This window comes from Anarhichas minor, unplaced genomic scaffold, assembly GCF_050575085.1.
Source record: "Anarhichas minor isolate MPS153535 unplaced genomic scaffold, ASM5057508v1 ptg000029l, whole genome shotgun sequence".
Taxonomy (NCBI): Eukaryota; Metazoa; Chordata; class Actinopteri; order Perciformes; family Anarhichadidae; genus Anarhichas; species Anarhichas minor.
The window spans coordinates 2161243-2305421 of record NW_027466475.1 but is presented as its reverse complement, the minus strand read 5'-3'; the positions used below and the strand labels follow the sequence as shown (position 1 = coordinate 2305421).

Sequence of the window (144179 nt, the reverse complement as noted above, 5' to 3'; positions counted from 1 at the left end):
TGGTTTTAATGGATCTCGGAAAACAGCGGCAGCCAAGCACATTAAGAAGGCAGCATCTGCTTCTTTGGAAAATCTACATTTGAGTTTACATTCAGAGGCATTGTTAGTCATAAGAAAAAGAAACACGGTCTGGCATTTTAAACCATCGCCCTCTTTTGAGAGTTGCACGAAATGTGGTTGGAAGAGACATTAAAGAGCTTTTGTTCTGTGTCATCTGACTTTCACTGTGCTTCTGTGGTTTAACTAGTGTCATCAGAGAACTAATACAGAGGCCTAAGCAGTCACTCCTGACTTTAGTACCTTCCTTGAGAAAGAACTTTGTGTGTGAGATCAGAAGGTGTGGGTGCTATATTTAGTCATACCAGCATGTAAACTGCACGAGTAACGTCAAACATTGACGCTCGGAAAGTGATAATTAGGGACACACGCAAAACAACAACGCTGACATTTTGTGAAATAATACTGCATGCTTGTTTATTGTATTACAGGTATTCAGAAGAGGAGATCAATATCGGTTTCCTTTTTGGGTGTGTCCTGTGTGGCGATACATCCATGATGAGTTTAGCCTCGCTCAGCAGAACTTGCATTCAAAGCCGTCTTAGATGCACATTATAGAAACCTGAAATGAGCCATTGTGGTTGACCTGGCGACTCTCAATAAAGCTGCATTGAAGAAGGTAAGCAGCTAGAAGCTAGAACCTGCTGCTGAAGACTGAAGACGGCTGGTTGTGTTAAGATCAGGGCTGCACGATATTGGAAAGAAAACGGACATTGTATTTGTTTTCTGCAATATATATAGAGAGATATAGAGAGATATATATAAAGATATATATATCTATATATATATATATAAAAGAATATTCATACCATACGTTGGCTGTATGAATGGTGACGACACAGCAAAAACGTCTGTTGGTGGCAGGAAATAAATATTTCGTCAAAGGAAACCAATACTAAGAGGACTGCACAAGAGCTGGTAGACTGCCGAGTGTTCCTCTAAACCGAAATCTGGATAAAGCCGGCTTTCATTTGCTAAGGTTATTGTTAAAGGTAACAAAATATCTGCAGATAATAGCTAGCGAGCAGAGGTAGCAGGTGGATGTTAACTATCTTTCTGTCCCGTATCATGAACGTGCAGACAAAGCCTCTTTGTGTTGTTCAGAGAGAACACTTTAAAGTCGGATGCGATAAGGATATCAGGCTAACCGTCAGGTAAACACAACCACTCTGTGGTCTGAGGCATTGCCGGTTTAGATGCAATGCAAACTAGAACTATTAGGGATCGTGCGACAGTGTCTCTAAACAGGACAGTGCTGATTTCTGTGTCAACATGAATGACGGCAGTGTGGTTTATAGTACAGACCTGGTGGGATGTCCCCATAATTAGCAGCACTGCTGGGTAGATCCAGAGCTCCCAGTTGGGATGTGCTGAATTTACAGACCTTAAAATGAGAGGAAGGACCAGATCTATCAATCAGCTGCAGCCTTCAAGCCAAAACCTAATTTCACCAAACAAATTCCTACTAAAGCAGCCTGTTTTCTGTCCATTTTTAAACAAGAAGCTCCATGCCACATGTAGATGATGGTTATTACTCATCCCTGTTCCTCACCACATCCACAGAAACTGTTAGTCAGCCACTGTCGGGAATGTGCATGGAATAGCAATAGTTAATTTAGGTGGCACGGATAAACTAAGACGAATACATGAGAGTGAGTGGAGAAAATGTCCTGCACGTAAAAGAAAGGTCGCAGGTTTGATTAAATCAACAGGTGAATGCACATCCTGTGACGGTCAGAGTGTCCTTGAGCAGGGAACTGGAGCTCTGAGCCTGCTCACTGAGCTGGAGAAGCAAATGTTGAACAGAAAGCACTCCACATGGTGTGTGGAAAGTATTGGCTATTTATTCAGAGTGCTGGCTGTGTTTGAGATGCCCCAAGAGACTCTGTATTTTAAATTTAAATCATATAATACAGCGCACATACGTTTCTTGTGCCCTGGGTTCATGAAATAAATGAAAAATGACACCTCACACCTCTCTATCTCTACCAGAGCAACTTGCTACGGCCACCAAAGAAGCACCAAACTTGCCCTTCCCTAAAATCTCACAAACGTGTCATTTTAACTTGCTTCATGTGATCCATCAAGAACAGACAAACTGTACGTACAAATCAGAAGAACTTCTCAAGGAACGAACAGATTTCTCATGACTGCAACCTGGTGTGCAGAACAGAAAAATATAAATGCAACAACATATGAATCCAGGATAATACATCTTAAGAGTCGTGTGGTTTGTGATGCAAAAAACGGAGCCAAACCACCAAATCAGCCAATCGTTTTGTTTCAAGATGTCGTCTTTTCCGTATAAAATCTCAAAATAGCTAGATCTGCCCTGGCTGGATGGAGGCTACTCAAGTGTGGTTTGGACTTTTCTGTCTAAACATAGCAGAACTTCTAACAGTGCTGACACACACACACACACACACACACACACACACACACATCTGCGCAGTAACTCTGGAAAATATTGCACATGTGATCAAAAACTTTTATCTTGGAGAGCACTTATGGCACCAGAGAGAGGAGGAGGAGGATGGACGGAGGAAGAGAGGAGACCACAAAGGTCTGGAAGAGGAAGAAATGTAGGATAACAGAAATAAAAAGACAGCTATCAGCCGGCAGACAAAAGCACCAATCAGACAATATTCTCTCAGTTATCTCGGCCAAATATTGGATTTGCATCGCCCTGCTGTTCTGCCTCACACATATATCATCCGTTTGAGTCTCTATGGTTTCATGGACGAATGTGATGATGTAGGATTTTAATCAGGGGTGATAACATCTGTCTAGACCGCTACCGTGGTAGAGAACTGACAGATAGATTATTAATCAATAAGAAAGAACAGAATCACACAATGTGGCTATTGTTTCCCCTAAATGTATTAGTTCTATATGTATCCAGAGGGGCCTCATGAGTTACTTTATTCAAGTTTGTTTGATTGTTTTCCACAAAAAAAAAAAAATACAATTTTATTTCCTGAAAGAATACTGTTAAATGTTAAACTGAGTGAATGATTATCAGGATATCTTCCTTCAGGGACACTAAGCTTGGTGAGTGTTTACACTGACCAGGGCAGCAACTAATGATTATTATAACTATTGATTCATGCGTTGGTTGATCATTAATTCTTTTGTTTTTTTAACCATAAACTAATCTATTGTTTAGTCTAAAATATTGGTATGTTTGGTTTGATAAATGCCTTTAAACGAATAATCAATAATCACATTTATTGATTTATCTCCGAGCAGCACAGCACCACTACCAACGATAGCTTCTTCTGCTAACGTAAGAAAAGTAAGCTAACGTAGTAAGTCCGCTAACGTTAACTCACTTTCCGTAATAAGTCGGCTAACGTTAATTTACTTACGTATATAAATTCACTAACGTTAACCTTTTTTTCGTAATACGTCATACTCACTTCTCAGGGCGGTTCGATGGTCGCTCGTGATATGAACGTAGTTTCTCCTTTAAAGTCCTCACAGAGAACTCCTCCGGAGGTTAAACACACTTGTTTTCACTCGTCCTTCGTCGCCCCAAAAAAATGGCGGAAAAGTTAAATAAATCCATGCGACTTCTTTTCTTTTTTTTCTGCAGACAGCTTCAAACAAACAACGTCGTCTTCTTTCTTTTAAACCGCGAGACACTCCTGTGTCTTTACTCCGTCTGAAGACTGTTAAAAGGAACGTCTTCTTCGCTCAACGGTTACGACGGGGATGACGCTGTTTTTTGGGGCGGGTCTCTCTGTCTCTCTCTCTCTCTCTCTCTCTCTCTCTCTCTCTCTCTCTCTCTCTCTCTCTCTCTCTCTCTCTCTCTCTCTCTCGCGCGCACCCACACACACACACACACACACACACAGGAAAACCTGTAGTAGCCTCATTTCAAAAATATATTTTTTTATAGAAATATTTATAATGTTTAATTTAAATATTTTCTCTTGTACATTTATAAGGTTACAATAACTTTAAGTAATATAATTGTCACTTCAACACAACCTCACAAGTTATCTTTGAAGACCTCATGTGAAGCTCTATTTCTCTTTCTTTTCATAGTTCCACATTTTTGGTAAATACGTCTATTGTGCCACCAGCAGTCATCTAGGAATATTCTTCATAACGTTGATCTGGCTCTGATTGAGCAAACGCGGTGACGTGTCAGTCATCAGTCTGCAGACAGAGATCAGTTACACCTGTTACAGTTCACCGGGTGTGACACAACTTTCACATTAACGCCTGTTTATTTAATTCATCCAGAATAAAATAATTTGTATCTGGTGCTCAAAAGTTAAAGAAATAAAAGCACCTCAACAGCAGAACTAAAGGGTCCAAACAAGAGGCACCCAGATGGCAGTTGGAAGTGTGTTAGCGTGTGTGTGTGTGTGTGATGGGTGTAGGGTCTCTGAACAGCAGGGGGGCCCGTCCCCAGGCTGTCCTGTCTCTTAATGACCCAGGCTGAGACAAAAGGGGGTGTGGAGGCTCTACATCCCTGTGTGTAGCAGACCCACAGCTGGTCACTCCCACATGGAGACAATGGAGACCAAGCCTCGGCTCATAAATAGTAATTCACATACGGACCAGGCTGTGCTGGAAGTCTGGTGCAAAAAAATGTCCCCCGGACTGATCTCTATGGAGGTATAGCTAAGAAGCTACGTTTACTGCTAAAAGGACACGGCTGGTGATATTCTATATTTTTCTTATATTGTCAACAGGATCTGTTAATCGACTCTGGTATTGTCTTCAACTACGGCCGTCGCCATGTTGTTGTTTTGGCAAACAACAGGAAGTGACCATATCTGGACTGAGGAGGAGTGATGTAGAGACACCGTAGAGACCTGTCAATCACAGTAAGCCCCGCCCTAAAGCATACCCTGCTTTATGGTCTGTTTGACTCTAAATGGACCATAATGTACTAAATGAACATCATGCTGTATTGAAGAAGACTTGAAACTAGAGATTGAGACCATAAACTCATGTTTACAATGTTTACTGAGGTAATAAATCAAGAGAGAAGTAGAGTCATTTTCTCATAGACTTCTATACAACCAGAGGAGCCGCCCCCTGGTGGTCAGTAGAGAGAATGCAAGTTTAAGACACTTCAACATCAAACATCATGTTTGGGCTCAAAATAAGTAAAACACGTCACAGACATCACTAAACTAGATTCAAAATAACTCATTGGGACATGAACACTGGTCTCCTGGTTTAAAGTCCTGTGTTTGCTTGTTGGCTTTAGTCAAATAACAAAAACATAAAGTAACAGCAGGCTTATTCTTTAATAGCCAATTTAGATGCCAATTACCGACAACAGCTCACAGTTGTCCTGAATATAATTACATCCGTGTGGTAATTGCCAAATTTTTCAAACATACATGCGTGCATGTGGTCCACAGCCTGCTGTGGGTTTGGGTTAATTGCTACTTAAACATTTAGAGCCATCCACCAATCAGTGTGTGTGTTGTGAAGGCAGGTCTAACGGACTGGCTGAGCTGCCTTCATCTGGGTCTGTAAGGTGTCTCGAGTTCACTCACTTTGAGTTCACTCACATCACTGTAGCGACCGACAGGAAGACTTTAGTTGTCGCATTAACAGGACCGGTGATTAGCATTGATGTATAAAATCTCTCGTGGTGCTGCTTTGGTTCTTGGGATTCTTGGGGTTTATATTTAATGAAAGCGACGGCGTGTGTGTGTCTGTGTGTGTGTGATTACATCCTCCAGGGTAACTGAGCCAAGACCCGACACAAAGAGTGTGTCCTCTGTCCAGGGACACACACACACACACACACACACACACACACACACAGCTGCCAGTAAGTTGTTGATTTAGAAACAGGAAGCAATACAACATATAAAACTCAACTGCATGTATTGTAATTTTTTATTGTGTGGTTGAACGGCTAAACTGGTTGTAACAGTTGAAGCACACACACACACACACACACACACACACACACACTCCTTATCAGCTCATCAAATAGCAAACAAACTTCAAATATAAACTGTAAACAGAATTTATGTTGAGAACAAGGGTGCCGGTATCTAAAATGTTAATAAATAAAAACATTTAAACAGCTGCAAACTATCTGCAGCTGGAGATGAATAAATACAAATGATTTTACTAGGAGACCATTTTCTTTGGCCATCTGCGGATTGGACAAGACGACAAGATTTCTCAGAGGTGCAAAGGTTTTATTTATAGGAAAAATATAAATATAACATTAGTAAAAGTTTATCTGACAACGATCTCATCTTTCAAGCAATAATGTCCTAAAAACGGATCTGAAGGCGTGTCAGGCGGCTCTCATGGAGATTGTGAGGAGACCCTTTGTTTACTAAATAAAATGGTTGTTGTGACAACATGAGATGACAATGTAAGAAATGTAAACCTCAGTGCTGTGAGATACTTCTGGCCCAACACCAAACATGCGTCTGCAAATGACACATGAGCACATTTTCGACGTTGGGAACGACTGCTGACATCACGAGGAGGGCACAGAGATGCATTTGCTGAGAAATGAAAGTCGCAGAGGCATCAAACGGAGCTATTTTACACCATACTTCAAAAACACATGGTGTCTATTACATTACATTTATTCTGCTGATTAAACATCTCTAGATATATATATATAAAGTCCAAATGATTCAATATAACAAGTAAAAGATATAGTCTAACTATATATCTATAAAATAATATTTCGTGAAATAATTTAGAAAATTATAAAAATTTAAGCAATTAGTTAATTTCTTTACATTTTAATTTCATAATATCACATTTCATTTTATGACATATTGGTGTCGATGCCCAATCACCTTTCAGCTACATGTCCCCTGTTATTAGAAAAATAAAGATGACTTTTCATAATTTCACAAGTTATTTCAGATTTTTTACACAATTCCTTCATATCATTATTTGTGTCACAGTGTCTTTATCTATCTAATAACTTTGGGGCTCCATAGAGTTTCTAAAGGAAGACAAACTGTAAACACAGGAAGCCAAAGCTTCACACGGCAAATTGAGGTCATCTGAAGCTGTTGTTTTGGAGGCATCCAAGTTTAGGATGGGAAATTCCTGAGACGTTGTTATTCTGGGTCAGGCATCTGTGCGGTCGGTCACAGACACGCACATAAACCCACTCACAGATATTTAAGATGCATAGCCTTCACTTAAACACACAAAGAGCACTCTTGTCGTATGCGCAACACGTGAGAGTCACGGGACGAACGGCTCAAATAAACTTCACACTCTTTGGATTCAGGCCAGCAGCGATGAAATATTAGCTAGTGCCAACTCTTCAAGACCATGTTGGATTTCATATGAATTAAAAAGAAGTCTGAGGATGTTGACAGATGACGATGTGCAGCAGTTAACTCTAAATACTTGTCTTAATGTGAGTGAAGTGGTGAAGCTTCATGGTGATGTCTATGAGGTCATGTGTTGACCCTATTCACCTGTAGAGTCTCTAAATGTCTGTAATGTAACTAAACATCTCTTTAAAGGACGTTTCCTCTAAATGAGTCTGATCCACATGTTTTAGATTATATCCAAGTAAAGCCAATAAGCTGTTGACTCAGTTTATTTTTTATATTTATTATATTGCATCAACAACCTAGACGTTGCTGTGATTGCATGAAAGAAAAAGAACACTTGAAAACTAATTAAAGTTTTAAGAAACATGCTAAACTCTCAAACATCCCCGTTTCTTCTACAGTAACTCTGGGTGGATGTCAGGGGAAGGACTGTTGAAATTCTTTGTCATTTGTCCGTTCGAGGTTCCTCTCGGAGCAACAATAGCAGCTTTGTAGCTCGTAGCTCAGATCCTGGCAGCGATGGCCTTGGGTCCTGTGACTTTGGGTCCCGGGTGTTCCGTCTGTTCGCTCCTCTCACACAATCCCAGCTTTTTGCAGATCAGAAGACTATGATGGCCGATAAAACACATCAGTGATCAGACCGTTCAGCTCAGAAAGTATGTGTAGACATCACCATGTTTCCACTGGCTGCTGGAGGATCTGGGTCTGTCCACGGTGGACCGGTCTCTGCTGGAGGATCTGGGTCTGTCCGCGGTGCACCGGTCTCTGCTGGAGGATTTGGGTCTGTCCACGGTGGACCGGTCTCTGCTGGAGGATCTGGGTCTGTCCGCGGTGGACCGGTCTCTGCTGGAGGATCTGGGTCTGTCCGCGGTGCACCGGTCTCTGCTGGAGGATTTGGGTCTGTCCACGGTGGACCGGTCTCTGCTGGAGGATCTGGGTCTGTCCGCGGTGGACCGGTCTCTGCTGGAGGATCTGGGTCTGTCCACGGTGGACCGGTCTCTGCTGGAGTCTGAGCTGAAGGAGGTTCTGGTGAACCTGCATGATTTCATCTGGTTTCAGCAGAATCCGACCCAGTGGCTCCGATGACGAGCATTAAGAATAACTCTATAGAAACAGACCATTTTAAACTACTGGTTTACTGATGTAGGTCATGTAGAGGCATCAGCATTAAACTGAGATTGCAGTTAAAAGTTCCTCACAGTAACTTTAAATAAATGATTACAAGATGTTTTGCATCCTGCGTCAATAACATGAATCATGTTTTTCTAACTGTGTCATTTCTAACAGATAGGAGTCCAGTATTAATCAATGAATGAACACGTGGCTCAGCTGGACTGTGTGCGCATGACGGTGAGCAGATAATTACCCGAGGTCAATATGTGAGGCCCGAGCGTGTCTCCTGAGCTGTTACGTCAGCTGATTGTTAATCATTATCTGTGACAGTAGCTACTGTTATAATCTGTTAGCTCTGTGCAGGATGTCGCTGGGTGAAGACAGCAGCAGCTCTCGCATCAGTATTTGGGAGAGAAGCTCGTCCTATCTCACGTTGACCTTCGTTCTTCTTCGTTGCTTTTCATTGTTCTAGCGTCATGTGTCGGTTTCAGATCCCTTTAACTAGAGGAAGAACCTGCTGACCCACAGGGTCACGGGACACGATCAGATGCACTGTGTGGAACTTCTCATGACTTTAGACTTCTAAAGTGCTGCGTGTCCAAGTGTGTGTGTGTGTGTCTGTCTTTACCAGACACACACACACACACACACACACACACACACACACACACACACACACACACATCCTCTTTCTGAGGAGGCAGAAATGAAATAGAGAAGAATCAAGTCCAGACATATTGAGGAATCATTTGAATGCCTGGCGACAGATGTCTGTCAGTTATTTTGCATTTTCAATCTGTTTTATTTCAGTTTTGACTTTGAAGTTTCATTTAACTGTTCAGAGTGTTTGTTTCTGTTTCAGTTTACTGTAATAACCATGGTCTGAACAAAAGTCAAAACCCTATTTCCCTTAATGCTCTCAGACTCGCTGTATTTCTCTCTCTCATGTGTCTTTCTTTCCATAAAACTCTTTGCATGTGACAAAACAAAACAAGACAAAAAGTCCTCCTGCAACCTGCAGCCTGACTCGTCCTCTCGGGTCCCATTCAATCCGTTGAGAAGCATTGAAATGAATCTGATGCCTGCTCTCGTATTACAGAGATGGACAAAGATGGAGAGATTAGAAGAGACAACGCGGATGCGTCCGGCCTCACTGAACGCGGGTGACTCGTGCTTTTATTTCAGCCTGCTCTGACGTCAGGCGAGCAACTTATAGGAGAAGGATTTACGTAAATTAAATTGCATGTAATATACAACGATTAGTGCTGATGGAACTGGAATATATGCAGAAGTTAAAGCCAAATATCTACAACTTAAATGTTTAAAAATCAAGTGTCAGCCGATGTAGAGAACACAAATTATTTGTATATGGAAATGTGTGTGTGTTTGTGTGCGTGTGTGTGCGTGTGTGTGTGCTTTGAGCAGGTAAAAGGTTTCCCTGTTTGCATGTTTGCACTGAGTTGTGGTTGGGAAGAGGAAACAGTTTCCATAGTGACTCAGAGAGTCCTCGAGGGACAACTTCACTTCATTGTAACAGTAAAACCGTTGAGTTTATGGTGACAGCGATCAAACGCAGAAACACAGGAGCTTCAGGACCTTGTAGCTTCCCTCTTTTAGCCTGAATTATATTTTGGCATTTATATCTAAAACAAACAACTTGTACTTTGTGTTTCTGCTGGGTAGAAGAGGAGCTCACTATTGTACTATTTTATCAGTGTTTAACCTTATAGTTTGTGATACCTTTGTTCGGCTTTCTGTTGTTATACTGCTTTGTAAACTCTGTTATTTAAGGTGATTTGATTAACCCAAATTTTCTTTAGGATTGTGCACTATTAGTAACATATCCACTGACTTGATAAAGTCTTTTAAATTCAGATTTATATGAAAGCAAACCCTATTTTGGATACTATCCCTCTGTATAGCAGTGACCCTACAATGCCTTTAGACTTCTGCGTTAGCGTTAGACGATATAGCAGACATTATATAGCTGAAGGCACTGATTACATACAGTAGTAGTAGTTATATACTCTAAAAAGATCTATATCTACAATCAATAATGTTGCTGCTGTGCCTTTAAAGACGTCTCTAAGACTCTTATAGGTCGTAGTATCATCTGGAGCAGAGTAATTATGATGTGACCTGTGACCCCGAGGAACATCCCCAACCAGCTGCTATTGTAAAGTATCTACACTTTCTCTACACCGTGTCTTCGAGGAAACAAGTAAACATGCACATAAATTCAAACATTTGCTGCCATTAGAATTCCTCCGCTTGGAGGAAATGCCAGAGACACCAACGACCGATCGGCCCGCAGTAATCACCACGCTGAGCGTCACTGTTTGCGTCTGCGGTCTCGCCACTCTCCCGAAAGCTGTGCAATTATCCGTGATGGGCCTTCCACCACACATGTTCTAGGAATGTAGTAGTTTGGCGACGGCGAGGGAGGCAAACATCTATTAAATTCATTGTGGACCTACAAGAAATGTTTAATAACAATTAACCATTTTAACTTGATTTATCACGTTTTTGTAGTGAAAATAATCACTGTCATCTATATTTTACATCTCCACCAATCATACTGCCTGTATGAAAGCTGAGAATCAAGACTGAATTTAAAACACAAAAACTGTAGATTGTCTTTGTAATTTAAAGAATAGAGAACGTTTCAGAGGAGCGTAGTGCTTTGTGTCGAGTGTATTCATGTGTGTCTTTGTTCCTGCTGTTGTCTGTGATACACTCTCACATGGGAATAACAAAGCAAACCGCCCCCCCCCCGCTTTAGCTACACCAAAGAACCTGTGTGTGTGTGTGTGTGTGTGTGTGTGAAAGAGCCACCTGGCATCAGAATCACACTGACTCTATTTGCAAACAAACATGGAGATCCTTTCCGTTTGCAAAGACCAAATGTGTTTTTTTTTAACCGCTTGTGTTTTTAATTTAATACAACAAAGACGATCTTCGTCCAGACGAGCGTTTTAGCTGTTTCATAAATAATCTCTTCCACACTACCTGAAAACACACATCACATTCATTACCTATGTTGACTCCACCACTGAATCCAGGCTGGGGTTGTTTTCTTCCAGATAAAGGTCACATGATAGAGGGTCACGTGACTGATAAGACCCAATCAGAACGTGTCAGCGTTTTTAAAAGGTCCTCGTTTCTGCCCGTCCAGAGGTTTTTTAAACTGAAACGACTTCAGCAGCGTTTTCATTCGCTCACAAACTGCTGATAGAAGAATCACCTTTGAATGTGTCTGAGCGATCTTTTGCATAGTAATCTGAATACAAGCGTGTGTGTGTGGTGAGAGGTGTTGGGTTTTAATGGCACTATGGTCTTATTTATGATTACATCTTCCTCACCGGATTCATCACTAAAAGGCAAATTATTATCGTTCTATCAAAACAATGAGAAATGAGTTGTGAAAGAGTTAAATAATCAATTTGGACTTCAGTGAATCTGTTCCTAAACTCTGGTTCTAGACTCATCCATCACCACTGAATGCATGAAACTGACCCTATGCAAACATCTGACATCGTCCTCAACTAAATTAAACATGATATAAACCCCACAAACCAAACTCAACTTTAAACCCCAGATTGAACTCTCAAATCTGTGGATTTTAATCTTTGTCTTCCCGTAGTGCGTCCTGGCTCAGATAGCACAGAAACACAAGAATACAGACATGTAGAGACGCGCCTTTTCTCTCTCTCTCTCTCTCTCGGGAGAAAGAATACACATCCTGAGTCATTTAGTTTCATTTTACTAACGTTTCACTTACAAACATTTCAGCCGCTGAACTTTTCTGATTTCTAAGTTCATTAAAGTAACTTTCTGCACTCAGATAAAAGCTGAAGGACACGTCCACTCAGCCAAAACAGTGCACACAGAGAATTTTCCATTTCTACTGATGCATGCGTGACTTTATATGTTTGTTTAACATGACAGCTCAAGAGCACACAGTTGAGCTCATGAACGGTGAAACAGTATCTTTGTCTATAAATCTGATCTGAATACACATTTAAACGTTTGGATGAGAGAACCAGACCCACCAGTCTGGAGGTCCTTGTGTTCTTGTTCTTTCCATGCCTGATGGGTATTCATATCCAAATACCGCATGATCACGGCTACAGAGATCATCTTCTGATATGGATCCAAACATTTGATACAGAATCTTGCTGTTTAAATTCTTCACTTACAATCAAGTTGTTTTGGGTTATTTTTCATACATGACAACATGGAATTATTTTTCTTTTTAACTTCAATGACATTTTATTTCGCAGTAACGCGGCTGCTTCCAGAGGCTGGTCCTGCTTTAAAATCAAGACAGGAAAAATGATCGTCAATTTCTCTTAAAATTAAAAAAATCAAGTCTCTTTGAAGCTGATGACAAACTGCCAAAAGAACAAGTTTTTTGTGATGCAATTGACCCGGACAGATGTGTTCACGGTGGAGTGTGAACCAGACTTTTTAAACGGTGCTGAAAAAGTCCTCCAGATTTAATTTAATTTCTATACTTCTATGTCCTCTCTCTGGTGTTAAGCTCATCTCGCTGTCCACCCCGTCTTCTGTAGCTTCTGTAGTCAAACGATGGTCTTACAACACTTAATGACCTTCATGAAGAGGAGGCCTTTTCATCCTTCACGTCCCTGTCAGATGAATTTAATCTGAGCAACAGCCATCTCTCTTCTGTCTTTTTAAAATAAGGCTTTTTGTTCAAAAGAAGTCCCTTCAGTTCCCCCAACGCTGCTTTGGCATACTAGTATTCCCTGATGGAAGTGTTCCTGTAATAGTGGGGATTCTCCAGTCAACCATGATGTATTTAAAACCCTTGAACAGGCCCACAACACAAACATAGACCTCAACCCCCTCTGACTGCTTTGCATCCTATCCTAACCCATTTTCACATCTATGCCTTTGTGCTCAACAAAAATAATCATTTAAATCGTTAAAATATGTGTATTGCTGCACAAAATGGACATTATTCACAACTTTGCATCCAAACTAATTTGTTGGGCATTAACTCGGTAAGGAGAGAGTCAAGCTGGACTATTCCTTATTCTGCTGATGACTCAATGAAACTGACATCAAACCCAGGAAGATGCCAACTTTGTGAAGAATGTAGATAATCAACCCTGCAGCTACGGGAACACGATTACAATTATTTTCAAATGTTTCCTGGTAATATATTTCCTGGCAGCATATTTCATTCATGCAATCAATGTTGAAGATTAGACGCAGTGCCCTGAAGCCCAGGTTAGTGTTCTGAGAAACATTAGCTTCAGTGAACAAAAAAGGACATAAAATACTGAACACTTACAGAACTTAAAAAACAATCACCTGGTCCACTTTTACAACACAATCTGCCTGATATCACATCAGAAAGGCGTTGCATGCTTTTCAAGGAAAGCTGACTCTGGGGAACTACTGCTAGAGAGAAGCCACAATGTTGTGTCGTAAAAACTCATGCTTGCTAATGTATCCGGCTGGTGAGGCGCTGCCCGTCCTCCACTGTAATCCATCTACTTTGGATAGAGAGGTCATGGAGGCCGTGGTGGCTGCAGCCTGCAGGGCAGACGGGTGGACAGGTACCTGGAACGATGACCGTTTGAGCAGAGTAACAGCAGCAGCTACCATGTTAGCGCTGTGAGCACGTTAGCAGTGATGTGTGAATGAATGTGAGTTAAAGTTATAAGGAACTTTTAATTTAATGTTGATTCTGTTGGTCCCTGTGGACTAAAGTGGTCGTGTTTCTGAGCTCCAGAGTCTCTTTAGAAAACCTCTCATTTTACTGCTGCAGGGTCTGACAGTCTGCTCCTCTCAGTCCTGGTTCTGGTTCTCCTGTGCCTCCCTTCCCTCCAGCGAGTCCAGCAATATGTCCTGGGTCTCCAGCAGCGTGGTGTCGGTGTTGGCTCCAAGCAGAGACCGGAGGAGCAGAGAGGAGACGTTTCTGGTAAACCTGCATGATTTTATTAGATTTCATCCGGTGGCACCGATGACAAGGATTAAGACTACCTATATAGAAATAGACAATCTTCTCTCTGATCTAACTTATAAAGGTGTTATAGAGGCTTCAGCATTAAACGTCTCAGTTTAATGCTGAAGCTATGAACATTCCGTAGTGTAAAGACATGAGAAAGACTACTTATGGTGGGAGGAAGGGGAGGTGGATGGTTCAGACAGGACTGGTGTTCGTCACGTTAAAAAGCACACGAAAAGCCTGACATGTGTTATCATGACACCCACAATGAGCTTTTACACACTTTCCAATGAGATCCGGTTGGAAAAAAACCATTCCATCCAAATAAAGTGTGTTTAGTTTAGTTGCTTTAACGAAGTTGCACTGCACCTGTAACGAGCTTCATTCACTTTGTCTGTCTCAATATTTGCAGCTCATTGGTTCGTATTTATTTCCTGACATTGATAAGATGCTTCAGTGAGGCAAAGACACTAGTTTTGCATTTTGATTTTCTTAAAAAACCCGCATTTCATCCAAAACTAAAACATTTCCCCAGAAACTGACTTCCTCTCCTGGACACAAAAGCACATGCTGGTGCAAAACCAGTGAGGCATGAAACCAGCTCTCACACGCAGGTGTCAAACCGACTACTGACGAACTCTGTCTGTTCTCAAAGAGACGACAACCAACCTCTGTTTCTCAGGAAACGAAAGCAGCACAATGGAGGACAAAATGCTTCTCTGATGAACTGATTGAAAAGTGAGTCAGTGATGTAAAACCCCTTCAGTCACCAAACTTGATGTAACTCAGAAACGAAATTCAACTTACAGTAAAGTCTGTTCTCAAGTCTCTGTAGTTCTTAGTGTCTCTGTAAATACACACAACATTTTCTCAGATTTCTATTTCAAAAAATTGAATGTATATAAAAAACGGAACAAAGCACTTTCTTCCTCACAAAACAGAAAAACTATCAAAACAATTAATGTCTAAATATATTTTAAGTTTTAAGTGGATTCATTGTCATACACTTGCGTGTTTATTCTACTTAATTTATTTATTTTATGTTGCATTAGTTTAATTTCTGTTGCTTTTTTTCTGTATGTGTGAGAGTCTGTTTGCTTATGAAAACTGTTTGCTGACAGTTAAAAAAGCAACAATAATAAAATGCACAAGATAAAGCTGTGGAGGCTTTTCCTGTACTTACCGTCTCATTTTTGCTTTTGACATTCACAATCAACACGTTCTCACTCCCAACTCGTCAAATAAAGCAGATTGGTCTCTGATCCTAAGCCTCAAACTTCCCCTCGAGCGTCAGTTTTGGACAGCGAGTCAGTTTCCATTCGCTGCTACATTTTATCTTTTCAAAATAATCTTCCGTCTCCACAGAAAGTTGAGTTGAGGCAACAAAACCACTGAGTTAGGTTTAGAAAAACAGAGTGGTTGATGTTAACTTGACTTGCTAACGAGTCAAGTGAGAAACGACACTAACGACTCATGTGACTATCGACCAGGCAGCAACCCGCGGGTCTGAGAAGTGAAACCAATGCTAAAGTGTCTTCAACCTGCATTCTCTCTAGTGTCCACCAGGGGGCGACTCCTCTGGTTGTATAGAAGTCTATGAGAAAGTGACTCTACTTCTCTCTTGATTTATTACCTCAGTAAACATTGTAAACATGAGTTTATGGTCTCAATCTCTAGTTTCAAGTCTTCTTCAATACAGCATGATGTTCATTTAGTACATTATGGTCCATTTAGAGTCAAACAGACCATAAAGCAGGGGATGCTTTAGGGCGGGGCTACACAGTGATTGACAGGTCTCTACCAGAGACGTATACAGCGTCTCTACGTCACTCCTCCTCAGTCCAGATATGGTCACTTCTGTTTACTGGTCACTAAAGACAAATATACGGAAGGGCAAAATCCAAGATGGCGAACCACCGAAATCGAGACAAACCAATGGGAGACTACATGACGATGTCCACTTTTTCTATACGGTCTGATTACTAACGACACTAACGACTCCCGTTACTAACGACACTAACAACTCATTTTTGTTTCGTACGGGACACTTCTGCATAAACAGTCTCACGCTAGCACAGGCGTGTACTCGGCCGTGTGAGTCCAAAGTGTTTTAAATAGTGATACATAGTTGGTGTGAAGTATTCCTTTAAGAGTAAATCTATTTAAAAGCAGACAGGAGAAAGTTGGAGCAGCAGCAGCGCAGCTTATCTAACAATATCCTTCCTGGTGGGCCATTAAACACGAGATGACGGAAGCCAGACGAACTGTATATGTGACGGATTAATAGGAGTCCAGTTGGGTCGTGCGTCGGCCCAGACTTTGTGGCTCTGCAAGCGACGCGCGGCGAGAAGGAGCCGGGCCGTCTAATCAGAGCAGGAACACAACAGTCAGACTGTGTTTTAGAGATTAGAGGTGCAGATGAGAGAGGAGCAGCTCGACAGGACCACAGCTTGAAACACCGCTGGAACAACATCAAGGTTCCTTTTGTCAAGAGCCACAAACACAACAGAGCTGCAGGCAAATGCTGCACACACACACACACACACACACACACACACACACACACACACACAGAGGGAAACTCAACACACACAAACACACATTCCCAAACAATCTAATATCAAACCACCGCCTCTAATGGACCATTTCCTGTGCAGTAAAACCAAAGTCTCTCAGGCCATGTCCACACTACTCCGTTTTTACTCCGTATTTGCTACGTTTACACTGAGCAGCCACACTACGCCGGAGTTTTGGAGCACCCTAAACGGAGGGATCTGAAAACTCCGGCGAGGTTGGAGGTGTTTGAGAACTCCGGGGTTGCGTTTGCGTGTGGACGGTCGGATACGGATGTGCTTAGAAAAAATTACGCCCACACCCGTGTTTGCTACTGGATTGGTTCTTGGCAACCATGACGTCTCCGTCCCTGATTCGTCACACTCACTATCACATGACCCGTACCCGGAAGAAAACAAACTGGGCTACCAGCGATTCATTTCAACATGGATAACTAATTGCAAGCGTTGCTGCTAGCACAGCAGCTAGCAGCAGCTATGCAGTAAAAGTCTGCATTTCTGTGGAGGAAGCAGCTGTTATTGGAGTGATTAGCGAGCGGCGTGACCGGCATCAGCCCTATGGAGCAGCTCATTGTTTTTAGATTCTAATGAGAAGACACGCTGCACTAACGTTTTACTTCTTCCGTTTGGTAGCCTTGAGAGACCTTAGTCTGTAAGTATGTATTTATGGAGCATGAAAATATGTACGTAGATATATTCTATTCGCGTGTTTAGTATAACATTTGTGTTGTATTAAATGCTAATCGCGGTTAGCATTTCTCCATTGGCGGTAATGTTAAAATTAGCTTAGAAGCTAGCTAGGCGGACATGTTACATGCTGGCTATATCATGGATTGTTGTTTTGTATTCGTGTAATGTGTATAGGGACAGTTCGTAAAGCCATATTTCATATTGTGCTTCCACAGTTTTACAAATAAAGATTCACACTGAAGTCTTGAAACTCTTCTATGGATTCCATGGTCTTTATTTCACGGATCTACTGTTAGCGATCTGCTAAGCTTTCCTGCACGAAGGAAGAGCAGAATAGAGTGAGAGACGTGTGTTGACCACATGTATGGACCCATATTCTAGTAAACGTTTACGTGTAAGTGTTGATTTTAAAGTAAATTTGATGTGAGAGAGATAGACCCGCACCGCTGTAATGCTGATCGCGGTTAGCATTTCTCCATTGGCGGTAATGTTAAAATTAGCTTAGAAGCTAGCTAGGCGGACATGACGTTCAGAGCTACTAGTGAGAACAGACATCAACAACACGGAGGAAACGAGTGAGAGACCACATTGATGGACCCATAATCTAGTAAACGTTTATGTGTAAGTGTTGATGTTAAAGTAAATTTGGAGAGAGAGAGACAGAGCGAGTATTTATTTATTTTTTTTAACTAAGCAAGCAATTCACTTCCTGTTTACACCGTCACGCGCATGCCCAGTGTAGTTAATGGTCACGTGCTGTCCGCCTTCGACGGCTGCCGTGTGGACGCAGATCAACTCGAGAATGATGCTGAAACTCCCGTGTGGACGGAGATCGTTTCTATTTGACAAATCTGCATCCAAGGAGAAACGGAGTAGTGTGGACAGGGCATTAGTCTCTCTCTCTCTCTCTCTCTCTCTCTCTCTCTCTCTCTCTCTCTCTCTCTCTCTCTCTCTCAGACTTGGAGAGAGTTATCAACATGTTAGTGGGTGTGTCTGAACAGTGTTTCTATGGAGAAACTACACTGTATAACTTCATCAGAGCTCACTGAACATCCCGCATGTTTTTTGTCATTGCATGTGATAAAAGACGCCTCCTGTCATTGTGACTGTAACATCATGACATTAATAGAAAAAGCCAAACTGTTCTCGTTCACTGTTTGCACTCGTAATGCCGTGGTCTAACCCATTGAGCCAGGACGTTCAGGGGAAGACAACGTCCACGTAGGGAGGAGGTCGCATTATTGTGAATCCCACTTGAAATCCTATTGCAAAAAAGTCATGCTCAGCAAAGATGGAAATACTTATCAAATTGTTTCTTTAAACCAGTATGAAAATGACTAATCATTCATTTGAGCTCGGAGACAGTTAACAAAGCTCCAGAGTTACGTCACAACACTTGGCCTGTCGACGTCGAGCCTTTTTGGCATGCTGAAAAAGACAAAGGGGTGAAAACTCTTGGTGAATCCAAGATACATAAACAAAAGCTGTGCAGGCCAAAACATTCCTTGTGAAATACGGAGAGGAGAAAGAGCTCAAAGTGAGAGGATGGACCCGAACTGCTGCCTGATACACGGAGCCACTGCCATGCCCATAAAAGGGAGCAGGGATCCTTCTCCTCCTCCTCTGTAGAGGCCGAACACAGTGAAGGAGAAGCCTTTGTGTCTCTCTCTACGACTGTCAAGCAGAGATTTAAAACTGATCTGAAGCTGAATTTGATTTGGTTTTATTGATAAATATGTGATGGAGAAAAGCTGCAGTTCAGGTCTGGACCAAAAATCCCTTCACCACAATCACAACAACCGTTGAGTGTCCGTCTTTTTCATTTTTTAATTGATGAACATTTAGGATTTTATTCTAGAAAAGAAAGAGGTCTGGTTTTTTTAGCGGCACCACATTGCTTGTCCTCTCACATCAAATTTTTCATATGTTTACAATCCATCACAATATTGTCCCCCTTTCCTGATTTTATTATTATAATTTGCTATTTCGGGACTATTCTGCACACACAACATCTACACGTCTGTCCTAGCAGAGAGATCACTCCGCTGTTGCTCTCTGAGGTTTTCTTGTATTTGTTTTGCCCATTAAAGGAGTTTTTCTTGTCCACATGAAGGTCTGAGGATCGAGGGAGTCAAATGCTGCCAAGACTGTAAAACTCCTTCCATCAAATGAATGGTTTGTGATATTAGGGATACATAAATAAAATGGACTTTCACGTTTTAATATTGTACAACACTAAAACTGTGCACTTTGAATTATTTTTAGGGTGTGGTCTCAGATTTGTCTTCATTTTGTGGAACTGGAAGCACTACAGATTTTAAAAGCTTTTGAATAATCGCGTGCAGTTTATGGGGAAAGTTTTATTTACATTAAAAAAACAAAGTTCATGTTTAAGGGGGCCTTCCTGTGTGCTTTTGGAGCATGGTCACACATCACTGCCTGCTTCGCACATGTTTGTGGTCACTCTGGTGAGAAGACCGTTTTTTCGGTTGGCCTAATTGTGATGTGAACAGCACAAATTTGCTTTCTCACTTTACTTTTACTTTTACTATTGTGCTCCCACTTCCCTTTTTTACCACATTGTTTCCCGCCAACAGTCTGTCGATATATATCATAAAGCCTCCTCTGCATTAACCCTTTTAGATCACATCCTCGGCCATATTGTGCATCTATTTAACAATATATGACATTTTCTTTGACAAAAATTCAATTTCTTTGTATTTTTATATCAAAATCCAATATTTTTTACTTCCTGGAAAACAATATATGACATGTGCTTACGTAAGCAAGTACCAACCAATGATATCATGCCATCCATCCTTTAATCAATCTGCCAATCAAAGGTTTTAGCAACAAGGCAGATGTTTTTGTGGAGCCGTATCGCGCTAAATGTGAAGGATTTGATTTAAATCCCTCTTGTAACTATGCACCGCTCAAATATTCTGTTTCACTGGGATATTTGTCACAATACAGAAGGTTAGGACACTCTATCTTCTCTTTCACTGGACTTTAAGGCTGAATCCTTAATGCAGCGGGCCGGGGTTCGAGTCCGGCTCAGGGCCTTTTGGTGCACGCCATCACATCAGTCTCCCCTGAATTTCCTGTCTCTCTCTCTCACTATCAAATAAAGCAGAAATGCAGACAAAAAATATTTCAGTTTGACTTTCAAAAACAAATCAGGAAGTTCCCCTTCGATTGATCCGTGAGAGACGTTTAAGAGCAAGATATAAAAATAAAGTAAACCCACGTGAAGTAAGTGACACGAATACGAGACGTTCACTCATTGAGAAACTACATGCCGTCTACTTTCCTTTTCACTGAGTGGTTGTGATCAGACGCCACAGCTGAGGTTAGGCGTGGTGTGTTTCTGGGGGGTTGTAAACCTGTGAATGTAGCTTAAAGAATCACCGAACCCACAAACAGAAAACAAATAAATGTTTGCAGCAGCTGCTGTGAATTCTTCAACATGTCCGAGCTCTATTCGTAATCCGTTGGATGTTACTTATCACTCTTCTGATTCAAATTATTTCATTTAGCTCAAAGTGGCGCAGAGAGACCTGACTCAGTGTTAAAGTTGTGTTTGTACATGTAATGAACATCTCTTAGGGTTTGACAATCACACCACCTTATACTGACCAGGCTGTTCTCAGACAGCGTTCATAGCTACACCTACGATAATGTATACGCTGCAATGCGTAGATATCCCACGAAATGAACTCTTACTTAATGCTCTAAATAAAGAAGTGCAGCATCAACCTGTAAGACCTGCAGAAAACCTTCTGTGAAGGAAAAACACATCTTCACACATGTCATTCTAACACTATAAGGGGGTGGTGTGTTAGTGGGGAGGGGATGTCACAAAGACGTTAAAATCGGTTGCTCGAGGTCGCTCTGTTTCCCGGCCTGCAGCATTAGTGTCCCCGATGACTCAGAAGACATAAAGAAAGTATAAAACTAACACTAGAACTGGGATGAAGACCAAAAGTCTCCCATTAAAGTGATGAAATACTGTTTGTGTGAAAGGACCTATTTAGAGACGAATCCTAAGAAGAAGGATCCTCAATAGACCAGCATGCACTGCAGCCAGACCAGCAGCTCCCTCTCTTTTGCCACCATTATCGCTCTCTCTCATCTGTAACCGCCGATCAACATTTCAACAGAGTTATATTTGCTCTCTGTCGTCCAAAGGCATTCTGGGAAATGTGGGAAAGAGCCATGGAGGCAGAGATAAAGCAGAAAGTGCAAACACTTGGTCCCAAGGACAAATTCCTGGAATGCATCACAGATAAGCTCATCAGAGGATGGACGCACCGTATAATCAGTTACACCTTATATTAAGCCGAGTCTGCGTTTCTGTTCTGGACAAAACTGCAGTTGTTTGGGAAACTGAATATCCGTGACACAACAAAACACATGACTTTCAACCAGGAGACCGGTGTTCGTGTCCCAAAGTGTTGTTGAGTTATTTTGAAGTTGGGTTAGTGATGTTTGTGACGTGTTTTCTGTATTTATATTACTTTGTTTACATTTTACCTACATTCTTATTTTAAACCCACTCAGGATGTTTTTCCGAAACCTAAAGTGTTTTTGTTTTGTTTTGCTTTAAGTTGATGTTTTTAGGACTTTTCAGCTTCTTTGTCCAGTTTAAAACATTCGTTATCAAAGTATTTAAAAAGTAATGAAACGTAATACGTTTGATCATTTATTACATTTTTAAAAGGGTAATTAGAAAGATTACATTACCCAGCACTGCTAACAGCCGATACGTTTTCAGTAAATCCCATTTTAAATTCATTCGGGAAAGTTTGGAAGATACATTTCATTCAGAGAAATTAAGTTTTTCTTTGATGTGCGTATAGCTTCAGCTCAAACACATGAATCTAAGCTGTTTGATGGATAAACACATGTGGTTGGTGGTGGAAGTGGCTCCAGCTATAATCTGGCCCGTGGGGAACAACGCTGGTCAGACTTTATGTGGCAGAAAACACAAACACATTCCCGGGCACATTCAACTCAAAACTAAAATATGTACGAGACGCTACGATGAATAATGTATTCCTTGTACATCCACGTATAAAAAAGACACCCTTTACATCCATTGTAATTGTCATTGCACACCATCCCGTCTGCCTTCAGGGCGGTTAGTTTGTCTGAGGCTCATTCACAGATCAGACTGTGTACCAGAAGTGGTTTGAGGGACTTAATGAGCAGGGCTCGTTAACGGGAGGGTGGAGCCCTCTCGAAAGACTAACAGCTTGTGCAGTGGGAGGTTAGCAGACGAGGGAGGGAGAGCGTCTACATCAGTGTTTGTGTGTGTTGTGTAGTGCAGGTATACTTCATCAGTGTGAGGGCGCCTGCGCCTCTGTACGTTTCTGTGAGGTGAGGTGAGGTGAGGTGAGGGGGCTTTCCTCCTGAACACAGGCCTCTTCCGGAACACTTGTGGTTCTCTGTAACTGCGACGTGGCTTTGAGGCTCCTGACAGGAAAAAGGTCCTTTTAGTTTGCACCCCCCCCCCCCCCCCCCCTCCCCCCCGCATAAAAATAAAAGAGAGGTCTTTCAGTATTTCACAAACAGATAAATCAAACAGAAGACAGCATAATGAGAGCGTTGTGCGTATGAAGGTGACAAAACACATTTCTGTTGAAGGCCGAAATCATTTCAGTTATGAAATCGTATCGCTTTTTTTTGTCTTATATTTCTGTATTACTTTGGAAAAACACGATAATCTGTAACAGATAATCAGATTCACATCAGAAGTTTTATAAATTAGATTTATGATAAATGGAATTCTTGCTACAGCAAAGAGAAACTTTTTTCGGGGGTTATATTTATCTTCAAAGCTGAAAAACACCCAAAACGATATTTTTGATGCTGCTATCGTGTCTCATGCACCAAATCTGATCGATCAAATAAAACCAACTTCTGTTACGTTAGAAGATTATAAGGAGATTTTAACTTCGGGAGAAACTTTCAGAGTTTCTGTGAGTCTGAATGGAGGTGAAGCGCGAGTCAAGAAAGTTGAGTTTACAAAAAGTTTTACAGACCGTTGCAAAAGAAAGAAATACAGTGTATGAAGATATGTCTAAGCGGCAAAAACTGCAGAATATTAAGATATAAGATGTAGAAAAAGCCACAGAAAACACGTAAGTATTAAGAATCTTTATATAGATATGTATTGATTTGGCCTCTGCGGGGCTGTGCACTTCTCTAGCAGGTGTTCATTTGTAGATATATTATGAATAAGAGCATCTTGAATTTCTCTCTTGGATGTCCAACAAACAGTCGAGATCATTTGCTCTGAAGGGCGGCTGAGAAAGAAACGAGTGATTCAGAATGAAATCAGCAGCACTTCAGACACCGGATGGTTTCTGTCCCACAAAGTAGAGCGGAGCAGAGCTGTGGCTCTGTGTGGCGGAGGCCAAGCTTGTGATGACTGTTTACTCAGCCCCACTCCGACCGAACACTGCCGCCATTCATCCGCCGCCAACAGGCCGAGGAGCCCAGTGGAAAACTGGACACACACACATATACAATGGCCCCACAATGTCAGGAATCAGTGCAGTCCACAGTAATACATACAGTATATATTTATGGTCTTCTTACGGAGAGCTGCAGGTAGAATTTAACATCATTTAACAGACTCTTGATGCACACAGGAAATATATTTGTACTTAAATATAACATTAAATGTGTTTTTTCCCCCCAGAAATACACATTTTTGTACCACTGTACAGAGATTAGAGTGACCGACTATATTCCTAAACCCGGCCACAGGTGCATGCTGGGATATGCTCTATCCAACCAGTGACCCTGAACAGGTGGAACACACAGAGGACATTCTGTACCTGGGAGGATGTGGAGGAAATGTTCTGTGAACTTTGAGAACAAGGTGTTCTGAAAACTGTCGGAGTCGAAATAGAAACACCGTGATTCAGAAACTACAACGTGGGAGAACCACACACACACACACACACACACACACACACACACACACACACACACACACACACACACACACTGTGAAACCACTAAACCACAAATTTTAAGTATCTCAACTAAAAGGAGATTAAATTAATAATAATAATGATTTCTCAGAATGAATCATAGAAATATGAATAAATTCTATAAAATATGTACATTCTTTAATGTAGAGTAGCAGAAAAATACAATAATAAAACTATAAATGTACAAGAAAATACATATTGAATAGGATAAATAGATTCTGTTCAATAATCATAATTTAAAACACTAAAGGAGGTTTTGTGTAAAACTGGAAGCTTCTTCGCAGGATGTAATCAGAGACTTAAAGTACAGCAGCTCCCCCGTGTGGACACATGTTGTCTGTGCATTTGAACATATTTGATTTGTTTTACTTTGTCTCACTCAGATTCCAGAAATATTCGAGGGGGGTCAAGAGCAAAGATCTGTGTGAGAAAGGATTTTTTGATTAAGCTTGTTTCTTTTCAAAACTACTTTTAAAACTACTTTCACCCTTTTGGGTCACAAAAAATCCTTCAAATCAAACAATCTGACAAAGAAAGAGGACTTTTTTGGTCACAAGTAGATATTTCTTGGGTTTAAAAGGGTCATAAGCAAAAACAAAGCTGCCCTGTAAACATTTTGCTTTGCCGGCTCTGAAACGTCTCCGTCGCCGGCTGTCTCAGGTTCTTAGGAAGACAGACGGGAGGTGAAATGAAGGGCGACAGCAGACAGATGGGGAGAGGCGGAGCAGCAGAAGGTGGAGCCTTGAAGACTTGTAATGATGAGAAACCCAAGTAAACCAATTAACACAGTTGGTCAAAAATAATTGTCTTCATGTCACATTTCATTCAGAGCCTCATTTATACAACGTTATATTACTAAACACATGGAGGAAATGGATTTGTTTATATGGCTGTTGTCTGATTTATGTCCAAAACTCCCATTTTCAAAACCTTTGAGAATTATGAACCTGGCTTTATCCAAAGTTCAGATTTATGTTGTGGAAATGTTTGCAAATTAGCAGATATTTAATAAGCTGTAGGACAAACATCCACCGGTAAGTACTCAGATTATGTCATAAATTAACCCTTCTGTTGTTGTTTCACTTCTTCACATTCACTCCTGCAGACATTTTTTCCCATTTTAAACTGCAACAGGTGCAGGTTTGCTGCATATCAGCCCTCGTGCTGTATTTAAGAAAGTTAATCTGTAAATCAGATTGGGAGCATCTCCACAGACGTCTGTCTGTCTTTGAGTCAGGTCTTCAAGTTAAAAGCCACCGGACCATCTGGACCATCTGGACCAGATGGACCATCCCTGACTGTAAAACCACGACTCCTCCTGATGATAAGAGGATAAAGCTCTCAGTCTGTGTGTCCCTGAGGTTTGAGGCTAATCTTCGTATGCGTCCTCTGACTTACATACATGTAGCAGGTCAGTGTGTTCAGACCGAGGAGGCAGAGGACTCACAGTTTCTGTTCTTTTGTGGAGAATAAGGAGGACGTGGGCAGCGATGTACCGATCAACCTCCCTGCAAAACAAGGACTTGATGGCTCTGTACGGAGGAGAAGGAGACCACTACTTTGTCACAGAGGAGGACTGCAGCAGTGAGGTGAGGCTTTAAAGATAATAACATTTAAAACCGCCTGCAAAAATATTCCTCGTAGAAAAGATTTGTACATATTTCAACTTAATGCAGCTAAATTGATTGCAAATATAAATCCAAACAACTGAGTCTTCTTCAAAATTCTTCAATGAGTCCTGTATGATATTTAGAGATTATAAGTTTCATATCAAGTACGAGAATTTAATGTATAAGTAAGCTACAATATTGTGTATTTGCAGAAATACAACAGTTTTATAGTTGGAGGTACATTTAAATAAGTTGCAGTATCTAATTCTTCACATTTTAAATTGTTGAAAGAGATGCGTTCTATTCATATTTATTGTTTAGACACCCCACACCCCGGTCATGAATATGTGTTTTACATAATTTGTGCATTGAAATAAAGATGGAAATCCCCAAGTTGAGTTCGATCTCTTGCACCACATCATCAGCAGCTCTTTAGCTTTGAAATGCAACCTCAGCTGCTGTGTGAAATCAATGCAATGCACTTTTGACTTTTTGTATTTTTGTACTTCAAGTATTACAAAAATAAAGAACATAAATACGAAATAGATTCATATTTTTATTGTATTTTTCTTCTGATTAAAAGATGAAAGAGCTGTGCAGTTTTTAAAAGTGGTAGTTTTGTGCAAAAATGTGCAAAATGAAACATTATGAGTCATTTTAGGATGATTGAACGACTAATAATCAAACAGCAAAGAGTCACATTGATGTTCATTTACATTGATGGCACTGGATGCGTCCACCAAACAGCATTTCCAACCTTTCAGGTGTTTGATCCGGATCCGGAGCGCGGCGAGGAAGAAGGAAAAGGAGGCCGAAGCATTCGCAGGTCTCTGTCGCTGGAGATCTACGGTCTGCAGAGGGAGCCGCACGTTTACTTCTCCAACCAGGAGTACTACAGGAGGCTGGAGGAGCTGAAGAGCGCTCACCTCAGGAACATGGCCGAGCTGGAGAGGATGTACATCGGTCAGGGCAGAGAGAGGCAGGAGGAAGAGGAGGGAGGTCTGGGAGGAAGACAGGACGGAGAGGACAGACTGTCAGTCAGGTGGGATACGTTACACTTTCATATCAAGATGCTTTTACATGTCTGTGTTGTTTTGAGTGTGTTAGGGATCAGCTATAAATCAAGAATGAAGGTGTCTGATTTCAGCTGTGTTTCAATGTGTAAAGGTCATTTGTGTTTTCATTTATACAGCAGTGTAAAAACAAAACAAGTGTGGACAACCGTTTCATACAAGAGGAGCAGGAACAGACAGATATTCAATAAATATATTACAGAGAAAAGGTAGAAATCAATCGTTACAATGATGAAAAGGCCTAACCTTTGAATCAATCACAATCAAGGTAAGCAAGTCTCAAGATGACACTTAATTACATTAAATATTAACAGATACATTTATTAGAAGGTCTGCTTCACTCTTGAAATACAGACATGGAATCGCTGTTATGTGTAAAAACCTTTCACTTTTCAAATAAATATAGATCTTTTCAACTCAGGTGTGTTTTCACCTGCAAATTACTGTTAGCTAACTATTTCACCCGTTTATCCATAACTTTTAGCAACTATTTCAACTGTTTAGAAAACAAATGTGAACGCAATGCATTGTGTGACATAGTCACTCACAGGGAAGCTTAATGAATCAGGTAAGTTTATGTTTCTATAACAAGTCTGACTTAAAGGAAACTGATCTGTATCGCTGTCGTTATCCACAGGGTGGCGCTGTTGTGTTAAGAGCCATCCATTCATCCAGGGCAGCCATTTTATTGTTTGGAGAGCTAGTCTTCCATTTAATGCAGAGTGACGGAGTCTCAAAGTTCAAGATTGGTGATCACAATTAGCATCAATAAGAAATATACCTATAAGTCACTTTTGTGCAGATCAGATATAGTATTGTAGTAGCAGTACTTTTAAAGCTGGTGTTCAAACAAACGTAAGTCAGATGCGTGTGACTGTGGTGTTCTATTTGAGAGATAGATGTGGAAAGTGAATGTCAGCCATTCCCTGATATATGATATCTGCACCCAGCAGTAGCGGCCCTGCCAGGAAGCTCCAGAGGATCAACTCCCAGGAGGAGCTGGACTTCCACGACACGTCCATCGGTTCAGACCAGTCAGAGCTGTGTGGAGCGGACAGCATGGGGGAACTGGACCCGGACAATCCAAGAGCGACTCCTGTCCAGGACCGAACCTTCGAGAGGTCGGTGAAGTACAGCTGCTCACATCTGTTCTGGAATCTGGCTACTCTTGGAGAGGAATGACGAGGAGGCAGAGAGAAAGTTGTTTCTTTTAGTCTTCCTCGTTGATGCTTTGTTGTCAGTTGATTTGTCACATTTCACTCTCTTCTACTTCCTTCCCAGAGACTTCCTGCCGAGCCCCGAAGAAATGCCGACCCGGGAGCAGTTTCGGTTCCAGACCAAGGCCTCCTGTCCGAAACCGCATGGAAGACCGTCCCGTCAAACTGGGGTCAGGGTCAGGTCGAACTCCAAGGCCACCGTGCCCAAGCCCTTCCAGATGATGCTGAGAGAGGAGGAGAGGAAGAGGCACAAGGTGCGGACTCGCTCGGAGATCGAGCTGGAGAACACGCTGCTGAGACGGGAGCTGGAGGAGCTCCAAGAATGCCAGAAAAAGTTCCGGGCGTCCCCAGCGCCGGCGCACATACACCTACCCCTCTACGAGATGATCAGCCGCCGCCCCACTCGCCCCTCCGACCGAAGCAGAAGCAGTGACAGCGACCGTGACCATGACCGTGACCCCAGAAGCAACCGGGCGCCTGCCGCCGCTTCGCCGAGGCCTTTCCACTTCCTGGAGAGAGAGAGGAGGAAGAGGGAAGCGAAGATCGTGGCGGAGCTGGGGAAGCTGGGGCCGAAAGACGAGCGACGGGCCTTCAGGGCCAGGCCCATGCCCAGCTCGGTGTACGGAACCAAACCTGGAGTACACGCCGAGACCACGAGCCGCCAGTATCTAACACTCTGCTCCCTGGAGAGGGAGGCCACGGAGGGCCGAAGCGATCCAAACTCTGACCCAGAGCCGGACGCGCTCCACCCAAAGTCGGACACCTCTCCCGACTCCCGTAGGCCTTGGAGATGTCCGTCCTCCAAGCCAGTGAAGAAGCAGATAGAGCTGTCCATTGAGATGGTGAAGGAGAAGGAGTGGTCCTGCACTGACCTCTGAAGGTCCTGCACTGACCCCCCCAAGCCTCTGCTCTCTAACAAGAGTGACTGCCTCAGTGTGAGAGAGACGGTGTTCATGAATCAAAGGGAAGGAAAGCAGAAGCTGCATCTGAACTGCTGATCAGTTTAATATGCAACTGATTAGTAATTCCTTGCCATTCATAATACATAATATTCTTATACATAAGAGCAAAGTTTAACACACATAGTTTATGTATTGTATGTCCTGTAGAAAGGTATGTGTTGTTCACATAATGCATTTGTTGTGTTTAATTTATAAGCTCTTAAAATAGGTAAATGGATGCCATACATATAGCACATGTATCACCCTGACTCATTCCAACATTCACAGGATGACATTGGTATTTTAATGGCTGACCATCTGGGCGCAACTCGTGGTTCAGTGTCTTGCCGGACCTTTTGGAAGGTGGATATGAGGATTAAACCACCACACCCAGGTACCATGCCATGTTGTGTGTAAGTGTGGTTCTGAGAGAGTGATGACCTACTTTAGTTGGGGTTGTTGTTCATGGTGCATATAACAAGTGCATTCTTGCCACGTCACAGCTACCAGCTGTTCAGGCCTGTATGTAATGTTAAGAAGGAAACCATGGGTACACTTCAAATGTCTGCAGCAGCTGTCGCACGCATAGTTATGAACCGACAGAATTATCACCCGAATCTGCAGCTCCACTCAGTGTGACCGAGCTTCATCGCGTGTTTCAGCTCATTGTTTAGTTGTCCGGCCCCGACTTTACTGTTTCAGTTCACTGTCACTGCTCTCATCACGAGCTGGTGAACAAAGTGGCACAAAGCATTTAGCAGCTTTTTTGAATGTACTCTTTTTTTTGGTGTTCTGTAAATAAAGTGGTGACATTATTTTGCTTTTCTTTTGTGGAGATGATGGAATGAGAATAAAATATGCAGGCACGCAGTATAGCTGTTGATATTGTGCTTGAAATGTTTCTCAGAAAGCCTTCAGGGGGAGGAGAGGGCCTTTTGGCATTAGATGCAGATACAGACACACTCACACACTCACTCCTTCAAACGCTCACTCGTTATGGACACCTTCATGTCCCGTTCACATGAGCTCATGCGGGCTCAACCAATCACAGAGTGACTTCGTCGCTCATGTGTTTTACACCCATTCGTCCCAGTCCAGGTTGTCCCGGCGCGGAAACCCCCCGTAACTTTATTCAGAGGCAGCGAAGAGGGAGTCGCTAAGGAATCACATGAGACAAGGCAGCGAGCCTTGCGCGAGCGTATAAATCGAGAGGCACGGACAGATGAGCAGATGTAACAGAGTTAAAAATGTACTTTATTATTCTGTTGAGTATGTGTGAATTATATCTTTATGAGCTATTTTTATTTAGCATTTTATTTTGTTAATGCTCCCTGCGGAAGCGGCGTCTCGCCTCTTTTGTACCTCCAAAGCCCCCGTAATCCCGACTTGCCCTCACAGTGGTGTTTCGTACTGTTGAGGGTAAATTGTGTGGAATAATGCTGTTGTACTATTTTGTCGTATTCTCCTAAAATTAAACTGTTTAGGTTACACACTTTAATAACTGCTAAAACGATCACTTTATCTAGTTGTTACGTGTCATTTTGACCGTTAAAATATAAGTTTTGTGGCCATTTTAAATTAGCCTTTTAGGCGCTATTTGCTTTCACGTCAGGCAGACAGAGAGAGTGCTGTCATATAGAAAAAGACGTAGCAACGCAGAGTTCGGCGGTCGTTCCTGGTGTAAATTCTCTTATTTTCCATGTTTAGGGAGCAGAAGTGCAGAGAGAGACCAGACGTCAATTTATGTGTGTGTTGTACTGTTTTCTGCAGCGAATAAATGCTGGAAAGCTACCCTCTGAGTCGTCTCCTTCCATGCCATTCCAAGTCCGTTACACAGAGGCACGCGCCGCTGCTGACAGGACGATGCTGCAACATGTGGTGCTTTACCTGGCGCTTTCTTCATGTGAGTAAAGCTTTAACTAACTGAAGCAATGTAACATGTAGCCTGCATCGCATTAAGAGTAAAATAATGTCAGATTCACTGCGCGTCACTGTGTGAATCAAGGTAACCTGCTCGTTACAGAGAAACAGTTATCCATCGTTCCAGAAAAGCATTTAGAATATTAAGCACGAGACTCTCTTTGAGCAGCCATAAAAAGAAGTTATCTTATTAATCATCTTCATCGGTATCTTTATTCCAGAGGATAAGATAAACTGTACATGTAGGCTACCGGTAAGAAATAAAGAATAACATACATGACGTGTGTGAAAATGTTGGGTATTTGAGGCACTTTACAGATTATCAGGAAATGTTTCTCTGTGTGTGTGTGTGTGTGTGCGTGTGTGTGTGTGTGTGTGTGTGTGTGTGTGTGGAGGCGGGGACTGTTATCTTATTATTGTGGCGGAATAAGCCGCAATAATACGATGATGGAATGATAATATAGTATTCAGGCACACAGGAGCCTGTTGATAATACACTTGAAATGTGAATATCGCAGAACGCTTGTAGGTGGAGGAGGGAGTCTCCAAGTAAAAAATTGAAATTGCATCAGATACACCGACGACACACCTCTGGACCACCCCCCCCCCCCTCCTCCGCTGAGAATGGGGTGATGAGGATTTAATCAATCAGACTTCTATGTGACGCTCTTGAACTGCCCATGCCAATCAGTCACTGGCACTTATGACAATGGGGGGGGGGCAGACCTATAAAGGCAGAACGCACTACGCAGAGAGTAACTGACTGGCAACGTTGACGCTGAGCAGCTAATACGACGCGACTCCTTTTTTATTTAATTTTAATTTTCTGAAGGTAAAGTTTTCAGACTGCTCGATCGCGAGTAAAAGCCGGGAGTCACGAGACAAGAGTCAGTTGGTTAACAGGATGCTTCTGCGCGTGTTTGTTCACCTGTGGGTTTGTTCGTGTGAGTACTTTTTAAATAACTGAGGCCATGTAACATGTCACTGTGTGAATGAATCAAAGCTCGTCATCACAGATAAACTCTTTGAGCAGCCATAAAAATAAGTTATCTTTTCTTATAATTCGTCTTTGATGTTAACAGTCGGTGCATGAGATACCGGTACGAAACACAGAACGAGCCGCTCATTTCAATCATTCTAACAACAGATAATGGGGAGGGACGTGTGTGTTTATATTGCTCTGTAGATTGTGGATTATTCTGTAATGTGTCATCATCCGTTCACGCATGCGCGCGTGTGTGGAGGACGGCGGTGATGTTTAAGATAAGCTTTATGAGTTGCAGCGGAGCAGGGGGAATGACGTCACAATGCAGGAAACAGCTCGCACATGGGCGAAAATAAATAAGAAGGGCATCAGCTGCATTTGAGTTTTGTGGCTTGTAGAGCAGCCTATACGGCTCTGCATCATGTTGTGTCCACTTTAAGGCCACTCTATGGCACTTTATATGCTGGGTAGTGGAGTAGCCTCAGGTCCTACCTGGGTTAGTTTGTGGCGTTTGGTCCTGCAGGTTCTGGCTGGTTGGTCAGCCGTGAGCGGTGATCGTCTCAAAGGCCCATGTTCTTAATCCACATGTTCTTTTATGTTTTTCTTCCCCCAGTCGTCTCCCTGAAGCTCTGCGGTGCTGCGGACATTCCCTGCACCGTCAGCCGGGATGGACAACGGACAGTTTACAGTGTCCCAAAGTTCAATGAGACCGACTGCATTATCCAATGGGTCAACGAAACCGTAAGTGAGACAAGACTGGACTACTCATTTCAATTCAGTGTGTTCAGTGTTATCTTCTGACATGACACATGTGTTAAAACAATCCCAGGGCAACACTATCCTACATTAACCTCTCTCATGGCAGACATGTTTACTCGTCACAGCACGGGTGTAACTGATGTCGTAGTAGTCAATGCACAGTTGTGTTATTGGTTACACCTGTTAGACAGGTAAAAATATCTGACAGCAGAGGTGCACTGGAACAATAGCTGACCTACCATCTTCATGCTCCTCATGTTTACCAACCGTGCCACTCCCTAAAACACTTTAATAGAAGATGAATAGAGAGGAAATAGGATAAATAAGACACCTTCAAAAAGTGGCATTGCATATTTGTTTACTCCCTTTAGGATGATCATGGCTTTCCACAAGGACATGGAGCTGTCTGATCCCACTATTCCACCATATACACTCATCTTAATTATTGCATATTTTAATGAGGAGAATTAGGAGAATCAGGCTTCTTGTTCGTTTTAGCCCACTCAGTCTGTAAATATCTATTCATATTTGAAACCAATTCCTATTCCCGACTGAGCATAACTTTTTGTAATTGAGAATCATTTGACCGTATTATTTATACAATAAAAAGGAGGAAGCAGCAGAAAAAATGCAAATATTTAATCAAAAAATCTTATGAGAAGGAGTCCAACATAACAGGGAGGAAACGGCAGAATGCAAACTGGTGCACAACTCCCACCATAACTGAAGACAAAGAACAAAGGAACTTGGCTGGTATAACTCGGGACCAATTAATAGACACAGGTGCTCAGGTGACGACAGGGCTGACGAGATGAGGGCGGGGCCAACCGTCACAAAGGCGGGAAAACCACAAAGACTAGACACAAGAAGCAGAGAGCTTTCATTCACTCATGAAAGTATGTGTGGTGTTTGTGGAAAATGCAGCGCTTTCAGTGGACTTTTTAAAGCAAAAATGTATTTTCTGCGACCATTTAAAAAAAATATATAAACAGCCCCGTCTAGTGAGGATGTCCTCTGTCTGTGCAATCAATGCAACTCTTAATGTGTTTCCTCAATTATGTAGCTATGATGTCCCATCCAGCCCTGTCTTTATTGTTCAGCCGATCAACTGTAAACGTATTGTATAACATCACACACGTCTTCAGCTGCAGTTGTGTGTTTTTATAAGTATGGTTTGTGGTACGTGACATGATGGTCGAGATACTGTACGTCACTATTCACATGCACTCTCAATCTGAGCTAGTTTGTAAAGCTGCTTTATTGTCTTCCACATGTCGACTTTAGAATTACGTAATCGCCAATGACGGGGAGCCGACTGTCGGGCGGACGGTGGTGTTGAACACAAACCGGACTCTTATTACCAACGAGTGCTCAAAGATCATTTATCGCCGCACCTGCTTCCCTGAGGTATTACTACACTGTAACACAAAGCACATAAAGATGTTATGGACACAGAAAGTAGAGCTATATGCTGTTAATTATGTGAGATAACCTGCTCCAGTCCTGTTAATATTGGTTATTTGTGATGAGCATTTTCCTTTGGGAATCCCACACTGACATTACACATTCGTGCATTGTATTGATGACTGCTTCATTAGAGGCACTGAAACTTGATTGATACCAACAAATCTATTCTTTCTGCTTAGGGGGTGCAACAAATGGCGACCTGCACCCGTGAGTATTATTAACAGTCACACTTTGCTTTATTTTTTTATATCCTTCATTTAGTTTGAAGTACATTTTTATTTACACAATGTTCTGTTTTTACAGCCAATTGCAGCAGAACCTCCGCGGTTCCAAATGGAAGAGGTACGACCTAAATTAAATGATGTTGTACTGTGTTGTATATTGTTTATATTTGTATCAGATATTGGTTACATCCTAGAAGAGGAACGAGATAACAGTTATCTAAAAAACAACGATAAGATTCAGACCTAAAAAAACCTTTGAGCTGAGCAGAAAGGTGTGAATGAAGTCAATGTGCGTTCTCAGATTTCTCTGTTTTGTCAGTCGAAACCATTATGTGTCACTACTTCCTGTTGACTGAGTAACAATATAATCTGTAATATCACAGATGTTCTGCTTCAAAGCACTTTCCATTCTAGCAGGGGTGGAAGTAACAATTTACATTTAATCTCGTTACTGTAACAAAGTTGTATTTTTACTTGTACCAAAGTATCTCTTTTAAATCTCAAATATTACATCATTCAAGTCGCATCCCACAGAAACATTGCACAGCAATCCAATAAAATGAAGGATGTCGTCATTATGGGTTATGGTTAAGATTAGCATTACTGTTTCTGGGGTCTGACCACTGATTTAATGCACCACCCGGTGAGCACGCCAAGTGATGCAAATCAAACGCTCCCTCGATGTATCTGCAGTTCCCCTTTGACATCTGCTGTTTGGTGGATTCAAAGTGCCTCAATGATTGAGCGCTTTGTGCGAACGTCACAAGGCAAAGAGTTGCTTTGCTTTCTCTCTGAACACACTGTACAGGGAAAAGTTTGACAATTTGGGAAAATAAACGTATTATTTTCTTTCTTTTGGAGAGCTGGATGAAATGTGGTTCATCAGTTCTTCCCTTAAAGAGGGCTACCTTACCCTGTGAGGTCACCTAAAGGGCCTATTTTTACTCGTCTTTAATGAAGTTTATGTCTAAACATGCCTTATCACATTATTAGAATGAACTTTTGGACTTTTGAAGTAAATCAAAATGCTGCCTGTTGATAATAATAATGATTTATTTGTATAGCAAGGCAATATAACAACAAAGCAAGACAAACTAAGTTGAGAGTTAAACCCTGATTAAACACTACAATAGATTGAAACAATAAAACTATATATACTATAAGAACAAACTAAGAAATGAAATTAAAGATATTATTATTATAACAATAATAAAGCAGTAAAAAGACGACTCCACATAAAGGCCAGTCTGTAAAAATGGGTTTTAAGAAGTGATTTAAAAGAGATTACTGATTCTGATCAGAATGGGATGAGTTGATGAATAAGCTGTCTCTTCTCTTGACAGAGTTTGCCTACTTGATCCTTCCAGTTGCCATCTCTGTAGTCCTGCTGGTGCTGGGGTTGCTGTACAAGTTCAGAGATCGTATTCCCAGGTACACTAAGGCGCTAAAAGAACCTAATCTGAGTACTCTTAACACAGGCGCTCTCAAAGACGTCTTTATTAGGGTTGTCTTTTATTGAACATGTATATCTGAGTAACACCTTTATGTTTGTTATTGTGTGTGTTTAACTGATGAGAGAAAATTAACATAATGAGATAGCCTATTATATATATATATATGTTTTCAATAAAACAAGCATAAACAAAGTTGTGATTTATCAAACGTATATCTCTTCCAAATGGCTGGTCTACTCACGACAGTGTACGGTAAATGGTGAGGAAAGTTTACGCACAAATTAGCTCTTTTCACGATTCATAGATGAGGTGTGTTGTGAGTTGGGTCACAATGGTTTGTCATTTTCAGAAAGGGCGTCTCCAGAAAGAAATGTTTTGGAAACTCTGCACTAACACATAACTTTGTAACTTTTACTTTGTAAAGCCTTACCCCCAACACAAATCTGGTGTTTTATAATGCTCTTATTTTTTATCTGCAGGTGTAGGATTCTCTGCTGCCGTTACGATCCGGTGAAGACGCAGGACACCGTGATTGTCTGATGTGGAGGAGCAGCGTTGGTAGAAAGCTGTTACTGTCATTCATCTATTAGAGTAGTAGTAGTAGTAGTCGCAGCATTAGTAGTAGTAGTAGTAGCACCAAATATTCTATTTCTAAGCTCTGTACTGTGTTCCCCGACATTATTTTAGCAGCAATGTGGTTTCGCTCATGTTACAGTTACTATAATGAAGGATTGGCAGAACAACTATTGTAGCTAATTCGATTTCTGCAACACACACACCACGCCATGAACCATGGCACTATAAGCTTCATTCTTCTGTTTCGTTATTCCACCAACTTTTAAGCTCAAATCAAAAACTGTTCTCTCTCTCCAGATGATTTTATGGTGAAGGGAGATTTCTTTGCGGTTTTGTGTGTGGTAATTGTACTTCTTTTTTTATATGTTTATGGTGCTGTCTTGGCTTTTAGATCTCAATGAGACTTAATGAGGAAAAGATAATCACAAAAGGGAAAGTTTTCACACAGCATGGCCCATATCAGCTCTCTGTTATATTTGACAAAGCAGCTCGTCAGTCCAGTAGAAAGCTTTTTTTAATCTATTTATTTTAAACAAAGCACAAACATCACAGCTGAGACTGTCAAAATACTAATTGCACAGCCACGAGTTGCCTTCCATTGATTGGTGCTCAGATGAAGAGTTGGCTGTGAAAGCTGACAGAATCTCTGCGGCACCAGTGAGTGCACATTGAGAACTAACGGCTACTAATTCACCCAGGGGCCCGTGTCACAAAGCCAGAACAACGGAGTCACACACCTAACATTGGTGATTCCACATGACTGGTGACACGGAGCCGGTTACCAGCAGGTTCTGTTAACTATGGGTTCATCACTTCAGCTTTGAGCGGTTTTATTTACAGGAAACATAAAGACAATCATGGAGTACTTGAGATTATATGATTTGGTAATAATGGCAAGAAAAAGGTGATAATAAAATAAGTATAGAAAATAATTACACACGTGCACACATTATGTAGCTGTTGAAGCATTAACATCTAGAAAGGGGCACTCAGTAGAGTGCCGATCTCCGCCAGGTGTGTCTGCAAGACCACTGCTGCAATGGGCTGTAAAGCTATTTAAAACACTCCATTCAAACTCAAGACGCGGCGATAAATGCAGGCAATTGGCATGTCAATATACAATATACATTCTTGTCAAAAACTCAATTACAACACACCAAGCTGTTTGCCCGCTGAGTTGCACTCAGCAGTGTGTGTAGTGGTAGTTCCGTTAGTGGCTAGCGGTTTGCCAGATCCATCGTCCAAAACAAACAAAACCTACCAGGGGTTATCAGCCTGTTAAACAGGGATTAAACGGTGCTTAAAGTGTGAGTCACTGCAACCCACGAGAGGTCCTTGAGCATGCAGCCAGTTCTCTGCAGCAGAATGAGAGAATAGCCGTGGACAGACACAGAGATGCACACACACTAATTCACAGACAGACACACATGCCACCGGTCACATGATCCTCCTGGTGGAGATGATAATAATAATAATGTCCACATTAAAAGGAAGGCTAAGGGTATGAGTACGTGTGGAAATGTTTTCGTATCACGACGTATAAACTATTATACATTTATGACACGTAGAAAAGTTTTAAGAAATGTTTGATGTTTTTTGCTGCCGCAGAAAGAAAAAGTTCGACCTGACTGTATTTATAATTTCCTGCATTATTTAACCGTGCCTAGATTCAGCTACTCGTCACTGTGTTAAGCCTGAAGATGGGTGGCTAACTCACTAATCCCGCTTCGTAATGCAGGCTCCTGGTCCCCCCAGGAGACCCATATATTGATGTTAAAGTGAAACTAAGCTGTGGAAGCTATTTGACTTGTAATGGAGCACCAGGGAGTGCGCTTTCAGTGTCCTGTAGCATCACAACAAACCACTGAAGCTCCACTGTGTGGAGAAATACACATCTAATATTGTATTATATTATTATATATATTATTATTGATATCTAACTTATATAATACATTTAATTCAATATATATATATAAATAAATACATATTTATATTATCGATATCTATCGATAGGGGATTATGTTCAGCCACTGTATGACTTTTATTATTAAATGATCCATCTGTTAACTGTGCCTTATGAAATGTGTTATAATTATAATCATGTAGCATTCACTTTAGCCACTTTGCTTTTGTGTTCATAGCAAAATAAACTACTATTTAAAAACGAGAGTTGTGTTCATTCATTGTGCTACAGCGGAGGTGTGTCATAATCTGATGATTGTTCATGTACGGTGAAAGCGGGGGAAGTGGTGGGGTGAGAGTCTTGTGATGAGTGAGTCAGAGTCATCCGGAGTTTTTTATGCTGCCAGCTCTCTGTCCTCGACAGGAAGCACGTACACACTTTCCATGTGTGAAGAAGTTGCTCCTTTTTTTTGCTTTAACTTTATTAATCCACAAAGGGCAAGTACAAACTGACAGGAAACCAACATGCACAGACAGACTTGTAGAAGCAAAAGGAGCCGTTTCAGACTGACGGAATGAAAAAAAGAGATTCCAGTGAACAACAGACATGGTGTGACTTACTGTAAACACCTCCAATTCTGATTACTGTAAGAAGCAGGTCACATGACAGCCTCTGTGTGAAATCACCAGCCTCTGTGTTGTATTTAAAGCATGACCTGTTCAAGACACCAGCCGATGAGACGGGCCAGAGCAGGAATTACAACTTTACCCTCGTAACACGAATGTAGTGAGAGGTTCTCGTGTGCTGCAGTGATGTAAGTGACGCACCTTCTCACGTAGTATCTCACGCCTGCAACACAAAGAATGTAGTGGATTATAGACAGCCACTGGAGATATAACTGCACATTTAGTTTTGACAAAGAAATGAGTTTTACGCCTGCCGTGACTTTGATACAATCAACTGATTAACAAGAATAAGCAAGTGTTCACACTGAGCTTATTGACTTATTGAGTGAGTTAAGAACACGCAAGGGGCTGCTTTGATGTTACTTCAGGTGCTGGTGAGACTTTGAACTGCAAACAGGAAGTGCAGTTTGAGTGACAGATTGAAGACATTGAAGGCCTATCAGACGCCAGAACAACACACTGTGACTTTTATCTTTTAATATACTCCAAGCCTCCGGGATTCTACAAGTCGGGGAGGTTCTCACAGTGACGTTGCAAGGTGAACAGTAAAACACATGGCGTACTTAGGCTGAGTAGAATGTCACTGGTTGTGCAGGTTTGTGGTCACAAACCAGAGAACAGGACAAATGAAGGATTTGACCTGATTATAAGAGGAAAACTCAGGGGATATCAAATCACATTCGTTCACTATTTTACTCAAAACCCTAAACGTCGTGGTGTGGATAGCGTAAAGGTCAGGGCACCATGCATATCTGTACCACACTGCAGCGTGCCTAAGAAAGATTACATCAAATTCAGCTTCTCAAAATGTGTTACGAGTCCCGACAGACAGAATACTTTAGAAATGTTACTGTTACAGGAACTGAGAGCAGAAAAGACAAAGAGCAAGAACAAACAACAAAATGTTACCTGCTGCATATGGTAGGCCGGTTACCAAGACGACACCGATGATTACACAAAACAAAAGCTTCATCAGACACTGACTCACTGGGCTCCATGGTTACCTTGTGCAAACACACACACATGTGTGTTTGTGTGATTAAGACATGACAAAGTGTGGTAGTCCTCCTCCTGTGGAAGTAATGTTTATTTTTACGGTGAATGAATGCATGTAATGAATGTAGAACAACATGTAAACTTTGGAGTTTAATTTCTACCTCTTTAGTTAAGATTTCATTAAACTTCTACACAATGTACCAAAACACTGGCAATGAGAATAATAATCAGAATAAATAGGACACACAGTTGAAATCATACCTTCTAAACTAAAAATATATCTGGTTTAAATCAAACACAACTCTGCATGGAAGCAGCTAATGACCTCCACCTAGCAGCAGATTCCCCTGAGATGCTCATCTTTCTAGACCTGAGTTCAACCGTTGCCTCCATAGATCATTCTGTTTTAATTGAGCGCCTTGAACAGTGGGTATAGGTATCTCAGGTTATTTATCTAAAGAGACTTTTTCTGTCACAATAGGTAAGTCATCGTCGAAACGCTCGGTCAGTGTCGTCATCGGCGTTGCAGGCAGATACATGGAGGCGTCCATAAGGGACGCAACGCACTTTCACCTACGATGTAGGTAAACTCACCAGCGTCATTATTACACTCGCAGAGAAACAGATGTAGTATAAAGGGCGACACAGTCCACTCAAGGTGGGTGGGTCAAAACAAACACAGGACTTTCACCCAGGAGGCCACTGTTCGTGCACTGTGCCCACACGAGTCAAGTTAACGTAAAACCACGCTCTTACTACGGGGTTTTGTTGCCTATATCGCATGTCCTGTGAAGACAGAAGTTTATTTTGAAAAGGACACTCTGCATGTAACAAGTGGAAACGCACACGCCGTCCCTGAAACGTCCAAAACCTAGAGCGTCGTAGTTTGAAGCTTTTTTTGCACTAGCTGTGAGACAGAATGTGCTGGTATTGGGAGATGTGCAGTCGTGATTTCTTCAGTTAGGAAAGTATCTCATGCTGATTTACAGAAGGTAGTAATGTTTGCCTTCCATCTCATTTAGACTGTTGTTCAAAATGCTGCAGCTAGAATTTTAACTTGCACTAAACGTAGAGACCATATCACCTCAGTTTATCTGCTTTAAGATTTGACTCAGTATTTTAATGCATTGAAGGAGCTAGCCACGAGCTATAGTGCTGACCTTTTAACTCTGTGAGCCATAATGCAGAATAAGATCTCCAGGCCCCTTTGGTTCCACACACCAGGACGCCTGAAGAAACGTTTTCGTCTTTTAAATCCTTCCTAAAAACACATTTCATTCAAATTTCAAGTCTTGTAAAGGTTTGATCTGTTAAGTCTGTTTTTGAGTGTTTTAATTCATTATTTTTTCTTCTCCTCCTTCTAGATGAGTACAGTAAAGAGGTATTGTCTTCTTCAGTGAAGTCAGAATAAATGATGTTAGTGTGTACTCAAAGATGTCCCTCCAGCACCATAAGAACAAAGGTAGCAGAGGCTGCAGGTGGAACTGACTCGAGTTATACCGAATCAGTTACATGAATGTATTAGAAGTCAGCGTCTCTTCATGCATTCCTCCGTTCTAATGAAACCCTCTGGGTGTTGGAGAGCTGTTTACAGGAAGACACCGATTTACCAAAAGGGTGAAGACTTCAGGGAACTCAGATCCCAACTGCACCATGAATCAGACTTACGGTTTGCTCGTCAATGCGTGTTTGTGGGCACATCTGTGTTGTTACAGAGATGAGGAAGAAGCAGGTTTTTTGTGCTATTTGTTTGGATGAAAAAGAGAGTGAAATGCATGAAGAGCGATTACACTTTGTCTTCCAAGCAGCAGAAACACTTCCTCTAGTTCTCAGAAAGCACGTGTGTGTGTGTGTAAAATTGTTGCAAACTCATTATGACTCAGCTTTGATTTTTGTATTGTTTCTATTTCATGTTACATGTCATATTCTATATTTTATGGCTTCTATGATAATTAGTATTTTACATTTCCACATGCTTACTGTGTCAGAAAGGTGTTGCTGTTCGTGCAGTAAAGCACAAGTCACTTAGTGCAGCTACAAGTCTCTGAGCTGCTTTAACTGCACATAATCAGTTCATTTGATCCATTGAAGTGCATGTGTGTTATCTCATGCTAACCCTTATGGTCTGTTTATGGTGCTCCATATTATTCTCCCTTTGTGGTCAATAAAAGGTTTATGTAAATCATTCTAGTGCTGTCTTTCACACTGTGATTGTGATCATTTAGTAACTTCATAAGGTGCCATACTAAACATTAGTGGTGTGCTGCAAATGATACTTTTAGAAATCACAACCTGTTCTTTGCAGGTCAATGTTTCCCTGAATTGAGATTTCTCCTCTTTATGGAGCTTCCTCATATTGTCCAAACAGTCATTGTTGGTTAAATCTATTTTGGGCCTTTTTGAACCACACCCTCTGACTGATATCTGAGTTACAACAAGCCAGAATAACATCAGGACAAGGTGAGATAATGGCCGGAAACATGACTGTCTGCATAACGGAAGTGAAACGGATACATACTAGTTACCTAACATGAGACAGACTCCGTTAGGTTTAACAAAGACTGAAGGGGAAGTCATCTAACGGGACATTTACAACATGAACATGCAGCTGCCACAAGATGTCAGCAAAGCTGCATGTTTCTTCCCACTATGAGCTTGTTGTGACTTATAGAATAAACAGAGGTTTATACATGTCTGTCTGTCTGCCTGTCTGCCTGCCTGTCTGTCTGTCTGTCTGTCTGTCTGCCTGCCTGTCTGTCTGTCTGTCTGTCTGTCTGCCTGCCTGTCTGCCTGTCTGTCTGTCCACCTTTCTATCATTTTTGTGAGTAAGCATGACAATCTCCTTTTCAGCTGGTGATCATGTGATCGTGGGGGATTTCCTCAGCAGTTAAGGTTTGCGTTCCTCTTGTTCTGAGTTGAAAAAAACTTAAGGTGCTTAATACAGAAATCCTGAACACATGGATTCATTGCCTCCACACAACTCTCAACATGGCGACAGTGCTGACAGAGCCAGCGGTGTTAACCTGAGGGGGAACCAGGCCCAGAGGAAGAGCGCTAACTCTACATCGTGGCCAAACCGACAACTTTTGATATGCAGGAAGTCATATGAGAGCAATGCTGAGCGGGCCAGAGAGGATGTCTCACATGCACTGAAAGGAACGAGCAGCAAAGGAGGAGCTCTGATGACACAGAGAGGGAGAGTGACTTCATGCTCTGCTCAGTTAGACATTATTCCACTATATCTTTATATTAATGCTTTCAATATTTTATAAATAACCTTTAAGACTCAATACTGAAGAGAGAAAAAGCTAAAACTGGCAGCGTGACACTTCTTCCTATAACTGGATGTGATGCAAATGAGAGAACATCAGAATTTCTTTGTTTTTTTTACAATGAAGATGTTTTAACCTGACAACAGACAGAATAACCCGGATATAGAGGCAGAGAGAAAGATTTAAAGATTTAAAGAGAGCGGAAAACTGGTTTTGAATCAGAAGCAACAGCTGAATCCCCATGAATGAACTATAACCAGCTCCTGTTCTTCACTTTACCTCCAGCTAGCTTTAATCTCAGACGGCATGTTTTAATGGACTATAAGGCGCATCATTTAATGACCTACATTAAAGACTGTTTTTTAAATTAGGTACATTTTTATGGAAGAGACAAGGGAAATATTCTTCCATCATTTATCATTCCTCTCCATTTGTAACGGGCCAAATGTCCTCACTTCCCCTAAACGTCTTCACTCTTGAGGTCTTAAAACTGAAAGCGGTCCCGACACATAAACAAAGACAAACCTTACTGAGGGGAAAGTGCTCCCAAGAGCATAGCACACGCCACACAGGAGGAGATTAGTTTAATAAACTCTGTTAAGTGGCTGCTGCAGTGCTCAGCTTTCATCTGGACACGAAGCCGTCCTGCACACCTCTCTCCCTCCCTGCTACCTGTCAATCACCTCCAGCTGTCTGCTCCTGCACCGGCTCAGCTTACCCGCCGCCTCGCCTCAGGCTGCAAAACCAATTAGTGCCTGAGAGTAAAGCAGAGAGCTGCTCCCTAAACGACCGAGCTCTCTTTATTTCCTCCCGTGTGGGACCACAAAACAATCCCCGCCGTTGACCCACGGCATCTCGGGTCAAGTGGAGAGATTTCCTGAGATACAATAACAGTTTTCTCCTTCACAGGTCATAAAAAGTACAAAAATAAAGTGCCTGGCCTTCTTCATCTTGTTAGAATACAGTTTGCATTCTGAGATATTTAGATATTTACCAACTGAACTTTCCAGTCGTGGACATATTAACATACATGCTTTATGCCAGCCCTCTAAATAGAGATGAAACCAAATAATGAACATTCCCTTTCAATCCGTTTGTTGGCTTTATCTGCATTTATTTGCATTCAGAATGTGCTTTATTGTTTCTGGCGAGTCACTTAGTGTTTTTGGCATTTGACCGACAGAACAAAATGAACTGCTGCGATTGTTTCCGTTGGACAAAACCCAACACGGTTAGTAACATAACCGCAACCTCTAATGTCTGAATCATCGCGTCACAACTTCCCACTCCTGTTATTGTTATTGAAGCTGGCAATGGCGCAATGTGTGATATCTGGTCACATGCTCAGAATGACTGAAGCCTTTCACCTCTACGCTGAATCATTAGACTTCATGCTGCAGCTCTACCAGTCTGCTTCAACTAAAAAGCCTCCCGGCGAGTCTTTTTCTCATTTCTACCACTAAGGAAAGTGGAACCACATAAGACTGGACTCAGAATAAGGTGTAGAAAATGAAGTCAGGTGAAAAACAGGCGGAGATAGAAAAGAAAGAGGAGACAGGGGAACACAGGGTTTACATAGACTGAGGAGGTGAGGCTGATTAGGTGGATGGGGAAAGTTTAGTAGTTGGGAACATAGACACTGACTGAAACCGTAAGATTGCAGTAATGCAACAAAAAGGAGGCAAGCTGCCGTTAAACACCACAGAAGAAGAAGAAGAAGAAGGCAGGAAGTGAAGTGAAACGAGAGGAGCGGTATGTAACATAAAATAAAAAAGGAAGTACTGAAATGTAAAATAAATAAAGAAACATAACTTGAGGAACAGGAGCAGCTTCAGGAGAAGACAGACGGGCACTGCTCTGACGTCAGGAGGCCTGGAGGTCAGGCTGTGAGGGGTTCATGATCATGACGTGATGATTTAGTGAGAGAGGTCGGAGGTCAGGCTCAGTGGAAAGCAGCAGCCCTGCAGTTGAATACTGACGATATCATTCTGTATGTATCAAACTGATAATAATAATAATAACAGGTTGAAGGATAAATGAGAAAGTTTAAAGGGCAAGGAGACATCACCAGAGACCCAACAACTCAAAACACTTTGGTTCCATTTAGACAAAAGAAATCCCTTTTTTTCCAACGCTTTCCCTCCAAAGTGTATCATAACATTTGGCTTTTTGCTGCTCATCATCAGGTAAATGATTGACTTTTCACGAACCAAGCTACGCAAAGCTTCACGTTTTTAGATCAGAACCGTCTGCTGTCGGGTCACAGAGGCTGGAATCACTCGGACACATGAGGAACTTGGATTTCCTCCGTGATGTTTCAGCAGGTCAGTTAACTTGTTCCAGAGCTGTCAACAACAAACGGTCCGACAAAACGGCAGAACAAATGATGCATGTGGCAGAAAGATGTTACTCTTCCAGACTGTGAGAAACAGAACCTCACATCTGTGACAATATGACGGGTTTGTGTCCTGACAGAGGACAGCACAGCGACCTAAAAGCCTCGTCACGGTCTGTGGGCTTTTCCTCTGAATAGGAGACGACTGGCAGCCAATAGAGCATGACAAGAATATGTAGACAACAATTCATCAAAAGGAAATGCATGCCTCTTTGTAAATCTGACTGAAATGTTTGTGTCCCTGACAGTCCTGAAGAGCACAATACAAAGATCTCTAACACGGTGCCATTGCTCTGTTGTGACGTCAGTAAGGAGGATGAGCATCACACATTGAAACATCACATTATTAGTCCTGATGATCAGTTCCCAGTGCACTCTGTGAGGTCTGCTGTTTCTCCATAACAGGCCTGACACTTAACATAAAGGACGTTTTGAAATAAATGATGAAGTGCTGCCCCCTTGTGTCTGCGCCTCCGGTATGCGGGGCAGACTGGCTGCACCTCCGGGGGCCACAATTACAAGTCGGGAACGAAGCTGCCACCCACTGGAGGAACTCTGTCGGAGAGCTTTTGAGTCTTCACCCTGTGCATCACCTTTTTACTATGTATGTTATCCACTAAAGCTTGAATGAGGAAGTATAATGACCAGTAAAACACGCAGGACGGGTGGGAGGGGCCAACTAACGGTGACCTTTTAGCCAGGAGGCCGCTGTTCGTTCCCCGTGTGAAACAAGACGTCAACGTTGATCTAGTCGTCATGTGACTTTGCGTACTTCAGTAACAGCACATCTGTGGTTATTTTAACCCAAAAGACAACGTTTTAAACCTAACTAAGTAGTTTTGTTGATCCGATTTAATACGTCAAAGTTGTTTAGTCTCATGTTGCATCTTACACATTCATATTTAGCACTTGTGGTATGAAGAAAATTCACATAGTAATGATCATATATTCATTACATAATGCAAAAACACAGTTAACAGAGTTCAGTGGAGCGGAGCTTTACTGGTGTCAAAGTCAGAACTGTATATTTTACTGTTTGATGAGGTTGTATTTGTTTTTAGTTTGCTCTTATTAGTTGTGTAATATGTGTTGCTCCATTGGTTAGCTTTAGGCAACACAACTACTTGGAACAGGTTAGAAAAAAAGATCATGGTTTGTGTTCAAATAAAAACGTGACATAACAAATGACAACAACAACAACCCTCAGCGAACTCAACATTGACTTTTGGGTTCACGCGGGACACGAACGGCGGTCGCCAGGGTGAAAGTTCCGTGTTTGTTCGACCCATCACTCCGACCCTCACTGCTCTCCATCACTCTTTATTCTCCTTATTCACGCTGGTTTCATACAGCCAGAAATAACCTGGAAAGAGAGAGGAAGAATAAAGCTTGAAGCCGTTGTGAGATTACAGACTGAAGTGTGTTAGTAGGATGAGAAGGAAACAGCATGACGAACAACACACCACACACACACACACACACACGCACACGCACACGCACACACACACACACACGCACACTGGACAAAGTGAACGAGGTGTTTGCAGCGCGTCTTTATAAAGAGAATCAGGGGCTGAATCACCAGCGGGAATCTCTCTGTGATGAAATGAAAGCAAAGAGAACGTTACGATAAAGAGGCAGACAGACAGCAACATAGAGAGAGAGAGAGAGAGAGAGAGAGAGAGAGAACAGAGTTGTCAAGGTAGACAAAGGAAAAGAAGAACAAACTAGCGTTTCTTCTTTCACCTTCCCTGTCTCCTGTCTGTCTCTGCCCTTCTCATCACAGCCGCCTCTCTTCTAAGATCATGAAAAAGGAGAACGCCATCTTTCAGAAAGGTGCCAGAAATATAGTCTGCAACGTTTCAACCCGAGCTCCTCATTAGGTATCGGATGTTGAGAGGACTTAGGTCGTGGGTTCATATTTCTTTTCCTGGTTGTGATTCACGTGTAAAAGGTGTCAGTGGGATGGTGTTCATCCTTTCTACTTAAAGCTCCGTCTGGTTCCCTCTTGGTTTGAGTGTGTTATACAGCAGGATCTACTCTGGTATCCAGGAAATAGCCACATGCTTAAAATCCATCACTGCCTTCTCAGCTTCTCCGTATATATGTTCCCAAAGTAACTGTCAGTGAAGAGAATAGAATCATCACAGCTTTAAACAGTGTTTAAACCCCTCCAGGGTTATCCAACACGATCCTCTGCTTTGCTGCTGCCGCGGCTCTCTGACGTCCTTCGCTGCCCTCGACTCTTCCCGTTCAGGCTGAACTGCTGCCCACGTGCTGAAGGATCCAGAAGATGTTGTTCATGCACCAGACAATCGTTTGTTAGCCTGTTGATATCATTCCTGGCTGCCTGAGGACTTTCTGCTGCAGTTTGATAACTTCATGTTCATGTTAATAGTTAACTAATAGTTGTTTAGCATATTGATTCAATGCTTTCACTGTCTCCAGGTCATTTCTCATTTCTGCTGCAGTCATTCTAGAGTCAAGGTTTTTATTCACAGTTAGAATCATGAACATGTAGCATCAACAAAATGATCGGAGTTAAGTTCAGAAAACTCCTTTTCTTCGGCCTACTATTTACTCACTGTTTTCATATGTTGGAAGCTTGTAGTCCTTCACTGTTGTGGCCTGAAAGGTGCAACACCAAATCCTTGAAAGGCTTGATATATTTAAAGGTCAGGACCTGTGACGCACAGCGCTCCACGCTGCCCCCTCCTGGTCATTCTGCAGTAAGACTTAGTTAGTGTATACTGAGCTGAGAGACATTATTGCTCTGGACTAAAGTATTTTGTTTAACTCGTTTATGTATTCTGTAAGTAGAAAGTAAGTGTGGATTTTATTTGTAATTATTTTTGCGGCAGAGTTGTTGTTTTTGTTAGCAAAGCGGTTCATCGTGTCCTCATGTAACGGTTCGTATGATATGTTACAGAAAGTTACTCCTCATTTCTGTGTGTTTCCCTACAAAAAGAAAGCAACACCTGCACATTTCTGCTTGTTACATGCATCCAGCCTTTCCAAAATAAAGTTACGTTTTCCCAGGAAACAACGGAGTTAGTTTTAGTCAACAAAATGACTTGGTTAGTTTAGGAAAAGATGTGGTTTGGGTTCAAATTCTGGTTTCACATGGGGCGTGAACAGCGGTCTCCTGGGTTAATGTGTCTCTAGGCACTTAAGTAACATTTTAAACAGAAAAGGTAATATAGTAGAGGGTTATTTCCATGTCCAAATGTCCAAAGACCCCTTGGAAATGGGATACAATTAAATAAAATGTGTTATTTGTTGTGTGTGTGTTCAGTTAGCTTGTTTTTCTGAGAGTGTGTATAAGTTGAGACGAACTTCAGAAACTATAAACTCTATACAGTAGACAAGAGCCTCCTCAACACCACATTACTCCAAACTAATCAGCCGCTCACACACTAATGTCCCCAACAGCCCTCGGCTGATTAATGGGATTAATGGGATGCTGCCGTTTCAGCTTGGTGATGTCTTCACAAAAAGGACGAGACGGAGACAGATTGAAATCATTGGAAGAAAAAGACGACCAGCGATCCTTTTATCGTCAGCAATTACACTCATTTATTCCCAATTAGCCTCTCGTACCTGTGTGTGTTTAGTTCATTACCGCTGCTGCAAATAATCAAAGCAAAATCCCCAAAAAACCACATGCGCAGCCAACGGTTTCTCCATATCTCACGGTTCAATGCCGGTGCACGCAGAGGGGTTTGAGATATTTTTGGGCTGAACAACCTCGTGACGCACCGTATCTGCCGACCTGAACGAGGAGCTGATCCATAATCTAAAAGGCAGAATACGGAGAAGGGCCAACTGGAAACAAACACTGAGATGCAGAGATGCAACAATGAAGACACAATGACGTGTGACAAACAAAGCGAGGATGACGGCGGAGGAGGAGGAGGAGGAGGAGGAGGAGGAGGAGGAGGAGGATGAAGGCTGCTGGCTTGTCTGAACCTGTGGCACGGCCAGCTTTCTTTCTTCTTCTTCTGGCAGTGGAACAAGTCTCTCCTCCTCTACAAATAGAAGCAGCACATCGACACCATAACACTGTATATATTCAGAGCATAGAATTCATAACAGACAGAAGCTTAAGACGCATCTATAACGGAGCAGCTCAGGTTCAGCTGAGGAGGAATTTTAACTGTTACACAGTGAAAATATCACATCTCTAATATCATAAGTTTGAGTGAAGTTCTACATGCATCTACATTTATGTACATTCATCTTCCCAGTCTCACTCTTAATGATGACAAAATGATACTTGTATTTCTATCACTATTGTTCAACAAACTGTCCAAAAAACTAGACAAATTCAGCTCAATAAATCCCCCTTAAACAAAACGCAAGAAACCAATAGACAATAACTACACTTAGTTGATACTTGTTCGACTTAACAAGACAATGTTGGTGTGTAACTGTATAAATTATAATGCGAAACACAAAGCTGGCTAAAGAAACTAATTAGTTAGAAATAGAAGCGTAAATGAGATAAATAGAGTTCTCTCACTCACTTTGTCACATTATTTATGCTTCTCTTATTTGGTGCTACTTTTTCTCAATAACAACTTTTAATAGAAAAATACACAGAGGAGTTGATACATGATGGGTATTTAGTCTGAGTATATTTCTTTGCTAATATTAGATTGACTATTTGTAACAGATGTGGTATGTAACGTGTGCTTGTACGTATATGTATATATATATATATATACATATATATACACATACACTATATTCAAACAGGACTTTTATTTGCGGATCCAAGATCTTTCTCGGATGTGCGTGTCTTTCTCATTGTTTCTTACTCACTTTGTCACAAACACTGACCTGTGTTCATCTTCTTATTTTTACTCATTTCTGACAGAGCATTGTGTGATGAAGTTCAGCCTCCTCAACAGTCTCCAGCACCAGAAAGTTGGAGGAGAAACACAAGCGGTCCATGTTGACATACGGACCACCAGATGGAGATCAGCCTTCGAGGCGATAACTTTATAGATTTGTGGATGTTCACCGACAAACCTGAAGTCTTTCAGTGCAAATCAGAGACTTTATTAAAAGGCCTCCTTTTATAAGTTAAGACACCGTTAATCGTCTCAGCTCATTGGTTAACAGGACAGATAGACGTGCACCTGCTTACAGTTCATTTCACTGTTTAGTGCAGTTTACCGTGCTAATTGAAAGTTAATTAAAAAGGGGATCAGAGCAATCAGCCGTGTAGCACATCTATGGGGAATCCAGCATTTATATTAGTTTCTCCTCGTTGCCAAGCATGAATGCAAAGTAATATACCTTCCTATATGTATTTACATTTTAAAGGGGAGACACTTCAGTCAAAAACATTGCTTTTCATGCAAAAGTCATTTTTGAGATTTTGGGGAATTTAGGTTTTACAAGAAACTGAAACAGTTAAATAACAGCACATATTATAACCACTGACTCACTCGTTACAATTAGAAACAACTCATAAGAAACATCACACATACCTAAACCATGACAAACATATAAATGCAAAACAAAAGAAATACCTGGACGGTCCCCTCTGTTGTTCAGCTCGGTATGAGACAGAATAACAGAATAGACCGACTCTCCAAACATCCCCCCAGTTCTCTCAAAGACACATATCAAAATAAAAAACCTCCAGGTACCCGCTCACACCTTCCTCTTTTGACATAGACTCCCCATAAACCAACATTGCAGACATTCAAAACAACTTCAATAAACATCCGGACCAGATAATGAAATATTGCAACATCACACTCACCAGAAATGATTTAGAACTCAAACACTATCTCCAGCTGTGCGGGTGCTCAACGGGCCGTAAATATTCCCCATCATGTGCAGATATCTACCTGCTCCACGTTCACAAAAACACAACACTAACCCCTCCTGTACGCCCAACACACGACAGCATTTTCACACGTTTTTTGTGAATCTTCAATTCACCATCACCCCGGAATCAAACTCCAACATCCAAAAACAAACGGTGGAGTTCCTCGATACACAGGTCTTCTTCAGGGACTCCAGCAACTTCCACTATTTCATGGTGATATCTGTGAGGTCATGTTGTGACCCTGTTCACCTGTAGAGTCTCTAAATGTCTGTAATGTAACTAAACGTCTCTTTAAAGGACGTTTCCTCTCAATGAGTTTGTTCTCAGACTCTGATGATAAATCTCCACTTCAGCAGCTCTTACATTCACCAAACTTTACTCTTTCATTCCTCTCTGTGTGCTGAAGGTTCACACAGAGGGGTTAGTTCACACATCACTCACACACTCATTTATACTACATTTATTAATAAAAACATGGAGGAAATAGATTTTTGTGATGGCTGTTGACGGTATTTTCTGATTTATAGAATGACACAAACTGATATCCCAAATCCCCTCCGTCAAAACCTTTGACTCAACAAAATTAAACCATTTTGAACCTGGCTTTATCCAATATCCACATTTCTCTTCTGGAAATGCAAATATTACACACATATTTAAACACATATGTAATAAGATAATATGCCTCATTTGCGTATTTAAACACATTTTATGAAAACGTATAATACAAAACACAATTGTCTTACTGTAAAAAATCAGATGGGGACGTTTCATGCTGATATCGATTAGTGAAAGTATTTCTAATCCTGTTCACCTGTAGTGTTTCCTCTTGAGACACACACACACACACACACACACACACACACACACACACACACACACACACACACACACACACACACACACACACACACCAGTGCAGAACTGTAAAAAAACATCAAAACAAAGTGGCAGCAGCTGTGGAGAATTAAGAGCTTGTCCAGAGTCTGTGTGTACATGTACGAGCCATCTGGTTGTGTGTGTGCGTGTGTTTGTGAAAGTGTGTGTGTGTGTGTGTTGCTGAGCCTGTGTTTCCATGATTCACGATGTGTTTGATTCCCGCTCTCTCAGAGGGAAGCGAGGCGTGTGAAAGTGATAACGGATGTGAGGCAGCACGGCGGCCGGCTCAAACACGACGGCCTCGGCTGCCAAATCTACCGATCAAACCGATGCATCAGTTCAGAGGGATCTGAGCCACACAGGCTCCACAGCATCTCCAACTGAGAGAGGATCCTTCTGAGAACGACTCCTCGCGTGTTCAAACAGCTAAACTGCCTCTCTCTGCATCAAACATCTCGTTTCCTCTGGGTTTTTTAAAAGTGCCAATTTAGTTTAGGAAAGCTAATTGCTCGTATTTGTTCTATCGGATTCTGTATGAAGGGCGCTCTGCTCATTGGCTGGTTCACTTCAGGCTGCTCACATTCATTAGCAGTCGGAGCAGCAAAGTGACTCGGCCGCTGCTCCTGCAGCATGGAGTATGAGGTGCTTGGAGAACATGGAAAACGCTGATTTGATGCGCTCGCTAATTGCCCTTACAGCACCATATGCTTTGTGGTTATGCTGTCCCGGCCTCTGAGGTCTTCTGACAGACACCATGTGCTTCCTCACTGTAGTGGGTTATAGCTGTTTCTGCTGGTTGTGGATAGTTTCATTTGGGACAAAAAAAGACTTTATCGTGGGACCTACAATCTGTACCGGCTGTCCAGCATTATACCGACGAAAAATAATACGTGATAGTGGTGGTCAGATCGTGACTTTAAAAGTTCATGCATAACGAGCGCCGGTTTTCTGCTGACATGAGGCTTTTGTCTGCGTTCTCCCAGAACTGTTGAGCTCACAACCACGCCCTAAATCTCATGCCGTGAACTCGCTGTAAGTGTTGCTTCTCAGAGTTTGAAAACATCTGGATACATGAAAACTGTCTTGCAATTTGTGAAATTTGATGCTTTTCATGGTCGGCATTACTTCAGCAACACTTGTTAAATGACTTAAAATTCCATTTATGTTATTTATTATTGTTTTTGTTATTAAAATTTCCTTTCTACAATCTGATTGACAGGAAACAGATTGTAGTCCAGCGTTACATTTTTTTAATTTGACATCAGCCTCACTGCTGTATTTGTCAGTCAAGATAGAGTATTCCTTTACATTTGGACATAAATTAACGTTGCACATAATTAGTTGCTCTTTTTTTACAGTTAGTGAGCATGAGGTCAATTATTTCCCCCCTTATGATGCTTCATGCCTGGCATGTGGTTCCTGATATAATCACAATATTAGTAATAATCATACGCTTTGATTGGATGTATTTTGATGAATGTTGGGGAGAGCGGAGGTAATGCTCCCAAATCAAAAGTCAGTTCGTGACGCTTGTGTTTACGTGCAGTCAATGGAGAGGAGACATGTGACTTTGTGACCGGACCACTGCAGTCAGTGTCGGCGGGTTTGACAAAGGAAGCTCAGCGTCGGCGGCCCTCAGGGAGCACAACGCCACGACGCTCTGAATGCTGAGTGAGTTTCAGAGACTCCAACACACCTCAACACTTCAAACACTGATGACTGAGCAGCTGCTCGAGTGATGACTGCGTGTAGTGATTCAGTACATTGCTTTGCCTCCACACTGAGGACAACAAAACCACAGGACTGATCGTGTATCCTTTACAGTGGGTGGTCGATTATTAGGTTTACTTCAAGTGTTTCTTTACATTTGTGCCAATCGTGTGATTTGCCTCTCGACTCATCATTCGTCCAGCTGCCGTCTGCACACATTCAAGGGTTGCGGTGGGAGGTTGCGGACAGTAGGTGAGTCTGGGGTACCGTGGTACAAACACGTAGTTGTTTCTTTGTCTAGATACACTCGGTATATAGGTCGGTGCCCCCTCTGTATTTGTTTTGGTGGAGTAATGTTTAGAGAAGCAGGAAAAGCGAGTTTGTTTTTGTTTTCAGAGGTAGTTTAGTCGGGCCTAGTTTTATTATATTGATTTCTATTTGTTTGGCACGACCACATGTGTCCCATCCTCTCACACTCTGTTTGAGAATAGTTTAGTTCGAGTCAAATAAATATTGTAAATGATTACTTCCACGTTGGACTATTGTTTCATTCTTTGGGTTGTCGTGTGTTCGTCCCTACTTTTCCTCTAGAGAAGTAGAAAAGGAGACGTAACATGATTGGGGGCTCGTCCGGGATATTACCTGGAGAGGAAATAAAGAACAAGTCGAAGGTGATGCATCATTGTAGTTGTGGAATAGAGTGTAACCATGAGTTTTGATTTGCAGGATTTATTGTAAGTTCAACTTTTGAAAAGTTTCATTCATGCCGCTTTGTTGTGTATTGCAGCCCACTTTGACATTCCAGTACAAAAATACAAGAAGTCAAAAATAAAATATTGGAAAAGCTAACGGAGTTAAAGGTCCTTGTAGTTCCTGCAAATTCTGCCCAAGCTAAGGTTGAAGTTTCTTTTAACAACGTTCCTTTTTGCTGGACAAAGTGATTTCTCTCTTCCAGATAAAAAGAGTTTCATCAGCTACACTTCCGGAGGAAATGCAACTTTGCCTCGTTTGAGCCTTTTCCCCCAGAGTTCCGTGGGTCCAGTGAGAATGCCTGGAAAATAATTTGCAAAAAAAAAGTTTGTACTTTTCATAAAACGTACAATGCCAACATGTTTTCTTGAATAGGCTATGATAACAAGCCCGTTCTCTGTTCCAGGGCGTCATCTACCGACTGTCGGTGCGTATGCCCGTTTTTCACATTTAAATAAACGCAGAGGTTCATCATAAAATGCTCACATATTTCCCACAGATATCCTGAATCTGCACCAAAAGGGAATCACTTGTTTCTTGACCCACCGCTGAACTTCCCAACAAATCTAATTAAAATCTGCTCACACTTTTGAGATATCCTGCTAACCAACAAACACACAAACAGAAACAATTGGTGCTGAGCTCGGGCCTGAAAACATAACCTCCTCAGAGGAAGTAATAACTCTTCAGAGTGGAACTGAAAACAAACGTCTTAATGGGATTTTGTTTTCCATTCGTCTTCTCAGCCAAAAGCAGCAGCAATCTGGAAATGTGTTGATTTGCTGACTGAGCCAACAGTAAAGCACTCAAACATGGCAAACCTCATCTCTGAATAAAGATCAAACTGCTCGGCTCTTTTCTCTCTAATGAAGGAAAAGTCTTGAAATAACTTTCTTCAGCATAATGAAAAGCCCCACTAGTCTCTGGATGAGGCGGAAGATGATCACATGATTGGATTCAGATCTCGTCGTAGCTGCAGGTGCCATCTTTCAGCCGAGAGTGAATTTAATTTCACTAATTAGGATTCGGCTGTGTGTTTGGTAAGAATGTGTGTTATCCCTGAATATGATATGTGGCCATATGGTAGATATATAAAAAGACAGAGTGAAGGTAATTCATATGTTGGCTTGTTTGTACACACACACACACACACACACACACACACACACACACACACACACACACACACACACACACTATAGTCCTCTCCAAAGAAGTCAATAAAAAAGGAAGAATTCCTCTGACGCAGCAGACTTGTGAAATCTTTGCTGAGTGCAACTTTTCTGCATCGTATCTCTGACTCTTGTTTTAAAACTAACATGTTCACCGATAATAAAAACTAGCCCTCTGCCTCTGATCTGCAGCACTTTTATGTTCGTATCAAGCTGTCTTGATGTTATGGAGACCCTGAGGAGTTCTGAGTTGTGCTCGGTAAAAACCCCGAAAAGAGAATCAGGCCGCAACACGGCTGGGAAATTGAGTGGGATGGTGGTTGTTGAAGTAACACCTTCAGGGTGTTGAAGTCTTCAGGCTCAACTGTAAATGAACAAAAAGAAAAGCACCACCAAGAAGCAAAACAAAGTGTGTTGCTTTCTTCTCAGTGTCCATCCAAAAGGGATTTCCTCTGCTCTTCAGTTAAAAAATGTAGGAGGAACTGTTCATTATTCATGTGGGGAAAGACAAAGACAAACAAGAATCGCAGATGAGATTAAACTGTACGATGACGGTCAGTTTAGTGCAACCACGTGTTTCTAAAATTAAAGTCTGACTTTAAAAAAGGTAAAAAGTAATTAAGACCTGTTGCCTATCGACTCTAAACAAGGCGACGGCTGTGCCGGCAGCTCGCAGCTAACAATGCTAACAATGCTAACAGCGCGAACAACGGCAACAGTGCTGAGTGACATGCAGTGGACGTTCAACTTTGCTGCATTCTTGACTAGATAAGAAATATTTTTTCAATGGATTTACTCAGGTTAAATAAAGGTTAAATGTCAATTGCGATTCGGGGGAAACTTATTTTCGCACGTTTTACATTTGTTTTTTACGTATATACAAATACGTTTCTGATGGTAGTCTCCGTAAATCCATGTTCGGAGGAGGAGGATCACCCAGGAGGCCGCTGTTCGTGTCCTGGGTGAAGTCATTGTTGACTTATTTGGATTTACGTCCGTGTATCAAACATACTTATTTCAAACCCAACCATGATGTTTTTACCGAACATAACCAAGTCATTTTGCAGCATTTTTATTTGTGTTTAAAAGTGCAGCAGTAATCTGGGAGAAGATACGTTTTCCTCGAAGAGTGCAGTTTAGTTGCATGGAAACACAACTTTTTAGGAGACGGGGTTGCCCATACAGGCTACTCGTATTATATGTAACCCTGTCAACAATTAAGGTAATAGCATGACAGTCGATGCTCAGCAGCAGCTCCTCTGTGAGTATCCGGTAAGGATGAGAGACGGAATTTGCTGACAACTTCAAATATAAAACACCTGACTGTATAATAAACAATGTAGTGATTATATATGTTAATATAGAGAAGCACTGGGGAATCACATTAGTGCTGAGCACAGGCAGATGTGTTCACCACAAAGCAACAGCCCATTAGAGGAAGTGGAGGAGGTTGACTGTGGCAGGGAGGGCGAAGTTTTCCTGTTAACGAGGAAAAGAGGGAGACGCTCCATCTATCCTCCGGGATGATGACGGCCCACATCAGAGCGTCACACGCTGGAAAACTCTTGAGGCAATTTCTCCGAGGCGTCAATAAAGACTCTTCTTTCTTGATTTGCTGAAACGTGTCACTGTCCTGCAGAGTTCAAGGATCTGGAAAACGGTAATCCATCACTGCCTCGGCTCTCTGGACTCTTGGCTCTGACCTTGAGCCATAAACAGCATTACTGATGTATTACAGCGGCAGAGGCTGAATAATCACGCAGAGCAGGAGGGGACCTTTTAGCACGCAGCCTGGCTATGAATATGGATGGAGAGGTGTGATTTGAACCGCCGCAAAACTGATTCAATGCAGAGGGGAAGAAAGCACCGTGTGGGTGGGGATGGTGATTGACTTGGAACACCGGGCTCGGGCGGCTTCCATGTAGAGCTGTCACTCTGAACCCCCCCCCCCCCATCGGTGTTTAATGAATATGTACATGGCTGCAAATGTGACATGTAAAGCACTCAGGGAGCGATGACAGCCATCTTACAATTCAACAATGTGCAAGATGGCTTTGAGAACTGGAAAATGATGCTTCACCTATGGTTCAGTCTTAAGGACTGAAGTTTATCAAAGTTTTAAAGTTAAAAAAAGGAAAAGAGGAAGTAATGCCAGGAAGCAGCGTTACAGGTTCGGGAAAGAAACCCCCAGGAGTCCATTAAAAAGGACCACTCCGCTGAAAAGCTTTCTCCATTAGCAATTACTTAATTTGCCAAGAAAATTACTGTGAGAAAAACACTTCTTAAAGCGGAACTCTGCAGCGATGTGAAAATGACAACTTGACACATATGTAGGATTAACTTTGAATTAATGTTGTAAAAGTGGTGTGAAAAGTTTCTCCAGTGACAGGTGTTAAATACGAAGGAGTGAGTGTCAAACAAGATCTATTGTGATAGAGGTGTATTTATAGGACTGAGATAATTAGGTGATGGAAGTCAGCTGAGACGAGTGTTTCTCTGATGAGAACTCATTTGTGAAACTAACTTTCCTACCGAGGGTCAGGGTTCAAAACCAAAGCTACCGCTTAACTTCTATTTCTTTAGCTTTTATATTCTAATATTACAGCAGTAAAATCTGAAGAATTTGAACTAAAACATGGAGATTATAATATGTGTTCTGAGTAGCTCTTTAAAAAAAGACTTGAATAAACCCCCCCCAATACATGTAAAGGTTTTCTTGAAATAAGAAAATAATATTTAAATTAGAATAAGTGCAATAAAAAAACAAACACACACACATACACATATATATATATACATACATACATATGTATATCCAAGCTCTACTTTGTACATTTCTACGAACCACGCGATACATTGAATATAGACGATTCTGAACCAAAAATACCTTTCATAAGTACATTTCACATCAGCCTCGTATCTCACTTGCAGAGACGCACAACGTCACGTGGTTCACTTTGGTTCAGGCAACAAAACAGTTAAGGTTGAGAATAATCATCAAGGTTTGTGATCAAATAACGTATCAACTTAACTTCCTCAAATAATAAACAACCTGTAGCTGACTTTGTTAACGTTGTAAAACAAGCGTAGAGAACATTTTTAGTTTTGGTTTCACACTGCACACGAACAGCGGTCACCTGGGTGAAAGTCCTGTGTTTGTTTGACCAACCTGAATTTAGTTGACTTTTTCGCTCTTTATACTCTTTATAACTGTCGCATCATAAACTACGTCACTTGTTCCGCTATAAGTTTTAAGTATTTGATAGAATGCAAAAACATCCACATTCATCTGAGGTGTTTCATGCAATGGCAACATTTTCTTCCTGGCGACTGGATGTCTAGTGATTACTACAATGTGTCCAAATGGACTAAATCAGCCTGGAGGGAAAACTCAAAACGGCAAACATCAAACTTCTTGGTTGGCTCAGATACAGCTCGCTGTCTGACAAGATTCATGTTGAAAACTCATCTGGGCTGAAATAAATCTATTTGCAAATGAATTATTCATATTCCCCAGGTAACCACAAACATTTATGTTTTTTTAAACCTCTTTCTTTAATTCATTATTCAAAAATATTTCTCAACTCTTGCTGGGTGCACACAGCGTCCGTTTGCATCTTTAAACACATTTTCAGACTCGAACAATGAGAAAATATGTCTGAATTGAATGTCAGTCTGAGGCTGTTTTGTTACAGAATCTCAAGCTACCAAGATATATATATATATATATATATATATATATATCTTGGTAGCTTGAGATTCTTCATGTCAGCATTCCAAGATTTAAAATAAATCCATTATATAACACAGAGTCTTATTTTGGCCAAAACACCCACTGTTCTTTACAACAGCATTGTGAGAACTGGTCTCGTCCCACACGTTCTCTGGTCTTGGAAAATAAGAAACTTGGCTGTAATCATCTGGTCAATACTTTTGATCAGCAACCCCATCAGAAGTAAAGTGAACATGTTGTGTTCTGGAGTATAAAACATAAAGTAATGGGTGAACATGTTGCTGTTATAGTTCGGTTCTGCTTTTGAAACAGCTGATAATAAGTTATCGTTCCCTCGTGTTCTGGGATAAGTTAGGAGGATGATTGGGAGAATATAAATGAAGCCAGTCAAACGAAATAGAAGGGACGGCGTTGATGTGTGTCAGAGTTTCATCAGTGGCATCTGATCCGAGCGGCAGCCGACGAAGAGCTGACTCAATCGAGCGCCTATGACCTCTACTCCCATTCGCTCATCACCGCCTTTTATTTGAATGCTTCTTGAAGGGCAGGCTAGCTAAACCGGGACATGTTGCTCAGATAGCTGCAGGACACCAGAGACTCAGAGCGACATGCGTTTTCTGTGCTGGTTGCTTGGATCCACATGAAATGTTCAAGGTGCACCGCCTCAGTGTTGTTGAACAGCTAAAACAAAAAGCTGCTTTGTTTGTTAGTTAAAACCAAACGGCTCTTCTTCTTTTATTTCTCATCACAGCAAAGCCGTGACAGGAGTTAAATACAAAGCAGTGAGTGTGAAAGAGGAGCCACGCTGACAGACAGGTGTGTCTATAGGATGGAGATGGTTAAGTGATGGAAGTCAGGTGTGTCAGCTGAGGCAGGTGAGATGAGTAGATCCCTGATTGAAGGACAATTTTATTTTGTAAAGTTTCCTCAGTTAGCTAAAGTTAGGGCTCATAATTAAAGCACCTCTTGACTTTTGAGTTTAGTGTTTTTATTCTCACATGACAGAACTAATGAATCTTAACTCAAACTCTGAGTTTATCTGTTTCCAGAGATAAATCTCTGGAAACAATCCAATCTTTCTCTGTATTTGAGAAAGATTTGAATAAAACTCAAATCTTCTGTTTTATATTCACTTACAATGAACAATATCTATCAGATATAACACTTAAAAGTAAGTTTAAAAAAAAAAAAATACTCAGGTCTACAGCAGAGCGATAAGAGAAATGATGTGAAACCGGATGTAAGAAACTCATATTTGTCTGTGTTTACTGATGAAAGGCTCTTTGGATGAAGACAGACCCTTTAAACACAAAGAGATGAACTCCATCTCATCTTCAGAGAGCCTGTGATGTGAAGCTGTCCTCTAGAATTATAATTATGGCGTTGAAGATTAGCCCAACATCCTCTGGGTGTGTTTATTCATCATCATTATTCCTAATCTATATTTAGGAGTTATATGCAGCTAAGCACCTAATGTGAGGGAAACCGCATTAATCTCATAAATATTCCCAACAGACCAGCTGAGGAAGACAGTAGCTGTGCAGTGAGATAATACGCTAATGGGAAACAGTATTTAAAATACATGTAGTGTATTTATGAAAAATAATTCAAACTGTGTGCTTCTGTCAGGGCCAGCAGAGAAGGCTTTGCTGGCCCTGATGGCCCACCACTGGCCACATATGATTCCTCCCACTGCTGCTGTGCTGAGGGACACGAGGGATGAGAGGGCTGACAGCCAGGCTGTGATCTCCGGCGTGGGGAGGGTGGGTAACTATCACAGAGTCACTGCTTTGAATAAAGTACCAACTAAAACCGCCCGCCGTGGTTCTGCTGTCGTGTGGCGAGTCTCGTCTTTGCCCAATTGACATCTGCAGCCAAGTGAGAGAAAAAAATAGTTTTGTCATGAGCTAAATTTTACGAGCTTTAAATTTCACAGCGGGAGTTTCTCTTCAGCAGTCCAACCATGTGGCCCGCACGCCGCTGACACCTGACGACTGCGAACAGAGGCGGTCGGCGTGCTGTCAGCAGGTCTTTTTGACAGCACCAGGCCCCGCTGACACCAGGGACAGCAGGGATCGAGACGGGGACGCGGCCAGCAGCACCAGCACACGGCTGACGAGTCTTTCAACATCAATACATGTCACATTCATATTCTGGACGCAATTTCTCCCCCTGCGTGATTATGATGGATGCAGAGGCGATACAGAGCCAGAGAGGCCTGAGCCGCCGTTTATAATCAGCAGGTTTCTGTTGGAGCTGCTGCAGTCCTACGGGATCTCTAACCTGATAGCAGGCGGCTGGTAATCATCACAGAGGCTCTCCTCCTCTGTTCAGCTTCTTTATTTAATTCACAGTGTTTGTTTATTTCAAAAGTCTGGTTCCTGCATTGACTAGAACTCTGTCATGGTTTGACTTCCTGAAACTTTTTGAAAGTCAAGTATGAGCATTTAGTTTCTCAAGCGTCTGCTTTTAAATCTTCTTTTGACCAGGATGTCTGGGCCCGAATGAGATACGTTGTTCCGTTATTAACTGGTTTGCTCAGGTGCCCCTCTTTCAAAATGAACCGTAAACCTAACGTAACTAAGTTACGAGGAGCAACTTTCATTTTGTGTCGATTTTGGCGGACCCTGTGGACAAAAATAGTAGTTTTTCCGAGTGCCAGAGACCCTTTAGAAAACATCAAATTTTACTGCAGCAGGGTCTGACAGACTGCCCCTCTCAGTCCTGGTTCTGGTTCTCCCGTGCCTCCCTTCCCTCCAGTGGGTCCAGCAATACGTCCTGGGTCTCCAGCAGCGTGGTGTCCGTGTTGGCTCCCAGAGAGGAGAAGCTCTGCTCCTGGAGGAGGAGGAGGAGGAGGAGGAGACGCTGCTGCTGCTGCCGGGAGCTGAGCCCTCCTCCTCCCTTCGGAGCTCCGACTGCAGGTCCAGGGCTGCAGAGAAGCCGGATCTGGGTCTGTGCACGGTGGACCGGTCTCTGCTGGAGGATCTGGGTCTGTCCACTGTGGACTGGTCTCTGCTGGAGGCCCCGCTGGAGTCTGAGTTTAGGAGTTTCTGGTGAACCTGCATGACTCTTCATCTGATTTTGCTGGAATTGGTTCACTGACGAGCATTAAGAATAACTGTAAATAGACAATCTTCTCGCGGATGGTCTCTTTTACTTATGTAGGTCATATTGAGGCATCAGTGTTGAATTGAGACTGTTTCATAACCAGATAAAGTTCCTCACAGTAAACTTTAACCAACCATCCCTCCCACACAAACAAAAGCCTCTGTGGGCTGATAAGTAAACCAACAGCTCTGCCTCATGAAACAAAACTGACTGACATCAGGACAGAGAGGCCAGACGAGGTTAAATCAAGAAGAAACACTTTATATTTTCCTGTAGAAATAACCATTAAACACATATGTCTGTATGTAGGGGATGCAGAATGGTGCACGTGTGATAAAGTGAGACAGTGGGTTGTATGTGTGGGTTGTAAGTAAGTACAAGTAAAATAGTAGTAAATCACATTTTAGCCCCAAACCCAACTCAGTCTGGACGTACCAACAAAAATGGACATTAGCCGCTTGAATTTTCTGCAGAATTAAACATAAAACTTAGACTGAATCTGTCTGTGGTGGTGCCTGTTTTGTGTCCCTTCCATTGACTACAGTTTCTCATTTCTTTGCTATTGCATTCATAATAATCAGATTTATGGCAGCACATTGTCACATAATTCTGGTTTGGCTGAAAGAACATAATACTCTTGACTTGCTGCGGCTCGTGTCATTACAACTCATCCTCTCTTTGTTCTCCCTAATGAAGCGTTATTATTAAAGGTCTGTCAGTAAATAACACCGCCTGACAACCACGCAGTCATTTGGATCGCCAGAGCCCTGTGTGTGTGTGTGTGTGTGTGTGTGTGTGTGTGTGTGTGTGTGTGTGTGTGTGTGTGGGCGGACCCATCACATAAAGCTCTGCGTCCGAGTGTTATCGCTGCAGCCCGGAGAGAGGCTGGGTGGGCCAGTGACAAGAATTAGCATTACATCTTCTGCACCTGGATGCTTCACAAAGCGGCTGCTCACAGCTATCTCTTCTCTGCAGACAGATGAATATGAATAACCATCAGAAATGTCACATTGTGTAGGAAACACCCATCTCAAAGCTGCCTTAAAAGGGCCAAACATGCAGGGATGTAAATGTGTGGTAACAGAGAGATAATTGATTCAGACGTTCAGGTGTCTAAACCTCAAACGATGCTGCTCTATTCAGGTGTTTAAAGGTTTTCCATTGATCGACCTCAGAATCTCCTGTTCATTGATTGGCTCTACAAAGACTCTGCTTTTAGAATAGATCTTACTAGCATCAGTAATGCTGCTGCAGGACTGTAATCAAGCTGAAGGGAAAGAAGAGATCAAACTGTTTATTTTCACTGAATGGAATTGTTTCTCACTAAAATATCTGTGATGAACCAAAAACCACAAACTGATTCCTCAAACCAACACTCCGATGTCTCACGTCTGTGTGTGTTATAGTTTTACAGATGATGGGGCTTTGCCACAGCATGCAGTACCAACAGGCTGCAGCTCATCTCACCGGGTTTTATGTTCAGTTTGGTAGAAAGCTGAGCCTCATTTTTCCCAGCATGCCCTGTCTCCCTTTCCGAGCATGCCGTGGTATTAGGAGTAAAATATTTATCATGTTTAGACGTCAGGTTGGCTGTTGGAGGGATTACATTATGTGACAGAGAAGCAGCTACTCTGATCATATATCAAAGGGTCAGTTCCCCCCAAAATCTAAAATACACATTATTCCTCTTTAGTGCCGTTTATCGATCGAGATGTTTTGGTCTGGATTGATAAATAAAGATGTGAGACATCGACCATATTGATTTCTGCCTTCTCTGAGATTTAACAGAACTAGATGGCAAGACAGGGGCAAATACATGTGAAAAACCGCAACGTCTCGATGCAGGCTGGTCTCAGCCAACGTTCTCAGCAGAAGCTACGAAAAGTAATGCGCTGCAACTCGTGGATATCACACAAATATATTATAGAACATGGGATGTGAGTTTAAAAGATACATGAAATGTTTGAGTTGGAATGAACAGAACCGGGTCCGTCTCAACACGTTCACTGTTCAGAACTACACTGAGAGCCGGAGTCGGGAAAGTGACCGAAAGAAGAAAAATCAAGCAAAGGAAAATAAATAGTCCAGCTTTGCTTCATGCTGCGACGTAATGAAAGAAAATCACAGAACTTTAGAGAAAATGAGAAATGTTCAATGTGAACACAGCAGGTGCAAAAAAATAATGAATACAAAACAACAACAAACAACTGGACATTCAGATAACTGACTCACTCAAAACATTCAACATTCATTGTCCATGTCGGAAAAATGTATTCAGATCACGTCAGACCCAACAAAGCTGTTTATACTTTCATACCAGCAACTCCATGAAAAATACAGTTCCTCATTTCATCGTTTCAACAAGACACAGAAAAGGACTGATTGATATAAAGTCATTAAGTATTTACAATTGATCGACTCTCTGGCAGGACTGACATATTACAAATTCAACACTTTGTTCTGGTGCATCTTTATACAGTCTTTACAAACCACAGAAGCAAGAACAAGAGAAAAGAAGACAGAACACGAGTGTACAGTTCTGCTGGAGTCTCTGCTCGGGCTCACTTTGTACAGAGTTTGTATCGTAAAGCACTGAGGCTTGAGAAGTCGTCTCTGTCTCTGTCCGGTCAGCAGCAGGTCCAACCTCCACCTAAATAAAATATTCCCTCTGGTTCTCACTGGGACCGTTGTGTGAGCCGGTCTGGCTGCTGAACGCCAGCTCCGGGTTGTCGTCGGGCTTCGCCGCTTTGGCTTCCCGGCTCTGACACGTCCCTTTCCTCCTGTAGAGGACTCGGGCCATCACGGCCAACGCTGACACGGTCACGAAGATCACCACCGCTATCACACCTGCAGAGGAAACGGCACAAGTTAGTTACAGCGGCTCAGTGGGAACGTGGGCTTCATTTACTCACACGGTGTTAATTTCCATCATCGGATATTTCTGACACGGATCAACTGAAAAAAACATTTTTCTTCACAGTGAAAATCTAATAAATTGTCCTGAATTAGATGCAAAACACAAAACTTTTAGCATCATAATTTAACAGAGGCACCCTGCGCAGTTTGACTCTCCTCTGGACCATCGACTGTATATAAGAAGTGGTGATGTCACTCATTGGTTTGTGTTCTGCCGTTTTAAAGCCTCGAGTTCGGCGATTTCGCCGTCGCCATCTTGGAATACGACCATTCCCATGTTGTTTTTTCTGCAACTAATAAACGGAAGTGACCATATTTGTACTGAGGAGGAGTGACGTAGAGACGCTGTATACCTGTCAATCACTGTAAGCCCCGCCCTAAAGCATCCCCTGCTTTATGGTCTGTTTGACTCTAAATGGACCATAATGTACTAAATGAACATCATGCTGTATTGAAGAAGACTTGAAACTAGAGATTGAGACCATAAACTCATGTTTACAATGTTTACTGAGGTAATAAATCAAGAGAGAAGTAGAGTCATTTTCTCATAGACTTCTATACAACCAGAGGAGTCGCCCCCTGGTGGACACTAGAGAGAATGCTTTAATGTTTTATGACCCTTCCGCATCGGCTTCACTCGGCAGAACCGGAGGTTGCCGCCTGGTCTGGACACACTTTTTTTGTACCAATTCTTCGTTGCAAACCTCCTCAAGGTCTGGCAAGTTTCCTTTGAATGAAGTGAGCAGCTTTTCTCAAGTCCTGTTAACAATTCTGGATCCTCTCCAGGACATTAAACATTGTTGTGTTGCACACATTCCCGCGTGTTCTCCTGCAGCTTAAGCTTCAGTTTGTTGTCTTCTCACACACATCGCAGCAGGATTTCCTTCAGGACGTCTCTCTGTTTTACTACACTTCAATTTACCCCCAAGCTGACTTCACTTCATTATTGTACAGAAAAATAAGCAAAAATAAAGAAAGAGAGCAAGAAAATCTGTGTAGCAGCTGCAGTTAATGATGATTGTGAGGTGAAATGTCTAAAACTATTTCAAGCTAGAATAAAAAGTAGTGTTTTTTTTTAAATGGAGATGCACAGATCAACAGCAGCTGTAAAGAACCCGGCTAATTTCAGACACATTTTGTAGCTGTGTTTAACACAGTAGCGTTCACATAATGCGTCATGTTTACACGTACGCTTCATCAATATTGTAATTTAATTTGGTATTTTAGTTTGTTTATGTTTGTTGTTTTCAAATGGGACAAATTAGAACTACAGAACCAAATTGGAGATGAAACATTACATTTGGAAATAAAACTCCTACTTAAAAGCAACATGGTCAGTTGCTCAATGGGCAGCGAAAAAACCATTAGATTGCTTTCTCTCCATTAGAGGTGCAGCCAGCTCATTTTCTGCAGGCTCGCAGGGCAATTCCAGCTAATAGAAGGTCTCTGCACCGTTGTTAAAAAAGACATACTGTCGCTGCACTCGGAGAAGGAAATAATTTGTGTTCTAATTAGTTGTGGTTTCCTTTGTGTGTCCAGACACAGTCACTCTGTTTTGAGTGATAACTCGGGGCTTTCATTCAAACTGCTACGCAGCATGCACATCTAATGAAAACGTTCCTGCCGGACAACCAATGAATATTTAACTCCACATCACTCAAACATACAACACACATTGAAATTCGTAATAAAAGTCTTGTATCCATTATTTCACTGTCAGGTCTTCGGTAATCAGGTGTGAGTTTTAAACTGTTACTAACTGAGCCCTTATCATATCATAATCCACAAAAGTTGATATTTGTAAATAATTCAATAATTAAACGCCTGGAATAACTACTTTTGAGCAACATTTCCTGCATTCTCTTGAATTTTATGCACAACGTTGTGCCTTTTTTGCATCAATTTCTGGTGAAAATGTCTTAATTGTTGGAAAGGAAAACACAAAATTCAGGTGCCAGGTGTATACAAAATATAAACGTTTATGGAATAGAGTGCGGCTGTTCTCTGCTTTTCATTGCAGGTGGAAAACCGAATCTAACTGAAGACACTTCTGATGAAGCATAAATCTCACCATTGTTTGGTTTGTTGTCCAAACAAATGTAAACTTCACCTTCTCTGGTAATGTGCGTGCATATGGGTGCAATTTCACCATAGTATTGATTTTGGCGGTCCCTGTGGACAACAGTGGTAGTGTCTCCGAGCACCAGAGTCCCTTTAGAAAACCTCTCATTTTACTGCAGCAGGATCTGACTGGTTCTGGTTCTCCCATGCCTCCCTTCCCTCCAGCGGGCCCAGCAATACGACCTTGGTCTCCAGCAGCGTGGTGTCGGTCTTTGGTCCCAGCAGGAACCGGAGGAGCAGAGAGGAGAAGCTCTGCTCCTGGAGGAGGAGGAGGAGGAGACGCTGCTGCCGGGAGCTGAGCTCTCCTCCTCCCTCTGGAGCTCCGACTGCAGGTCCAAAGCTGCAGTAAAGCCGGATCTTGGTCTGTCCACGGTGGACCGGTCTCTGCTGGAGGATCTGGGTCTGTCCACGGTGGACCGGTCTCTGCTGGAGGATCTGGGTCTGTCCGCGGTGGACCGGTCTCTGCTGGAGGATCTGGGTCTGTCTTCGGTAGACCGGTCTCTGCTGGAGTCTGAGCTGAAGGAGGTTCTGGTGAACCTGCATGATTTAATCTGATTTCACCAGAATCCGACCCGGTGGCTCCGATGACGAGCATTAAGAATAACTCTATAGAAACAGACCATCTTCTCTCTGATGGTCTCTTTACTGATGGAGGTCTGATAGAGGACCAGGATTAAACTGAGACACGTTCACCAGTTAAAAGTTCCTCACAATAACACCCTTAAAAAAACACCCTTGAAAAAGACACTTCCTCTCCTTTATGAGGCCAAACAGCAGGTGCTCAAGACACCTTTGAGGTCTATCTAAGAACGTGGCAGCATCATTTCATCTCTGCTTGCTTCGCAGACAGTCCCTGTCTCATGATTGAGGATAAGGTCGGTGTTACAGTGAGAAACATCGCCGCTACAGTACCTCCTATTAGAGCTGAGTCACTCCTGATGGCATTCACCACAGGCTGACCTCTTCCCACTGATCCAGACTGGCCTGCAGCACGGAGACACAGAAGAAAAGAGGCCGGAGGGACAGAGATGCAGACGTGAAGGCAGAGAGGAAAGAACAGAGAGGACAAATGCAGGGGGAATAAAAAGAGTGATGAGGAGGAAAAAGAAGACATGAAGGTGAGCAGATGAGAAGAAAGGAGCAACGAGGTCATTAGTGACATGAAACATACAAATGAAAAGTACAGCAGAGAGATGCTCAACAGGAATCATAGACAGAAAAGATAATGGACACCACAGCACACCTCCACTAGGTTCTCTGTATTGTGACCACAGGGGGAAGATATGGCAAAGGAAAGTGAATTAATTGCCTCGTGTTGTGATCATTAACTCAGTGTCATTATGTTATTAGACACCCAAAGGTCCCATTGTGAAGTTTGAGAGGTAGCACCCACACAGATAACCTACGATAACCTCAATAATATTCATTAACAGTCCCGTGAGAAAGTGGGCGCTGTACTTGAATACACCGACGATTAGAGAGTCGTGAATTGTTGAGAGAAATGTCAACTTGATCAACGTATCCTCACACAACGCTTCGTCTGATATGAAATGTTTTGTGCATTTTCCTATAAAAGCCTTACATGCGTACAGTCTTTTAAAAATAAACTTCCATCTTCACAGGAAACAACTCAGTCAGGTTTCGGCAACAGAACTACTTAGGTTTAGGAAAATATCTTCGTTTGGCTTAAAATAACTACAGAAGTTATATTTAAGACGTCTGACCCTTTATAACATTAAAGTATTCATAAAATCACCTCTGGATTTCTTTTTAAAGACATGAGACACAAGCCGAAGGTTGTGAAAATGCCAAAACAGAAATACAACCAAACGTGTCCTCCTACCTGATAGGTGGTGTGTGGTTTCTGCTGCGTAGGGATTGGCTGAAGTGGAGCCACAAATGGACTGGACCAGTGGGCCGGTAACGAAGACGGGGCTGGTGTCCGGGTGGAGCAGAGCCGCTTTTAGAGGGCTGACGGAGTTAAAGAGGACGCCAGACAGACAGCCTGTGAAACCCAGGGAGGCGAGCCGAGACAGCTCCGGATCCAACTCACTAGAGTCTGAAGGGAAAGATGCATGGATACGTCATGCGTCCTGTGAAACACTTGCACTAGTCTGATTTAGCCTGAAAACCCCAACGCGTACTGGATATCAATGGCTGAATCAAAGACAAGCATTATACGTTTTGCAGTGGGTTTGCAGTGGCAGTGCTACACCCACAGCCTCTCATCTTATTAACAACCTATTTCTTAGTCTGTGTCTGAAGGCGCTGTTCAAACAGAACATAACTAGGTCATGACAAAGTGCATCACAGTGAAGCTGTGTCTCTGTTACATGTCGGATCTGTCTGAGGCAAACCAGGCAGAAAGAATAGTCTTAGAGAGGTTAAACTGGTCACACCGTCTCCCTGGTTTAGTAGGATTGTATTTAATCCAGAGCATCAGCATTTGCTTTTTCCTCCTGCAGACATTCTATCAGAGCACCCTGTGGGTGTTTCTGTCTTTGTGAGTGAATCAGAGGCAAAATGTTCATTGTTTAACACTGCGATAAAGCTACTGAATATGAAAGAGCGAAAGCACATTACATTGTACCGCTAATACAGCAATGTTACTCATCCAAAGAGGATGCAATATGTATGAAGTGAAAGAGTCATTAGCAGCATTGAAAGACCCATAACCTCCCAAGAGAACATCCTCGGAGGCTTTTAAACGCCTGTCCTGTCTGGGAAGTTGAAATCCCTTTGTGTCTACTCTGTATGCAAGCACATGAGTCGGCACATCAGTGCATTTCATTTTTCGTAGGTAATGCTACAAATGCTGGATGAGACCAGCCTGCATGAATAGATTTTCACTGCATCGTTGACCAACAGCTTGCATAAAAACTACAGTGCAAGCTGTGCAAAGTGAGCACTGGCCTTAAAACTGTTGTGTGTTCACGACAAGTGGCATAATTGTGTCATAAACAGAGCAATGTTGTGGCAATGCGTTGTGGCAATAAAGAAAGCGTTCTCTACATTTATTATGCATGGAATCCTGCATAAGCTGCTCCGTGGTAGATTTGTTTTCTTGTTTGTGACAACAGTCACGCGGTCGCGACAGGATTTCTTGTGGATGGCGGTCTCTCGGTTGGTCCCACCACTTTGATCCCAACTTAACAATTATTAAATAGATTATTTCCATAAAATGTTCTACAGATATCTACGGTGCTTTGGTAATCACCGTATTTTTGCTCTAGCGCCACCATGAGGTTGACGTTTGTGGTTTTGAGTGAAATGTCTAAACTGCTTTTGGATGGATTGCTGTGACATTTGGTACCAACAATCATGATCCCCAGAGGATGAATTTGAATAACTTTTTGATCTATCGCCATCATCATATCTAAGTTTCAGATTGTGCAATACTTTGTTTTGTAACCAAATACCAGGCGGAAACCTCCGGGTCTGAAAAGTGAAGCCAAACCTAAAGTGACTAAAACCTACATTCTCTCTAGTGTCCACCAGGAGGCGACTCCTCTGGTTGTATAGAAGTCTATGAGAAAATGACTCTACTTCTCTCTTGATTTATTACCTCAGTAAACATTGTAAACATGAGTTTATGGTCTCAATCTCTAGTTTCAAGTCTTCTTCAATACAGCATGATGTTCATTTAGTAAATGATGGTCCATTTAGAGTCAGACAGACCATAAAGCAGGGGATGCTTTAGGGCTGTTTTACAGTTACAACAATGGGGCGCCAAAGTTGAAACATTTTTAAATTATACATATTGTTGCTTTAATATCGACAAAGTAAGAAGCTTGATAACTATGACTCTGTGTAATTAAACTGCTTTGACTTATCAGATGATGTTGCTAACAGTTCCAGCTTGTTAGCAGTACCTTACCGTTTAAAATCATTTTAATGGTGATGCCTTTATGAAGGAAATTATGATTTGATAATTGATGTGTTTTGGATCACACTTAATGTATTATTTCCCTTGTTTCTGAGTGTCTGGTTGTATAAATTATGACCTTTCTTTCTGGTCCACCCTTGTCTTATACAGGAAAAGTCAACGATCTTCATAATGATGTAAGGAATGCGTATTATATTTATTTATTTTGATCAGTTACAGTGTTTTACAGGTGAACCTACCACGTATTAAACTGATCGTGTCCCATCTTAGTGCTGAGAGTTCCCGGCATTTAGATTTTTTTCTATGTTTATTCTTTATACGGTCTAGACAGCCGTCTTACAGCCGTCCTGGGGATCAAACCATCATGATGAAAGTTCCCATTACCTTGTTGTCTGATGAGGCGAAACCTTTCTGAAATGAGTCTGTCTGAGTGCTCTTCAGTCTGAAAGGCCTTGCCTGGGTTCTTGTAGCCGTCTCACTTACCGTGCACCGTGCCGAGAACCAGCGACCGGATGGCATTGAACTCTACATCAGATGTCAGGTTGAAGTCCTCTTTGGCGTTCTGGTCAATCTGTAAGAAAATAAGTTTTCAAACTCAACATTGCTGGTATGTAGATTCTTCAAAGAATACAACTGATTACTGCATTGAAAATATTGGTTATTTGCAAAGAACTTCACATGTTTTGGCATGATTGCACAACTTAGAACCAGTTTATCCGAGCCTGATAAACAAGCAAAGCAAAATGATGTAATATATTAAGATGGGTAGAAATTCTGGCTATTGTACCACCAGGACCTAAGATGAGAATTAGAGAGACAATAAAGGAGATGTCTATCTGTGGTTCATGTTCTCACACCCAACTCGTCAAATACCGACGTTTAGTAAGTGTCCCTAAGCTTCAAACTAGCATGTTCTAGGTTCCCCTCTAGCGTCCGGACCGGTCAGTTTCCACTTTGTCTGCAAAGGAATTTGGGTTTCGGAAAAAACCCAGTTATGGTTTGGTAAAGAGCGTAGTTTACTTTAAATTGAGAATGACTTGCCAGTGACAAATACTAACGACTGAAGTGACAAAATATCAATGTTTACATTTAGTTTTGAACAGGACACAAACAGTGGTCTCCTTTGACGAAAATCCTCTTTGTTCTTCTTGTTTGTGTCTTTCTATAAAAGCCAACAAAAGTGTCAATTTCCGCTCGTTACATGCATACAGTCTTTTCAAAATAAAGTTCCGTCTTCACAGGAAACAACTTAGTTAGGTTTAGGCAACAAAACAATGCAGTTAGGTTTGGAAAAGATCGTCATGTGGGTTAAAATAACTACGGAAGTAACGTTACTGAAGTCTGTTATGTGACAAATAAATCAACGTTGACTTCTCGTTTCACATGAGGAACGAACAGCTATCTTCTGGGTGAAGGATCGTTTTCTGCTGGACCCATCCACCGCCCCTTCTCCGGTGTTTGTTCGTGGAAACACAGCTGAAGGTACAGTGGTGTATCATCAGCATATGAACTGCAACATTATCATAAAGCAAAGATTGTCTCTGAATCAGGTGCCCTAATGTTAGCATAATGTAAACAACAGGGGGATCTAGTGCCCAAAGCTAGAAGAGCAAGTCTTGTTTTAAAGGAAAGAGAAAAATGCACTTTGCAGTTGTTGCCAAGCTGCTAATGTTTGGGTCCACTGTTTTACTGCAGCTCAGGTTTTATTATCTGCAGTTGTTTCCCTGCTGTCTTCTTGTCACTGAAGTCGACTGACAGAGAGGCTGCTGGGAACACCGGGGTGACTCAGGGTTCAGAGCAGACTGAGAGGAATATTATTGTGTGCGTTACCTGCACAGAGACGGCGTCTGCCAGTCTGCTGATGATGACAGCATGAAGCTGTCCGTTGGCGAGGTTTCTCACTGTGCTCCTCAGGATCTCAGCATCTTTGCTGCTATCCAGTCTGTATCTCACCTCCAGCATGTCTGCACACACAAGTCAACAAATCAAACACAAGAGGCTGAAAGAGACACAACCTCCCAATGAACAACATGTCTCAAGGGAAGTCTGGATGTTCCAGGGCCCCAGCAGCTGAACAATGAAGCCCAAAATAATTAGACATTAAGAAAAATGTTGTAAATGATATACAGACTCAAGTTAATTTAGATAATGTTCGTGTCATTCAAAATGGGTAATTTCATTGCAATCACATGAATACCATGTAATGTCTGCAGGCTGTGTGGAAGATAAGAAAGCTTATTTTCCATTTTACAGAGCAAATGCATAATAATAGTGCATATCAAAGGATTGTAGAAATTCACATGAGCATATCTTGGGAATAATTGTTAATGCATGAAATCCTTAGGCCACGGTGACCAGGAAAGAAGTGTTTCTACGTAAGCAGCAGAGGTTTTTGAATCATGCATTATTTATATTTTTCAGCCCTGCTAATTACGTTTAACACTTAACTCTTGCCGTGTTACCTCACTTATTAGAGGCAGCCGTATACAGTGTGTTCACACCACAATGACCACGATTAACAAGTCACACAAGGTGACCACAGAGCTGCTACATCACTTGCTCTGACCGGATGTAAAAACAAAAACACAGAGAAACGTTGACTTTCAATGGCAACATCTTTTCCTGCCGACTCAGCTGCTTTACTTGATGGTCAAATAAAGATTTGCAAATCACAACATTGGGCAAAATACAACTTCAATGCAATTCATAGATTACAAGTTAGTATTAATTGTTGCACACAAGATATACCTGCCAATTAAAATGAATGGTACCTTAACAACTCTCACACTGAGCCACATGTGCTCAGTGGTGCACAACAAGAGAAACAAGATGGAATAGAGACATTAATGGCCTAATTTACTGTGAAAGAAATGGTTACAAGAACGATAGCTTACAATCTATATTACATGGCAGACAGTCGAGTTTGAGTATCTATGATTTAGGAATTGGTCTGTCTGTGATTATACCTGTCCGCCCCTTGGAATTTGTCGGTATGCCTGGTACTCACATTGTCAAGCACAAGAATAAATTGATCATTTGGATTCTATGCATAGAAATCAGCGTTAAAGCACAAAACTGAATGAGAACCCTGACATTTGAATAAGCTGCCAAAACACAACATCTAACCCTCCGTTTTAATACAAGAAAACAATCCATTTAGCATAATGCGTTTCATGATGTACATTCATGTTGGTGTTTGTTTGCCTTCTAGGCTCCACTTTCAGTAACGTAGCTTGTGAATTCTTTGCTTTCAGCTCTGTAATCACTGATGTCAGACGAAGACACCAACAAGTAGAATTTCACAAAAAGCTCACAGCTCCGTCACAACACAACAATAATGTAACTCTAACAAAAGAATACGAGGGACAGTTATCGTAACTTTTATGTCTCCCTCAGATCCAGATGGATGAAAACTGCCAGAATGATCTTTAAAAGATAAGGCAGCCAATGCTTTTCATTATAAACAAATCCCATAGTTTTCACTGTGGCACTGAAGATGTAGATCTTTAAAAATGCCACAAAGTGTTTCATCATCAAAAGAAACCTTTATCAGCCGTCTTTCTTTCCAAATCAAAGGACCCCACTCGCCTCTCGCCTGATTTAACGCTGAGGTGAACGGCAGCAGAGGAGAACTAGTTGAAAGAAGGAAGGAAGCAAGAGAACAGAAAGGATTTGGAGAAGCCTGACAGGAAGTTTGCTTTAGGAGAAAACTATTTTTAGACAGAGACAGAGATTAACCTCGTGACGATGATAAGAAACAAATGATCAGCATCAAGAGAGAAGTATTCCTTGTTGAAGACACAGGTAGGAGGGTCTCACCATGCTTGTTGAGCAGTAGAGCCAGGTACTCTGTGTGGTAGGAGCCCACGTAGAGGAGCAGAGCGGGACTCTGGCTGGTCCTGAAGCTCAGGGAGACGTTCTCCGCTCTCAGGTTCACGTCGGACTGGATGGAGGAGGACAGGGAGCTGCTGCGGCTCCTGTTCAGCTCGTTCAACGCCGGCTCATTGAAGGTGAAGCTGACGGATGTTCCGGACTTGAAGCTGGCTGAAACCTCTGCCGGGGGGAGGAGTGAGGAGAGAATGTCAGAAAGTTAAATTACAAAGCATTTGTCTCATTTGCTGCTGCTATGCTGCACTTGTGGGATGATCTTTTTTTGTAATTATGGCTGTTAAAAGTTTGGTTTACAGCTTCTTTTTGTTTTGCAGAGACAGTATGATTCACATTTAAATATCAGTATTTCTTCGTTAAGAACTAATCCTGCAGGGGGACAGTAGTGGTGATTCATACACTGTATGCAGCACTGACAACCCCTAATTAATTGAGCTCGCGGTGCCACAGGAAACCACCTGGCAGGTGAAAAGAACAACGCAAAATGCGGCTGCTAATTATACCACCGTCGTGTATCAGAGCTGTGATTTCCGTCGCAGATAGCGTTCCGACAGAAGACACAGCTGGGTCGTTGATTATTGCATAAATATGAGGCTGTGTTACTGCGCTGACGTGATGACTCAATGCTCCAGTGATGACTTAAGGACAAGAAGTGCAGGTGTGTGGTCTCATAAGAACTTCAAGGGAACAATGCGACAAGACATGTTCAGACAAAAATCTGCACACAGCTCTTATACTTTAGTATAATACAATTTAAAAAAAGCCAAATTATTAGTGACTTCCTGCACTAAATAGACGGTGATGTCAAACAGTATATTAACCTCAGTGTTCGCCATCAGCATAGGAACACATTTGAAGTGCTGACACAGACTTATATTGTGTAATATGACTGAGAAAGAAGAAGAAAAAGGTCAAAACAAGACGAATTATCAGCCAACCGCAGACTTCATTATTGGCCTCAAGATAAACTGTATATTATGTTTCCCACAGGATCAAGATGATTAGCAGCTGTGTATGATAATGATAATAATATGTGATGCGTTGACTTCACACTGGTGTCATGTTAACTGGATATCTGTAGGGCTCCTGTTTATACATAAGATATGTGTGAATAATTGTTCCCGTGTGTGTTTGTTTCTTTTTTTATATAAAGACAGATTTAACTGTAACGTATTCATGCGGCCATGTTGGACGACGGCAGCTTTTGGGCTTCAGCTTGCTGACCAAAAGCCAAACACGCCTCAAAGACCCCAACGTTGCTAAAGAGATCAAATACGTCGGGCTAACTTTCTGTTGATAAAATGATGCTCAAGCACTGGAAAAGTTGAAATCAATTGGATACATGTATGATGTTGGCAGACAGGGTGGAACAAGGGGACTTTTTTCTGCCTTAAATTCTTTAATGGGAAAATAGTTTCCCCTATTTTGGATATTAAGTAAAACACACAACATTTCCCCCCACAGGAGCTGCTGGGTAATACTACTGCGACATACCTCTGTCACAGAAGGCTCCGGTGTAAGCAGACGAGCCACAGTCGCAGGAAAAGCTGTTGGGCCTCTCCAAGCAGCGACCCTGGTTCCGGCAGAGTGAGCCATAGCTGCTGCAGTGGCCCGGACATCCCGCCTGAACCCCGGGCGTGATCCTGGCTCTCTCCTCCAGGTCCAGGGTGACGCCATTCAGCTGCAGAGAGCGAATGCAACCCCGAAAGCCCTTCTGCCTGGAGGCCGTGCCGCCTGAAGACACACACAGAGCATCTACTTCAGCGTTTTAGATTGATTTTTTCTATTTTCCCTTCTTAATGAAGTTTGTTTTGTCTAACCAACAGTGCAAAATCTCAAGACACAATGCAGAAAAATGCGGTAAATTCTGACATTTGAGAAGCTGGAACCAGAGAACGATTGAGTTAATAAGTAACTTGAAGAAATACATCGTTTATCTAAGCTATTTTAGCTTCAAGCGCCAAAACCGATATTTTTTAGTAAATATATCTAACTGACAATTTACGGCCCCCTTCCTTCATGTTGCCCCCAGAATTTATTTAACGAGTAGATGAAAAACATCTTGAACGTTGGATGAGATCATTGTGAACTGTTCTTGTGGGTTAGCAGCTCATTACAGGACCAAACCTGTGCGTTTGCACGTTTAAGCTACAAGTCACGACTACTTTATATTACTGTCGACCATTTTTCAAAGCTTAGTGAATTTTTCTTGCTTTTTAACTTATTTCCATACTTCCCAGGCAGGCATTGACTTCCATTCATTTCTGAATGATGCAAGAAACAACCATGAAACTTTCTCCTGTCATTATTATTTTTCCTTTATTGTTGCATGGAAATGCAGCTTGAGTGAAGCTTGATTTGGGAGGTCGACACACACTGATATCTGATTTTATTATAAACACCATCTGCACCTCGGGAAACAAAGATTGGTCAACACCCTCCTACTGAATTTTTTAAATGATGAGCTGATGAAACATAGCGAAACACAAACTGGCAGGTGAAAAATTCAAAGTGTTGACTTTTAACTGGCGCTGAGCAACGGGCTGACTGTTCATATCTGGGAAGCTGGCGAGCCGTCAATCTGTCTGAGTCTCCCTGACTTTAACATTTCTTCTTTCTAGGGGTGGAATTTAAACTCCAAAAGTTATTGTTTTCCAACATTTTGCATTACGACCTCCAACTGTCCTCAGAGTTCAGCCTCCGCTGCATTATAATTGTCTCGGAGTGCCAAACTGGCAACCTGACGACTGTTATGATGAGATAAACAGCTTTCCAGGACTGCAGAGTTGATGAGGTTCACATCAGGAGCCGGAGTTTCATCATAGAGCTGTCAGGGAAGGACCACCTTAACTAATGGACTGGGTTCAAACACTGTACCAAGGTTACTGCAAGGACACTGACCACCACAAACACACGCTTTCACTGCGTCGTCCTTGGGATTATTTCTATCAACTTGTATGGATTTCCTCTCAGTCTACTAAGTGTATATGAAGGTATTACTGCCATAAACTCAACCTGTATGCCTTGCCAAAGTCAGTGGACTTAAGCTTCAAACTAGGACGCTCTGGGTAGCACTCGGTTTTGGACGTGTCCGGGACGGCATGTCAGTTTCCACACGTTACATGCAAAGAGCCTTTCTAAAGATAAAAAAGGAAGTTAGGTTAAGGCAACACAGCTACTTAGTTAGGTACAACTCACGTGACTTACGACTCAGGTTGTTCAGCTTTACCTAAGAAAATAGAAGTGCTATAATTTGTAGATATCCGAGGAAATCACTTCGTATGTGATCCACGTAGTCATGAACCAGGAAGTATAAAGGCCGCAAGAACCCACACAGGGCGGGTGGAAGTAACGGTGGATGGGTCCAACAAAATCCGGTCTTTCACCCAGAAGACTGCCGCTTGTTCTCCGTGTCAAACGAGAAGTCAGTGACCAAGCGTCGGTACTTGATGAGTTAAGAGTGAGAATGGGTTGACAGTGCCGAGGTTTCATATTAAGGATTGTACATATAGGCTGATTGAATCTGCCAGTTCAATAACCAGAGACAGCATCGCAATTCATTCCCAGTGTGAACCAGGATGGAAAGTTTTCCAGAAAGTTTTAGTTTCTGTCCCTACCGGATTACTTCAGGAGGCTGCCAGCCTCTCTGGGGTCAATTAGATGTTTTGTGTGGGTGAAAGAGAAGTTACAGAGTAAACAGAGACAGAGAATACTCTCTTAGACACTGAGAGACATCACTTCTCAGGGAAGTCTGAAATGGAGGAAAGGTTTGTGAAAAAACTTCTGATGTACGGATAAAAAGATGCCGTGTGTCTTCTTTGCATTCACAGTGTGTGCAGCAGCTACACACACACACACACACACACACACACACACACACACACACACACACACACACACACACACACACACACACACACACACACACACACACACACACACACACACACACACACACACACACACACACACACACCTATAAATAACTGGCTGTTGAGCTGCAGGTGGATGTGCCCATCAGCAGGAGCCTCCTGCGTGGCAGCGGGGAGCTCGTCGAGGCGGAGCGACGCCTCTTTAACGTTGCGCTCGGCTCGAAGGCGGTGCCACCTGTCGTCGTTCAGCGGCGAGCCGGCCGTCACACGGACCTCCAGCGGACCGTTACCCACGTCGAAGGAGAAGAGGACCTCGGTGGAAGCTGAGTCAGGAGAGGAAGACAATCAAAACTCACTGGACGTGTTCATCAGCCCCTGCTTAGCAAACATTCATCCTGTTCTTCACTTGTTCCACCTGCAAACAGCTGTTCTTAAGGGTTCAAATCTATTGTTGTGGCGGTTGTTTTTACTATTAACTACATTTGCAAAGCAAAACCTATAAACTGAGAAAGAATGAAAGAAATGAAAGCAGCACGTTGCCTCGTTCGGTACACACTGAGTCTGTGTCTATCTCATTGACTGCAGGACTGTAAAAGGACCTTTCATCTTCTCAAACCCTCTCCTGTTGCTTGTTCTCTCTCTGACGCCTTTACTCGCTGTAACAGTTACACCATCTGTGCAGCAGAGGAGATGAAATGTGATTTAAAAGTAACGTCTGACTGAAGTGATGCGAACAAACACAGACACCGGCTCACAGAGATGTGACACCAAAGAGCAATTGTCATAGCAACTAGTTTCAATAATAACTCGTGGGAACCGCTGCTGCAGAGACAACTGTAGGTTTACAGCAACCGTCTACGAGGACGCAGCGCTGCTTGATGTGATGTCCAGACACATTCAGTGTGTTCTCATGCTTGAAGTAAGCAAATAACTGCAGGAACTAAAAATATATATATATATATATATATATATATATATAAATATATATATATATATATATATATATATAATATATATATATATATATATATATATATATATATATATATATATATATATATATATATATATATATATGTGTTGCAATTCTTGAGTAATTTATGTTTAAAAAAAAAAAGCTTTTACAATCCACAAGCGAATACTAATCAAAAATAAAACAATTTTACAAATAAATACGATTCAACTGAAATAAATATCAGTAATTCAGCACTTCAACGCATGCATTTGTGGATCGGAGGCTAAACACATACTCAAACTCCACACATAAGTGTTCCATTCGTTCGGTGGTATTTGTTTGTGGATTGGAAGATGCGTTTGTGATCACCATAAATTTCCCCCAAATCATCGCGCGTATTTGTAAATCTTGTTTTCATTTGTGGATTATGATGAAACACACATTTGTCTCATGCAACGTCACTAAAACCTCGTTACTTCCTATTTAAACCACTTCAGCATCAACAGTCTCCACGCTTGCTACTCATCCGTAAGTGTTTTTGAATAGTAAAGGTTTTAGTGAAGATTCAGGTGTTTGTGAAGTAGTGAGCGTACGACTGAATAAATGAGACTTTCATTGTTCTGCAGAGTTGTGTGAGAGTTTGAAAACGGATGTTTTGACATTTCCTTCTATTCATCAAGACCTTTTCTTTGTTTTCTGATCCTTTGTTCTCTGTGGAGGCATGAGAGAAAGTTTGGTATAGTAACTGAGATAAAAACTATAATTTTGGGTTTGAAGTATCCCGTTAAACCTGATTTCTTGCACAGATTCTTGAGTGGCTATATTTGGATTGTAAAGCGATCATAATTAGTTACCTGTTTACATTACTGGATTAGTTTTCTTTGGCAAACCCAAGAAATGAAACACCCTATCAGGAGCTGTCGTCTTAAAGAACAGCTACAACGGCACACACTATGTGAACTACCATAAAGTGTTACAGTTCGATGAATCCAGTACAACACAATGATACACAGAACTATACACTCTGGTGGTTATAAAGGAAATGTATTGCAGCGGACTGGAATGATGTCACTGCAGTAATTTCCCAGAGGAGGAAAAACAAATGGCGGTGTCGCTGGAAAGTGATTTTTTCTTTTTAAGGGAAGAGACGTTCTGAGGTGGAGTTGGAGGCGGTCGGTCACCTCCAGCTGAGTTCACTCCAGGTGAAACTCCCGGGATGATCCTTCCTGCTCAGGATGTACTCACATCTAAGCCAAGTGCGGATTAGACTTCTAACCTGAAAGGTTTTTTAACTTACAGCCCAGTTCGATCCGAATGAAGTCTTTGATGCCTAAGTTTTCCAGGAAGACGCCGGAGGATGAAGTGGTTTTAAACAGGAAGGAGATGTCGGCGCTCAGCTCTCCGTGGAATGTGGGAAAGTGGAGGTACGACGTCTCCTTGCCAAAGGATGCAGCGTTCCAGATGTTTTCTGCAAATAAACGAAAACCTATCAATCATGGTTTTGCAATTCAATCAAAGGCCACTAATTGCCAGTATTACTGACACGCATACATCATTTAAATGACATGTACAAGGTGACATTGAGGGATCTGGACCTGACTTACTGTCTCCGTGACAAAGGAGAGGCCCGACCCTGTAGGCGCTCTCTGAGCCGGGCCTCTGGACGTCACCCAGCACCAGAGATCTGACAGGGAGGGTCTCCTTATGGGTCAGCAGGCCTGAGTCATTGGCCCTGGACGGGAGGGAAAAGACACGAAGAGGAAGAGAAAGATAGAAGAAGAAGAAGCTGAATTTAAAGAGGAAACCAAAGACCAGAGGGGAAAAGATTAACTTTTAACACGAGCAAGGGAAGAGAGATAAGAAGAGGAAAGGAGATGATCGGGGAGCAAAAAGTTAAATTCATCATCACTATTTCCAAAAGGACAAACCTTTTAGTGGAACCTTTTGCTATTTTTGCACATTGGACATTGCCTCGGTGTGAGCTGTTGGGGCGATGCTTCTACTGAGCGTTGTAAACATGACCATACGTTATCCGTCTACCTATCCATCCATTTGATACAGTAGTCTTATGAATAATATCAGTACATTCTTTTAAAGCAGCATAATCTGGTGTTGATATAAGTAAATAACACAGTACCATTCGGTGCGGTCAGCGTCACAGTTGCAGTAGTGTTTGGGGTCCACGCAGTTCTCCTGCAGGCCACAGGAACACTGCTGGCTGCCGGGTGGAGCTCCGCCCCAATACGTCTGCACCTTTCCTGCACCTGGACCTCCCACCCACCAGCTGAGCAGAGGGCCGTCTGCAACACACCGATAAGACGAGATGGTCCTTTACTACGCCCACAGCAGTGACGGACTTCACAGTATATTACAGCAGCAAAGAGGATTGTGCAACAACGAGAGGCATCAGTGAAAAACAAACCCAAGTATAAGAAATAAGAAATCAAACAGTGAAGATAAGGAATGTAAACCGTAAAACTAATAAAAACTAAAATTAAATATAACCGGACCTAACGGTTGAGTTCACATTATTGTATTATTATATTATACGAAATGTTGATATTTCATAGAACATATATTGGACAGTGGTGTATATATTGCACGTGAATGAATGATTCATTTGCCAGTTTTCTTTTGTCCAATATACACCACTCTTTCAGCCAGGGGACTCCTGTTTGTTCAATCCAGGTGACTGCACAACAGCTGCAATCCTTGCACAAAAAATGAAGCGGATGCAGTTTGACTTCACGGTAGTGTGACTAAAGTTTTGCTTTACAATATACAGTTTACGGCATCTTAAACATATAATCTATTTCTTGTAGAAATCTTTGTTGGAAGGACCATACGGACGGTTCCGCATGTCAAACACATCAGCTGAGTTGTGATGAGGAGCAACTTTTTCGTAAGATATTATATGAACATTTGTATGAGGATACGTTGCTACTTCACTGTTTTAAATAATGTGGCGTCACAGAATATCAACAAGCTTTACCCGGTGTGTTGAGGAGGCGGGACTTCCTGCAGAGGTAGGTCAGCTCCTGCTCGCAGTGCTCTGATTGGCCAACGACGGCCGCCAGCTGCTCCTCCTCAGATGCGTATTCAAAGTGAGCCGAGTGCTGGTCCTTTCCCGGCGACGGTCGGACTCTCGTCAGATCCGTGTTGTTGTGCTGGATCACCATCCAGGTCTTCTCCTCTGGCGGAGAGAGAGACAGAAGGAAGGAAATATAAAAGCATGTTTTTTGTTGTGTGTCACTCAGCAGGACAGGAACAGAGGCGGGATGAAAGAGGACAGCGGGCTGTGTTTCTGATGTGTGCGTGTCAGCTACCTGTCATGTTGCAGTACATCAGCTGTGGTCTGATGGGTCCGCTGCCATCCACGTCAATGTAATAATAGCCCGACGTGTTGCCTTTGTGTTTGTACGCCTCACAGGACTGCTCGTATATCGCTGAGGAGAAAGAGACACGGCATCATCATCATCAACACCATCATCATCATAAACATCTCAGTCATTCATGTTTTTTGCTCAGTGGCCAGGAAAGAAAAGTTGCCTTTTTACGTTTTTGCAAAGCAAGGATACGTTAAGGATGGAATTATTGTATTCGGGTTGGCAAGTGTTGAAATGATTAAGAGAGACAAGCAGAGGTAGTGACGTAGCATATGGAGCGAACTGTAATGCAGTTTATATTCTATAAAGCAGTGGTAGTTATTTCCACCATCAACAATCTAAATTACTTTTTTAATGAAGTTCAGACTGAGCAGCGATGCATTTTTTTATGTGATATATAAAATGATATAATATACTTTGGGAATTATACTGATAATAAATAAATAGATATAGCTGTTAATTAAAGGAGTAAATGTATTTATCTGAATGGGGATGTTTTTATGATTCGTTGTGAGAACCTCACGGCTTGTCAAAGGAGCTCTTTAGTCTTTACAATAAAACAGTTGGACTTTATTTGAGCATTGCTTTTTCAAAGTAAAAGATAAGCACATGCACACGTAAATACAGAAATGCAGTCATAGAACTAAACAATACCTTTCTCTATAGAATCAGATTAATAATGAAGAGTCTCTCTTCCTGTTCTTTCTAATTTGTCCATCTATTTTTAACCTTTCTAGCTTTCTTCATCTTCCTCCCTTGTTCCTACGCCTCTATATCTGGCTTTGCGTCGACTGAGACGTCTCGATGCTCACACAACGGTGAGCCTTCTGCCTTCTGCCCTGACCTGGACTGTAAAGCAGCAGGTTGTCTCATTAAAGGAAACATGTGAACAAGTGCAAACGTACACATGTACACACCCACGGAGTGCGTACTGTTAGTGTGTGTGTGAGTGTGTGTGTGTGTGTGACCTTTAACAAAGCTTCACGGCCTTACAGCTGTGACAGGTGGCTCTGTTGTAGCCGGTGCCGGAGCAGTTACAGTGGAAGGTGCTCCATGATTGACTGCAGCTGCCTCCATGTTCACAGTGACTCTGAGAGCACCTACGAGACAGAGAGAGACACTTTAAGACATTCAGACCAACGTTTAACATCAGCGTTCAGCCTCATATCTTAGTGTAAGGAGGTCGCTGTAAGGTTGTCCTGGTGATAAAATAGCAAAAACATCCACTTTAAGTTTTTCTCTCTATGTAGAAACTGAACCAAGATCACAAGAGATAAAAGTAAATGCATTTGTTCATTTACTGCCCTAATCTTAATACCTTTACTCTGCACGGAATTCAATATCTAAACACTTCTTTGTGGCTGCGCCGCCTCATTTATCACCGGAATAAAAGGCAACGTTACAACTTTTATTTAATGTGTTTTTAATAGTTTTTGGACAACAACAGAGTCACACATGGCACAAAGGCAAAAGCAACACCAAGCTATACGTAGGCAGACTTTTCTTTCATTGGTTTTTATCTTTTCCAGGATTTTGTTAATAATAATATAACCTGCTTCTAAACATTTGGTACATTCGACTGCATGAATATATGGATTAACAAGGAATCTGTAGACAGGAGGACTTAATCAGTCATCCTTCCTTCCTTCCTTTACTCTTCCTTGGGGAGGAGTATTCTTTTTGACTTTGCTGAGCGAATGGCCCGTAGGATGAACTATGGGTGAGTAGATGTTCTTCTTTGTTATTATGTAGTGGGATCAGGGATTTAAATCTATAGCAATGTAATTGTTTTCTCACCGACTGTAATCTGCGCCCGTGAGATTGATCGCTGTCCGTGGTTCTGATCCCAGGCTGGTGGTCAACGCATCCTCGTTTTTATACAATATGATATGATATCTCGCAAAAAGTTATCCCTCATTTTTCGTGAGTTTTCTTGCGAAGGTCCAGCAACAGGCAACAGGCAACAAAACTACTTGGTTAGGTTTAGGAAAAGATTGTCGTTTGGGTTCAAATAAACCACGGAAGTGCCGTAACTGAAGAATGCAGGTTATGTGAGAAGTAAATCAACGTTTTGGTTGTATGTGTCCATGCATGCATGTGTGTGTGTGTGTGTGTGTGTGTATGTGTGCACGAGCGTGTTAGGGCTCAAGAAACAAATATGCACCAAGGCCAAACACAATTATGTCACGCTGCTGGTTTCACAACAGCAGTCAGTCCCCTGGAGTGAACATCCCTGTCATCTCAAGCTTAATGGAGCAGAGCTTTGTAAACAACGCGTGCACATTCAGGTGAAGATGTCATATTTTGCTTCTCTTCTGTGGACATGACTTGAGAGCAGCTTTTGTGTTTGTCAGAATGAATTTATCTGATTGGAAAATAGTCCTGGTGTTATGATTGTGTCCTCCATCTTCTCATAACTTTTAGAATGTGGCATCCAAAATACAAGTTTGAGCGAGCAAGCTCTGCTGTTTTTAATTTGGACTTTTTCCTTCTCAGTGTCGGCCCAGTGTCAGGACTGAGCTGGGGGCCGCGAGCTAAACAAGGAAGTGAAAACAAAAGAAAAACAAACGGCTTAGGACAGGAAGATGCTGAGAGAGAGAGAGAGAGAGAGAGAGAGAGAGAGAGAGAGAGAGAGAGAGAGAGAGAGAGAGAGAGAGAAATCCAGGAAGAGGAATTAAGGTTGAGAGATGGATCGACGGAGAGGAAGGAGCGAGGGAGCAACAAAGGGGATGAAAGTTGGGATGAATGGAGCTCAGCGGCGACTGGGTAAACATATTTGGAAGGAGAAATGAGGTCAGCGAATTGTGACTGCAGAGAGACAGAAAGAGAAAGAGAGCGGGCGAGCAGCATGCATTTTTAATCTTTTACTCTGGGAAACTCACTGCTGGAAAAAAAAGCCTTACTCAGCAGGCTTGTCAGATGGTTAAGTTTGGTTTTTAGCACCAATTTCTTTGCTTTCCTTTTCATCTAAAAAAGTAAGTGGGGACGGAAGCAGGTGGGTCCTTTTAAATACATGCATTTTAAATTCCGGCAGTCCATTGTTCATTGTCCATTGCTTGGCTTATCTGCACATATGCATACACGCATCTTGCAGAAAGTCGGAGTTCTCCGACAAGTTCAGTGCGCATGTGATCAGTCGAGCAGCGCTTATTATCAGGAAAGCACACCGTAGGTTGGAGGTGAGCAGTTGGAAGAAGTGTAAATCAATTTTTCAAGTTGACATTTAATTACCAACGGCTGCTCAGAGGATAATATGCAGGCCATGTACAAGCTGGCTCTAATGATTCGGGAAAAAGGTCCAATGTCATGTTCTGAGAGCAACGTGTTGTTGCTCAAACACAACACAACATTAGACTGACACAGTGGAGCTTTGCTTGACATTTCCTGCAAAACATGCATATTAGAGGCAGCGGTCTGTCCAGCACTTGATGATACGGAAATGTCTATAATAAGGATTCTGTCCAACGGTGATATTCGATTTGTCAGTGTACAATATCTGTGTTGGTTCAACAGCACTTTCTCACAGAACGCGATTATTATGCTGCAAAAAGTGCATAAAGGGGAACCAACCAATCACGTTGTGGATCTTGAGTTGTGCTTATGTTTATATTTATATCTATATGAACACGGAGGCTCCGGGATGGTAAACTTTTTCCGTTCTGACCTTTCACAATAAAAGCCCTAGACGTTTAATATTCACAGGTGAGTATTTAGCATTTTCGTGTCGTTAATTCGTCACGCTCCAGGTGAGTAAAGGCCTCTGATCGCAAACAGATGCATAAACAGTCAAAAATAGAAATAATGTAGCGGCAGCTTCATTTGTTGAAGTGTTTTTAATCTAAATTAATCTAAATATATGAGGACATTTGGTGTTTCTAATCTCAGTTCAGGAGATCCCTCTTCACAATATAGTGCTAGCTGTTATTCATAGCACTTTAAAACTGGTTTTCCCCAAGGGTATAGTCGGCCTCCAAGAGCACTGGAGTCCAGAACATAAAAACAACAATCAACATGAGCAAGATGGTGATAATGATGATGATCATCTGGCAACAACAATCAGAACAGCCGACGCAGAAAGCAAACAGGGCAAAGAAGAAGACTTAAATCTGACAATGCTCTTCCTCCACTGACAGAACAATACATCCCAGAATTTTCCCAAACTCAATCCCACGCTGAGGCACCGAGCCAACCAACTGGGGCTGCTTCTCACAAATAAATCACATTTTGAAGAAAGCAAAACCACATTTCAGCTGAGAGAGAGGAAGCTATCCCGCACGCCTCATATGGTGCTGGAGAGACAAAACAATAACTGGATTGGAGACTGTTGTCATAATTCCCTCTGCATCCAATCTACTGCTGTCTAATAATCCATGTGTAACCCTATTTCACAGGAAAGCAGTCACAGAGCTTTCAGAGGGATTAACTGGGGTTACAAAGTGAGAGCGATGCTCTTTTCTGAGGATGCTTTCTAACACACACAATCCATTACTACATATAATAACCAAACTTTCCTGGATAAATAAAGTTAAGAACCAATTTTGCATGTAGCATATCCTGTGCTTTGGTCGACCTCCGCTGGGAAAACATTATCAAACAAATGGTACTTTTTTTGGGGTCTGACCTGTCGATGATGCCACACATGTCGATCTGGAGGTGACTGTAGTTTCCCATCAGCCTCTGCTGCACCGGGATCAAGTCCACCGGCTGGTTGTCCACAGTCAGCAGGCGCATGCATCCCTGGAAAGCCTTGAAGGGGTTCATACACTCCTGGCTGCTCCCTTCAGGGGGGCAACCTGCACACAAGGGGAGGAAGCAAACAGAGGAAACCATACATTTTAAAAGTCTGCAATAATGAAAGCATATTTGATCAGAAGATTGTGCGCTTGTATTCTCTTATTTATCCCCTGCTTACCACCGAAGAAAAGTTGACCTCCCGTGGTAATGAGGAACGGAGGACTGGCGTGAGCTGTGGCTCCTTCACCTCCGTCCACGGAGACCGTCAGATGTCCTCGTCTGGAGATCAGCTCCACAGAGTGCCACTGACCGTCATTCAGAGCTGAGCCTGAGGACACACACACACACTGTACACTATAGAGAGATGCAGGTATTGACTGTCTTGATTTTAATTTCATGAAGGTTAAGATTAGAATTGAAGTCATTGGCTTATTGATCAGGGTGAGAGGTCAAGCTCAGCGACCAATCGATGCTGTTTAATCCGGAGAGGATTCAGTATCTGGCTCAAAGACTTTACAGCAAGACGGTCGGATGGATATTTCTGCTTTCAGGCTTCAGGATTGACTTTATTTCATAGTTTCATAGTTGCTGGAAATGTGTGCAAACATGTTTCTGTCTTATGATGACAATATAAAGTAACCAGTATCGTGCCAAGAGTCAAAGCCACTGACAGAAACAAAAACAAGTTACATCTTTCAAAATAAAGTCAGTTTCTGCTGCGGTGCATCTGTGCTGTGAGTGTTGTAATGTTATCTGGACCGTGAGTAACACACATCCTGAGGGGATAAGGCTCTCACAATCAATTATCTTTTTTTTTTAAATTACTTCTTGAAACTGGTTTTATGTGATGTAATCATTTAATTTTATTTTATTATGTTTGGTTTAATTTGTATTATTATTATTCTTTTCAATCAGTTTTTTGCTTTTCTTGGGCTTTCTGTTGTTATATTGCTTTGCTTCATTTAAACATTATTATTTTTATGTATTTATTATTACTTGTATTCATTGATTTGTATATTTCTTAAATGCAGACCCTTGAGGTGAGGACACGAAGGTTTAAGTTGGAGCTTTGGGGTCACACTGACCTGCGTTGAGCTCCAGCGGCGCCCTGCCAGACTTGTGGATCTGGAGGTGGACCCTGGCTTTGCTCAGGTACAGCCACACCGCACCCTCTTGCTTCGGGAGGTCGAAGGTCAGCAGCAGCCCCGCCTTGTTCCACGTCCGAAACTGAAGCCCCACCGACGTGCCCGTTGATGACGCTTCTGTCAACCGCGGCAACCGGAGGAAGCTTTGGGGGCTGGTGAACGTCATGGCAACAAAAACGGGTTCAGCACAAGAAAAGGTCACAGTGCCCTGAGGTGGATGGAGAGAAGGAGGAGAGGAGGAGAGGAGGAGAGGAGGAGGAGGAGAGGAGGAGGCAAAGATACGGAGAGAGAGAGAGAAGTTATTTCAGCAAAAGAGGGAAAACACGATAATGCATGAATTTGAATTAATTTCCAGGGCTGCGTGGCGGCGCCCTGATGCACAGAGATCTCATCAGCGAGTCTCCTTAAAGAGCATCATGTTATTAGCATAATGATAATAGCCAGGCATAAGCACCAGGAGATCAAACTGATGTCACCAGCAGCTTTCGAAGGTCATAGAGGAAGTATGAGAGCAGTAGAGGTGAGAGACAGAGAAAGAGAGGAGCAACCAATAAGGGACTGCATGGGAGCAGCTGGTCATCTCTGTATGCAGGCTCGTAGCTTTGAGAAGTGGTAGTTGCAGTAAGTCCACGGTCAGCGTTCAGGGCACCAACAGTGATGTGTTCCATCCCAGGTTCCCCACTGGGTTTCTATTTTCAGCTAAATAGGCAACACACACACACTTGATCAAATCAGAAAGAAGCGAAGTTAAAGCGTCTTCGAAGTTAAAGCGAAGACGGCTGCATGAGGTTCAGCGGTGTTGTGCATTCGCTTGACACAGTCCACCGTCCACACACACACACACACACACACACACACACACACACACACACACACACACACACACACACACACACACACACACACACACACACACACACACACACACACACACACACACACACACACACACACACACACACACACACACACACGCTCTACGTTCCCCTCTAGTGTCATTTTTCGTGAGATATCTTACAAATTGATGCACAAGGATACGTTGATCAGATTCACCAGTGCATCTAAACGAAGGGCTCCTGTGGCACCAACCAGCTGACTGCACATTACAGCGTGTCTACAGTGTCGAAACATACAAACACACTCACAAAAAACGGATTTCATTAGCACATCGTGAGCCAGTTTACCTTCACAGTGACCCGCTGGTCTTTCTTCTTAGCGAGGTCTACCAGGTTCACGCCGTTGTAAACCAGGTTTTCCAAACAGCCGTGGAAATTTCTGTTCAACCCGACTGACCTCCGAGAGCCGAGGCCGTGGTCTGCTCCAACACTCATCTGTACGGTGGAAACACGACCAATATAAAACGATAAAGCGTGAGCAGGTGTTACTGTAAGGGTTTTTTATTCTGTTTGTGTGCGTCCAACACCTACGCAGACACGTACCTGGTCATGGTCCCAGTGGGTGAGTCTTGGTGGGATCTGCACCCACAGTGTGCTCTTGTCCACGGTGAGGTTGAGGTGAGTGCTGTGATGCTCCACGGCGACGTGGTGCCAGTGCTGGTCGTCTAACAGGTTGCCCAGAGACACGAGATGCTGGCTGTCGGGAGAAGAACTCCGGCCTGCAGCGCAGGAGGAAGAGTGAGATGAAGAAGAGGATGAGGAGAAAGTTGATATTGTGAATTTGTTTTTTAAGGGGAGACGGTCAAAAACATTGTTTTTCATGTTTTTTATTTTTATTTTGCTTCGAAAACACGCCTTCCTTCAGACTAGTGAAGAAAACATCGAAAATACACATTTAGGTTTTTATTTTAGTACTTTTCTATTTGTGTCTGTAGATTTCTCCTGAATTCACCAAGAGTTACCATCAGATAATCTCTCATTTTCATATTTAAACACAACATTTCAGAAAATTTGTAATACAAAAAAAGCTAAGTTGGTGTAGATGAAAATGTTTTGAATGTTTTAAATAAGAAAATAATTCTACTCTCATATCTGTGTCTCACTCTCTCTCCAGGAACACATTTGTGCACCGTATCCCAGCTCCCTCCTCGTGAACGGCAGTAACTGCAGCTCTCTGGGTCTCTAAACTGGTACAGTGTTCAGTCACATCTCAGCACAAACTGAGAAAGAACCAGAACAGGTGATAATACATGATCAACACTAAAAGGAGCAGACAAAGAGGCAGAAAGGCGTACACAAATAAAAAGGAAATGCTGCTGGTTCTCTGCCCTCCCTGAAGTGTTGGCAGAGTTTCTGCCCAGAGAAGGAGGTGAAGACGGAGCTAAAAGCACTCGGCCATTAAATATGAATTAGATATTGTTTGAAACGTTGTCTGTGTGGGAAAAAGGAGTCAAGAGAAAGGGAGACAGTGAGAGACCGAGACAGAGTCAAATGTGTCCAGTCATCAATCATCATTGATCTGTCAGACGGATACTTGGCATGGCATGGGAGGGACCAGAGAGAGGGAAGGAAAGAGTGAGGTGTAGTTAATCATCATTGATCAGCAGACTGATGTTGGCACATGTCAGAGAGAGAGAGAGAGAGAGAGAGAGAGAGAGAGAGAGAGAGAGAGAGAGAGAGAGAGAGAGAAATGAAGGCAAAGTCAAATGTATTTAGTCATTAATGATTCACATACTGGTGTTTTATTGCAACCCTGTCTCCCAGAAATGATGCTGCTAATTTTTGATGCTGGAACGAGCTGAGAAAATGTTTTTGTATTTGCATATGAAGGTATTTGCAACAGTTACCTGACAATTTATTACTCTATTTTGTTTGTTTTCACCTGCGTCCATGCAATGTCCACCAGGGGGCGACTCCTCTGGTTGTATAGAAGTCTATGAGAAAATGACTCTACTTCTCTCTTGATTTATTACCTCAGTAAACATTGTAAACATGAGTTTATGGTCTCAATCTCTAGTTTCAAGTCTTCTTCAATACAGCATGATGTTCATTTAGTACATTATGGTCCATTTAGAGTCACACAGACCATATAATAGGGGATGCTTTAGTGCGGGGCTACTTAATTTAAATTGGCTATTGATGCTTTTGTATAACGTTACAATATGAACATCTTAAATGACTTTATTCCATTTGAAAAAAAATCGTTTTCCATATGGAACCATTTCTTCTTTATTTCAGTGACAGGTCGACCCAAAGGTGACACTCTTAATTTATCCCGTTGCTTGTCTTCAGCTGGTTCCTCAATCCTGCTGCTGATGTTGTGAAATTATAGATTTTGCTCGATGGATCTGAAATCCGGACTTCAATACAGGACATGTGGACATGTAGCCTTCTATGGTTTTATTGTGACGTTAATTGTGCATTCATACAGTTCTCATGAATGTGCATGAGGTCCAGTGTGTTTTGGTGAATAAAGCCTGCTTTGCTACTTTACCAGAAAACTCCACAGGGCATCGTTAAATGCTTTCGGACGGACTAAGTTATAAGAAGAAGAATGTTCTTTTCTACCCCACAGATGAGCGAAACAGTTGAAACCCTTCAGGTGTATTTTTTGTTTCAATTCCAAATAGCTTTCCCAGCTCAGAAGATCCTTCACATCGATAATGTTTGCCCTTCATGTCTGCAGCGCTTCAAGAAACTTTTGGGAGTTCCCCTGTGTGATCTCCAGAATCACTAATGGTTCACTGAGGTCGTCTTGATTTTCAGTGCGTATCCTCAGGACTCAGGTCACCTTCTTCAAGGGATTTTATTTTTAAAGGGAACTGTTTTTATGACCCGAGAAGCCGCTAAAAGTTCCTAAAAGACTTTTCTTTTACTTTTGACAGTGCAGGTTCCTGTGTTAGATCATTCCAGACAGCTCCCCAAGGCAATATCACCTAATCATCTGCTGTCTGCTCCTGCATTACGGCTCTAAATCTAATTTTGTTGGAAGACATTGACGACTCTTATCAGATGACAGACTGCTGTAATTGTTTCGGCAATTTCGTTTAATTCCGCTCGGCTTAAATGATTGAGGCGATACGCACAATCAGTCAACACGAACATAATGCGCAGCCTCTGAACCTGCTCGCAAACAAGTGGAATGTTATGTGTTTTCAGACTTATGAAGAAGCCTGGACGAAAAGAAAAGGAATGAAGAGAAAACCCAGTTTACGTTGACGTCCACTGCTGTTCTATGTTTTGAAAGTCTTTTCATGATCCATAAATATAAAAGTAAAGTTTAAACATTCTGTCATTGTATGAGCTGTGAAATTGTCCAAAGAAACTGCATCCTTGCTGCTAGAACCAGGCTGACTTTGTAATTGTTTCTTTCCTTTCATCTTCATGACTGTGGCTGTCCACAAAATCAGTCAACACAATCAGAACATTTTAAACGTAGCGACATAGAAAAACCTCCAGAAAGAACTTTTGGGGAACACTTTCTATGACACCCATGTCAATATATATACTGGTTATAATCTGCCTATAGCACTGTATAATTATAGTTGTAAGCAGCCATGAATAATGCCTTATAACAATAATCATAATACGTTATGAAGCATTTTATAATGACTTATACGTTAAGTGAATATTAAATGCATCATAATATGACATATATGATGACACTTACTTTTTTTGCAAGTATTTTAATCAGCTCAGTCAGCAGTGAAAAAATGTTCGGTCAGAGCAAGTGACCTAGTATAATGAGCGTGTGTTATTGAAAGTAACGTGGTATGCAATTTAAGATATTGTACATCTCGCTGTTTTACGCCTCGCTGTTTTACGTTTTCCATTTTTCTGTCAACTGGGTTTATAAAATATCCTAATGTAATTCCCATAGTTTCAATGCATTATAATATTTAATAACGTAGTGCCATTAACTATCCTGAGGCAAAGGCAGATATTTTACATTACAACTTGGTTATATTGGTGAATATTTGCTTGAAGTAAAGTAAAAATCATTAAATCTGGCAATTTAAGGTACTTGACCTTATTAGTCATTCACATGCTTTATAATGTATTATGATGATTGTTATAAAAATCGTGTGCTTAAAACCACAATTATACAGTTCTATAAGCAAATTATAACGCATCATAAGTACGTTTATAATGCATTATACACATGGGCATCATAGAAAGTTTTTCCGTGTTTCACAACACTTGGACTTGTTTGAGACAAGTGACTAAAGGCTGGATTTAGCCTCAAAGGCTACGTAGCTAATCAGATTGTCACCATGAGCCAGACATCCTCTGTGTGTTACTGGAATGATTCAGCTGTGGGCTGCAGAGTTAAGCACAGCTGACTCTTTCTCTGACGTGAGCGAGCTGCTTCCTAGATGAAGACTAAGCTGTTTATTTACAACCATGTATGACCAAACAAAGCTGAGACGCCTTCTAATAAATCATTACGGATAGAGTTGAATAACACGGCAGGTCAATACTGCAGTGTTGAACATTAAACACAGACACCAGACACAGCCGACAGACTTCATCCAGAATGATTCATCGTCTGCGTGCACTCAGCATCTGTTTTTTGTTTACAGGGACAAAAGACAGATGCCCAAAACGGGGATCATTTTATCATTTGCTTCACAGGTAACAAGTGATTATGTACAGCATATGAGTGCTACAAAAGCTCTTTATGCTAAAAATAATGTGCAACATTCTTGATTCTGCACTGACAATAATCATATCAGACCAGTGCTCTTTACACATTTCTGCCTTGCAGAGCCTTCAGTTCATTAATCCATGATGGAGGCTACTGAACGACCACAAATCAATTTTAACGCATTTGAACAGCTTTTACCTCAAACTCTCAGCCTCTCAAGCAGCTCCCCTCCTCCCCTCAGAGCCTGATAGACTCAACGGATCACTTGAGCAGATTTCTCTGCTCTTTCTGTCATGTTGATGTGTCTTAATAATAAAAATAACGTGTGTTATTTGTGTTGCACATTTCACACAGACTATTTAGCTCAAAGTGCTGTACATTTATAAATAAATGTCGTTTTACGGATAAAATAAATTAAAAGTGGGAGGAAGAAAAGCATGCATTTTGCACTTACATTTTAAGTGTAATAAAAAGATTTAAACAGATGAATACAAACTGGGACATTTAAAATGAATGTTTCAACATAAAAGTGTTTAAATGCATGAAAGGTGCAGATGTGGGATTCTGTGTAACGGACACGACGTGCTGTTGAAGAAGAAAGGCTTGGCGAGATAGATATGTATTTAAGTGGTGCTTCAGAATGTCAAAAGAGGCGGCCTCTCTTTGGATTTTGAGTCTAAACAGAGATGTGCAACGTCAGCACACTTTCCAGCAAACTGCAGTGCAAGTTCTTCATAGGTGTACATTAGTTATATCCTGTCTTTATTCAAGCTAAAGCTCAGCCAGAGGCCGTGAGCTCAGTGAGCATTGATCCCTTGGTATATTTACTCTCACAAAATATTCCAGTGGCAAAAAAAAGAAGAAGGGCAGAGCTTAATTGTGAGCTGCAGAACTATGAACCGACGTTTTAATGAATGTATAGCGGCGAGGAAATGGGATGCTTTGGGAGAGAGCGCATACATTTCAATAAGCCTGGTGTATTTATTCAGACAGGTCGGACGGCTCCAGGCAAACACAGTGGAGCTCTGAGTCTTCTGTTAAGTGCTGCTGAAAGCTGCTTGGGCTACACGGGGGAGCGATACTCTCATGACGTGGTGTTCTCCGGTCGGGGCTGGACCCGCACACACTGATGAGGATGCAACGCAGTACAGGTAAAAGGTGCAAGGTGGTTAATTACCTCTGTTTTTCAAAAGTTAAACTTCATGAAGTTTTAAAGGGCAGAACAATGGATTTAGAGAGGCTGGTATATTACTAAGAACCGAACCAAGAAAACTGCTCATGGGAACCCGGCACTGTGGTGGAGTCTTCTGAAGCAATACACACGTTTAAAAATACATGATCAAATATGTGTGCATGTTGACTATGAAGTAATGCCGTCCCTTGATGTCACGTTTCACATTTACTCAAGTTTGACTCGACCGTTGAACGGCAGAAGAAACAACAACTCTGACTTCTTGATCTGACGGCCTGTGGGTTGTGTTCAAAAGGCATCATCATCATAGACGTACGTCTCTTTGTGCCTCACATACATGCATTTGTCAGCATTTTCTTCAATGAATTAAAACATCATCATAAAAATAACTGCTCCCAAGAGATGCGAAACAGATACTGAAAACAACGATCAGAGATGGAGGAATAACCAAACATGGCGTTTACAAACACCTAAATCCACCAGAACAAGTTGCAGACTGTGAGGAAACACACGCAGCGATTAAATCTGCTTCAGGCCACGATTTGAGAAACAAAAGAGAAGGAGCTGCCTCTGACAACATTTCTGTGTAGAAGAAGACGATGATGATGATGCCACACGATTAACCTCGCGGTCACTCCTGCAAGATAGAGGCATGTCTTTCACAACCATAAGATGTTTATTAAGTCAATCATTTTACTCAATTTCATCATTTACGGAAATGATCCCCAGTCTATTTTCTGCCAGTTTCTTGTCTATTTTCTTTTGCACAAAATAAGTAATTAATGATTCAATGATTTAAATTGCACAGGGAGGAGGTCGGGTGGGTGAGTGGGTCCAAAGCACTGGACTTTCAGACCGCAACGTTGATTCATTGGTCACGTAACTTCCGTCAACGCCACTTAGTCGTTATTTTAACCCAAACTACGATCTCTTCCTAAACCTAACCAAGTAGTTTCCTGTGACGATGGAAATTTATTTTGAAAAGACCGTATGCATGTAACCAGCGGGAATTGACTCACACGCCAGCGAGACGTTGAGCAATCGCGAAGTTGTGCGGACGAGGGTTTTACAGTTGTACCTTTTCGGAGGAGCAGCAGAAGCTTTCCTTTCTCTAACTCCAGGACGAGGCTGTGCTCGCTCTGTCCCTCAGCGTGAAGAAGTGTCCCAGAGTTCCTCAGGGTTTTAAAGGTCAGAGAGATGCTCTCCCTGGTCATCTGCCTCGGCCTGGGACTCAACCTGAAGAGGAGGCTGCTGCGGCCATCGAGGCTCACCACGACAGAGTCTGAAAACAAAAGCACACATTCCTCAGAGGACTTTTAACAGCAGACATGAGTCAAATAAATCCTTCAGGATGTCCATTTCTCAAACTTGATTTAGAAAGCATTGGGCTGATTCTGAAACACTTACTGGTACGTAGATGATCTTTTGTCCCATTCAACAATGTGAATGATCCTCTACTCTACTCTCGTCTTTTTAGTTTACATCTATAAATGGAGGATAAAATAATAAAGAGTCCAAACTGACCGTGAGCACATCCATAGGTCTCCAGTCTGAGTCCAATCCGACCATTGGGATTCCAGTCCAGGGGGAGGAGGCGGACGTAGCGGGCGATCACCGGATGCTGGAGCTTGTGCTGGACCACACTGTCTGCATTACTGTTACCTGGAAAAGCCTGGAAACACATCAACGGCAGCAAGTCGTTATCTGGCTTTCCATCCATGCATCTGTCCATCTTTTGACAGCACAAAGATAGCTGTGAACTTCCTCCCTCTGGATGTTTATTGTCGTCAAGCTTAGGTCTAATAGGTGAACACGCCCTCTCATGCTTTTATAAGAGAGCTCCCGAAGGCTTCTGTGAGAGGTGATTGGTTTCATTTTCCTCTTAATGAAGGGAACTTTGTGGAGATAGGGCCACGTTTCTGGTGAATGGAGTCTCAATCAGGTGGAACATTGGATTTGTGAAGCTGTAGTTGTAGTTTGTATACGCTTTGGACGCTTTGGTAAACACTTGGTCCTTAGAGAATAACATGTATTAACCTCTGTAATCCCTGCACACTCATTGTGGATGTGTTTTAACCTTTTGAAACTTGATCTTAAACCCTTTCATCAACTTTCACTTTCAGCCATGAACATTTTCTCGACCATAACTCGACTTTCCTTTTGCTTTGTAGGTAGTTCTGCTTCTCTTCACACAGACAAAGAAGTAAAATATTGTTACGTAAGTGAAAAAATACTTTGTTTGATTTGGTTCGGAATCTCGATCTTTTTCCCCTAAATTACCTTTGCTTCTGATTTTTGTCTTGATTTTCCTTTTTCTTGGCTCCTTCACTAAGAATCCAACGTCTGCATACCGGCTCTGATCCCTTTATTTGATTTTTTTATCTATATGCAAATACTGTAAACTTAACCTACAATCACACTGAAGCATTTCAGCACCGTTTGGACGTGAAGGTGCTGCAGGACGGCTCAGTGAGCGACTGAAATGTCCTTGAAGAAACTTTTTGTGACGGAAGCGTTTGTCACACATGATGTGTCCAAGGACCGTCGGGAAGATGAAAAGATGACGACAATGACAGTTTTTTACAGCGTCTGGCTCTGACGAACGGTGTCGTTTTGGCGATTGTTAAACAAAAACATGCTTTTCCATCCTGCTGACGGGTTTTGGGTTAAAACCGTCAGAAAAGTTTGATGAAACCAAATCAAAGAAGTGTAACGAATCACACGTCGACTTCCACTCCTTCGCATTCTGCTGCACTTTAATGTTCCTCTGCCGCCACTTAAAGCTTTTCTCTTGGCATATAGAGCCTATATTTGCATGTCAGGATGATGCTCATTAACAGAGTCTTCATCATTGCTATAGGGAAATCTATGATGTACTTCAACTCCCTTCGCCTCCATTACCACTTAAGGATGCTATATTCTCTGATGGGGACAGTTATTTATTCCCAACACCATCTGCTCACTTCTTTCACACCTTTTTCTATGTGAAGATAAAAAGAGGAGAGAATTTGAGAGAGGGAGGAGAAAATTAGAGAAGGAGGGAGCATTACTCCGCCTCACCAACTCTGACCTGTGAGCTTAAAGGAAAAGAGAAATCCTGGAAGAATTGTAACCGATGAAGCGGCTCGGCAGTCGACTCTGCTCCCCCGAAAGCCCCAATAAACTGGGCTGACTAACATGCGGAGCTTTAGAAGGACTTTGGAGACTTGCCGTGGATTTATCCCTGATTTATGTTGAGAGTGAAATCAACAAGCTTTTAAGCCGCGAGAAGCCCTGTTCTCTCTGTGAAGGAGTCTCAGCTTGACATTAGTTTTACCCATCGCTGCGAGAGTCTTCCCTCATCACCAGCTTTAAAGGCCAAGCTGCTCGTCACAGCGTCACTGCAATAGGGAGAAGTCTCTGTCTATACTTAGAGCTTTGAGGTAATGCTTGACAGTCTCTACCGACTAAAGTGTAATGAGGTTAACACTGTGCAACATTTCACGAATTGTGGGAGTGAATGAGATGATAATTCCTTCATTTTTTAATTAATATACTATATTGATCCCTTTAAGGGGGAAATTTGTCTCTGCATTTAACCCATCCCTGTATATAGGGAGCAGTGGGCTGCCAATGACAGGCGTCCGGGGAGCCTGGGGTTCAGTGTATTGACACGTGACACGTCCCAGTCGAGGATCGAACTGTTGACCTTCCGGTTGCCAGACAATATTTTATGATAAAAGTACTCCTCATTTTCCTTCTTGAGTCCAGCAACACGTGTACATTTGCACTAGTTACATGCATGCAGTATTTTAGAATTAACTTCTGTCTTCACAGGAAACAACTTAGTTAGGTTCAGGAAAGGATTGTGGTTTGGGTTAAAATAACTGCAAAAGTAACATGAAATAATGAACGTTTACCTTTTGTTTCACACTAACAGCGGTCTCCTAGTTACATATCCAGGACGCTTATTTAATTTAAACACGTTTATTTCAGGGGCTTTTTTACTGAATGCTTCAATTTGATAAACAAATTAGTGAGCACATCAATTATCAGCACATTACATGCAACATTATTTTGTCTGGTCTCTTCAAAAGGAACATTGTTATTGTACTAGCAGCATTTTTGTTTTGTTCATTTTGACATGTCACAGTACATTTCTTACAGTTTAAACTAATAAATAGAGTAAGGACTGAATTTGGTTTCAGGGTTTTGTCTCACTGAATAAAACGGAGCCAGTTATGGATGTTATTACTGAGCTTTATTGTGACATGTCATTTTTTTTTGACTCTATAGTCACAGACCCACTTAGTTATTACTTTACCTCTACATTGGTTGATATCATTTTTAGTTGTTAGTATAACCTCTCAGTGCACTCACCTCTATGCTGTCTTCCTGTCGATACTGCTTCCAGTTGTGTCCCGTGTCGCTGAACATCAGCAGGTAGGCCGTCAGCCAATCGGAGCTGCCGTAGCGACCCTGCGTAGAAACAGCGGTGATATGTGTCCGCCCGCCCAGGTCCACCTCCAACCACTGATATCTGTCTGAGCTCAGAGGAGACCAACCTCCAGCTCCTGGAAGAAGAGAGAAACACCTTTGTATCATCCAGAGTAAGAAGGGATGACTTACTTCTCAACATAAAAAACTCACTTTCTCTATAGAGCGTGTTATGAGTTCTGGAACATCAAAGGGGAATTAAATTAATTAAAACATATCAACAGAGACTCTGCTTTATGTGAAAAGATTGACGCTGCTGGAAAAGAACAAAAAAAGTGTTAAGATAAATGCAAATTCACACATGCAAAGTTTTCAGTTGTTAAAAGAAGACAAACTGTACTAAAGTTATTTAATCAGACACACTTTCCCATAGTTTAAAGCCCGTAGTTCAAAAGCCCTAAGCACAAATAGTTTATCAATTTATGTCTTTGATGTTTAATTTGGAACAGTGAAAGAGTTTAATCTGTAGCTTAAGGACTGTTCTCCGTATAATATAAGCTGCAGCTGAGGCATTAAGCCTGATACAATATTAAAGTGGCCAGTCCATTGCAGACCTTCATATAATCCCAGAACCAGGGCAGAGGAGCATGAGATGAAGACACATTCAATAATTAAAATACAAAAAGGTGAGTGTGTGTGTTCGTGCTGAGTCATCTCAAAGGGACATCTTGCTGTCAGAACATCATGAGGATGGCTTTTGTTGCATGCGTTGAGCTTGTGCTTTTATATTTCTGAGGATGTTCCTGACGTAATTCACTCCCTGGAGGTTACACTCCTTCGCTGAGGGCGATCAGCAGCTCGGTCGTTGGCAATGTTGGCATTGTACATTTCTGCAAACCACGGAGGAGGAGCATCTCTGGATTTTACCCCAACGACCACCATTTGCCCTCACATCCATCATCCCAGATGCATAATATCAGGCGATGCCATTATTCTCCCCTTTCCATGCAGGTTCCAAATGCAGGTGAGAGCCTTGGGCAAAGCAGTAATAAACTAACCCTAAAACTTCTCGTGAAGACATAAGAAAAGAACAAAGTGTCCTCAGAAGGATGGACAGGAGTACAGGACAATAAATCCACCATAAAGCACTTCTGTATTATAAGTCATAACAGGCCATAATTCACACTAGTATATTGAAGGAGATGTGTTTTTCATTCCATCAAAACTTTTCTCCATATTTGAAAGAGATGACTTCTCACTTTGAAGACAGATCTCTAATTAATAATGACAAGCGCAGACATATGAGTGTCATCCTTCTGTCACTACACGATTCCCTTTGACAGCCGTAGATTTTAGAAATATATTTATATCTTGTTCCAAAGTTCTGTAAGAAAATAACTTTTGAGCCTGGGCCCTCTGCCAATTGAGCCACTTGGTATCAGTAGAGTTAGAGGTTGTGCAAGAGCCTTGAGGCAAAAAAATGTAAGTGTTATATATATATATTCTGTATATTGTGCTTATAAGTTTAAAATGTTCCTCCACGGAGCAGATCAGACTCCAATTTCTCTAAAATCAAAGTTTTTGGAGCCAACATCTCAGTCATTAGAGGAGCGACTTCCTCTCCTCGGGCAGGTATTGTAACTTTGGTTCCCAACTGACTTACGGCTGCACTGCCAGAGATTAGTGGATCAAAGATGAAACCCAAGTATCTATCTGCCTGGAAGGAAATGTGATTAAATCCCCTCTGCAAATGTTGAATGAATAGAAGCTGGTGGTTGAGATGTGGTTGAGATGTCTGATGTATTTCATGTCTGGATATTAACTGTAGCAGGAGAGGCAGAACAAAACCATACTGCAACGCTCAGTGCTGGTAGAGCTGACGGCTTCACCGCAAGCAGCATTTCAAAACGTCCCTTTGGCCATCAGTAACGCACAGACAGACAGGAAGAGAGACACGCTCAACACTCGTCAAACTAGTGCAGAGAACATCTCATTTTACGTAGGTGTTGATCAGGTATATGTGATGAACAAATACAACAGTAAACTGGATTTTATTTGTGACTTCTTAAAGTTGCTACAAGTAACTTTCATTGTGTGTTGATTCTGGCGGTCCCTGTGGACAAACGTGGTAGTGTTCCCGAGCACCAGAGTCCTTTTAGAAAACCTCTCATTTTACTGCAGCAGGGCCTGATGGTCTGCTTCGCTCAGTCCTGGTTCTGGTTCTCCCGTGCCTGCCTCTCCTCAAGCGGGCCCAGCAATACGTCCTGGTGTCGGTGTTGGCTCCCAGAGAGGAGAAGCTCTGCTCCTGGAGGAGGAGGAGGAGGAGGAGGAGACGCTGCTGCCGGGAGCTGAGCGTTCCTCCTCCCTCCGGAGCTCCGGATCTGGTTCTGTCCTCTGTGGGCTGGTCGCTGCCAGAGGCCACACTGATTGAATAACTACATAAAGACAGCCAATCTTCTCGGTGATGGTTGTGTTTACTTATGTAGGTCATATAGAGGCATCAGTATTTCTCAGCCAGTTAAAAGTTCGTCACAGTAACTTTCATGACTTGGTAGAGATTGGTCGTCCATGGCTTGTGGTACATCATTGCTACAAGAGAGGAGTAGGCTTTGCTTTCAGTGCTTTACATGTTTAGTTTAATTTAATTTATGTCCCATTAAAAAGCCAATTTTCACAGAATTATTAAATACTATATATTTTGGATGATCAGTTATTCAGTGAAGCAGAAGCAGCAGTTTTGAAGAATGCCATTTGATTTCATTTAAAGGCACTATGGTCACAATTTAGATGCATTTACAGCATTTCTCAATTCATTCTGATGGAATGAAGCTCTAGCGTAAGTTCGGTCAGGAAGACTAGACTCTTTATTTCTCATACATCAGCGATTCACTCCTCACACATGCTATCTCATAAATTCCTTGTCATTGTTCGGGGCTGTCAATCATGATATCAGCTGTTCAGATCAGCTGGTCTCTATCCAATAGCACAACGAAATCCTTAGCCTATCATCTTGCTGATCGGCTTCATCAACTCATCATTCTATCAGCCTCATCAGCCACCACCACCACCACCACCAGTGTCTGGACTCCACGGGGGGGTTTATCCTGCTGCTGCTCAGGGCAGATGCCTGTCGATTATAAATCCAAGGGCCAAAGACTCTGTCAAGACTTTTATCATCTCATATCGTCTGTTAATAATAAACAAGTATCTTTCCTTCATCTGACTTGTCTCTCCTGATTGAGGGTCCCAGGGTGAGATCAGTTTCTTCCTCATACTTACTCAAAACTTAATTTCAATGGTCATATACTCAGAGCTAAATACATGAAATGTAAACCATCCTAAGCATGTAGGAGCAGCCGGCTGAGTGGGTTCAGTGTCTGACTCAAGGACACTTTGACATGCAGACAATAGAGATCCAACCTTCTGATTGATCACTCTACCCACTAAGCTACAATACTCTACAAAACACTACGAGACAGTTAGAAATACACGGGCCTTTCATTTATGATTCAAGTGATTCACTATAAAAGATAGTCCACTAATGAGAGAAGCAAGCGTGTTGTATTTTACAAGCTTTTAATTACCAATGCTCCGTCATTCCGCAGGTTAATAGTGCAACTAGACTGCTGCAGAGTGTTTGGAGGCTGCAGAGATATCTCAGTGCTTCTGTTAAACAGAGCTGTGTGTGTGTGTGTGTGTGTGTGTGTGTGCTCACCAGTCTCTGCTCATTTTGCTGGTAAATTAACTTGGAATGAGGCGGCTCCTCAGAGAGAGAGAGACTGCAGAGGATGCGGAGCGTTAGCAGCAGCTGGAGGAGACGAGAACGACCAGGGGGAGTTTTTCATCTATCCAGTGATTTCTACAGAGAACGGCTGGGATTCAGGAACTAAAGCAGTGTTTATTTTTACACCAATGCACTTTGTTAATCTGTGTTGTTGCTTTCAAAACTAAATTGGGTTTATCGATCAGACTAATTCAGTTCTAAACTGTAATTCAATACAAATCTCATGCAGAGTCAATAAGGCATCGTAACCTGCGAGGTGTTCTTGTGATGACATATGCACGCTTAAATATGCAAACAATAAGTGTACATCTATATATATATATATATAATGTATATTTAATATCTATAGGGCACTTTGTTTGCAAATCAGATGCATCTTTTAGAGACTGTGGGGACAATGACATGCATATTCAACCAGCGTATCCTCATACAACGGTTGGAAGAAACTGTGGTCTCCTGGCTGAAAGCTTCCTGTTTGTTGGACCCACCCTCCCTGTGTGAGATGTAGCTGTCTTTATACTTCCTTATTCATGATTTGGTGGATAAAATACAAAATAATTTCATGAGATATCTAGTAAATTGAGGCGCATTCTTTTGTTGTAGCTTTTGCTACGAATGCTGGAGGAGACCAGCCTGACGATGCTGTTCTTTTTCCAGCATCTTCAGGGTTCTTTTCTTGTGTGCTAGATAAACAAACAAAAACAAAACGTCTTCACTGTCCTTCCATTCTGTTTCCATCTTGTTTCATTAATTCTTTATCTCTTTGCTTCTCCCTGTCTTCTTCCGTGATCCACTAACATGATCTTCTTTTAGAAGCATCAGATCCTTGATAACGCAGCTTGAACTCACATCTGCAGGTTGACTGAAGTGAAAGAACACAGCATGTGTGTGTGTGTTTGCTCACACCTTTTGCCATCACAAACACACACACACACACCTAGGAGAAAGCCTCCTGCATTCTCCCAGGTGGTGAAAACCATTCAGATCCTCTATTGTGTTGAAGACAAAGAGTGCTTTCGTCTGATTCTTGTCTCTGGTTCGAGTGTTCATCAGCCGACTCTTCCTCCACGACGCACCATAAACAGAGGTGGGTTTTCTCAAAGCCTCCGTATCGGCCCATCCGTCCGACGGCCACAGTATTGTTGTGGGTTTAATCCGTCTGTCCATCATTCACCCCATCAGGCGTCTGTCAAGACTGTGAGAACCCAAGTGAGACTCATCTTTGATGTTGTGTGCTGCGTGTCCTGCAGGGCAGTGAATCACGCTGCTGCAACACATCAGAACAGAAGCAGAGGGGAGCTTCTTTTCACTGCTTCTTTTATCTGCACAACCAGTGCAACAAATACAACACTCTGGGTTGAAAAAAAATAATAAAAGATTGAGAAGAAAGGAGGACAAGATTGCAGCATTCATTTGTTGATCTTAAAATGCTAAATTTGACTCCACAACAAACACACAGAAACACAACCCTGATCTTAATTTGGATTATTGCCTGCTAATGGCTAACCTGCTAGCAATCAACTGCTTACTAACAAATCCAGCTGACACATGGTAGCTCTCAAGGTACTATTTGTAATAAAGGACTTGCAACCAGGAGGCCGGTGTTTGTGACGTTTGTGACCTAAGTGTTGTTCATGTGGTTTCCTCACATACGTTACTCAGATAACGTACTCATTTTAAGCCCAACCTTGGATGTTTTTCCTGGTTTCGTTGCCTAAACAAACGGTGTGGCGTTAAACGTGACGCACAAAGAGGAAATGTACATCATGTGAAGCCTAGTGGACCACTGCTACTCACGCATGATGGGATTTTGGATTAAGACAGATGCCAGCAAGCAAAATAAACGATCAACATTTCTTAGTCGAAACGATGAACCTTCTAATTTATCACCGGGCCTTGACATGTAGTTGACGGATAAGGGATTGGACAGAGTGAAAGAGCCCACCACACAGATCTATTACACTATGAAACATTACATGAGTACGGAGCCCCGGAGGGCACATGGAGGGGGGGGGGGGGGGGGGGGGGGGCGAAATCAGAAGTTAAAAACATACTTTTTGTGAAATCTCACAAATATTTAGTCTCTTTTGTGGGCTGAAGATAAATGAATCATATTCAGTGCCCCATATTGCAATTTTCCGAGCTACTGTCCCTGTCATGTATTTCACGGGACACGTATAAGTGCAGTTGTGGAGGCTTTTGTCACATGGATGTGTGGTTTTATTTAAAGTGAAAAAACAATAGCCGAACCAGGTCAGAATGCACTTTGCGATAAAAGTCAGTGTTCTCTTCAGATATCTCCCGCTTATGTGAGAACTGAACTGACCGGGAAATGAAGTTGTTGGGGGTTTTCTTTCCCCCTCCATGTCCCCTCCGGGACTCCGTAGGTATCAACCACGCTGATGGTGGTTCTCACTGTTACTCACCTTCTCTGCGGTTCAGCTTAGCGAAGCCCGGCCCATGGCTGCCCGACAACTGCGAGGAGCTTCTGAAGGACGACGGCAGCAGATTGGGAACTAGCGGACTGTGACACACCTCTGTGAACCACAAAAACAAGACAAACAGACGCTTTGAAATCACGACAGAGTTATAGAGGACTGTAGTGATCCTTCATTGAGGTGTCTCACAATAACAACACCACGTGAACGTCTTCGATTTATGGGGACTAATCCCTCATTACTTGCCCTTCTATCAGCCCTGTGTAAACTGCTTATAATGAGGCCCTGCTAGATGAATAATGCATTGTTTCCTAACTACTCGATAGAGCAGACACAATAATTAGACAAACTGGCCGGTGGAGTGGATCAGTGATGTCAGAGGAGGCTTTCCATACATCATCGGCAGTTAAACACTGACACTGTGAGTAACTCAACACACATTTACACTCTTTTCAACTGACTTACAGACAAAAAACAATTAGCTTTTTTGTTTGTTTATTTGCCATGGTCCTTTGAGCCGGTCACAACTAAACATATCAGCTCTTTTGGTCCCCCTTCTACGGGCAAAAAGATGGCCAGAGTACAATTATTTACAAAATAAATCACACTTTGGCTTTAGGTTTACAAATTCTGTATTCAAACATTTCCAAGATGTCACACTTTAATAAGCCATGTGAGAATATGTGACTTTGGTTTTGTTTACAAGAGACGGTTCTTCTGTAACGTTAAAACGTTCTGGGTTCATCGAGTCCTTCCTGAATGTGTTCTTGCTCTCCGTATCCCAGCTCATTGGATGCAAAATGAACATACAACTCTAAAGCCAAAGAATAGGAGATAAATGTTAAAGCACATCAATATTAATGTCAGACGGCACCTCATGAGGGGAAAAACGGGGAAACTCAAAGATTTATTGCAAAAACAAACGTCATCGACTTACATCAATTAATCAATCTAATTCAAGCACACGCATACAACGACTACTTTAAAAGACATTTCTCTCCATTCACTCTATTTAGTTGACAGCAAGAAGAAACATTTCGAGTGCCAACTTGGCATTCTGGAACTTTCTAATAAACTATTCTCTTTAGTTGTTCTCCTCAACTGCCAACAATGTGTTTCTGCACAGATGCTGACTTGGAGCTTCCAGATTTGGATATTAACGTATTAAAAACAACTCACTGCTTCTCTGTACTCAAGGTTTTACTCATTTTGCACATTTCAGATATGCTTCAAGAGTACATCACCTGACTAAACCACAAACAAGACTGCACATAATTATGTCTCAACAAGTGTAGTTGTATTTGGCTAATTTACTTTTCACAATGAAGGCATTAATGAAGTCTGTCCGTGGCGTGCTACGTTTTAAATACGAGCAAATATGTCTTACTTAAAATAGAAGTAAAAACATTTCCTAATAAAATCCTTCACACATGGCTACTTTGTCAGGTTTTCATGGACTCAATGAACGATGTTATATATCTAATCGTCTTAATGTTAGTGTGCACGGCTGAGTTATTGTAAACAGATTATTCAGCATCGTGCAAACAACACACAACAATGAACAAAAGCCAGATACAATGAAAGTCCCGTGAAAGAGAGACCAAAGTCAAACCTTCCCAGTAAGTTCCCTCAACTGGCAGAAATCCAATATCAAGTGTGATTAAATCTCGACCAAACAAAGTAAAGACAGCTCAAGATCCATCATTAATATAATCTCTCCGCTCTCGGGAGATATTTCCCTCTCAGCGATAGAGGAGATATCCATTATCAGCGGGGGGGGGGGGTTCAGCTTCAGGCTGCACCGGGTCATTTAAGTTTGCAAGAAAATTTTATAAATGCTCATGATTGTAAATATTTTCGTGTACCTCACAAATATGAGCTCACCACAAGTTCCTTGAGTCGACATGAACTTGTGTTGAAAATGCACTTAAATTAACGTATTTATATTGCAAACAGATAAGATGTGGCTAAAGACAGCAGTGTGAGTAAATGCATGTGAGGGGAAGATGATAAAGGACCCAAACAAAGCACAAGCAGATATGAGACTATAGGGTGCAGCTTTTATTTTTTAGGGCCAGGTGTTCCCAGTCAGACCAATTAGAGAAGAGCAAACAGTCCAGAGGGCGGTCACACTTCACATCCTAATGTTCAGCCCAAAGTGATCCAAAACAATCTCATCACAGAAAAAAAGGATAAAAGAAATGTTTTGTCAGTTGCCCTCATTTGTTCTTTACAGAAAATGTATGTAAATTAAAAAAATAACTGTATCAATGAAATATTTGGTGCAACTGCCATAATCGATGTCTTTGTGATTCTCAGTTCAAGTGTCAGAGACAGAAATGGTTTTCACACTCCAGAAATCAATTTGCTATTAAAGTAAGTAATGTGTTCACTGTGCAGGGAAATGATATGGATGTACACACACACTCAGAAACATTGAAACCCAACTTGGTCTCACAGGAATACGTGAAATGGCCACGACCTCTTAACAATGTGTCGACACCATGAAAACAACGCCAATGGAAAGCAAATTAGGATCCTTTATTTCATGGTGGACACGCAGATTAAACGCATCCACGTGACTGCAGCTGTGAGAGGAAGTGACGAAGTATTAAACAAGGAGAAGAAGACACAGAGGACGGGAGGGTGACGGCTCAAATAAACACATTTTCAACCAGCAGACCGGGATTTGAGATCGTTTTTTGTGTTGAGTTATTGTGAAGTTACGCTCGTGACACTTTTCCTAAACGTAACTAAGTGGTTCTGTTGCCTAAAACGTTATATCGTTTCCGTAGTGATGACACGTAATTTTAACACATTACATGCAACCACCGCGTAACGCGTTGTTATAATGCCGTCGTCATTTCAAGTATTTCTGTGAGATCATGCTTTGATCTCTTAGTGGTTACGGTTCACTTATTAATACTAGAAGTGCAGCAGAAAACATTTCACAAAAATCCACAGATCTTTATCACGGTACCAAGTTACAACCAATAATATTTTGCCACAGAAATATTATAACTACCTCCAAAACGTCTGTCCCAGTGGCTCACAGACAAATAGGAGATTGTATGAGATCACTGAGGGGTAGATAGAAAATGCAGAGGACTTCTTCAAACAGAAAAGGAATTCCCTTCAGTTGAGTTTGGGTCGCTGACTGAAACCAGTGGAGCACAAAATCCCCTGACACATCAACAAGAAGTGGCGATAAATGTTGAGTACAAGTTGGACTCCTAACTGCTGCTCACTGAGCCTGTTTGTGAAGGAAAGCCTGTGAAATATCAGAAGATACTAGATCTTCCTGCCAACCCCAGGGGCTTTGCTGCACTCCTTTTGACGGTTGCCATTTCATTTTATAAGAAATCACACACAAGATTCACTCCTAATGGTTTAAAGAGAGCTGGCCTTGTCAAACTTAATTCAATTTAGTGGTCCAGTTTTTGCAGTTATTTTCCCTTTAGACAGCTTTAAAATACAGCTTTTTGTTCACCTTCGTGTGTCTACTTGTATCCTGGAATGTTCCCACAAAAAAGAAAGATTATTGATCAGCTACACAGTATCTTGAAGAGATTATTTTTCTGTCTGAAGAAATTTTCCTTCAGTCTGCACCTCATCAGCAGTCGAGTCACACTCTGAAACTCTAAAGAAATGTCAAACTTATGACCAAAGTATTGATCACAGAGTCAAACAAACTAATGCACTCTTCATCTGACGCACACAGTGTGAGCTGTCTTACCTTGAAGAAGGCTTTTTTTACCTGCCACCATAGTGCAGAGTAATCCACTCTCTTATTTAAATCTGGTGCTCTGACCAGCTGGAGCTAATAACTAATTATGCACCACAACCAGGAGGTTTCCTCCTTAGAAAAATAAAAAACATCCACACTCATTACATTTACTTTTTTCATGCTGTTTAAGGCACAAAAACAATGCTTATTTCCTCAAAAGCTCTCATTCCTTCTGGTTTGCTTTCTACCCGACTGCATGTGCGTTTCATTGATAGCATCACTCTAAAACCCCATTAAAACAGATGGTATAGTAAGATATGAATACCTGTATAGCTAATAGATAGAAGACATTTTAATGGTTTCATAAAACATTACAAACATGTAAAAAAATACAGCTATCAACTGAACAATCATTGCGAAAAGTCCTTTCCACTAGCTAGCATTAGCAATAGCGCAGAACTGTCTAAAGCTCTGCATTGGAAATAGTTACCTATATTATAGCCTGACTCTAAAATGTACGTTATATAGCCACTAAGATAAGGTAGCATAGTTGGCAACCATGTGACTACCTCTGGTTCTGAAAAGTGAAGCCAATGCTGAAGTGTCTTAAAGCTGCATTCTCTCTAATGTCCACCAGGGGGCGACTCCTCTGGTTGTATAGAAGTCTATGAGAAAATGACTCTACTTCTCTCTTGATTTATTACCTCAGTAAACATTGTAAACATGAGTTTATGGTCTCAATCTCTAGTTTCAAGTCTATCACAATGTGTTTTCAGTTCATGAAAGTTTTGGTAACATTTTGGTAAACTAAAAGTTTTATTTTTCAGTGTTCGGTTGTCCTTAGCTCCACCCTCTCTGGTCACTTCTGGTTGCAAAAAACAGGTCCACTACGTCCACTTCTTATATACAGTCTAAGCTCGTGAGCACGTAAAAATGCATGCTGGCTGTATGCTATCGTGTTTTGTTACACAAACACTGCTGGTCAGCTGCTCTGCTTGTTGCATATAGTTTTTTCTTAAAGAGAGCTTCGGGTCTTCCTGTTACTTCCCTACAAAACATAATCCAACACTGAGTCCGTTGTGAAACTCATTGTGCTGTTAGATTAATAACTGGTTAGTATTTTCTGCTCACAAGTTATTTTTAGTAGTAAATTTACACATGCAGAGACAGCTTTAACACACTGCAGAAGCATTTCAGAGGCACACAGGACTGAGTGTTGTGGCTGCTAAAGGAGTGTTAGCTCCACAGCCCTTGGCCAAAGCAGAGATATTGTGAGTCATTACTCTTCTTCGCCTTGTCAGCTCTCACGTCCAAAGCTCTGTGAGTTTGAGAGCACGAAAAACCTCACAGGTTCCCTGCACACTGACGACACGTGTTAATCACAATTCATCCAGCAGAGTGAGCTTCATCAGCATCCTCTCATCCAGCTATCTATCTGAAATAGCACAGCATCCGCAACATTCATGATTACATCAAGCTGATGAGCATCCTCCTCCACTTCAATAACAACAGCGATCAGGAGATTTACAGGTTCAGAGCTCTTTAAGGGTCTTGGACACACATAGTTCCATGCTGCTCAGTGTGCATCTCTCACAGCGATGTTACCTTAAAGCCATGCATCTCTGAGCACAGTAATCACACCAAGGTCTGCTGGTGCCCTCAAACATGAACCATAACCTTCCAAATAAATTATCTCTTTGCGAAACCTGCACGAACTCAATCCCCAGTTTGACCAAGAAGAGCCAAGGCTGCTCTTCCTTCCAATTAAATATCTACATTTGTATGAAGAATGTGAATAACGGACCTTTTTCTGAATCTGTTTTTAGATCTGATTATACAGAAATGAAATGCATGCCTTTTCCCTGCCTTGGATGCACTCATTAAATTTAAATGCAATACGAGGATAAAATGAGAGAGAGAGCGAGAGAGCAGCATGAATAGTGTATGCAATGTACATTTACATTACATTTGACATTTTAGGTAGAGCAGAGCAGAGCACTATGAGCGAAGCCCTCCTCTTTTGCTCAGAGAAAGTTAGTGGAGATTTTCCAGATATTGCAGTCTTCTATTAAAGAAATAATAGTGTTAATAATAATACATCTTAAAGATGTTAGGATATTTAATTAACGTCATAAAAGCTGTGCAAGCACAATACCTTGTGATTGACAAGTTGCTACCAGAGATGTATATACGGCGTCACCACGTCACCTCTCCACCGTCCAAATATGGTCACTTCTGTTTACTGGTTGCAAGAAAGCCAAGATGGCGACAGCCGTAACCCAAGATGCAATGAGCAAAACGCTGAACTAGAGGCTTCAAAACATCAAGAAAGCAATGAGGGACGACACGATGACTACGTCCACTTCTTACAGTCTGTGATTACAACTTGACTGGTTGGCCCTGAGAGGTTCATTCTAGTTTAGAAATAGAACAGTAGCAGAGTAGTGACTTGTTTAGTCTGAGAAAAACTGATACTAAGAAGTTTTCTGCCCCACTTTATATTAGTCTTTTTGAGACATCATTTGGCTGACAAGGACGGGGCACTAATTTGACTTGGCGTGAATTTTTCGAGCTGTACTTCATCAGCTGCAATTCCTTTTCTACTCTGACCTGTCTGACTTCCTCCCAGCACGTCTCTCTGGCTGGAGCAAAGGAGCCTGTCTGTCAAACAGCTGCTGAGCTGTGAGGATCGGCACACCCTCGGCTCGGAGGCTGAAAAACAATGTCTCTCGCCCTTCATGTGAGAGTTTGTGACTCGAGCCCTCAGATGCTTATCCGGTCAGAGAATGTCAGTCAGTAGCTCAATCTACTGCTTGTGTAAAATATACAGTATATACACTGCACACGGTGCGGATAAAGTCACACAAACACTCACAGTACAAATGCAGACGCACCACATTAATGAGGCATATAATGTGTTGTTGATTTAAAAGTTGAATTATGTCAATAATTTTCACTTTTTAGTTTGAATATTGTGTATTATGTGCATTATGTAGTCATTGCTGTTGCCATGTGTGACACCCTTCTGACACAATAACAGTATTCATTACAGAGGTTTTGCATTATATTGTACAGATGCCTGTGTTCAAATAGGAACAACTTGTTTGGGTTATTTAATTAAGAGGCAGCATGAAATTTGTCAGGTTCTTTCTGATCATGTTGAATTTAAAAAGGGAGTTCCACAAGGGTCTATTTTGGGGCCTCTACTCTTTCTATTATATGTTAATGATATTTGTGACCACATGAAACACTCAATGTAACATGCTGATGATGCAGTCCTGTATTTTCCTCTGCTCATTATTTTGAGACTGCGGCTGCCAACTTACAGTCTGACTTAAACGCATTGCAGCGTGCCCTCATTGACTGCTTTTAAATGCAAATGAAACTAAGGCTAAGGTTCCTTCCCCCTCTAACAACACCCTTCAAGGGGATTGTACTAAAATTGCTCACACAAGGATGTTTTGGGCATTTGGTTAGTCAAAAATCTAAATTTTAAGCATTACATAGACCTAAATGTCTGGTAACAGGCCTAGTTCTGTCTCAGCAAGGTAGACCATGAGGATTTCCAGATTTGCTTGAGATATATTTCAAACTCAGGCTACAGGACTCATTACCGCACACTGTACAATCTGATCAGTCTTCACTTGCAATCACAGGAGCAGCATTGGTCCAATAGGTCCAATAATTGGCTGGTTTTAAAGGTGCCATTAGTGCAGTTGAGTCTGAAAAAGTATTCTATTTTCAGGATAGACTCGACCTTGGGTCTCTCAACTCTCTAACCAGTTTCACACAAAAGTTATCAGAAGTTTTTACCACAAAGTGTAACAATGTAGCAACAAGGCCAAACAATTTTAGCATGTCGTGATGCCTTTTTATATGTCTTTTACACTCTCTGCACCTCTTCTGTTGACGTGTGGACTTTCACTCTGCAAAGTATTGTTTTTCTGTTGTTTTATTGTATGTATGAAATCGACGTGCAGTTGATGTTTGAATCTGCTGCCTTCTTGGCAGGCTGGTTAAATAAATGTCAAATAAAAAACAGTTCCTGGTTATGTCCCACTGGATATGTGCTACTGTACACATTCAAAACGCACCTGGCTGCTGTTCTGAGCAGAAAGTGTTTGTCTCCTCCCCTGGTGGGAGGTCCTGACCTCCTCTATGGTGGAGAATTTTAAGGCTGTAAAGGTATCCTCCACTCAATGCAAGAAATCATAAGCAACAGTGAAGGTAGAAGTCTTTCCTGTTGGTTCTGCTCTTGTGTTCACTGATGCGTGTCCTAAGTGGACTCACTGCCTCACACACATCTAATTTAGGACAAGGGCATTGGAAACAGAAGTAACACCGGAGGAAAGGATTCTTGTTCAACCACCTCACTAGTTTATAGATTCACTAAAGTTTGTGGCTCTCTTCCTCACAACGTATCTTTTGAAGCAGCACTATAATTTAAACTTTATGCAAGCACGATTACAATCATTTAATTTAGATTGTACAGTGATAAACCGCTTATATGGATCGAAAAGCTTGGGACAGAGTCATTCCTATACAAATGCTGTTTAAATGATTGTCTTATAGTAATCAAGAAGTTCACTTTCAGTGTTTTCATACATGACAACATATGAAAAACATTTTCAAAACTACAACGATTCATGAAATCATGAAAAAAGAAGTAATTTTCTCTCAATGAAAGACGTAGTTTTTCTTCGAGCTTAAGAACAAGATGGAGCGGCGTGCTTGGTGTTCCTCAGGCGACTTTGTGTCGTCTACTGAAACATGGAGAAACAGTCATGGCTGGCAGGGATGGAGGCTGAAAACGAATGTGCACCGGGGAAAGCCCCCGTGGTGGAAGCCGCCCTTCGAAACAGCTGAAGTTGCATTTTAAACAGCTGTAACGTATTTTGAAACAGTCAATAAAATTCAGGAAACAGCGGAACTGTCTGTTTAATTACTTTAAGATTGAATTTGACCCAGAGAGCTGTGATCACTCACAGATTTGCACTGTACTTTCAGCTACTTCAGGAACACTATTCCCTGCTGTTTTTACATCAGCACATACTATACTTTACAGACCATTCTTCTCTTCTGATCATCAGAGGAGCAGCACTCTGCCAGGTTTAACTTTCATCTCATCTACACAAACACCCACAACTGCCATGTTGAAAAGGTTTCAGAATCTGGCTTGTGAAGAAAAAGTTACAACCATTAATTGCTAAGCTGGCGGGACACTTGTTTTTATTGACACTGTGCCCTTGCACAAGGCATTATAAGGGGAGTGAAGTGTGAATAAAAGGAACAAAACAGCAGCAAAGTAATTTGTGAACTGGCTGAAGAGCTTATTTTTTTGTCACTATATTCAGTATTCATTATTTAAAAAAACATTAGACTCATTAAAACACTGAATCCAACAGCATATGTCTTCAAATAGCTGGTAGCTATTAGACAATGATAAAAAACTTGAACATGATTATTTTTTGTCACAGCAGCGGACTTTTCCTCATCCAATACACATTTAACTTTTTACCATTTGAGCAAAGACAGACAGGATCACAGGAAAAAGAACTGCGTTCACTCCATCGGTAGAATAACACATTTCAGAACAACGAGTTGAAAATGCACATGGAGGCGAAAACCTTTCAAAAACACTTTATACAATATTCAAGTACAGTGGCAGCTCTTTACCCTGCTGGTGAGACCATCCGGGGTTTGTACAATGCACACCATGTGCGCTCATTTAGCCTTCACCGGCACTGCAGTAGCCTGAATAATACATAAACGTCAAAGACAGAGGGTGTGGGTGTGTGTGCGTGTGTGTGTGTGCGTGCGTGTGTGTGTGTGTGGTGCAGGTCAGTGATCACTTCAGTGGCACTGCAGTCATACTTCATTACGGCTTTGTTTTACGTCTCCTGCCCCGAGGAAATATTGAAACATAATTACTTGTTGAAAAGTTCTGCGCTGATAATCAACGTCTCCTTCGTTACTCTATTGATTTGCCGAAGCATTGTTTCACAGGTGGATCAGCACGCAGACTGAGCTGCTGATCAGTATACTTGGAGTTGGCCGGCGTTCAGTGTCACACATTTCAGAAGAGGCCTGCTGACACGAGGAACTGAAGCCAGACATTCTCTTTGAAGGACGGACTCCTACACGTCACCGCGCTGCCTCTAATTTATACCCCGAGACGGTCATTGTTGAAGTCCAGGGTCGCCTGCGCCAAACATGGGATATTCTTAAAAGAATGCGACCCTGCATCACCGATATGCAACCTTTAAACAAAGTACAACTGGTACAATCCCTGAAAGTATATGTTAGCAATTGTTTTGGGTGTACAGTATCAGCATGGAAAAAAAACAACCGAGTGATTGTGCTGCCTGAACCTTAACCTAAACATTAAATTGTTTCCTGGGTGGTGGCTCGTAATGTGTCAAACGCTTCCAAGAGGTAAATAAATGTCTGTCTATATGCGTTACATTGGCACAAATCTTTGGAACTCTACCTCTGTGCGTTCCATATCCTTTTTTTCTAGTTCGCACTGTGAACCTTTGCACATACCATGGACAGTTTTGCACATTTCTGCACAAAAGCAGATGAATGAGAATCATAACAGAAAAACGATTGAAATGATACGAGTCGTGATACACGACACAAAATACACCCGAGTGTTCTTGTAACCTGTAGATCTGTCATTGAATCCCTGCTGCTGTCCTGCAGCTGACCTGAAACACCATAAAAATGAGATGACGAAGGGAGAAAGTTTTCAGAAATGCTGGAGCAACTGCAGGTGTGCCCTGCTCGTTCTGTGCCATCTCTTCCATCTCATTAACCGAGTCATTAAATTGCTCGCCAGATACCTCATCTCTGCTGCATCTTAAAGCCGTGGCTTCTACTCAGCTTTGTCCTGCTGTGTTCAATGTCAGCCACAGTCTCTAATACCAATAGCATTTCGCCTGCTCACACATTTACCAATACACTGCAGCCGATCTAATTATCCCGGGTGGTAGCCTGCAGTGTGAGAGGGAACAGATGGCGGTTTACAGTCTAAAGGAATACAGTATAAGAGGCAGCTCCAGTAAGCACATGTTTTGTTAAACCATGCCCAGGACTCCTCCATAGGCCTCAGACATAGATTCTACCAAATAATTGATTAGTTTACTGAATTCTGTAAGCAACATATTGGCTCTGAGTTACAAGTCAACCAGATAAACAACAGTATCGTCTGAGCAACACTGACCGTCGGGGGGCCATCTTTATGAACCAAAGGTTTTAAACAGCAGTAGTACAATTATATGACAGAAGTAGGAACGGCCGTGATTAATTGACCTTTCTACCTGGTTGCTGGATCAATTCCAATTTCAAGCAGCTGACCAACATCTTTGCTATAATTTGTTGAGCGAGGTGATGAAAATTAAAAGTTGCAGTGACTCTTAAGAGGAATTGTGTACCCTGCTTTATGGTCTGTTTGACTCTAAATGGACCATAATGTACTAAATGAACATCATGCTGTATTGAAGAAGACTTGAAACTAGAGACTGAGACCATAAACTCATGTTTACAATGTTTACTGAGGTAATAAATCAAGAGAGAAGTAGAGTCATTTTCTCATAGACTTCTATACAACCAGAGGAGTCGCCCCCTGGTGGACAGTAGAGAGAATGCAAGTCGGTACTTGCTAGCGACTGATAAATGGTATTAAATGGTCCACCTCTAATCACAACATTATCTTCTTTCTTATCATCATATTATTTTTGTCTTCATCATTTTGTTGATACTACTCAACAAACCACTCTTCTTCCTCTCTTCTCTTCATCAGTGTCATCTTCATAATAACATTCTTCATATATTCTCTCATAACTTCTAATCTTTCATCATCATCATCATCATCATCTTATTACTATTATTCTTCTTCTTCTTCACCTTTTTTATGATCACCATAATAATCATATTCCTCTTCATGATCTACCCCATCTGCTACTTCTTCATCATCATCATAATCATAATCATCATCATCATCATCATCATATCCTTCAGGTGTGTCTACCCTGTCTTCTTCCTTTCCATCATTGTCATCATTTCATCAACATCATCATTATATTTCTCCAAAAGAGGTGGATTCACGGTCAAAAATGATTGATCCATAACTAATAATGTTAGTTGATAATAATCTTTCATTCTGAGGTTTGAGGTCAGGTCTTATCTCAGCCTTCCTGTAACTTGTAGGGATTCTAATGCCTTGCTCTTCTTCACTAGGGAAGATGCTTTCCACCACGAGGGTTTGAATCCTTAAAGCAGCTCCTCTACTGAACTACACTCACCTCCAGCCACTGTTACTTTTATTCAGTCCAAACCAGAACCCATTGCAATGCCGAGGGACAGAGCACCATAGCAGAGTTTGACAGCCTCTCGGACCAAGTAAAAGTCATCTGAGGCGATGACACGGCCATGTGATGAATGAGTGTGTGTTTAGGGAGCCAGAGCTCCAGAGAGAATGGCCTTCAGCAAATATCAATGGGTCACAAACTCAGATGGATGGACTGCAGGCCTCAGCTTTATCACTCAACTTCGTGTCCCTGGGTTAATAAATCTAGATTGCTGACTGACGGCCGCTGCTGCCATAACGCAGCCTTGACTTCATCGGATCGCCTTGATGGCTCCCCTTCTCTGAACACACATTTTCATAAATGACACTAAAGAGGAAATATGAGCGAGTGCTTCTCCTCAGCTTCCTCCTCTCGCCGTGAGAAACTCCAGCGTCTCATGAATCTTACAGAACAGTTTCTGCAGGAAAACGCACAACATATTTACACTAACTAGACTATATTCACAGGTTTATGTTCCTCTCAAGAAATCCAACTCATTAAGAAATAATAAATGCAGATATTTTGTTCGAAAAAATCCATTTCAATGTTTATTTCAACTGTTTTAATTTGCTTTTGCTGGGACGGTGAGCAGATAGACCAAGGCACATGAGTATGCAAAGAAGTCTACGTGAATATGCAGATAAATAGACATACAAAAAGTTACAAAGGAAGAAGTATAAACCAATTACAACCATAATAAAAGCAGCAACAACAGCACAGAAAAACAAAAAAATAAGAAGTATATATATATAAATAAAATGCTTGTAAAAAATTATGATCAATAACTAAATAATACTAGAAACAGAAGAGAGATGGGGAGTTGGTTAAAATACTCCAGGACATGCTGCCACGCCTTGAAGTATTTTTTTCAACAGAGCCTTGGCCACGGTCAGTTCTTCTAGTTTTAAGTGCGCCGTTACATCTTTGACCCAATAGGCGTGTGATGGTGGAGTCCTGTCCTTCGACTTAAGACGGATTAGACGGCGGGCCGTGAGGAGAGCAACTGCTGGAGAGAGTGATTTGCTATTTGAAAGAGACATTCCCTCTGGGGCAACTCCAAAGACCATCATTATGTTTGGGGCTTCAAAAATAGAGAACCAAAATATGGCAATCAACTGTCGGGAAAGAAAAACCAACATATGATATAGGGTAACGGGGGGGGGGGCACCATGATACCTCTGACAGGTGGGATCCGCCTCCGGATAAAACCTGGTGAGTTTGCGAGATGTGCAGACTCCGGAACACTTTAAATTGAAGTCCATGTCTCACACAGATTTAGGATTTGTGTGCTCTCTCAGTTGCAGACCACCAGGTCTCATCAGTTCCATCCCAAATTCCTCTTCCCAGGCACGCTTCAGATTATTAAGAGAGGGGCTAGAGATACGTTTGAATCACGTTAGAGCCATTATCCTCCATCAAACCACCAGGTGGGTGTTTTCTGGACGAAAAAATTGTTTCTTGGGATGTCATACTCTGTAACAAGATGTTCAAAGTATGAAAATACCCCTTTGTGGAAAAAGGTCAGCAATGCATTTTAGTACCTTCTGAAGCCAGAGGTGGAAGACAGAGTCGTGAAAGCAGGATTGCTGACTGTGGGGATGGACGAGATAGTTAGTTTAAAAGTAAAATGTATCTGCAACCTGATCCTAAGAGATTGTTTGAGTGATATTTTCTACTCAGCGGCAGTGAAGCACATCACAGGGAGGCGAGGGACATCCAGAATGCCATTTTATGGATATTAGCGGCACAGTGATAATGAAGAAAGTTTGGTAATGCAAGACCCTCCTATGACTTGCACTTTTCTAAAAATGTCTTACAAAGCTGGGTAATTTTACCCAAACTCGTTTCTGTGTTTGTTCAACTCTTTAAAGAAAGATTAGTATTGTGAAACGATGTCATTAGTGTGAACTGCTGCTTGTTGAGCAGAGAAAAGGGCTTTTATCTAAGAGATAAAGCCGCGGGCTGAAGCCAAATTGCCCAAGAGCTGTGAATAAGTATTCAAATTCAATGTGGTCAAATGTTTTGTGTGCGTCTAGAGAGATGAGGACCACTGGGGAAGGCCCTGGACCACAGTAAACTATGTTAAATCAGCTTCTTTCCAAAGTACTACCTACCTTACGAAATATCAGATTTTAAAGAATGTTGGCATTTATCCAGCTGAGAGCTCCGTTTCTTTCTGTGTGGGCTGATTGACTCAAATCAAGCACAGTAAGCATGAACCAAAACAAATTAAACCTCACGATGACGGGGATGGATTTCTTTTTGGGGTGGTATAACCGGTATGGATAGCAGCAAATACCGTCTTCTGAAGGGAGTCAAACTAAAAGCCCTGATAGTTCTGTGTGCAGACAGACACCATCAGAGAGGGGAAGAGTCAAGATGATTGGCCCTAAAAGCACTTTTATTATCCAATATTCCCTCATAGTCTCCGTCTGAAATGAGCTGGAGTCTGGATTTCTCTACTCTACTCTCGCAAATAAGTTATGAGCTCCCTCTGTGTTTTCTGTCTGGTGGTCCTGACCAGGCCCCAAAATGACGTTCATCAATGCGTCATTTGTAGTTTGCATGCATGGGATCGATGTGCACCTTGACCGTGAGGTTTTAGCTGCCATACATGTACTCTAACCTTTATCCTGACTTTAAACACGTGTTTTTCTAACGTGTCATTATGAGTTTTCTGGTGAAGTAAAAATGGTCGTATTATTCCTATTCAAAGAATCAAATATTGTTGGTTCCCGTGATACGTCTCAGCAGGTGACAGCAATGTGTTTATGCAGCACAGTCACTCAGCAAACCCCTGAGCCAGAGATTTGATTAATAAACACATTTCATTTCAGCCTGGTGCCAGGCTTGCAGAAACGTACTTTGCCACATGGTAATCGTTGTGAAACGATTGGTCAGGTTTAGGCAACAAAACTCCTAACGTTTGAAAAAAGATCATTGTTTATGGTCAAACAAGAAATGTTACTCACAGCGGAGATAACGTAATAAAAAAACTCAGGGTCCAGACAAAATACGAGACATTACACATAAAAAAATTAACAACAATAAATAAATCAAACTGCTTCTTTTAGTTCTGTGTCATATTGCTAGGCAACGCATGTCTGCAGGAAAAGGTTTCAATAAATAAGTTGCAGAAACTGTTTTTACTTCAGACCTGCAGTGAGAGGTCACAGACATTCCCATCCACATCCAATTAGCCTCTTAGCTCTCTGACTACCGCTCTCTAAGTCTGGGGCTGTTGCAGAGAAACATCTTCTGAAGGTAGAGTATATGTAAGGCTTTTCTGTTTCACAGTAAGTGCTATGGATCAACATTCATCTCTTTTCAATTGCTTTTGCAAAGCGCTGAAAGTTCTGGCTTTGAAACACAAATTCAAATTGCCGGATGCACCCAATCCCGGGTCTCCACACCTGCACTGTACATCTTGCATGACTTTGCTTTATGATAAATGACCTCCTCGCCAAATGTCTGTTGAATGCCGGCTCTAATTATCCGGTGTAGTCGTCTGTAATGTGATTCCTTGATTCATAACGAGGTTATCGGCAAAGGCTCATTTTTTATTCAGAGATAATTAAGAAATTTATTTTTATTTAGTTTTTTGCAAAAATATGACCTCTTTCTAAAAACTGCATCTAATCTACACCACAGGGCTCTAATATGTGAAGTAGAATTGTCAGAATGTGTGTATTATATATATATAAATATGTATGTATATATATATATATATAAACATCGAACAAAAAGTTCGGAAATTAGTGTTTGGTAGATTATTTCTCTGTTGTAACAATGCTTCTTGGCAATACATTTTATACCGTTGGAAAGCCTGTTCATTTACCTTTCAAACGGTGCCCCATCTGTAAGGATCATGTATTTGTGGGATGAGCAGCACAGCTGAGTATGTGGGTTGAGCCCATGAATAAATCTTCTCTGCCTGAACATGTGGAGGAACGTTATGTTCAGCGATGAGTCCAGATTCTGCCTAAGGAAGTTGGATCGTAGGGTCAAAGTGTGGAGAAGACGGGGAGAACGCTATGCTGATTGCTGCACCGATAGAGTAACACCTTTTGGTGGAGGCAGTGTGATGGTGTGGGGCGGCATCTCCATCACTGGAAAAACGAGGCTCGTCTTCATTGGAGGCAATCTCAATGCAGAGAGATATCGAGATGAGATTCTGCAACCAGTGGCAATCCCATTTCTCCACAGTCTGGGACCGAACTCCATCCTCCAAGATGAAGACGCTCGCCCCCACAGAGCGGTTTATCAGAGACGACCTCCAGAATGTGGGAGTAGAGAGGATGGAATGGCCTGCCAGCAGTCCTGACCTCAACCCAAGTGAACACTTGTGGGACCAGCTGTTCGTGCCAGAGTGACCAACACAACCACGTTGGCTGACTTGTGACAAATCCTGCTTGAGGAGTGGAATGCCATCCCACAGCAGTGTGTGAGCAGGCTGGTGACCAGCATGAGGAGGAGGAGCCAGGCTGTTGTGGCTGTGTATGGTTCTTCCACACGCTACTGAGGCTCCTGTTTAAATTAATAAATTGTAAAATTGCCAATATGTCTTGTTTCTTCCTTGTTACTGATAGACTTCAATCATCCAATGCACCAAACAACACCAAACAAGAGTCAATAGCAACAGCAGAATACGCTGTTTGGCATTGGCAGAGAAGATTTGGCAAATTTTTCATGGGCACAACCCACATACTCAGCTGTGCTGCTCATCCCACAAATACATGTTCCTTACAGATGGGGCACCGTTTGAAAGGTAAATGAACAGGCTTTCCAACGGTATAACATTTATTGCCAAAAAGCATTGTTACAACAGAGAAATAATCTACCAAACACTAATTTCCGAACTTTTTGTTCGATTTATATATATATATATATATATATATATATATATATATATATATATATATATATATATATATATATATATATATATATATATATATATATATATATATATATATATATATATATATATATATATATATATATATATATATGTCATGTAATTAATCTTCTGCATCATCCTATAACAGGAGATGACATTCCACCTGTACGTGGCGCCGCAATATCACGATGTAAGTTTGTACGCAACATCGATGTACAAAGCTAAAATTACTTTAAATCGTGTTTTTTTGTGCCAACTTTTTTCCAAATTATTGCATCCTGCAGAATCTGTGTCCATGGCAACGACATAACGGTTAAGGTCAGTGAAGGATGGTTGTGATTAATACAAAGGTTAGAACGTGTCTGTGATGAGACACCAACTCCAGTCTCCTGCATTAAAGTCAGACACCCACAGTGTCCAAAACTTCCTTCATGGGTAATAAAATAAATTGACCGTTTGCTAAGCCCCGCCCCCCGCTGCTTCTTAGTCTGTCAGCTGTCAGAGCTACATCACCATGGAGTCCACACTGTCACAAACTGCACTCCCAGAAGACATATTTTCTAATTCTTTGGAAAAACAGAAAGGTGATTTCAGAGAGAGTCAGACAGAAGGGATATGATGATATGATATGCATTTCAAGGAAATATCCAGGATGTCAAACTGATCCTGCTGGGAAAACAGGTTAAAAAGATAAAGAGAGAAGCTGAAGTCTACAGATCACATGTCAAAGTGAAGCACTTCACCTGGAGATCGAGACAGAAGACAATGAAGGAAACACACTGTTCCTGTGAAGCTCTGTCGGTCTTTATTCTCTGTTACAATCATTAAAAAGCCAAAGCAGCTGTATAGCATAGCAGTGCTAACGCTAGTTAATGATGTAAAACACACTCTGCTGATGTTAGCTCCACAGGTTTTTAAGTTGAAACATAATGTTTTAGAAACATATATCTCCTTCTTACCTCTGGTTACAACCTAATACAACGGTTTGTATGATATCTTAGGGAAAGTGCATCCTTTTTCGTGCGTTTTCCTACGAAAGCCAGCAACACTTGACATGCAAACTGTTTTAAAATAAACTTCTGAAGAACATCTGAATCTATTGTATGAGAGTCTATAGAGCAGAGCCGGAACGAGTCTGTGTACTTAGCGAAGGGTCATTTTTAAGGTAGGCCTACGGATTTTGCAAAATGTAGGTTACTAAACTGAAAACACCCTCGGATTTACATATTCTCCAAAGAATCTTGTTGCCATGTTGCAGCATGTTTGTCCGTTTTAAACTAAACGTGTTTAAATGGTTTAGCAGCATTGGTGGCTTTTGTTGCTGTCTGTTTGACCTTTTTGTTTCTTACTGAAGAAAACAGGGCTGCTCACGAGAGACTGACATCAGGAGACAGAGCGCTCTCTCCAGCCACTCCACCCACGGCCTTCTCTAAATAAGTCCACTGCTGCTCCAGAGCTCAGGGTCACCGCGCTGTGCTCCTGTGCTGCAAAAAAAATAAATAGAAACATCGGCCCTCTCATGCCGGTTTTTACCTCCTTTGTTCACTCTGACAAATAGCTGGAGTCAGACCTTGCCCGTGGCGGTGCTTCAGCACTAACACAAAGTCAAATAAACCAGGGAGAGAGGTCTGGGCATCAGAGATTATGAAGTGGATGATGATGTACTGTATGTTTGCTCTCTGAGAGGACAAAAAAGGGTTTCAAGCAGTATTGATTTTGAGAGAGACGGACGCGTTTTCGTCTCTTGGTTTTCTGATCGGCACTCTGCTGAGTCCAAACCGTTTCCCTCGTGGCTCTTAATCTCCTTTGTTACTCTTTCATTGCCCATAACGTCAGCGTGTCCCTCTCCAGCAGCTGTTGTCCGTCCGAGGGGGATTTAAACCTGACGTGGTAATATCTAACATTCGTCTGTCTGTCCCTACTCCGCCCACACTCAATCCCTTAGTGGCATTATTTCCTGAGATGTTTAATAACTCATATTTGCCCAGGCTAGTTGACTCCGAATACATTCTAATACAGCATCAGATAAACATTGACCCTTTGACACTCGCTTGATGAGGCCGCGTTAGCAGACATGCCCATCGTTTGCCATGTTTGGCACCAGCAAACAGCTCCTGTGTAAAACGATCCCTCTGTTGACATTTCCATCAACACGATCAGGATCCCCGACGGACCATGAATTATGTTGTGCGCTTTTTGGGATTGTTTGTCTTTTTTTCAGAATGGCAACTTACCAATGAAACGGTACCTCAGATTGTACACATGCAGCTTGCAACCTGTTTGTTTTACATTTAAATTCTTTAATTTAAATGTAAAACAAACAGGTTTCCTGACGGCTTATGAAACATCCACATAAAGACAATTAGAAGAAATATCCAGTTGACAGAGACAAAGATGAAAAATCCTCGAACAGTAAACCGGATGCTTCTCCTCCTGCTGCTCATTTCCATCTCTATGAACAACCCTGATTACATTTAGATTTTAACATCAGCACCGAACCCCCGAAATCATAAATATTTATTTACTCCAATAAGGAGTAATAAGAAATATGCCCTGCTTCATATTCAGGCAGTCATACTTCAAAGTTCAACCGTGGACTTTCTGCAGCCCGTGCCGCTCCACTGGAGCAGGTGAGGCACGAGTGCCTTGCTCAAGGGCAATATGTTTAATATGTGTGAGTGAGAGGAAAGTGGCTCATTTACATTAGTTGATTTACAACATGCACAACTACAAAGAGATGGTAAATACCTGCATGATATCTGTTACTCCTTCACTTGGAGAAACACTTTCAAACATTTGAGATGACTGAAAACTGATCAGCAGCAGATCCACAACCCCACCTCTACTGTCGCCCGAGATAAAAAGAAATCTCACTGTACTCACCTCCTTTTGTTGCCCCGTACGAGCTGAGAAGTATCAGGGTGACCTGCGTGATAATCCCCCAGACTTTTTTACTCCAGAGATCCATGGTGAAGCGGGAGGATGCTGCAGAAACAAGCCCAGCCGGGTGAAGGAGGGAGACGACCTGCCTCTCCTCTCCTCTTTACTCCACTCCTCCTCCACACTCTCACACTTTCCGGATCCCTGCTTGAATGTTGCACTTCTGTGTCCGCAGCGCTCACCAGCATCCGCCCGGCTCCACGGCAATGACAGCAGAGGCTACTTTCTGTTCAGCTGCACTCTGCAGAGTGAGAGGGAAGGAAGGGAGTGAGGAGAGAGACTCTAGGAGAGAGAGAGAGAGAGAGAGAGAGAGAGAGAGAGAGTCTCTGCTGTCACAGCTCCAGTGAAAGGTACGTCAGTCATTAAAGAGGACTTGAAGAGCCTGTGCTCTGCCAGAATCCTTCAGCAGAAGAATCCTTCACCCCCCCCCCTGCAGGCGACACCATTCTGCTCCAACAATGTTTGAGAAAGAGTCGTCTCAGGTCCCATTAGGCTCCAGTCGGCTGCTCACAGTTTGTTTGTCATCATGTAATGCTGCAGTTCAGGTCCGGTGGTCACGGAAAGGAGCCCCAGCACGGTGACTCAGTCACTGCAAATCAATTGAAAGTATCCCACTGGGAGAGAATACGGGAATTAAAATGACTATTCAGAAGCTAATTGTAGGTTTTATCGGTGCATATTTCAGCCCTTTTTAGAAAGTAAAATATAATGAAATTGGCTGTTTTCTTCCTTTCAAAACTGAAATTACAATCTTTATTTTGTCAAAAAGCCGAATAAAACATTGTGACACTGAATTCAATACAGGAAACAAACAGGCTCATTCATAGTCACAGCGTATAAACAATATGCAGTTAAAGTGAGCAAAACAAATATTTCAATTTAAAAAATAAAACATCAAAATAAATTGGAAACAAAAACATTCGCCGAGAGTGTTATTCTCCAAGTCCTTTAGAATTGACTTGAATAATAAATTAAAATGAGTTCATTCTGCACCTTGTTTCACGTGGAAAGTGCAGGGAGGAGAAAGTTAACAGAAGATCCTGTCTTTGCAGACATCCGGTGGTTGAACTGCTCGTCTTGCTGCTGTGATGTGGAGATGTCACTGTGTGCTGCGGTTACAGGTTCAGCAGAGCAAACCTCTAGGAGGTCGAACTTGAAACGTTCAGAGACCGTCTTCCCAGAACAAAAGCAGGAGGAAGGATGGATGGGCCATCGTTGATTTTAACACTCAACATTATTTTAAAAATATTTTTGAAAGCATGACCACGATTGTTCCACAACCTTAACCAAGTGTTTACTATTGTACCCATGATGATGAAGGTATCCTAACCTGAAAGAAGTCTACCCATCATCTACCAAAGTGCTTCTCTCATGTTACTGCAGCAGGGTCAGACAGTCTGCCCTGCTCAGTCCTGGTTCTGGTTCTCCCGTGCCTCCCTTCCCTCCAGCGGGTCCAGCAATACGTCCTGGGTCTCCAGCAGCGTGGAGTCGGTGTCGGCTCCTAGTGGGAACCGATGGAGCAGAGAGGAGAAGCTCTGCTCCTGGCAGGACGAGTAGATGAGCTGAGCTCTGCAACATAACGGATGCCATAAAATCCACTTGATTTAAAGGGATTTATGACCAAATGTTCAGTTATTTGTTATTTATATGAGTGTAGTCTTATGTATTAGCTAATATATTTAAACACAATTTACATGGCTAGAAACAAACTAAAAAATGACATTAAAATGAAAGAAATACATTTCAGTTTGTATTTTTAAAGAGAGAAACTTTTTCCCACCACTTCGATCCTTTGTGATTGAACAGGACATGGAAGAGAGGACGCATGCTGTGTCTCCTGGATAGATGTTCTTTCAATACGTCTGGCACAATCGCTTCACAGTCATCTATCATTTGAAAACCACCACAAAATAAGAATAGGAAGGTGAGAGAAGTAATTTCTCTGTCCAAATTGGGTTTCCACATACCATACTGTGTAAATATCTCACTTCTGCAGAGTGAAGAGAGAGATAATGCTGCATTCAGGATGATCACGGTTAATATTACTACTCCTGGATCATGTCACTGTGCTTGTTTTTATCTGCCGTGATGACTTGATGACTTACCGTGCAGCCTGACAGAGACGTCAGAGAGGCCTTTCAGCAGCAGAGAGTCGGGCGGCATGTGAATGAGGCAGGAAACCAACGTCTTCTACGGGATTCAGTTTGAAACCTTTCAGAAAGCAGATAGAAACGTGTGTGTTTGGTGCGTCCGTGTGTCGTCCAGTGGAGACAAAATCAGCGAAAAGGCGACACAGAGCTACAGTAAGACAGTCGTGTCTTTCATCTCTGGGGTTTGCGGATTGTCAACATTTCAGAAATGTTTCTACTCACTTTACTTTGTCTCACTTTGTCTGGTGAAAAGATTTTCAGTGCAACAGTAGATTAATACGCAAGCTGACAGCGGATATTTGGATTCAAAACATTGACTCAGTATTTGCGAATAATTCAGTGTCTAGATACTGATGTGGAGCTGAAACCATCCGGTGGACTCAGCTTCTATTTTATTTCTGGTAAGTTGGACACTTTACTCCAAAGTGTCTCAACAACTATTGGATGGATTGCGATGAAATTTGGTACCAACGTTCATGTTCCCCAGAGGATACATTGTAATCACTTTTAGAAGTGTAGTGCCTATGTGCAGCCTCATAGAGCCGCTAGCATGTCTACAAAGTAATTGTTTATAAATGCATTTGATGGTAACGTATCTTCATACAACGCTTCGTTTGATATATTTCGAAAGGTTTTTTTGTTTGTGAGATCTGTGCAAGCCCATGCAGTGTTCAGGTAACAACACTACTTGGTTTGTGTGAAATATAAATAACATTTGAAATAATAAATAATAGGGTGCAGAAATACGTCAATGTTAACTTAAGGTTTAAGGACATGAACAGCAGTCTAGTGAGTCAAAGTGGATTTAGACGCATCTATCGATCCCAACCTGCTCCCTATGCTACTTTATCCCTCTTTACATTACGTCACCTGTCCAGTCTCGTGATTACGTGGATTATATTTGAATTATTGAGCATTATTTTCGTAGGTATAGCTGTATGAGAAGCTTCTTGATGGAGTTATGCCTGATGTGCGCAGTGACAGATTCCCTAATAACTACGGTACACATTCCTACAATCCCCAAGCATGCTGCTATCACATGAATAAAACAGAGCTATTGCAACTTTTTAAGAAACATTTTCCTGAAACAATGCTTGCAGAGGTACATTCAGCATCCTGGCTATTTCGTGTTCTCACGCTGCCCATCACTTCCTGAGATCCAAAGTATTTTTTCCCCTGACTGGAGCATATTAAATAGTATCATTTGCATATAAGTTCTTTAAATAGTCACAGCTGTCTGACAATGTTTTAAATATTTCTGCAATTTGGAACTTCTTTTAGCTCAAAGTTTTGAAAAAGCCGCAGAGCAAAATTATGAGTCACAGTCACAAAATAAAATGTGCTGAAGGGCCATGACGTCATTAAGCATGAGAGTGAGTCCTCATGCTTATAGGTTCATTCTGCAGGAGTTTGAAATGTCATTACATCAACTTACAACTTTTATTGTGTAGAAAACAAATTGCTTTAATTTAATCCGTTTCATTTTTTATTTAATTACATCGTTGACAACTGAAACAGCTGATGAACTACTTTGGCTTGTTTTAAGTGAAACGCCTGACTTTGTGTTGACATTGTGTGTTTTTTTTAGTAAATTGTCTGTTTTGCTTCGACTTTGTCACTTGGCTTTGCAGCTGTAGTCGAGCCCCTCCACAGCCCCCTGCCAGGCCTCGTTTTGTATAACTAATTTTTATTTTGCATACCAAATGAAGGCGGCCAGTGACTGATGCACTCCCACTCTACTTCATATTCACAACACCTGCTGCAAGCTGTGTCGGCCAAAACAGAAAAGACTCTTAGTTTAAGAGGTGAGCTGGGATGTTTAAACCTGACGGGGAAAAAAATAGACAGAATTCGTTCTCTATCCACTGGCTATGTTGAGAAAAGGTGAGAAAAGGTGATCGTACTATTGGCTGTAAACTGTCAGACGCGTCTCTTTTCATATAAACAGGGAGAAAGATTACTTATGGAGGGTGGATGGGTCAAACAAACAGAACTTTCCAACACTTTCAATCAGCCGACCAGTATATGTGAAGTTCATGACTTATTCTACTGTTTTAAAATAATTTGTATGTTAATCTAAACCCAACCGTGATGTTTTTCATAAATCAAAGTGGTTGCCTAGAAATGTACTTGTTTCCCTGATGGCAGTACGTAATTTTACCACATTACATTTAATCATCAAAAAGTATAGTTTGTTAGAAATGAAGTATAACAAGAGAGCCATCTCACTTCTTTCTCATCACTGTTAAGAGTTGCACATGCAGTACTGATCGGGTAACGTTAGCCGTGTGCTAGAGCTAGCAAAGTGACAGCAGTATGGAGACAATATTTTACACTGGAAAATCCCACCAACAAACAGATTGGATCTGTGTTCAGGTATCGGCATCGATATCAGGAAGGAAAGAAATACTGTCGGAACACAATTTAAAGCGCTATTGTACTCGAAAAAAAGCTGTCAACCGCTCCTGTTTCCAGTGGTTATACACAGACTCCTGAACATTTCCGTGTCACTCTGCAACAGTTCGTATGATATCTTACCAAAAGTATTTCTGCTGGTTACATGCATATGGTCTTTTCAAAATAAAGTTCCGTCTTCAGAGGAAACTCAGGTTTAGGCAACAAAACCACTTAGTTTGAGGAAAAAATATAATTTGGTATAAAATAACGGGAAATGCCATTTCGGAAATAACGTGAGAAAAACATCAACGTTGACTTCTCGTTTCACACGGGGAACGAAGGGCTGAAAGATCTCTGGTTGATGGATCCATCCACCTTTTACGGGCTTTATACTTCCTTGTTTACGTGAACAACTACTAAGTATAACTACTAATGCTGGATGAGACCAGCCTGCAGTCTTTTACAAAAAAGAAAAATGAGATGCTAATGCTCAGTCTTTGGTCACCTTGAATATGAATGATTAACCTGCAACAGACTGACTTGTTCACGAGGGGTCTCTGCACAGCCATGCCTTGTTTATTGGGACGCCTGAAGCATTTCCCTCCTACAAAACTGCATCCTCTTGCAGTTTGGAAGCAGGGCTGCTTTTATTATTACTTACGATTCATTGCACATGCCTCTCTCCGAGAACAGTAACAAGCGAGCTCCTCTACATAGAGAGGTGTATGTGCAGCTCTGGTGCTGCTCATTTCACAGAAGTGGCTTTCTTTCTTTCCATTATCGACTCCAGTTTGTTTTCCATTATTGACCAGAAGACACCGTTGTTTTCTTTGTGCCACAGCTGACCTCGGACACTATCTCCTCATGAATAATGTGAAGAAACATCAATGAAAAGTCTCTTTGAAAAACCCATCTGGCCACTCTGTGCGTTTACTTTAAGAATCATTGATTGGTGAGTTTCAGCGCCTTGTTGGAGTTTAGTTTCTCCCTCAACTTGTCTTGAAAAGGGGAGGAAAGCACGTGTACGCATTTTAGGTTGCAGGAACAGACGGCAGCAGCGTTGTGTGTTGGGTTGATGAAAACACAATGAAGCCACAGAGATGTTAGCCGTGGCTGCATTGAATTCACTTCTCTTTGGTCTTATCTCCGTATCTCTGCGGCTCTCAAGCATACTCTCTTATTTCATTCATTTATTTATTTCCTGATTGTTTCTTATGGTTGTTTTGGAGGTATAAACAGGCAAATAAATCTGGAGGGCAAGGCTGGTGAGCAGGTGACAATGGAGTAACGAGAACAGATCAGGTTCAGGATAGGGTTTGAGTTCAGGATGGCTCTAAAGGAAAGAAATGGGCAACATAGCAACTTGATCTGGCAATTGATGAGGCGAAAGAGGGCTGGTGTGTGTATTTACTGCAGAGCTGACGAGTGAAAGTGGAAACAGGTGAGCAGGTCAGGTGAGTGGGACAGGAGGGAAAGGGGTTTCTGCAAAAGAGATGAAGGAAAGTGGAAACAGGCGAACATGTGGAGGAGTCAGGTGAGCTGGAAAAGGCAGGACAGGAAGTGAACGGGCCTGGGGAGGTTTGGAGGCAGAAACTGACACTCAAATGCAACTAAATCTCATCGGAGTAAACGTCTTTTCAGACAGAGTCTAGTAATTCATTTTCAACAACAGGCAAGCGAAAATAATAACGGCAAAGGAAAATAAGAACAGCCGGGTATATCTAGTCTTTTGTTCCTTCAGTAGTTCGACTTTTAAATAAGAGGAAACAAAGCACCAGCACTCGCATATCAACTAACTTCGGGCAAAATAAGATATCGTACGAACCGTTGTATGAGGATATGTTGCACCAGCTGCAAGATAATATAAAGAAACCACACATATATAATATAGAATCAGATTGATAAATGAGAATATACACAAACATAAAAACCTGCATTTTTTATATTATTTTGGCGTTTACCCACAAAACGCTTGTCTTTCCACACGAGGAGGAGTTGCTCTGAAAAGACTTACTTTGTATGTCCCCGCCATATTAAACTTATTCTGGTTGCATCATGTTTGACCTGAACTTTCTGGAAGAATGTTCATGCAGTGGCCAAAAATCGAAATGTAGACGTCACTAAAGGTTTCTTGTATTACGGTAAAACACCTAACCACTGAACCACCATGAACAGTTTGTGACATCAACTCAAACAAAAACTTTGACTAAGTGACTGCATGACTAGCCAACGAGCTGTCTTACTGACTGACTCCTACATTTCCCTCCAGACAACTCACGGTCGATGTCTCCTCGTGGCTTTGACCTCGGTGGGCAGCAGCGGGGGATGTGTGTCCTTTTGGTGTGTTTAGGCTGAGCTGGGCTGTTTTTCTGTGCTGTGGGGTATTGACGGGGTTGTGAAGCATGATATTAGGTGCAGGTCTTCGCGCCGGGACGCCTCAGAGCCTTAACGATCCCGAAGCATCGCCGACCTCTGGACGGTGACTGACAAGAGCTGCTCAGCTGGAAGAAAATGCAGCTTTGGGCCACGACAGGGGGAGTCGGAGGGCAAAACTGCTGTCAGAACACAGATCTCTGAACAACACGGGACATACTGTAGAGCACACACACAACCATACTGTTACGACCTGGCTCAAAGGCTGCAACATAAGGGAGACAAGACGAGTGATAAAAGTAATAAATCGATCGACCGAATGAAGCGGCAGCCGTGTCAGCCCAGGCGAGTCGGAGAGGAGCGAGGCGCCATGGTCAGATGGTGCCTCTTTATAGCTGGCACTTCCAGCAGTCTCAGGTGTGGCTCATCAGTGGCGGATTAACATCCTGCAACACAGAATAAACAGCATCCAGGACACAGACCCTAGTGGAAGGGAGGGGTCGTCACAATACACACAGTGTCCCTCATTAGTGATGGAATAAGATGGGTCACCCTGATTGTCTTCGTGAAGATTCAGTGTCACACGATTTAAAAGCTGTGTCAAGCTTTCTTCAGTGTGGGATCTTTCTCTTTTCTCCTGCAGATTTAGTTTCTTGTGAGAATAGAAAAGTTTGAAATATGATTGAACTAGATTCACCTTTGATTTGAAGACAGATGAGCGTCTTACAGCAAAATCAGCTGCTGAAATAATGAGGAAGTTAGGAAATACTTTGTCTTTTTGTTTGAGTGGTTTCTGCCTCATAGGCCGCCCAACCTGCAAGAAAGCTTTTTGCATGCTTGTGCACGTCCACATGCAGCTTGGGCCCTTTTTATATGTTTCGCCCTTGAGTCCCCCCCCGTTATTAACTCTAACTTTACCCAAATCATTTCTGAAGCAGCCACTCAGTCACCTCTTATAGTAATATTCCCAAACGATGGCAGCACTCAGGGTTGCATTCATTCATCATTTTTGTAGAAAATTATACGTTAATGCATTTGTTTTTCTGAGCAGAATGTTAAAACGTGTCAGACTGGTGCTACTTCTACTTTTCATATCTCATTTTTTGTTTTGTTTTTGCACAAATTGAAACCAGAATTACCAGCTTGTGGTTGTACGTCTCCGCCAACCAGTCAAGTCGCAGTTTACGTCCACGTCTGTCCAATATGTCGTCACTTCAATCATTTTATTCTATAAAGACATTTCTGTGAAATTGTTGCTGTGATCTTTGACCACCAAAATCCAATCAGTTCGTCCTTGAGTCCAGGTGGACGTTTGTGTAAAATATGAAGAAATTCCCTCCAGATGTTCCTGAGATATCACGTTCATGAGACTGGACGGAAGGACGAGAAACGAGAAAACACAATTCATCGGGCCGCAGCTGTCGTCAATACGGAGGCGTAAAAATAGGCAGAATGAATGTAATCAAAGTCTGCTTGATATATACTGTGTGTATGTATGCATGTATATATATAGTCCAGCTCATTTCAAAGACAAGAACAAACTTCCTTCCTCTTCACTCTGCTGCAGTTTGTCGGTGCCATTTTCTCGTTAACGTCTTACAATATACACGTCAGACAGATGTGATCAGTTTCCACGAACACCAGTGAAATTGGTTTAAAGATTGATCTCGCTCCGTCTGACCTGTATCTCTGTTAACAGCGTTACATTCAGTCGGTAAATCAGTCTCAGTGGTGACCTCTGACCTCTGCAGTAAGTCTGTTCGCTGTGCAATCATTCGGTGAATCTCACCCCACAGATTTATTTTCCTTTCTTTCTCGTCTGATTCAGCAGCTCCATAAATATCCCACATCTCTGGCTGTTATTCCATTTCTCCGTGAGTTGCCGCACTAAATTTACGATGGCGGTAAAAAAAAATAAAAATCTCTCTGCAGTTGCTCTGCCAATTTCTCCAAACAGCACGAATCACTGCTGCCCCGGCTCAGAATCTGGAGCAGGGCAAATTTATGACCGACACATAGATAACCTCTGCTCTCCAGCCCACTCACCGTCCACATCCCGGCTAATCGTTCTCTCTCTGTCTGCCTCGATTCTTTGTCGCCATGTCTCTGTTTCGCTCTTCTTTTTTTTCAGTCGTTTCCTCATTGTCCTTCTTGTCTGTCACTGCCAGCATCTGTTTCCTCTCAGCCAATCTTCTGCCGACAAGACCAAACTGATTTCTTCTTAACTGCGAGGTAAAATACAGCGAGGCCTTATGCGCATCTGGACATATCTGCAAACATCACACCAAAAGAAATAGAGGTAGACATCCTAATGAGATTTCTTTAACAAATCTCCACAACTCGTGGGGACAGCAGGCTTAGCAGGGTATTCCAGACGTCCCTCTCCTGCAACAGCTTAATCCAAACAAAGACAACAAAACCTTATATTTCTTTCCCACAACTTCAATGCCCAAATGGTCGGCTATATGCACTTAATGATCCTTTTTGAAGCCATCCACAAATGCCACCATAGACACCTCAAAAACCTCTGACAATGAAGCCATAGTTTCAAATGATGGATACAGAAAATAATGTGTTCGATAAGATATGCACCTCCAGCAAATCATCCCCCCGATTGTCCCCTAGCTGCCAAACCAAAGCTTTGTGTGGTTCTGCAGCAGGTGAATTAAGAAGAGCAAACCCAGCAAGTTTGTAAAGCAAAAGGCGACTCACAAAATCTTGTGGATGTGCACCAGAGATAGCTGTCCGAAAGGAACTGTCGGCTTACCGCTCCCCACCACTCTACAAGAAAAGAAGTGACACAATCGATAGAGGAAAGCGACCACCGAACAGAGAAATCTCTGTAAAACAACAGAGTATCTAACTTGCAGCACCAAACAGTGGTGTCATGTGTGGAGAATGTGTTGTAAAGGTGTATTACTAAACTCCAGCAACATGACCAAACCAAAGAGAAAAGAAGCAAAGCAGACCAGAGAGACACAAAGCTGCAGTTGTGTCTTGAATGAACTAGAAACACCAGGACCAGGTGTTCCACGTCACCTCAATCAGCCAATCAGCCAATCAGCCCGCTGCAGGGCAAAGAGGAACAAAACATGGCAAGGCTGCACATCCTCACATTTGAGAAGCTCGAAGGAAAGAATCTGTATCGTTTTTTTTCTTGTTATATGACTAAACGTTGTCATTAAGTTGATTATTTGATCTAATGTAATGAAGTCTTTGGTCTGGTTGACGAGATGTGTCATAAAAAAGACTTTATTCAGTCTGTGAAAAGTAAAATCGCTAATTCAGGAAAACAACAAATTCAGGAAGCTCTTTAGAGAAGTTATTATAGTCTGGTGCATTCAAACCTCCTGGCAGAAGGACAAAAGGTATTTAAGATTTTTTTTTTCTTTCTTTTCATCACAATCACATATAAAATATGAATCCCATGTGAGATGGTCAGCTGTTCTCTTCAAATTAAGCACCAGATTAAACTCCTCAAATTGCTTCCTCTCATTTAACGCATTTCATTCTGCATTTGAAGCCGCCCTCCGAGCCCGGCGCCATGGAGCTCCGAAACGAGATCCGTCTCAATCACTCGTCAAGACGTGCACGCTTTAATCAACCCCGCTGTTTGAAATGCCTGCTGTCGGCAGTTTATTGCGGTAAACCGGCGGAGTACGGAGGTGACGAGTTAATGGAGAGCCTATAGCGACGAGAAGGGGATGCTAATGGAGCTCTTTGTGCTTCGGTGGCGTCAGGTTCACCGGGTTAATGAGGTATTACTCGTTTTAAAACGGCGATGGAACAGAATCTGCTCGAGAGGGCTGAGAACGATGCGGAGAGTAAAGAGTGTGGAAGTCTGGAACCATATTATACTATCATAGCTCTCTACTCATCATCTCCAACAGTAACCGCAATTTACGCTCCAGAAACGTCATCAACATGGCCGTTGCAATGACACTAGAAGGCACTCGGCTTGAGGTGTTCAAAGCGGCAAAAAGTCCTGAAGAAAAACTCAACGGCAATGTCTCTTTTCAGAAATCATGACCTGGTTACTTTTTGTTTTTGGTGCTTTCCACAAGCCGAATGCCATCGAGTCGCATTATATTGGAGAGAAGGAAGACATTCGCTACGCACGATATTTCCAACACCAGGCAATTCACACTAACACAGTCTAGACTGATGAAATAAGATTATCCTTTATTAGCCCCACAGCAGGGGGATTTGCAGAGTGGATAGTGCAACAACAAGAGACATCAGTAAACAACAAAACAAGTATAAGAAATAAGAAATCAAACAGTGAAGGTATGAAGAGTAAGTCCGTAAAAAAAGAAGCTAAAATACGATTTAATCGGACTCCGTGGTTGGGTTCACATTATGTGAAACAGGAAAGTGTTGATATTGCAGTTGTATACATTGATATTGATATTGCACTAATAAATAAATAAATGAGTAATTTGCCGGTTTGTTTTTGGGGTATTTTAAGATGATAAAAAGCACTAAAGTAGGAGGACAAGTCTGTCTTTTTGATTTTCCCCTTAACCGAGTTGCTTTTGTGCCGAAACCTGAACGAACCTGGACCATAGCATGTAAGATGTCGGAGAACCTTTTTATTTGTTTATTTTAAACGTGACGTCATCCTGTCCACAGTGGTGTCAGATCAGAAGATGCTGACATTTGTCTTTCCGGACGGCGTTGACCAACAACATATTTTGTCGTTTAATTTGGACGAGAGTTTTTTTGACCAGAAGCAGATCTTTTTTTCCAAAACTCTTCATTGGACGACGCTGTGCTGCTCACTGTTTGTGTTCTGCAGCTTGAATTCGTACACATACATGTCAGTGTTGCACATTGTGTTGCTGCTCACTGTTGCTCTGAAGGTCGTCATGTCAGCAATTTTTCATCTGTGCTGAAACTATTTCTCTCTCTCTCTCTCTCTCTCTCTCTCTCTCTCTCTCTCTCCCCCCCCCCCCCCCCTATCTGTTATAAAGGGAGAGGGCGAGAAGTCAGAACACAAACTTTAATTTTGTGAGACGGTGACACATTTCTACGATAGTGCCGTCGTCTGTGACCTCGACACGAAGAGTTCTGAGTGGTCGGATTGTTTTGTTTACTGGTTTTTGGTTTGCTTATGATTTAAAGAAATAGTCGGAGTAAGAAGCCAAACTCTTCCAGGGAAGCTCTGAATCCTAAATCATGCAATTTGTCATCCGTGTTTATTTATTTTGATTCTGATGTTAAAGTCATTTTCACATGATGAAAATAGGCGAAGCCGTTTTTGATCAGATTACTTCATCTGGAAGTGTGTGTGTGTGTGTTGTATAAAAGTCATGTCCTTCAATTTGTTTTCCTGTAGTAGGACTTTTTTTTTCCATCTCTCAATGGTTCTGCCAAAAACCAACATGTACTTGAACCACTTAGAAAGAGACGAACACAAACAACGGAAAATTGGTCCCAAACATTAAAGTATGAAATCATCAACAAACAGCTTGAATTGAGTCCTTCGTGTCCATTTAACGCTGATAGAGAAGTGGTGACGCAGCCCAGGCTGATGAAAGGATGCATTCAGTCCGGCCCGCGCAGCGAGCCGCCTGTCTCATGTCTTTCTGCCCCTTTTGTAAATTTGTCAATTGTCACTTTTCAGTTCGTCGCTCGCAAGTACTGATAAGGGAAATTGGGAAAAGAAAGGCTTCGATCTCCTCCAAGCTTTAGTAATTATTTCCCTCCCTCTTGTCGTCCTTCAGTTTGGAAGACCTCACACACTCTAAGAGATGGAGGCTCACCAGAGGTTCTTTCTGGGACCATAGATGTTTAGGACCATTATACACATCATACTGTGCATTAATGCAGCCTTTTCCAAAACATTGAACGTTTTCGAATGGTCACCCAGTCTGTGTTTAAATTGTATTATCAGTGTAAAATATATTTTTTCATAAACTTTACACTAGAGTGAATAGGGACTGCTTTGAAAATTCAAATAAGCTTAATTGGGTTAAAATAACTGAATTTACTGAAGTACAGAAGTTAGGTGAGAAATAAATCAACGGCAAGTTCTCGTTTCTCACGGGGCACGAACAGCGGTCTCCTGGAGGAAGACCATTTTTTGTTTGTCCCACCCGCCCTGCTTGGGTTTTTTGTGGGTCTTTTTACTGCCTGGTTCATGATTACGTTGATTACATACATATTGATTTTGGAATATCTAGGAATTGTAGCTTATTCACTTTTGCTGTATGAGGACAGCGTGCATGCCTCATGGTTCACAGCACAGTGCTCTTTCCACACAACCAGCAACATTCCACAGTTTTGATGTCTTTATCTGTTGATCATGTCACAGACTTTAAAAAAAGTTCGTATTTATTTTCAAGACATCTTGCTTCCCTCTAGCATCTCTCTGTGGACAGAAGCCCATCGTCTGTTAACACAAGGCTTTTATTCTGAAATATTTGAAGGACATGTGTTGTGGTAAATGCAGTGATTAAAGCACCAGCTTTTAATTGCGGATTAACATCATTATTTTCTGAATGAGCACACACTTCTTAACTTTTTCTGTCTAAAATAAATATAAATGAAATGAAATGAAACATTCTGGACATTACAAACTCTATAAAGAGAAGTGCTGTCTGTGCGGACACGACCGCGATAGAGATGCAGTAGTTTAGCAGTAGTATGCTCACACAGGCATCAACACAGGCATTCATCTTTAAATGGAGTAAAGCTCACAGAACTTTATTATATTATCGTACCGTCACTAAAGAGTGAAGCATCTAAAGGAAGCTTCTAAAGAAAAGAAAAACGTAAATGTTCTTCAAAGCCTTTATACTTTCAGAGTGCAGTTGCTCAGCGTCACCGTTCAGTATTCTGTTTGTGACTGTGGAAACAGAGACTGTGTCACTTTGGCTGCTCAGCACAATCAAAGCCGATCCAAGAGCTTTGATTACACTTTAGAAACAAAAATTACAGTTTTTCTGTGAAGCAAGCGAACGAGTCGGCCTGCGTCATCGTGACTTAGCTGGTTTCTGTTTGTTCAAGGGACTCTACGATTGTGAAGTTTACCTATCATCAGCTCCTCACACACACACACACACACACACACACACTCACTCACACCTGCTTCAAACCAATCAGTAGTCGCAGCAGCCGCCCGCACTGCTCCATTAGTAGACTATGAAATGAAAGTGAACAGATTCGTACCATGAAATATGGCCAGCAAAGGCCAACAATGATGAGTGCTGAATCACAATGCTGCTAAAAACTAGTCAAACTGAACTATATGTCAAAACTTTGCTTTACACGCTCCCATACATGTGTATATAGAAACGGATGGATACATCACACAATCAAAAACACTAGCATCATATTCTCTTTACCACAGTCTGTGTTCGCCGCCTGCTTCCTTCAGCTCCTCCGGTGCTCCTACGTGACGTGTGTCGCTTCAGCTTCAGGACTGATGCTGTTTCAAGGCAGACAGCTCATCAGGGTGAGTGACAGGAGTGACGTAAGCTCCTGAGGTCAAGTACAACTGGAGGCTCGCATCCAGTGGTTCACGGCAAAGACTTTTGATCATGATGATGTACTTTACTCCTCCCTGTGGACTTCTCTTTGACACTCGTCCTCCACCAGGATGTTCAGAGGTCGCGGTCAGCGGCAGAACAGCATCACTGGAAAACAAAATCAAGATTATAATTGAGGTGACAGATTTGAACGTGTGATATATAGAGGCACCCACCTCTTGATTTCATAAACCTCTCATTCATTCATCACAACTGTTTGCAATCTCAAATCTAAGTTTGGTCTTGTGTTATTATGATTATTGTTAATTTCCTCTCTAACATACAAGCTATCTTTTCAAAATAAACTTCGGTCTTCACTGGAAACTACTCAGTTAGGTTTAGGCATTGACCGTATATATGAAGTGGTTTGTGGACTGCTGTTTTGCGATTTGGCCGTCGCCATCTTGGATTATGGCTGTTGGCATCTTGACTTTTTTGCAACCGGTGAACAGAAGTGACCATATTTGGAATGCGGAGGAGTGAGGTAGAGACTCTGTATACTCTCTGGTAGCGACCTGTCAATCACAGTAAGCCCCGCCCTAAAGCATCCCCTGCTTTATGGTCTGTTTGACTCTAAATGGACCATAATGTACTAAATGAACATCATGCTGTATTGAAGAAGACTTGAAACTAGAGATTGAGACCATAAACTCATGTTTACAATGTTTACTGAGGTAATAAATCAAGAGAGAAGTAGAGTCATTTTCTCATAGACTTCTATACAACCAGAGGAGTCGCCCCCTGGTGGACACTAGAGAGAATGCATATTTTAAGAAACTTCCACATCGGCTTCACTCGGCAGAACAGGAGGTTGCCGCCTGGGTTTAGGCAACAAAACTACTGAGATATGTTTAGAAAAAAAATTGTAATTTGAGTTAAAAACTAACTACAAAAGAATGGCAGTTATGTAACAAATACATCAACGTTGACTTCTGGTTTTACATGGGGCACCACAACATTTTTCTCGGTGGAAGACCAGCTTTATGTTTGACCCATTCACCTCCCCTTCCACCCGCCTTGTGTGGGTTTTTGTCGTCTTTATACTTCCTTTTTCATGATAACGTGGATTACATACAAATTCATTTTGTGGGTTGTGATTAATACCAGAGACCTGCAATGATTGCTGGTTTGGTCACTGTTATAAAATGACCATTTAAGGACACTTGCGTTATAAACGTTATAAAATGGTTAAGAAATTGCTTTAGAAAAGGGCTTTAAAAAACAAGGAATAAAACCAATAAAACATAAGAATTAAAAGCAAACTAAATACTCTTTTTAAGAGGAGCATCATCATGAATATCAGGATCCACATTATTATTTTCTACCGGAGCACGTTGGGAGCAGCTGGCAGATTGTGTTTGATGGCTGCTGCTTCTCTCCCTCGCTGAGCCCCGGAGATCTGATGCCGTTTAATTAATGATTTGATAACTGTTGAGGTGTTAAGAGGAGCGCAGGCATGAAATACGACTACAGGAGGAAGCAGAGCTGTATGCAGGATTTCTCTCCACCTGGTCCTCCGTATGCTCTGTGTCTTGTCGTGTTTCCCCTCTCTCCATCTCATCCCGCTTTCTCTGTCTTCCATCTGTCTCGCTGTTTTACTCAGTGTTCCTCCTGCTCCCTCGCTTTGTCACACACAGACACACACACACACACACACAGATCTCAAGCAGCAGGAGGCAGGATGCGTAGCAAATGTGTTAAGAGCTTGGGAGAGACTTTACTGCAGGAGCTAAAAGGATGAGGGGAGAAGAGTGTGTTTTCTCTCATTAAAAAGCTGTCGTGGTGGCACTTGCATCAGGAGAGTGTCAGCGATATCTGTGAGTCAACTTTGGATGAATAAACACGGTCACACTAACATATGATGACCAACTGTGGGTTTTTCATTTTCCCATTTTCCCGATTCATCCTCTGTCCTTTTGTCCGAGGACAGAGGATGTCGTACCAACATCTCAACATTGACTGGTGCTTGAAAAGCAATGACTACATTTGCTATTCAGATGTTCTACATCAGAACTCTACAGTTGTTTCCTCAAGAATATCTGAGAATGAACTTCACATGAAGGCGAACAACAATAAAGTAAGATCTTAAAGTCGGCTGTTATGTTTCTAGTTCGTGAAGTGGTAGGTTATATGATT

The 144179-nt window shown here is 41.9% G+C and overlaps 3 protein-coding genes across 7 annotated transcripts in view; 1 reads left to right on the top strand and 2 right to left on the bottom strand.

Moving 5' to 3' along the window:
- Window positions 1-3772, bottom strand: part of b3gnt2b (UDP-GlcNAc:betaGal beta-1,3-N-acetylglucosaminyltransferase 2b) — a 19261-nt gene extending 15489 nt beyond the window's left edge. The window contains exons 1-3 of one of the 3 annotated variants that reach the window (XM_076104167.1): window positions 3477-3772; window positions 2166-2214; window positions 1363-1441 (exon numbers count right to left, since the gene is read on the bottom strand). The gene's annotated coding sequence lies outside the window, so the exon portion shown is untranslated. The remainder of the gene's footprint in view (window positions 1-1362; window positions 1442-2165; window positions 2215-3476) is intronic. The other 2 variants (XM_076104166.1, XM_076104165.1) reach the window with 2 other exon arrangements.
- Window positions 3773-30797: 27025 nt separating this feature from the next.
- LOC142964071 (uncharacterized) lies at window positions 30798-39116 on the top strand. Of its 3 annotated transcripts, none has more exons than XM_076104196.1 (8): window positions 30798-30981; window positions 31333-31465; window positions 33081-33208; window positions 34511-34633; window positions 34873-34900; window positions 34997-35035; window positions 36261-36348; window positions 36851-39116. In XM_076104196.1, exons 1-8 carry the CDS (start codon window positions 30853-30855, stop codon window positions 36909-36911), a joined length of 729 nt encoding a protein of 242 aa, XP_075960311.1. In that variant the 5' UTR covers window positions 30798-30852; the 3' UTR covers window positions 36912-39116. The 3 variants fall into 3 exon arrangements, with proteins under 3 accessions (XP_075960311.1, XP_075960310.1, XP_075960312.1); XM_076104195.1 differs by having other exon boundaries at window positions 31270-31465; XM_076104197.1 differs by lacking the exons at window positions 30798-30981; window positions 31333-31465 and adding an exon at window positions 32383-32426.
- A 26930-nt stretch (window positions 39117-66046) lies between these two features.
- On the bottom strand, window positions 66047-127622 carry LOC142964048 (contactin-associated protein-like 4). The gene is made up of 24 exons (XM_076104168.1): window positions 127535-127622; window positions 107662-107772; window positions 101395-101588; window positions 98560-98707; window positions 98114-98317; window positions 91739-91914; window positions 91484-91630; window positions 90240-90507; window positions 89333-89482; window positions 89042-89213; window positions 85414-85520; window positions 84361-84480; window positions 84027-84227; window positions 83172-83334; window positions 82639-82766; window positions 82332-82502; window positions 80184-80402; window positions 77702-77941; window positions 76139-76372; window positions 74150-74283; window positions 72803-72890; window positions 70277-70492; window positions 69346-69417; window positions 66047-66243 (listed from the first exon to the last, which is right to left on the bottom strand). Exons 1-24 carry the CDS (start codon window positions 127617-127619, stop codon window positions 66047-66049), a joined length of 3945 nt encoding a protein of 1314 aa, XP_075960283.1. The 5' UTR covers window positions 127620-127622.
- Window positions 127623-144179: the final 16557 nt, after the last annotated feature.

Excerpts from the sequence above, each read along its gene's own strand:
- LOC142964071 (XM_076104195.1), top strand. The coding sequence starts at position 30,853 with ATGAGCTATTTTTATTTAGCATTTTATTTTGTTAATGCTCCCTGCGGA. Across the intron at positions 35,036-36,260 it reads CGCGGTTCCAAATGGAAGAG|AGTTTGCCTACTTGATCCTT; the intron begins GTACGACCTAAA and ends TTCTCTTGACAG. Across the intron at positions 36,349-36,850 it reads TTCAGAGATCGTATTCCCAG|GTGTAGGATTCTCTGCTGCC; the intron begins GTACACTAAGGC and ends TTTTATCTGCAG.
- LOC142964048 (XM_076104168.1), bottom strand. The coding sequence starts at position 127,619 with ATGGATCTCTGGAGTAAAAAAGTCTGGGGGATTATCACGCAGGTCACC. Across the intron at positions 98,318-98,559 it reads GACCTATGGATGTGCTCACG|ACTCTGTCGTGGTGAGCCTC; the intron begins GTCAGTTTGGAC and ends TTTTGTTTTCAG. Across the intron at positions 77,942-80,183 it reads CAACAGCCAGTTATTTATAG|GCGGCACGGCCTCCAGGCAG; the intron begins GTGTGTGTGTGT and ends GTGTGTCTTCAG.